This window comes from Hyla sarda, chromosome 2 (assembly GCF_029499605.1).
Source record: "Hyla sarda isolate aHylSar1 chromosome 2, aHylSar1.hap1, whole genome shotgun sequence".
NCBI classification, from domain to species: Eukaryota; Metazoa; Chordata; class Amphibia; order Anura; family Hylidae; genus Hyla; species Hyla sarda.
In genome coordinates this window covers 144936137-145078636 of record NC_079190.1, presented here as the reverse complement: position 1 = coordinate 145078636, position 142500 = coordinate 144936137, and the positions used below count along the sequence as shown (strand labels likewise).

At 42.9% G+C, this 142500-nt stretch overlaps 1 protein-coding gene across 1 annotated transcript; it reads left to right on the top strand.

Annotated features, from left to right (window-relative positions):
- Positions 1 to 55533: 55533 nt before the first annotated feature.
- Positions 55534 to 111202, top strand: ACOD1 (aconitate decarboxylase 1). The gene is made up of 6 exons (XM_056560098.1): positions 55534 to 55570; positions 60598 to 60717; positions 98805 to 98966; positions 99254 to 99343; positions 106702 to 106907; positions 110254 to 111202. The coding sequence occupies exons 3-6, from the start codon at positions 98889 to 98891 to the stop codon at positions 111200 to 111202; spliced, it is 1323 nt and encodes a 440-aa protein (XP_056416073.1). The 5' UTR covers positions 55534 to 55570; positions 60598 to 60717; positions 98805 to 98888.
- Positions 111203 to 142500: the final 31298 nt, after the last annotated feature.

The following is a 142500-nucleotide window of genomic DNA, read 5'->3' as shown; positions in this document are numbered from 1 at the left end:
CACAAAAATTTTTTTTTATGCTTTCATTTCCCCCCGGATTATTATTATAATCATTATTACTATTATCTCTAATGTATTTGTATTATTTATAGCCATGTTATTGCCTTCACAGTCCACAGTCAGTTCTCCTACTTTATATTTTCGTTCTTTGTATTATTTAGCCCTGGGTCCGATGTTCAGCTTATTTTGTATATCCCTCTATTAGCAGCGATCTGCGGTCATTTTGGGGAAGCTTGTCTTTCCTCCTAGAATTTTTTCGTGCACACATGCGCAGTATGAGTGACTGTGACTGTGGTTTTCGTGGCCGCACACGCTTTATAATGTGAATGCACGTTGCGTGCTCCATCACACGAGTGCCGCGGTGTCCAACGTCACTTCCGACCCAGCGGCAGGTGTGTTATTCCTTTTCTATTGGGTCACTATTATATATATACCGTACCTGTAGCCATTATTTGCAGCCAATATTTTTTACATATATTGATATATATTATATATGATATATATTATTTTATTCCGTCTATTATGTTCATTTTTAGAATCATGTTCTTTTATTTATAAAAAACATATATTTTCATACATCGATTTGTACTTTATTTGGTGTCGGGGTTACAATGTGTTACGCTTTTGGCGTTTGTAGTTATATATTTAGAAGGGATAAGTTGCAATATATAGGGGAAAAAAAGAAACATGGGGGTTGGGGTGCAGGTGACTACTCCCAATGAAGCAGAGCTGTAGTGTTCTGATCAATCCAGGAGCTGTGTATTCTTCCCCCACCATCACTTTCCTTCTCCTCCTATTCTCAAAAATGAGGAATCCTCCTGCCAGACTACCCAAATCTGTAGATAACGTTGGACTTTTTGTCAGAATTTTATTAATATTTATATTTGTATATTATTATATATTATATTTGTTTGTCTTCTATGTTATAAAGTGACGTTCCTTCCCACCCAAATACCCAGTCCTCCGTATAAAGTCACCGCGCCTCCCCCCAAAAAAACACCCTACACCCAGAGTTTTCTATACCTTTATTTAATAATAAAAAGCTTATTTCATCCTATAAAACAAATGGATGTAAATGTCCATGTCTACACCTGTCCTCAGAGCAGTGACATTCCGTATGACATCACACATGTGACTTCACAAATGGTGATAGCTGGAAAAAGAGGTGCAGAGCCCCAGAGGCCTTATTCTGAGGACTGCAATCTAGCGAGCACTAGTGTTTCTATATTGTTTCCTTGCGCTTTTTATTTTATTTTATCATGATTCGAGGGGACCACATCAGCAGGGATGAGGTCAATTTGGCCTGTAGCATGTGCTGGACAGTTACCATCCTCCTGGGTTCCCTCTTCACCACCGGCCCGAGTTTCTGGTTTGAAATCACCAGCAACCAACCGAGCCGGAATATCACCTCCAGCCACCTGCAAGGGCAGAACGATACCATCAGAGATCTGCCCAGCTTGAATACTACCAGCAGCGACATGAAGTGTCCCATCTGGACGAGGACCAGGATCAGAAAGATCACCCCTGTCCTGGTGAGTAATCAAACCTCTGCCAGCAGCGACATGAAGTGTCCCATCTGGACCAGGACCAGGATCAGAAAGATCACCCCTGTCCTGGGGAGTAATGACACCACTGCCAGCAACGACACGATCAACTGGGATTCCATTACCAACAACCTGCAGAGCGGGGCGGCCATCATCAAAAACTATCTTGGCTGGATCAGCACTTATGGTGACATGATCATCTGCCTGCTATGCTATATTCCCATCGATAACAACCTGCTGGACCGGTTCATAGATGCTGTTGACGACCTGATCTCGTTTGCTACTATCATCAGTGACCTGCTGTCCTGGATAGACACCACCACTGACTTGATCTTCTGGATCCCCACCATCACCAGCAGCTCCCTGCTTGCCTGGATGAACCCAGTCAATGAGTTTGTGACCTGGATTACCACCAACAGCACTATAGAGCTTCTTTACGTGATCTGCAACCCCACCGCCATCAGCTGGATCGGCTTCTTCAGTGACAGGCTCACCTGGATCGCCATCACACTCCAGCTTCTGACGTGGGTTATGCCAAGGGGGATAGTGACCAGCATCACCGGACCGATGGACTATATTAACTCGGTCAGACAGTTCCTGGGACGGGTCACCGTTGCCATCCTAATTGTCAATATCCCCGAGATTAAAGGTGTCATTACCATCATCGCCAGTATACTATGGGCATTCACCACCAACCTGTATGTATGAACACTGGAAAAGATGAATAAACATTTTTATTAGACAAATATTCCAATAGTTGTAATTATTGTCATAATAGACAAAGTAGGGAATTTATTATAAATCAGTGTTTTATATGTCAGTGAGAAACAAAAATATCTAGGAGTAAGGTGCCCCAAATGTATGAAGAGCCGCAGTTGAATATGGTTTCACATAACTACAACTCCCAGCATGCCCAGACAGCCAATAGCACTGCTCAGCCTCTGATTGGTGGAGCACTTTGTCGTACGGTAATAACTCAACTAACTCCTTCCCGCAGAATGCCTTATATAAACGGCGGATTGGGCAGGTCCTTCGCGCATTCCGCCGTGTGATGCGCGGCATCGCATGGGTTAACTGGCAGAAGTCCCACTGTTACCAGCAGGAGACAACTTCTGCAAGCCCCCTCAGGACCATCCGTGGATGGTCCTAGTCAGCAATCACTGTGATTGGTCCCTGTGGAACAATCACAGTGTCTCAGCTGACTGGGGGGGGGGGGTTAAAGTTCATTTCCCTTGGTCTGCACATACCTGGGACCAGGACCGGCGGCAGGCACAAGTGGAGGAGGCAGCTGTGGCATCAGACACAGCAGTGAAGATCGCTGTAATGTGATCTTCCCTTTTGCTTCTAGGAGGCATTCTGGGAGTTGTAGTTTTGCAACATCTGGAGGGCCACAGTTTGGAGACCACTGTGTAGAGGTCTCCAATCTGTGCTCTTCCAGATGTTCCAAAACTACAATTCCCAGCATGCCCGGACTGCCCAGGCATGCTGGGAGTTGTAGTTTGGCAACATCTGAAGGGCCAGATGTTACAGAACTACAACTCCCAGCATGCCTGGACTGTCTGGGCATGCTTGGAGTAGTATTGCAACAACTGGAGGCACACTGGTTGGGAAGCATTGTCTGTTTCCTAACTCAGTGTTTCCCAACCCGTGTGCCTCCAGCTGTTGCAAAACTATAACTCCCAGAAAGCACTGACAGATCATGCATGCTGGGAGTTGTAGTTGAGCAACAGCTGGAGGCCCACGGGTTGCGAAACACTGAGTTAAGTAACAAACTCAGTGTTTTGCAACCAGTGTGCCTCCAGCTGTTGCATAACTACAACCCTCAGCATCCACGGACAGCCAAAGGGCATGCTGGGAGTTGTAGTCTTGCCCACCCCCCCATGTGAATATACAGGGTACAGGGTACATTCACATGGGCGGGGGTTTACAGCAAGTTTCCTTGTTGTAAACCCCCGCCCTTGTTATGTGCCTTGAGGGGTGTAGATTTCAAAATAGTATGCCATGTGGGGGCTTTTCTGCTGTTCTGGCATAATAGGGGCTTCCTAAATGTGACATGCCCCCCAAAAACATTTCACTCTCCAAAATTCCATTGTTGCTCCTTCCCTTCTGAGCCCTCTACTGCGCCCTCCGAACACTTTACATACACATATGAGGTATTTCCTTACTCGAGAGAAATTGAGTTTCACATTTGGGGGGATTTCTCTCCTTTTACCCCTTGTTGAAATTCAAAAACTGGGTCTACAAGAACATGTTAGTGTAAAAAATTTAGATTTTGAATTTTTTCCTTCACTTTGCTGCTATTCCTGTGAAACACCTAAAGGGTAAACAAACATTTTGAATGTCATTTTGAATACTTTGAGGGGTGCTGTTTTTATAATGGGGTCCTTTGTGGGGTATTTCTAATATGAAGGACATTCAAATCCACTTCAAAACTGACATGGTCTCTGAAAAATTCAGATTTTGAAAATTTTGTGAAAAATTGGAAAATTGATGCTGAACTCTGAAGCCCTCTGATGTCTTCCAAAAGTAAAAACCATGTCAACTTTATGATGCCAACATAATATATTGTATATACTATAATAATATAAAGATATCTCCCGTATGATGCCAACATAAAGTAGACATATTGTATATGTGAATGAATATATCATTTATTTGGGATGTCTATTTTCCTTACAAGCAGAGAGCTTCAAAGTTAGAAAAATGCAAACTTTTCACATTTTTCATAAAACTTGGGAATTTTTCACCAAGAAATGATGCAAGTATCGACAAAAATTTACCACCAGGATAAAGTAGAATTTGTCACGAAAAAACTATCTCGGAATCAAATTCATAAGTCCAAGCATCTCAGAGTTATTAATGCTTAAAGTGACAGTGGTCAGATCCTTAAAGGGGTTCTCCGGTGCTTACACATCTTATCCCCTAACCAAAGGACAGGGGATAAGATTCCTGATCGCGGGAGTCCCGCCGCTGGGGACCCCCGGGATCTTGCATGCGGCACCCTGTTTGTAATCAGTCCCCGGAGCGTGTTCGCTCCGGGTCTGATTACGGATGACCACCGAGCCGGCGGCATGTGACGTCACGCCTCCGCCCCCGTGTGACGTCACGCTCCGTGCCTCAATGCAAGCCTACGGGAGGGGGCGTTACAACTATCACGCCTCCTCCCATAGGCTTGCATTGAGGGGTGGAGTGTGACGTCACAATCTGGTAGTACCCCCAGATTAGCCCCCCCAGTAGGCAGATAGTACCACCAGATTAGACCCCCCCAGAAGACAGGTAGTACCCCCAGATTAGAACCCCCAAAGTGAACAGGTAGGGACAGATTAACTCCCCCCCCCCCGCAGTAGGCAGGTAGTACCCCCAGATTAACCCCCACATAGGCAGGTAGTCCCCCCAGATTAACTCCCAGTGGGCAGTTTGTACCCCCAGATTAGACCCCCCCCCCAGTAGGTAGGTAGTCCCCCTAGATTAACTCCCCAGTGGGCAGTTATTACCCCCAGATTAGACCCCCCCAGTGGGCAGTGAGTACCCCCAGATTAGACCCCCCCAGTAGTTAGGTAGTACCCCCAGATTAGACCCCCCCAGTAGACAGGTAGTACCCCCAGATTAGACCCCCCAGTAGACAGGTAGTACCCCCAGATTAGACCCCCCAGTAGACAGGTAGTACACTCAGATTAGACCCCCCCAGTACACAGGTAGTACCCCCAGATTAGACCATCAGTAGACAGGTATTACCCCCAGATTAGACCCCCGAGTAGACAGGTAATACAACCAGATTAGACCCCCCAGTACACAGGTAGTACCCCCAGATTAGACCCCCCAGTAGGTAGATTGTACACCCAGATTAGACCCCCCCAGTAGACAGCTAGTACCCCCAGATTAGACAACCCCCACCCCCGGCAGGTACCTTTTTAGTTGCCGGGGATTCAGGGCAGCACCTTCCCCAGATAAGAGCAAGCACAGCTACGCGCCTAATGACGCTCGGTCACGTCACACTCTCAGAATACCTAGGGCCGGCGTCAGAACGTAGGCCCTTAAATTCTGGGAGCGTGATGTGACCGAGCGTCATTACGCGCATAGCTGTGCTTGCTCTTTTCCAGCCTGGCCCACAGGGTAAGCGGCTGAAATGAGATATTTCCTGGTTGCCAAATAGGCCAGTCCGGCCCGTGTTACTGTACAGGGCAGGAGGACGGCCCAGCCTGCGGCCCTGACAGGTATTTTAAAGATATGCAGGTTCATGAACTATTTCTCCCGTTTCTATCTTCCGTCACAAAATAACAGCCGTTATTAATAAGGGGCTATAACGGGTTAAAACGTCTATTAGAAAAATCCCATAGACTATGATGGGATTTTCTAACGGCAGTATAGGATTTTGGAACTGACGTTTTCATACTGGGTGTTAAAGTTTTGCAACAGCTGGAGATGCACTGTTTGGAAAACACTGGCATAAATGGTGACACTGGCAGGAGACAAAATGTCTACCTGTGAAGGTTTTTCATTCATGGATAAAAATGGAATGAAAATGGAAGAACTGGATTTTTCATTGGTTTTTTATTTTGGTTTTTAAATTGTAAATATTTACCCAGTGTCAAAATGTAAAGGGATTGTTTCACTACAATAAGCCCTGTCCATATGCCCTGCTAGGGTATACCCCAATCAGTTCTTATGTTAAAAGTAAATAACAATACTTACAGTACATGATTAGGGTAGGGTCACACATACCGCATACGCAGCATAATTCATGCTGTGAAATCTGCCAGGGAGCAGGATTGCTATGAGCAGACACACAGGGCTTCCCCAACGCAGCCCTGTATGTGCAATAATATCCGGAGGAGGGCCCATCTCCAAATCTCACTGCACACACAAAGCTGCAGCAGGGAAGCCCTGTGTGTCTGCTCATAGCAAAATGTGCAGCGTATCTCACGCTGCCCGTCAAATTTATAGCAGCGTAAAATGTGCTATGTATGCGATATGTGTGACCCTACCTTTACAATGACACTTGTTAAAGGGGTTCTCCACCATAAGGTGATTTTAGTACGTACCTGGCAGACAGTAATGGCCATGCTTAGGAAGGATCTGCTCTTGTCCTGGGGCTAAATGGATATGTTGTGAGATTCCTATAATACTGTGGCTAGCTTTTTGTGAACTTGAATTTCCTGTTTCACTTTTCTTTTTTTTGACTACAAATCCCACAATTCTATTTTCCACCTTCCCACACATCAGCCACCCCCACACCCAGTGAAACATAAATGAGCTGCAGACCTGTGGTTTTCAATCAGGGTGCCTCCAGCTGTTGCATTAGTTGCAGATTGATCCCTCCATCCATTGAAGCAGACAGGCTCCCTGTCATCAGCTGACTAGTGAGTCAGGTTTCGGCCGCATTGCAAGCTGGGAAAAATCCGAGACAACAGTCATTTTGGATGCTGATAAAAATAAATATTGGGGTGAAAATCACAGAATTGTGAGAAAACCATCACACACAAGTACAGACACTATATTATGAACTACACTAATTTTACAGCCCCTGTAGCATAATCAAATAAAAAAAATCCTGGAATACCCCTTTAAGAGGTGGGATATGTTGGGCAGCAGGTGAAGAGTCAGTTCTCGATGTTACGGTTTTGGAAGCAGGAACAATGGTAAAAGGGCAAGTTGTGATGACAACATGAGTCAGAGCATCTCCAAAATACTGGATCTTGCTTGTAGGCTTGTACCTAGCAAATGTGGACCACCAAAGTTGCCCTTGCTAAATGCCCATATTGAGGCATATTAACCGCAAAAAGTACTTACAGTTTGTATATGAGCATTACAACTAGACCATAAAGCAATGGAAGGTGGCCTGGTCTGATAGATCACATTTTATTTTACATTATGTGGAAAACCAAGTGTTTTTGTGCTGCTTACCTAGGGAAGAGATGGCACCAAGATGCACTATGAAGGTAATGTTCTGCTGGGAAACCTTGGCACCTGGCATTAGCATATTGCTGGATGTACCGCCTACCTGAACATTTTTGCAGACCAAGAGCGTCCCTTGGTGGTAGTGGTATTTCTTAGTGGCAGTGGCCTCTTTCTGTAGGATAAAGTACCCGGCTACACAATAAAAATACTTCAAGAATAATTTGAGGAACATGACCATGAGTTCAATGTGTTGACTTGGCCAGTAAATTTTCCAGATCTCAACCCAATCTAACATCTGTGGGATGTGCTGGAAAACATGTCCAATCCATGGAGGCTGCATCTCACAACTTGCAGGACTTGGAGGATCTTCTGCTAAGATCTCAATGCCAGATACCATTGGACCCCTTCAAAGAACTTGAGGGGACCTACAACATATCGGGCAGGTGATTTTAAGGTTATAACGGATTGGTGCATGGATGGACTACACAGATGACTATTGAAGCCTTCTTTTTAGGATGATGCATTTGTGGGGCAACCCCTATAAACTGAAATGTATCAGAAAATAGAAAAGCAAATATGTATACATGGGATTTCTCATGTATGTGAATGACATGTACATCACAGCTTTGTGATTACAGGGGAGGAATAAAAGTGATGAAATGTGTTAAAGGGGTATTCTGCAAACAACATATTCAGATCTACAGTACATATGAATATAGGGGAAGATTTATTAAAACCTGTCCACAGGAAAAGTTGCTGAGTTGCCCATAGCAACCAGTCAGATTGGTTCTTTCATTTTCACAGGCCTTTTCAAAAATGAAAGTAGCAAGCTGATTGGTTGCTATGGGCAACTCAGCAACTTTTGCTCTGGCCCAATTTTGATAAATCTCCACCATAGTTTAAAAGTAGAGCCTTACACATATTTTAATTTCCTGATATAGTCTAGGTCAAAATGCACAAGCATTGTGTAACAAAAATTCAAGTACGCCCTTACAGTTTCTGTAGGAAAAGAGCTAAGTGGCAGGCTAGGTGCTTCCAACCAATGCCCTTGATCATTTGGTCATCTCTAGGATGCCACAGGTTTTTCTTCCTGTGTTTTTTTTACAGAAAAATCCGCCAGAAAAAACACCAGTGCAATTTTAAAAATGTGTTGGGTACCAAAAAAAAAGGGTGCAGTAGGGATGGGAAAATATGTACTTAACGAAATTTTGATTTTTTTATATTGAAATTTTAATAATTTTTTTTATAAAGTGTGTTTCACTCTTTTTACTCAATTTTTTCACATTTTTTAGGTAGTACCACTACTCCCAGCATGGAACAGACTGTTCCATAATGGGAGTAGTAGTACCTGTACTAATAGACATATCACCCTTGGTGTCACTCCTGACACTCGATGCGATCGTCCATAATATAGCAGAGATGCGGAGAGGCTCTATACAGCGCTCGCATCTCTGCACTATACTCCGGCCAGTGACGTGAATAGAACATCACTCATTCATATTTTCCGCCCAGAGTGGGGCTTAGCCGAATGGTTGCAGCCAATCACAGCTCTCAGCTTGAAAAATTAATGAGTGATGTTCTATTGACATCACTGGCCAGAGTATAGTGCAGAGATGCGAGCACTGTATAGAGCCGCTCCACATCTCTGCAATAAATAGGATGATCGCATCGGGTGTCAGGAGTGATACCTGCTGTGATCTGTCCTTTACTGCAGGTACTACAGCTCCCAGCATGGAGCAGAGTGTTCTCCATGTTGGGAGTAGTAGTACCTGCAGTTAAGGAAAGATCACAGCGGATGTCACTCCTGACACCTGCTGTGATCCTCCTGTATAATGTATAGATGTGGCCGCTCTTCTATGGTCCCCTGCACTGGCGTATATATACACCTATTCATATTTCCCATCTGGCCAATCAGCTCTCTGCGGGAAATATGAATAGGTATAGCACCACACTTTGGGTATCACTTGATATTGTTTGTGTAATAAATGGACAGCATCATGTACTTTGATCACTGTTAAGATAAAACTTAATATCACCATCATGTTTACAATGTTTTAGATATTTTTCAAGTATTGTATGGTTTTATATCAGTGGAGTTGATGCGATTTATATTGAATTGATATATTGCTAACATTATGTACATGTGTTCCATTGTATGCAATAATGTGATTGGGCTTTATCCAAGGATGTCTTGTTTTTAAACATACTATATATATCAAATATTACCTTTACAGTTTATTATAACATTGAATTACTATTGTATTTACCTGTGAGATACCCTGGGAATAACACTGTGGCTCTTTTATCTTACTTATCCTATCATAGTGGATAGGGGGTCCTAGTGCGCCGGCGTGGCGTCCGTTGCCTAGCTACCCTGTCCCGTCCGGCTCGGAACCCGGATGCGCATGCCCGGCAAACATGTTTGCCGGTCCTGCGCACTCGGGCGAAGATGCCGGAAGTGGGGCAGGAGATCGCGGGCCCGGACGCTGTGATGGCGCCAGGAAATGACCCCCTATCCTGACCTGACAGCTTCCGGGTCCTCCAATATATAAACATCTAGTGGGGAGACATTAGTTAGCAGCAAGGAAACGAAACGGCGTTGGGAAGCGGAGCACGGCACTTTACAATGGGTAAGCCCTAATTAGCACCTTAAGCACTCATATTTTCTCTAGGCAATCAGCCAATATATTTGGATTTAGTTGTCAGTAATACACTGGGAGCCTCTTTCCCGGAGGGAATACTTACCCAGCCGGGGTTCCCAGTGCTTACATAGGACACATTTTCAGTGCGTAGGTGCATTGCATACAACTTCCACAGAGTTGTTCCCAGATTACTATATTACTGTCCGTGCCTCTGTACTGTTGCTCGGCCTATGCTCTTGAGGTCCTCAGTTACTTCAGCTCCATTTTTTGGTCTCATGCTTTTATATTTTGTTCACCTAATAAAGATATTATATTTAATTTAGCGGCATTTAGTTACTCTTCTTTTTTTGTGTGGTGGATTGGTACTTTGAGTACGCCGTTATCATGTTAGGATCATATGTAGACACTATGTAGCCATGATGGCAGGATATACAGTGAGGTGTCATTTTGGATTCTTTTTGTATACAGTATTAATGTGTTATTCTGTGGTTTCCACAGCTTCAGGATCCAGATCCAATATGGACTATAGACAACACGAACAGAATTGGTTGTCTCAGCTGGATGAGGTCTTCGGAGACAGTCCGGGTGCAGTTTTAAATGCTAATGGATATGATACAAGAAAAAATGTAGTTAAATTGAAAGCTTTACTACATAGAAGGACACGCATGTGGTGGAACAAAGTGTTCTTGGAAAAATATCTATCACGAGGCTTAATACCGAGAGGTCTGAGAGTTCAAGTGTGCCCCTCCCTCCCTGTGAATGATGCAATATTTAAGAACAAGTGGGAGGACCTGGCTGGTCAATGCTCACGGGGTTTCATGGAGCTACTGGTACAACTAAATGGCACCACATTAGCGGAGATTGAAAAAGAGATTGAGTCATTACAAACTGAGATTAAAAACAACTTACCTAACAATGAGTTAGAACGACTAAACACAGAATTGGAGGGTCTCTTCCAAAAATGGGGTAAAGAGATCAGCACTACAAAATCTAAAAAGTTCCAGAGAGACAACACTGACATGACCCAGAATAAGATGTACAGATGGCATCAAAATAGAGATCGGAGCATATCAGCATCACGATCTAGATCATCATCTATATCATCAGGCATATCACGTGATGACTTAGAGGGTAGAACAAGAAATGATCTTAGAAATCCTCAGACGCCAATACAGAACACACGTGAATCGAGATACAGAATCAAGAGGAGACGCACTCCTCCAAGACAACAGGACAAGCGGAGTAAAAATAATATGGAGGTAATCAATTTATCTTCTCATAAGTTAACAGAAACACAATGTGAAGTGTTAAGTTTGGGGTTGAGTTTCTCCCCCACTAATAATTTTAATTTCTTCACAGCATTGAAAGACCTCCATTTATTTTCCCGCAAAATACTTTTAAAGAAACTACATGCAAAAACGGATATCCCCAACGTCATGTTGGGGATATCCGTTTTTGCATGTAGTTTCTTTAAAAGTATTTTTAACCATTGATTTTGACCATTGATAGAGAAACGTTACGGAATTTAGAGGATCTCTTGAGTGAGCAGGATACAGATACTTATGGTAAGCAGATTACATCTATTTTGCCACGGTCAGCGACATTCCCTCCTTTGTCCATCTGTTCGGCAGTTGAAATTTTCACTCGCCTTGTAACAGAAGAGTTTCAGAAAATCTCCACTCCGAGATTTAATGACAATCTTACATATAAACAGAGATCAGCACTGCGTGCATTACAAAACATGCATGATGTAGTAATAAAACCGGCGGACAAAGGAGGGAATGTCGTAATTTGGCCAATACCTGCATATGAGAGAGAGGCATTTAAACAGCTAAAAGATAAAACTACTTACACGAAGCTCGCTCATAACCCTACACAAACATACCAAAAAGAACTGGTCAAAATCTTGGAGGGGGCTCATGAGAGAGGTGTTATCACCAAAAAAGTGAAAGATGGCCTAATTAATCTGCACCCACAGGTCCCAACACTCTATCTAACTCCAAAAATACATAAAGACTCCCTTGATCCTCCCGGTCGCCCGATCGTGTCAGGGATAGATGGATTATGTGATCGTATTTGTAAATTCATAGATGTATACCTTAAATCATTGGTACAAACATTACCATCATATGTACGGGACACGACGGACGTCCTAGGGAGGATCAATGGAGTCTTTTTGGAGGATGATATGTGGCTGGTCACTGCGGATATAGAATCCCTCTATACCTGCATTGGCCACTCTGACGGTTTAAAAGCAGTAGCATTTTTTCTAGAAAATAGCTCATTGGACACATATCTCTGCCATTTGATATTACAACTGTTAGACTTTGTGTTAACCCACAATTTCTTTACATTTAAGGATCAGTTTTACCTCCAAACACGTGGCACTGGATGGGCGCGTCCTGTGCCCCGTCGTACACAGGCCTCTTCCTGGGATACTGGGAACGCAAGGTTCTGCAGTGCGGCCGGGCTCAGTACGTAGACCATGTGCAGTGCTGGATGAGGTATATAGACGATATTTTGTTCATATGGCAGGAGTCCGTGTCCGAGCTAGAATCTTTTATGACATTCTTAAATTGTAATAATATCAATGTAAGACTAACACATACATACAGTCAACAACAAGTAGAGTTTTTGGATATTTTGATAGCCAAACAGCCGGATGGCATGCTGTCCACTGATGTTTTCCGTAAGAAAACCTCCACAAACTCCCTTTTACATGCGTCATCTGCACACATTCCGTCGACCGTCAGAGCTATTCCAACAGGATAGTTCTTACGAATGAGGAGAATTTGCTCCTCAGAGAAAAACTTTGAAGAACAGAGTAGGGATCTAACAGAAAGATTCCAGCAAAGGGGATATAGCAATAAGTCCATAAAAAGAGGGTATTCAAAGGCGAGACATCGAAACCGCAAGGACCTCATTCAACAACAACCGAAAATAACACAACAAACAGATGGGGAAATGAGGTTCATCTCAACATACAACTGCCAGTGGGACTCGGTTATAGGGGCCATACAAAAACACTGGGCAGTACTTAAAACAGATCCTGTCCTCTCACAGATCCTGCCACAGAGAGCGTCATTCACGGCAAGGAGGTGCAAGAACTTAAAAGACCACTTAGTAAGCAGCCACTATGTAACTAAAGTGCAAACATTGCTCACTTCTACTGCACCAAGAACAGGTTGCTTCCCGTGTGGGGCCTGTGTAGCGTGTGAGAACATGCTCAGAACTAATAAATTCAAATCTGCAGATGGCACACGCGAATACACGATACGCCAATACATTTCATGTTCCACATCGAATGTAATTTATTATGCAACATGTAGTTGCTCTAAGATCTATATAGGGTTAACCTCTCGCCCCTTAAAACTTAGAGTTAGGGAACATGTGCGTGACGTGTTGGCAGCAAAAAGCGCACAGGATCATTTTTCACTGAAAACCTTACCAAGACACTTTAGTGAGTTCCACAACTGTGATCCCTCCAGTTTAAAAATCAGAGGAATAGAAAAGATCCATATGGGTATTCGAGGGGTCAATAATAAAAAGATCCTGGCACAAAAAGAATCCCAATGGATTGTGCGTTTAGGGACCATGACACCAAAGGGTCTTAACGAAAAACTGTCCTTCGCAGCATTCCTTTGATTAACATCTTGGTAATTGTATCTATCCATTAGCTTGTTTTTAACTTTTGTCTCTGTTTTCATGTTTTTAACAGTTTTAATCCTCTATTTTTTCCCCTTTGGGAAATCTACACACCCTGCACATTGGACCCGGGTTTATTCAATGAATCCACATAGCATATGGATGAAATCCCACTTTTGGTATTCTCTCAGGCGAATTAGTGAATACAAAACTCCATTTATTCCACATTGAGATACAGGTTTTGGATATCTCCCTCCTAGGAATTGGCACTTGTCATGCAATGATTATGTATTATTAATAGGATTGGTTACTTATATTATGGTTTAATTCATAAACTAGGGGATAGTAATTTTATGTTTGGGTGTTATTGTCACTGGTGTTAAAATCCCTTTTTCTCTCTTTTTTTTTTTTTTTTTTCACATTGTTTTTATTATTAGAACCATTAGAGGCACCTTAGTGCTCCGAATTATTTTGCACTCACATCAAATATTTTTATAATATTGTTTAATTCCCCCTTTTTTTGATTATCACATCTTTCATAAAAAATTTTTTCTTATTTAAATTTTTTTTTATTTATTCTTGCTCTTCTTACACATACTTGACGTTTTTTTTATATAAAATATATATTTGATATTAATTTTTTCAAATTTTTTTTTACACTGTTCATTTCATAATCACATATCCTGATTTTTGTTAAGATATTAAATATAGCATTACGCTAGCACATTCATATTTAATAGGTATTTATAAAAAAAAATTTTAGCACCACACTTTGGGTATCACTTGATATTGTTTGTGTAATAAATGGACAGCATCATGTACTTTGATCACTGTTAAGATAAAATTTAATATCACCATCATGTTTACAATGTTTTAGATATTTTTCAAGTATTGTATGGTTTTATATCAGTGGAGTTGATGCGATTTATATTGATTTGATATATTGCTAACATTATGTACATGTGTTCCATTGTATGCAATAATGTGATTGGGCTTTATCCAAGGATGTCTTGTTTTTAAACATACTATATATATCAAATATTACCTTTACAGTTTATTATAACATTGAATTACTATTGTATTTACCTGTGAGATACCCTGGGAATAACACTGTGGCTCTTTTATCTTACTTATACTGTCATAGTGGATCGGGGGTCCTAGTGCGCCGGCGTGGCGTTCGTTGCCTAGCTACCCTGTCCCGTCCGGCTCGGAACCCGGATGCACATGTTTGCCGGTCCTGCGCACTCGGGCGAAGATGCCGGAAGTGGGGCAGGAGATCGCGGGCTCGGACGCTGCGACGGCGCCAGGAAATGACCCCCTATCCTGACCTCACAGCTTCCGGGTCCTCCAATATATAAACATCTAGTGGGGAGACATTAGTTAGCAGCGGCCCCTTGAAAAAGGAAACAAAACGGCGTTGGGGAGCAGAGCACGGCACTTTACAATGGGAAAGACCTAATTAGCACCTTAAGCACTCGTATTTTCTCTAGGCAATCAGCCAATATATTTGGATTTAGTTGTCAGTAATACACTGGGAGCCTCTTTCCCGGAGGGAATACTTACCCAGCCGGGGGTTCCCAGTGCTTACATAGGACACATTTTCAGTGCGTAGGTGCATTGCATACAACTTCCACAGAGTTGTTCCCAGATTACTATATTACTGTCCGTGTCTCTGTACTGTTGCTCGGCCTATGCTCTTGAGGTCCTCAGTTACTTCAGCTCCATTTTTTGGTCTCATGCTTTTATATTTTGTTCACCTAATAAAGATATTATATTTAATTTAGCGGCATTTAGTTACTCTTCTTTTTTTGTGTGGTGGATTGGTACTTTGAGTACGCCGTTATCATGTTAGGATCATATGTAGACACTATGTAGCCATGATGGCAGGATATACAGTGAGGTGTCATTTTGGATTCTTTTTGTATACAGTATTAATATATATATGGAAGTGCAGGGGACCATAGAAGAGCGGCCGGCTGCATACACACACACTACATTTTTATTATTGTCGGCTACATTTTTAGTGCCCTGTCCTCACACATAAATTAATCCCTGTTTAAAAATTTATAAAAAATGTTGTTATAAAAATATTAATTTGGTTAGATACATTTTTTTATAACTACTGTATCTTTTTTTTTTTTTATATTACCCTACGAAATTTTATTAAAAAAGGTATCTCCATCACTTTTTTGGATTGCGAAAGTCCAAAAAAGAATGAAAACTGCCTGCAAAAATGCCAAAGTTAAAACCCACATGGAATTTTTCTTGGCGTTTTTTTTACTCCTATAGACTTCTATGGGAGAAAAACGCCACGATTTCAGGGGAAAAAACGCCATAGGCTCAACATGCTGTGATTTTGCAAAACTGCCAAGGAGCTGAAAAAGAGTAAAAAAATTGCATCTAAAGGATTAAAAAAACGCTAAACTGAAAAACACGTTTTTTCATTGATTTACAGCTAACATCTGGCCGCAGCGTTTTTTGGCCAAAAAAATGCCATGCAGCAGAATTGGTGTTTTTCTTGGCATCCCCCCCCCCCCCAAAAAAAAAAAAACAAGTGGAATTCCAACCTATGGGTACATTCAGATAAGTGGATCCACAGCATATTTTACGCTGCAGATCCACCACTGAAGGACCCCTACAGGATGCCTTTAGATGTGCTTGCTCGGAGCGGCAATACGCAGTGTATGGGTATACCAGCGTATCCCATGCTGGGAGTTGTAGTTTTGCAACAGCTGAAGACACCCTAGTTGGTTAACACTGGGTAACACAGTAACATTGATTGGACGTGTATGTTTGGGAATATCCTTGACATATACCGTCAAAGGATCCCTTTAAAAACTTTTTACATGTCACACGTCACTCAGACATGTCAAAAGTTTTGATCTATCGGAATCCCAGTGCTCATCGATCTCTAGATATTGCCAGAAGGAACGTGCTGCTGTGCACTTCACTCCCTGGCTCACCGTTGATCCAACTCATTGAATACGACAGGTTCCATAGACTTACAATGAAGCAGGTCTCCTGCAATGAGCGAGCCGGGGAGTGAAGCACACAGCTGCATGCTTTTTCAGCTAGATCAGTGGTGGTCCCAGCAGTGAGACCCTGATCATTCAAAACTTTTTTTAAATAACAGTATCTCTTAAAGGGGTACTCTGGGGAAAAACTATTAATTTTTTTAACCCCTTAAGGACCAGGCCATTTTACACCTTAGGACCAGAGCGTTTTTTGCACATCTGACCACTGTCACTTTAAACATTAATAACTCTGGAATGCTTTTAGTTATCAATCTGATTCCGAGATTGTTTTTTCGTGACATATTCTACTTTAATGTAGTGGTAAAATTTTGTGGTAACTTGCATCCTTTCTTGGTGAAAAATCCCAAAATTTGATGAAAAATTTGAAAATTTTGCATTTTTCTAACTTTGAAGCTCTCTGCTTGTAAGGAAAATGGATATTCAAAATATTTTTTTATTTTATTCACATTTCCAATATGTCTACTTTATGTTTGCATCATAAAATTGACGTGTTTTTACTTTTGGAAGACACCAGAGGGCTTCAAAGTTCAGCAGCACTTTTCCAATTTTTCACAAAATTTTGAACCTCGCTTTTTTTCAGAGACCAGTTCAGGTTTGAAGTGGATTTAAAGGGTCTTCCCATTAGAAATACCCCACAAATGACCCCATTATAAAAACTACACCCCCCAAAGTATTCAAAATTACAATCAGTAAGTGTTTTAACCCTTTAGGTGTTTCACAGGAATAGCAGCAAAGTGAAGGAGAAAATTCACAATCTTTATTTTTTACACTCGCATGTTCTTGTAAACCCAATTTTTGAATTTTTACAAGGGGTAAAAGGAGAAAATGTATACTTGTATTTGTAGCCCAATTTCTCTCGAGTAAGGACATACCTCATATGTCTATGTAAAGTGTTCGGCGGGCGCAGTAGAGGGCTCAGAAGCGAAGGAGCGACAAGGGGATTTTGGAGAGTACGTTTTTCAGAAATGGTTTTTGGGGGGCATGTTGCATTTAGGAAGCCCCTATGGTGCCAGAACAGCAAAAATAACCCACATGGCATACCATTTTGGAAACTAGACCCCTTGGGGAACGTAACAAGGAATAAAGTGAGCCTTAATACCCCACAGGTGTTTCACGACTTTTGCATATGTAAAAAAAAAAATTTTTTTTCACTAAAATGTGTGTTTCCCCCCAAATTTCGCATTTTTGCAAGGGTTAATAGCAGAAAATACCCCCCAAAATTTGTAACCCCATCTCTTCTGAGTATGGAGGCACCCCATAAGTTGGCATGAAGTGCATTACGGGCGAACTACAATGCTCCGAAGAGAAGGAGTGATATTTGACTTTTTGAGAGCAAATTTTGCTCGGGGGGCATGTCGCATTTAGGAAGCCCCTATGGTGCCAGAACAGCAAAAAAAAAAACACATGGCATACCATTTTGGAAACTAGACCCCTTGAGGAGCGTAACAAGGAATAAAGTGAGCCTTAATACCCCACACGGGTTTCACGACTTTTGCATATGTAAAAAAATATATATATTTTTTTCACTAAGATGTGTGTTTCCCCCCAAACTTCACATTTTTGCAAGGGTTAATAGCAGAAAATACCCCCCAAAATTTGTAACCCCATCTCTTCTGAGTATGGAGGTACCCCATAAGTGGACCTGAAGTGCACTACGGGCGAACTACAATGCTCAGAAGAGGAGGAGCACCATTGAGCTTTTGGAAAGAGAATTCGTTTGGAATGGTAGTCAGGGGCCATGTGCATTTACAAAGCCCCCCCGTGGTGCCAGAACAGTGGACCCCCCCACATGTGACCCATTTTGGAAACTACACCCCTCACAGAATTTAATAAGTGGTGCAGTGAGCATTTACACCCCACTGGCGTTTGACAGATCTTTGGGACAGTGGGCTGTGCAAATGGAAAATTACATTTTTTATTTTCACGGATCACTGTTCCAAAAATCTGTCAGACACCTGTGGGGCGTAAATGCTCACTGCGCCCCTTATTACATTACATGAGGGGTGTAGTTTCCAAAATGGGGTCACATATGGGGGGGTCCATTGTTCTGGTACCATGGGGGCTTTGTAAACACAAGTGGCCTTCAATTCCGGACAAATTTTATCTTCAAAATCCCAATGGCGCTCCCTCTCTTCTGAGCATTGTAGTGCACCCATAGAGCACTTTACATCCACATATGGGGTATGCTCTTACTCAGAAGAAATTGAGTTACAAATTTTGGGGGGCTTTTTTTTATTTTCCCTTGTGAAAATGAAAAATTTAGGGTGACACCAGCATTTTAGTGAAAAAAAATTTTTTTTTTCATTTTCCCATCCCACTTTAATGAAAATTTGTCAAACACCTGTGGGGTGTTCAGGCTCACTATACCCCTTGTTACGTTCCGTGAGGGGTTTCGTTTCCAAAATGGGGTCACATGTCTGTATTTATTGTTTTGCGCTTATGTCAGAACCGCTGTAAAATCAGCCACCCCTGTGCAAATCACCAATTTAGGCCTCAAATGTACATGGTGCGCTCTCACTCCTGAGCCTTGTTGTGCGTCCGCAGAGCATTTTACGCCCACATATGGGGTATCTCCGTACTCAGGAGAAATTGCGTTACAAATTTTGGGGGTCTTTTTTTCCTTTTACCTCCCGTGAAAATAAAAAGTAAAGGACAACGCCAGCATGTTAATGTAAAAAAAAATTTTTTTTTACACTAACAGGCTGGTGTAGACCCAACTTTTCTTTTTCATAAGGGGTAAAAGGAAAAAAAGCCCCCAAAATTAGTAGTGCAATTTCTCCCGAGTACGGAGATACCCCATATGTGGCCCTAAACTGTTTCCTTGAAATACGACAGGGCTCCGAAGTGAGAGAGCGCCATGCGCATTTGAGGACTAAATTAGGGATTGCACAGGGGTGGACATAGGGGTATTCTACGCCAGTGATTCCCAAACAGGGTGCCTCCAGCTGTTGCTAAACTCCCAGCATGCCTGGACAGTCAGTGGCTGTCCGGAAATGCTGGGAGTTGTTGTTTTGCAACAGCTGGAGGCTCTGTTTTGGAAACACTGCCGTACAATACATTTTTTATTTTTTATTAGGGGGACAGTGTAAGGGGGTGTATATGTTGTGTTTTACTCTTTATTATGTGTAAGTGTAGTGTAGTGTTTTTAGGGTACGTTCACACTGGCGGGTTTACAGTGAATTTACCGCTAGGAGTTTGCGCTGCGGTGAAAAATTTGCCACAGCCCAAACTTGAAGCAGAAAACTTACTGTAAACCCGCCAGTGTGAATGTACCCTGTACGTTCACATGGGGGGGCAAACCTCCAGCTGTTTCAAAACTACAACTCCCAGCATGTACTGACAGACCGTGCATGCTGGGAGTTGTACTTTTGCAACAGCTGGAGGCACACTGGTTGGAAAACCTTCAGTTAGGTTCTGTTACCTAACTCAGTATTTTCCAACCAGTGTGCCTCCAGCTGTTGCAAAACTTCAACTCCCAGCATGTACTGATCGCCGAAAGGCATGCTGGGAGATGTAGTTATGCAACAGCTGGAGGGATCGCAACTACAACTCCCAGCATGCCCAGAGAGCTGTTTAGGCTTGCTGGGAGTTGCAGTTTTGCAACATCTGTAGAGCTATAGTTTAGAGACCACTGCATAGTGGTCTCCAAACTGTGGACCTCCAGATGTTGCAAAACTACAACTCCCAGCATGTCCAGACAGCAAACTGCTGTCTGGGCATGCTGGGAGTTGTAGTTTTGCAAGATCTGGAGGTGCACAGTATAGAGATCACTTTGCAGTGGTCTCAAACTGTAGACCTCCAGCTGTTGCAAAACTGCAACTCCCAGCAAGCATAAACAGCTCTCTGGGCATGCTGGGAGTTGTAGTTTTGCAACATCTGGAGGGTTACAGTTTAGAGACCACTATAGTGGTCTCAGACTGTAGCCCTCCAGATGTTGCTAAGTAACTCACCGGCTTCCGTTGGATCCAGGGAGCTGTGTCGCGGTCCTCTTCTTCCGCCGATCGTCGCCCGCTGCCGCCGCTGATCGTCGCCGCTGCCGTCGCCGATGGGTAAGTGGATCTTCGGCGCCGGTCCCTGTCGGTTTCCCCGTCCTGCCCCGCCTATTGTGGGAGGGCAGGACGGGGAAACCGAAAGTAAACCCCTCCGCCCCCGATCTGCTATTGGTGGTCGCGTCTAGACCACCAATAGCAGAGATAGGAGGGGTGGCACCTCTGCCACCTCACTCCTATCGCTACAGGGGGATCGTGGGTGTCTAGGACACCCGCGATCCCCCTTCTATTCCGGGTCACCGGGTCACCATAGACCCGTATGACCCGGAATCGGCACAAATCGCAAGTGTGAATTCACTTGCGATTTGCGCCGATCGCCGACATGGGGGGGTCTAATGACCCCCCTGGGCATTTGCGCGGGGTGTCTGCTGATAGATATCAGCAGTCACCCCGGCGCGATCCCCGCCCGGCGCGCGGCGGGGACCGAAATTCCCACGGGCGTACAGGTACGCCCTTGGTCCTTAAGTACCAGGGAGCAAAGGCGTACCTGTACGCCCTTGGTCCTTAAGGGGTTAAATCAACTGGTGCCAGAACGTTAAAGTTAAACTTTTTTTTTTATATATCAACTGGCTCCAGAAAGTTAAAGAGATCTGCAAATTACTTTTATTAAAAAATCTTCATCCTTTCAGTACTTATGAGCTTCTGAAGTTGAGTTGTTCTTTTCTTTCTCTGTTTTCTCGGATGACACATGTCTCAGGAACCGCCCAGTTTAGAAGCAACTGTGAAGAGCAGGAGCAAATCCCAATAGCAAACCTCTCCTGCTCTTGACAGTTCCTGAGACAGACAGAGGTGTTAGCAGAGAGCACTGTGGTCAGACAGAAAGAGATTCAAAAAGAAAAGAACTTCCTCTGGAGCATACAGCAGCAGATAAGTACTGGAAGGATTAAGATTTTTAAATAAAAGTAATTTACAAATCTGTTTAATGTTCTGGCACCAGTTGAATAAAAAAAAAATAATAATTGTTTTTCACCGGAGTACCCCTTTAAGACATTGAAACTCTGTTGAACTTTGATTGGCTGCTATGAGCAATATGGTGAGTTTTTCTGTTAGGGTATGCTCACACAGCATACGTTACTGTTTAAAATCTGTTGCAAAAAGCGTATTTCTGCCATGTATTTCACTCTGTTGCGCCATACAATGAGGCTATTTCACATCCTGGCTGCCCAATGTAGTTTTTGCTTGGAAACGGTGTCAATAAGTGATATGTAATTTTTTCCCTCACCCGGATTTGCAAACTATGGCATGTGGGATGTGGTCCGGGATTGAAAGCATACAAATTCCACAGCTAAATCAGTGTGAACACGGTGCATGCTATTTTTATTACATTGAGTGTCCTGTGCAAATCTCTATGCTGTATATACTTTAGAGCAGTGTTTCCCAGCCAGGGAACCTCCAGCTGTTGCAAAACAAACAACTTCTAGCAAGCCCGGACAGCCAAAGGCTGGGAGCTGTAGTTTTGCAACAGCTGCAGGCACTCTGATGGGGGAAACAGTTATTGTTTCTCCTGGTTATTGATGTCTATATGATACATTATACTCTACATTTAAACTTAGATGTTATGTTTAGAGTTTTAGGTGTGCAACATGTTTGTGCTGTATCTACCATGTTATGTCCAGTACATGTAGTTTTAATAACAGCTTTGTTTTTGTCATGTTTTTAAAGCATCAAAACTATCAGAGGTGGACCTGAACCAACCCCCCTCCCCACATCGATGTTTTATGGTCCTTGAAGGATTGGGCAGTGTGAATCTGTTTCCTTTATGGCTGGTTGACACTTCAGAGTTCCGGCGGAATGTCCACTTGAAGCAGGTTTGCGGACCGTGCGAATGTGCGCCATCTAAGACGGCTATGCATTCTGGCGGAATTCTGGCCAAAGAATGAACATGTTCATTCTTTGAGCGGACATACTTGAAAACAATGGGACTCTGCCGCAAGCTGAATTCTTCCGGCGGAATGTCCGCAGTGTGGACGAGCCCTTAGAATCAGTGGTTAAATATCTACTCATTTAATATTGAGTAGAGCATAAATCTCACCCCAACTCAGCCCAGACACCCCAGATATACACTGCCACCATTTTTTTTATACACTGTAGTAATGTATTAGGTCCCCAATACAGACACACTGGTCTGTAGCAGTAAAACGGTTGAACGCTATACAAAAGGCTATGTATTATTTTGAAACATAGAAAGGGGGGAAGTTATCAAATCCCTATGCCAGTGCTTTGGTGTGAAAAAGTTGCAAAATACCTGGTTTGTGCAAAAAATAGCGACTTCCCTTATGTCCTAACCAGCAGCACAAGTGGGGTGTTCTGCCCTATTGAAGCTGGCAGGACGGTGGAATTTTTTATTCCGCCCAAGCAATTAAATTAATTAGCCCCCCCCCATAAAAGGCCTCCTCCCCTAGGCCATACTGATTTTTTTCTGTACTGTGTAAGGACATCAGGACGGTGCAGGCTCTATTTTGAGCCTGCCTGGAAGTCTCCCCTATATTTTTATGGGGAGATATTTTGGGGTGCAGTACCCTTTTTTCCTGCCCCCCGCCTTTTTTCTGCCGGGCGGCGGATTCTGCTACCCGGCCTTTTTTTTTGTCCCGGGTCTCCGGCCCGGTTCATCTCTAAAGCAACACTGTTTTTCTTGCTGGGGGGATCCTGTGATCCCTCCCAGCATTAGGGAGGCCGCCGCAGGTATTTTCTTACCTGTCCAGCGTCCCACATGTTCCGCCGCACGCCCGTCTCCTCCGCGTCTCCATTCCTAGTGCGGGGCCGCGGGCCGGAAGTACGTCATCTGACGACTTCCGGTCCCGGCCTCGCTTTTCTTCAGCGTTTTGCGCTGCTTCTAAGTCACATATTCAAGTGCAAATGCGCCGGTGAGCCTCTTCCTAGTTTGGGAAGAGCTCAGAGGATAATTTATAACAAAATTTTCTTCTGTTGTTTTCAGCCTATTGCAGGCTGTTTTTTTCTTTGGAGGGGGCAGGGCTTCCTGGGGCTCTTCCCATATAAGGCAGCTGAGACCTTCATTCGGTCTCTTGCTGCCATCATAGCTAGACCTTTTACATAGGCAGCTCTAACTACTAAAGCTAAGCTATCTGCATTATAGGTATCTCTCCCCCTCTGTTTTGGCGCTAGGCCGATAATATTTCTTTTATTATTATCCCTAACTTATTTTATTCTTTTTCCAGAGTCATGTCTACTCCTCCTTCTAGTGACCCACACTCTGGTGGTCGCAAATCCAGCGCCAAAAAATGCCATTTAGTTTGTGCCGACTGCTGCACTCCGCTTCGGACTCTTATGAATATAACAGGTGTACCGGTTGCCGTCCACCTGCTAATCCGGCTGAGCCTACTGTCCAGGACATGTTCATCTAGATGAAGGAGTTTATGGGAAATTCCATCTCTGAAATAAAGAGTGCTCTTGCTCCCAAAAGAGCTAGAACTGAATCCGCTCCTCCTTCGGTGGTGGAAGAATCCGTTATGTCGGTGGACGTATTGGACCATAGATCATCTGTGCAGTCTGAACAGCCTGTTGAGGTGAACATTTCTCCGCCTCTTTTCCCTGCGGAAAAGACGCAAAGATTACTTAGGTCCATCCGGTCAAGGGATCAGGATGTTGACCAAGGGGAAGCCTCTGCATCCACCTCTAGAGAACCTTGGGATTTCAAGGTGAATGATGCACGTAAAATACTGATGAAGGCTGAGTGGAAGCACCCAGATAAGCCTGTGCTTGTCACTCGCACCTTCAAGTTGATGTACCCTCTCTCGGACGCGGAATCTGATTCCTGGATGCCACCTCCTAAGGTCGATATGGCAGTGAATAAATTGTCCAAGAGAGTCTTGGTTCCCGCGGATGATGGAAGTAATCTCCAGGTCCCGCTTGATAGGAAGGTGGATTCCGTTCTCTGACGCACATATTCAGCAGCGTCAGCGTCTGCCTCTGTAGCAATTGCCTCGGGAGAAGTGTCTGACTTTGTGAAGGAGCGCGTGGAGCGCATACAGACAGAGATTGACAACCATGTCCCTAGAGAAGACATCTTGGACAGCTTTAAGACACTCCTCCTTGGTATAGACTTCCTCTGCGAGGCCTCCCAGCAACACCTCAAGCTTGCTGCCAAATCTATGGCACTCGCTTCCGCTAGCAGACGTCCCTTATGGTTGCGCCCTTGGGTAGCGGACAACACCTCCAAGTTCAACTTGTGTGGGATGCCCTTCAAGCCTACTTGGCTATTTGGGTCTGAACTGGATCGCATAATTGAAGGTTCTGCTGATAAAAAGGGCAAATGCCTTCCTGTTCAGACCTTTCGTGGTAAGGGTAGAGCCAGAGGGGGGAAGTCCCAGGGTCCTTCTAGATCCCAGGGACGACAGTCCTCCCAGAAACGTGGTGGAGGTCGCGGCCGCGGTAAAGACCGTAAGGCCGATCTATGACTCTCCACTGACATCCACCAACGTTTTCCCTCTCCCTTCCCCTCTAGAGTTTTTTGCAGAGAATCTATCTGCCCATCCTCCTCCAGTAGGAGGACGTTTAAGTTTATTCCTTACTACCTGGATGCAAGAAATCCAGGATCCTTGGGTTCTGAAAGTTATTCAGTCGGGGTACAGGATAGAGTTTATCTCCCCTCCCCCAAGGAAGTTTGTTTCAACAGTGTTACTTCCTCATAGAAAGTTCAGTTCTCGAGTACTTGGAAAAGCAAGCTCTGGAAGAAGTTCCCCCAGATCATAGAGGGTCTGGCGTATACTCCCCGATATTCTTGGTTCCCAAACCAAATGGCGACTGGCGCATGATAATAGACCTGCGCTACTTAAACCGATTCATAAGGAAAAGATGGTTCAGAATGGAAACCATTCGTTCGGTGGTCAGTATCCTGAACCCGCAAGATCTCATGGTCACTATAGACTTGAAGGATGCATACCTTGATGTTCCTATATTTCCTGCCTACAGGAAGTTCTTAAGAATTGCCGTCGCCATAAAAGGTATGGTAAGGCATTTCCAATTTGCTGTTCTACCGTTCAGCATCACCTCCCCACACCTTCACAAAGGTGGGGGCTCCAGTGGTCTCTGCTCTAAGACTAAAAGGCCTAGAGATCGTTCCTTATCTAGACGACTGGCTTTTAAAAGCCGCTACTCTAAACATTCTTCAAGCTCATCTTCAACTGACCCTAGATTTTCTCCAACGCCTGGGGTGGCTCATAAATTGGGAGAAGTCCGAGATCGATCCGTCTACCTCAAGAAGGTTCCTCGGGTTTGTTCTAGACTCCTCTCAGATGACGCTGTCTCTCACCCCAGAAAGGAGAGAGTGCGTCATATGAGCCGCAGAGTTTTTGTCGGCACCTCGCAGAGTGCCCATCAGAACTCTGATGAAGATGTTGGGCCTCATGTCAGCGTCTGCAGAAGCAGTCCCCTGGGCCCTGTGGCACCTCCTACCTCTCCAAGATCAGGTCTTGACTGTCTGGAATCGCAACCCCCGTGGGTTGGACAAAAAGTGCACCCTGTCATCCGAAGTCCGTGCCTCTTTCAGATGGTGGACGAACCTGACAGATGGGAAGTCCTTGACTCAACCTCTCTGGATCACTCTGACCACAGAAGCCTCCCTTCTAGGGTGGGGAGCCCATCTGGACGACCATACGGTTCAGGGTACCTGGACTCCTCAGGAAAGGCTACTCTCATCCAACATGAGAGAACTAAGAGCAGTTCGTCTAGCGCTCCTCCACTTTGCTCCCCATATCTTAGGGAAAGCAATAAGAGTCCAGTCAGACAACACCACCGTAGTGGCTTATATCAACAGACAGGGTGGCACAAAGTCCCAAGTGCTCCTCAAGGAGACCGGACTTATTCTATCATGGGCAGAGCTCAACCTATCCCACCTTGTTGCAGTCCACATCAAGGGGGATCTCAACGTAGTGGCAGATCATCTAAGTCGCGGACTTGCAGTCCAGGGAGAATGGTCCCTCAACGAACAGATCTTCAAGAGAATAACTCTGAAGTGGGGTACACCAGAAAAAGACCTCATGGCAACCCGGCTGAATGCCAAAGTGAGCAAGTTTTGTTCCCTTTACAAGGAGGACAATCCGGTGGCGATAGACGCTCTGTCCATCCCATGGAGGTTCAGGCTGGCCTACATATTCCCTCCACTTTCCATGATACCCAAGGTATTGATGAAAGTCAGGCAAGACCAGACCTCAGTGATTGCCATCATACCATCCTGGCCGAAGAGGTCTTGGTTCACCCAACTCAAGAGAATGAGCCAGGGGTGTTATTGGAGGCTTCCCCCCGTGCAGAACCTTGTGTCTCACAACACAGGCTCCTGCCTAGATCTGAGGAGACTCAATCTGACAGCCTGGAGATTGACAGGACCCTACTAAGGAGTGGGCTTCCTGCGGAGGTCTTGAGAACTATTGCACACTCTAGAGCAGAGTCCACAAACAAGGTTTACTCCAGGATAAAGAAGATTTTTCTTCTATGGTGTGCAACGAAAGAGATAGTTACCTCAGATCCTCCTCTTTCTGCAATACTAAGTTTTCTCCAGGAAGGCCTTGACAAGGGTCTTAGCCCATCCACCTTAAAGGTTCAAGTCGCATCACTCTCTGCCTTCCTAGGCAGGTCTCTGTCACAAGAATCCTTGGTTAAAAGATTCCTCAAAGGGGCTGAAAGACTTAAACCTACAGTTCTCAGACCTATTCCCAGCTGGGATTTAACCACTGTTCTCAGGGTGTTATGCGCTCCCCCCTTTGAACCTCTGGAAGAAGTAGACTTTAGGTATTTGTCCCTTAAAGTCACTTTTTTATTGGCCATAACCTCAGCCAAGAGAGTGCGTGAGCTTCAGGACCTTTCGGCTTTCGAGCCTTATACTGTTTTTCTACAGGACAGAGTCCTGTTGAGGTTTTTACCTACCTTCCTTCCTAAGGTTCCGACCTTCTCCAATACCAACCAGGTAATTTCCCTTCCAGTTCTACTTCCTAATCCATCCTCTCCTGAAGAAGCGGTTGACCACACTCTGGACATCTGTAGAGCTCTCAGAGTCTATATCTCAAGAACTGGAGAATTCAGGAGGTCGGAACACCTCCTTGTTTCTTTTTCTGGAAAGAACAAGGGTCTGAAAGCCTCTAAACCTACCCTAAGTAGGTGGATTAAGGAAGCAATCCGAGAGACCCTCATAAGCCAGGACCTAACTCCTCCAGCCTTTGTCACTGCCCATTCCACTAGGGCAGTCTCTACTACCTTTGCTGAGAGGAGGTCTGTTCCCCTGGAACAAATCTGTGCTGCTGCTTCTTGGAGCACCCACAATACTTTTTTGAGTCATTACAGAGTTAATGCCAAACGATCGGAAGAGTTGGCCTTTGGGCAGTCAATCCTAAGTGCCACTCTGCCGTAGTCCCTCCTTATTTGTGTTGTTACTCGCTAAGTCCCAACTTGTGCTGCTGGTTATGACGTAAGGGAAGCGTTAATTTTTAACGTAAATTTGTTTTCCCTTAGTCCTAACAGCAGCACACAAATTTCCCACTCTTACTTTTTTGTTACTTGCTATTAAGCAGTATGGCCTAGGGGAGGAGGCCTTTTATGGGGGGGGGGGGGGGGGGCTAATTAATTTAATTGCTTGGGCGGAATTAAAAATTCCACCGTCCTGCCAGCTTCACAGGGGCAGAACACCCCACTTGTGCTGCTGTTAGGACTAAGGGAAAACAAATTTACGTTAAAAATTTACGCTTTTTGCTCTTTTAAACCAGCCGTGAAAAGGTTGTTTCTTTAAAGCGGGTGAAGCTTAGTGCACAAGCTCCCACCAAATTTACTACAACTCACGCTAGAGAGAGCTGGTGTCAGTCATAACTAAAATCTTCTTCTTACAATCCTATCTATCACGTCGCAGAAAAAAATAATGCTTATATATTTTCTCCAAGAGAGGCCAAGCCATCCCTGAGGAAGGAGAACGATATTCTCCGAAACGCCGTTGGATTTTTTTTGGCCCAACTATCTCTTTGTAGTGACGTCACTCAAAGCTACGGGACTTACTATCATCTTCACTCTGCAGCACGCAGGTAGAGATGCCGCTGGCGGGGGCAGATCTCCCTGCAAACTGCACGGATTACTATACAGTCCAGTATCATCGGCAGAAACATCGCAGTTACTGGAGGAATAGGATCGGACCAGAAATACACATCGATAAAGGTAAAATATCTTCCTACATATATTAAAAAACTTGGTTAAGGTGTGACAAGTACATCTCGCTCTGTAACATAGAGGCGCGGGTGTGCATACACTACTGTGCACACTCATGCACATACGTATATCGGACAGCAAAACAATTTGTAAGACCTCTACTAGTGCTATTGCCGGTCAAATAACTTAGATTTGTAAATTAATTCTATTAAAAAATCTTTATCCTTCCAGTACTTTTTAGCAGCTGTATGCTACAGAGGAAAATCTTTTCTTTTTGAATTTCTTTTTGTCTTGCCCACAGTGCTCTCTGCTGACACCTCTGTCCGTGTCAGGAACTGTCCAGAGCAGCATAGGTTTGCAATGGGGATTTTCTCCTGCTCTGGACAGAGCACTGTGGACAAGACAAAAAAAGAAATTCAAAAAGAAAAGAATTTCCTCTGTAGCATACAGCTGCTAAAAAGTACTGAAAGGGTAAAGATTTTTTTATGGAAGTCATTTACAAATCTATTTAACTTGATTTAAAAAAAAAAAAAAAATTCCACCAGAGTACCCCTTTAATATTGTGACTCTCTGGATTAGGTTTAAAGAGCCACCAATAAGTTATTTATGAAAGATTTTTTCCAAAAAGTGTGTTGTCAGCTGTTAAAAAACTACAACTCCCAGCATTAAACAGTATATGCAAAAAAATAAGATTTATCCAGGATATTTAGAACATATGCTGGCTAAATCTTATTTTTTTTTTGCATATACTGTTAATATTAGTACATAACATTTATGGAATCATCAATGATTGTACATTATTATTAGAATATTTATATTATTGTTTAAAAAAATAAATAAATTGTTGAAACAGAACACTGTATATGCTTGAGCTTTGTACTATATGATCTATGCCCATACATACCCATAAGCATATTTCAGTCACGGCAAGAGAAGGGCTGTTTACATGCACAGTGTCTAAAGAGATCTGTGTACCAGAAGTGTAACTTGTCCTGGGCCCCAATGAAAATCTTAAAAGGGGTATTCCCTAGACTGTGTAGAAGGGCAGATATACCGGGAATTTTCCGGTAGAAGAGTGAGAGGGCAGCATAAGTGAACTATGGCCAATAAATAAACCAATGCGTAATGTGCTAATGCTAATATATACAGAGGCAATATTCAAATAACCAAATCAAAAAATAACATGATGATTATGACATGATAACTAACCTCCCTTTTTTGTCAAATGTAAAAACCAATGTACTTCTGTATAATAGACAGAACTCCTTGGGACAGCTCCTTAGCCAGTATGCTGAGAAGGAGATATATACCAACATTTTGTCTGGTGCTTATTTATTGTGTCGACACTCAGCAGTATACAGCGGCAGTCATGCACATTTTAAGGCCTAAACCGCAGCCATCCTTGACACTACCAGTAGTTATCAGCTGCTGAAGATGAGTTGTTCTTTTCTATCTGACAACAATGCTCTCTGCTGACACCTCTCTGTCTCAGGAACTGTCCTGAGCAGGAGAGCACTGTTGTCAGATAGAAAAGAAAAACTCAACTTTAGCAGCTGCTAAGTATTAGAAGGATTAAGATTTTTTTTAAAAGACGTAATTTACACATCGGTTTAACTTTCTGGAGCCAGTTGATATGAAAAAAATAGTTTTTCACCGGAATACCTTTTTAACCCCTTAAGGACCCAGCCATTTTACACCTTAGGACCCGCCCATTTTTTGCACATCTGACCACTGTCACTTTAAACATTAATAACTCTGGAATGCTTTTAGTTATCATTCTGATTCCGAGACTGTTTTTCGTGACATATTCTACTTTAACATAGTGGTAAAATTTTGTGGTAACTTGCATCCTTTCTTGGTGAAAAATCCCAAAATTTGATGAAAAATTAGAAAATTTAGCATTTTTCTAACTTTGAAGCTCTCTGCTTGTAAGGAAAATGGATATTCCAAATAATTGTTTTTTTTATTCACATATACAATATGTCTACTTTATGTTTGCATCATAAAATTGACGAGTTTTTACTTTTGGAAGACACCAGAGGGCTTCAAAGTTCAGCAGCAATTTTCCAATTTTGTACAAAATTTCCAAAATCACAATTTTTCAGGGACCAGTTCAGGTTTGAAGTGGATTTGAAGGGTCTTCATCTTAGAAATACCCCACAAATGACCCCATTGTAAAAGCTGCACCCCCCAAAGTATTCAAAATTACATTCAGTCAGCATTTTAACCCTTTAGGTGTGTCACAGGAATAGCAGCAAAGTGAAGGAGAAAATTCACAATCTTCATTTTTTACACTCGCATGTTCTTGTAGACAAAATTTTTGAATTTTTACAAGGGGTAAAAGGAGAAAATGTATAGTTATATTTGTAGCCCAATTTCTCTCGAGTAAGCACATACCTCATATGTCTATATAAAGTGTTCGGCGGGCGCAGTAGAGGGCTCAGAAGCGAAGGAGCGACAAGGGGATTTTGGAGAGTACGTTTTTCTGAAATAGTTTTTGGGGGGCATGTTGCATTTAGAAAGCCCCTATGGTGCCAGAACAGCAAAAAAAAAAAAAAACATGGCATACCATTTTGGAAACTAGACCCCTTGAGGAACGTAACACAGGTGTTTCACGACTTTTGCATATGTAAGAAAATAAAATAAAAATGTCACTAAAATGTGTGTTTCCCCCCAAATTTCACATTTTTGCAAGGGTTAATAGCAGAAAATACCCCCCAAAATTTGTAACCCCATCTCTTCTGAGTTTGGAGGTACCCCATAAGTTGACCTGAAGTGCACTACGGGCGAACTACAATGCTCAGAAGAGAAGGAGTCATATTTGGCTTTTTGAGAGCAAATTTTGCTCGGGGGGGCATGTCGCATTTAGGAAGCCCCTATGGTGCCAGGACAGCAAAATAACCCCCACATGGCATACCATTTTGGAAACTAGACCCCTTGAGGAACGTAACAAGGGGTACAGTGAGCATTTACCCCCCACTGGTGTCTGTCAGATCTTTGGAACAGTGGGCTGTACAAATTTTTTTATTTGCACAGCCCACTGTTCCAAAGCTCTGTCAGACACCAGTGGGGTGTAAATTCTCACTGCACCCCTCATTACATTCCCTGAGGGGTGTAGTTTCCGAAATGGGGTCACATGTGTTTTTTTTTTTTTTTTTGCGTTTGTTAAAACCGCTGTAACAATCAGCCACCCCTGTGCAAATCACCTCAAATGTACATGGTGCACTCTCCCTTCTGGGCCTTGTTGTGCGCCCCCAGAGCACTTTGCGCCCACATATGGGGTATCTTCGTGCTCGGGAGAAATTGAATTAACAATTTAGGGGGGCTTTTTTCCCTTTTACCTTTTGTCAAAATGAAAAGTATAGGGCAACACCAGCATGTTAGTGTAAAACAAATCTTTTTTTACACTAACATGCTGGTGTAGACCCCGACTTCACCTTTTCATAAGGGGTGAAAGGAGAAAAAGCCCACCAAAATTTGTTAGGCAATTTCTCCCGAGTACGGCGATACTCCATATGTGGCCCTAAACAGTTGCCTTGAAATACGACAGGGCTCCAAAGTGAGAGCGCCATGTGCATTTGAGGCCAGAATTAGGGATTTGCACAGGGGTGGACATAGGGGTATTCTACGCCAGTGATTCCCAAACAGGGTGCTTCCAGCTGTTGCAAAACTCCCAGCATGCTTGGACAGTCAACGGCTGTCCGGCAATACTGGGAGCTGTTGTTTTGCAACAGCTGGAGGCTCCATTTTGGAAACAGTGGCGTATCAGACTTTTTTCATTTTTATTGGGGAGGGGAGGGGGCTGTGTAGGGGTATGTGTATATGTAGTGTTTTTTACTTTTTATTTTATTTTGTGTTAGTGTAGTGAAGTGTTTTTAGGATACAGTCACACAGGCGGGGGATTACAGTGAGTTTCCCGCTGCGAGTTTGAGCTGCCGCGCAAAATTTGCTGCATCGCAAACCTGCAGCCTTATACTCACTGTAAGCCCCCTGCCCATGTGAATGTACCCTGTACATTCACAGGGGGGGGGGAACCTCCAGCTGTTGCAAAACTACAACTCCCAGCATGCACAGTCTATCAGTGCATGCTGGTAGTTATAGTTTTGCAACAGCTGGAGGCACACGGGTTGGAAAACACTGAGTTAGGAAACAGACAATGTTTCCCAACCAGTGTGCCTCCAGTTGTTGCAAAACCACTACTCCCAAACATTCTCAGGCATGCTGGAAGTAGTAGTTCGGCAACATCTTTAGAGCCAGATGTTGCCGAACTACAACTCCCAGCATGCTTGGAGTTGTAGTTTTGCAACATCTGGGGGACTACAGTTTGCAGACCACTAATACAGTGGTTCCCAATCTGTGCCCTTCCAGATGTTGCAAAACTACAACTCCCAGTATGCCAAAACTGTCCAGGCATGCTGGGAGTTGTAGTTCTGCAACATCTGAAGGGCCAGATGTTACAGAACTACAACTCCCAGCATGCCTGGACAGTAAGGGCATGCTGAGGATGTGTAGTTTTGCAACATCTGGAAGGGCACAGTGATCTTCAAACTGCGGACCTCCAGATGTTGCAAAACTGCAACTCCCAGCATGCTCAGACGCCAAGGGCTATCTGGGCATGCTAGGAGTTGTAGTATACAGGGTCCCATTACAACAATGCATGTCGCTTTACGGCGACGTGCATTGCTGTAAAGGGCCTGACCGCGGCTGAAGAGGAACTCACTTCCACCCGTCTTCATCGCCGGGATCCGGGTCTTCAGGGACGAAGTAAGTACCGGGGCTGGTCCCCAGCACTCCCCCGTCCCCCGACGCGTCCTCCGGTCTTCCTCCCGTCCTCTCCGGACTTCAAGGGGCCGGGCAGGGCGGGAGGAAGTAACCCCCCCCCCCCCTGCGATTGGTCGGTTAACTAACCGACGGATCGCAGGGGATAGGAGGAGGAGGCAGGCTTGCGACCTCACTCCTATACTCCAGCATGGTCCTGGCTGTCTGTGACAACCGGGATCATGCAAAATTACTGGGCGGTCGGGTCCCAGAGACCCGATCAGCCCGGTATCGCCACAGATCGCAAGGGCGATTTCCCTTGCGATTTGCGGTGATCGCCGACATGGGGGGCCCCCCTTGGCGTTTGCCCTGGATGCCTGCTGAAGCATTTCAGCAGGCATCCGCTTCCGATCCCCGACCGACGCGCGGCAGGGACCGGAAAACGCCAGGGCGTAAGTTTACGCCCTGGGTCCTTAAGTACCAGGGCACCGGGGCGTAAAATTACGCCCTGGGTCCTGAACAGGTTAATCAGGGTCCCCACCTGTCATGTGCTATTTCTGCACTTTTCTGTGAGAAGTACCTTTAAACACAAGGGCCTGAATGAGATTGCAACCTCTGCACCCACTGTAGCCCCTGCTATATTCAAATCCTGGATGTGCTGTATGTGATATATGAAGTAAAATGCCAGATATAACATCATATCTTGATTTAAACAATTCCACAATAAGACAGCTTAATTTACATACAAGTTTTATTGTTTTATTTTAATGCAAATCACAGATGTTTAGTTTTACATTACTCCAAAGACATATTCCCAGTACACATTATACATCAGCAGATTGCTGTTTACTGCAGCCTGAAGCTTATCAGTGGACTGCTGACTATAGGCTGTCGTAAAACAACCTTTGTCTGCTGACAGATCTGCAGAGAAATGGAGGTGTTAGAAATTATCGGTGAATAAATGGAATGTTTTCTATGGAAAAGGCTAGGGCTACATTGCGATTTTGGCTGTGATGGGGTTCACGTGACCAAAGATTATCATCTTATCTTACTCACTCTTGCACTGCCGCCAGTATAACAGAGCTCTGGTTCTCACTGTCAGGTTTGAAGATGTGACCTCACACGCTCACTTATCCAATTACTAGCGGCAGCGGTGTTCTGTCATAGCCTCTGACTGGGCATGTGACATCACATCCCCAAACTCAAAAGCCTCGGGCAGTAGGGACCAGAGCTCTGTTATACTGGCAACGGTGCGGGAGTATAAATTTTTTTAACTTACCCTCTCCCTGGCAAGATTTAATAAAAAAAATAAAAAATAAAAAAACTTTTTGGCCAGGGCAACCCCTTTAATGTAGTACTAGAGGGCTTATCAAAACTGAAAAAATCATTAGTGTTAGTGGTATAGGGAAATAGTGCTTATTCTGTAGTTACACATACAGAACATAGTGGATATGTGTAATTATTGCGCTGAACCAAAAGTAAATCAGATACTCGGGCGTTTCAGAAAAACATCTACATGTAAATGGGGCTTGTAGCTGTATTCACACATTGTGTAAAACTGTGCGACAAAATCTGCACCAGTAATTACGCAGCAGAAAACGCTCAGAGAAATTACTGTGGCTGATTTTGTGGTATATTTACTGAGGAATTTATGTTATTCTTCTGTCAAACAGAATAATTCAAAGATTACAATGGACGCACAGGGCAATAATTTATTATAACTCATCATGTCTGTAAACGTTGTACTCCCGTGCTGAGATTAGGCCATCACTGTCATGGTCGTTTTTTTGGAAAATATCTGTTAATATCCGTCCATGCATAGAGTGATCCCGCTTTTTCCCATCCTTCTTGAACTCTTCTGTTAAGTAATGACTTATCTGTGTAAAAATATATCAAATTGAGTAAAACAATCCAGTTCTTTCTGATGGAAATATAAAATTATTCACTGTAGTGCAGACGTAATGCCACTTTTCTCAACACTCCATAATCCGGAAATAGGCTCATATAACGCTCACGTGAAATGTTATTAGGGTCTCAAGTGCACTGTTTGAGCACGGTGTTGGACAACCAGCACCCCAATTCTCTCCAGTTATGGTGGTCTGTTTCCAACCGTAGGTGATGGAGTATGTTGTGATATTTGTGATAATTAGATTATATACAACATATTACAAAGCACTATACAGAGTTAAGTCACTCACAATCATTGTCACTATCGGGGCTCACAGTTTTACTCCAATTTTGTCAGAAATGATCTGTATGTTTCTAGAGCATTTGAACAAAACCTACAGAATTATATAAAAATCATAAACCCGATGCACATCTTTTACTTCATCAAGTTTGTACCAAGCCCACTAGAGCTGCAAAGCAAGAATGCTAACCAGTTAAAGGGGTACTCCACTGCAAAACATTTTATTTTAAATGAACTGGTGCCAGAAAGTTAAACAGATTTGTAAATTACTTCTATTGAAAAATCCCAATCCTTCCGTTACTTATCAGCTGCTGTATAATACACAGGAAGTTCTTTTCTTTTTGAATTTCCTTTCTGCCTGACCACATGTGCTCTCTGCTGACACTTCTGTCCGTGTCAGGAACTGTCCAGATTAGGAGCAAATCCCCATAGCAAACCTATCCGCTCTGGACAGTTCCTGACATGGACAGAGGTGTCAGCAGAGAGTAGTTGTGGTCAGGCAAAAAAGGAAATTCAAAAAGAAGAGAACTTCCTGTGTATTATACAGCAGCTGATAAGTACTGGAAGGATTGGGATTTTTCAATAGAAGTAATTTACAAGTCTGTTTAACTTTCTGGCACCAGTTCATTTAAAAGAAAATGTTTTCCAGTAGAGTACCCCTTTACATGCCCTCCTCGAAAATGATGACGCAGGTGTATTCATGATTAGTCACATATGAAACCACCAAAATGCTAGTACACACACTGATAATATTGTAACTAGGCTATTACAACACCCCCTTTGTACCCTGACCGTACTGGTCCATAAACATAAGATTACTGGAGGATAACTTGGTTGAAGATAGCTCTCTCTCCTGACCAACCCCCCACCCCAAAAAAACATGCAAGTTAGGCCTGACCAAAGCATGCATGTGTTCTGAATAGGGAGAGGGGTAGAAATCTCTGGCAGTGGCTTATTTCCCCAAGAATAAAAGGATTGTGTAGTTAATCCTTATCTTCTAAAAATCTGCCATTGGGGGAGAGATAAATGGGATTTCACCATAGACATTGCGTGGGCAGCCAATTCTGCTGAAATCAGTGGGCTCGAACAACATATCTAATCATATGGCCAGCTTCACACCTTTCCCATTTATTTTTAACTCTAACACCACCACCCTCTGTCAGTCCCCCAACTGCCCAAACGATTAATTTAGAATTCTCATGTTAACTTACAAAATGAGCTTGAAGGGGTACTCCGGTGGAAAACATTTTTGTTAAAATCAACTGGTCCCAGAAAGTTAAACAAATTTGTAAATTACTTCTATTTAAAGATCTTAATCCTTCCAGTACTTATCAGCTGCTGTACACTAAAGAGGAAGTTATTTTCAAATTTCTTTTCAGTCTGACCACAGTGCTCTCTGCTGACACCTCTGTCCATGTGAGGAACTGTCCAGAGAAGGAGAGGTTTGATATGGGGATTTGCTCCTGCTCCTGACATGGAGCATACAGCTGCTGATAAGTACTGGAAGGATTAAGATATTTAAATAGAAGTAATTTACAAATCTGTTTAACTTTCTGGTACTGTTTGATAAAAAAAAAAAAAAAATAATAGTTTTTTCCGCTGCAGTACCCCTTTCATCAGACATTATTTCTCTTCACGCAACATCTTCTCTATCACCTTAATCAAACCTTTACACTCTTACATACAAAACTTCTCTCCTGCTTCCCCCTTCTTCTGGGACTCCTCCCTGATTAGTGTTGAGCGGCATAGGCCATATTCGAATTCGCGAATATTCGCGAATATATGGACGAATATTCGCATATTCGTAATATTCTCGTCTCTTTTTCGCATATGCGAAAACTCACGTATGCTAAAATTAACATATGGGAAAATTTGCATATACAAAAATTAGCATAAGTGAAAATTCGCATATGCGTAAATTAGCATATGCACATTTTTGCATCGCGAAAATTCGCATACCGGTCTCACACAGTAGTATTAGAGCCTTCTTTACACCACACAAGCTGGAAGCAGAAAGGGATGATCACTGTGATGTGTACTGTGGGAAAAAAAAACGAATATTCGTCATTATGAATATATAGTGCTATATTCGCGAATATTCGCGAATATGCGATATTTGCGAATAAAATCCGCTTTGCGAATATTCGCGAGCAACACTATCCCTGATTCCATCCAACAATCTCCAACACTACATGGACCCAATAAAAACTTACCTCTACCAAAAAGCACAGAACCTGGCCTAAACAGTACCCTACCTGGTATATTAACACTGTCTCCATCTGACATGTCTAGTGCTGCTTACTCCTTTCCCTGGCCTCTCGTATCTATGACCTATAGATTTTATATCCGACTAGGAGGCTCATAATATGCTGTTCCAAACCTTTACTACTCATCTAGCAGCAAAACCAAACATTACAGGTAGAGAAAAAACTTTAACAGGTAGTCAAACATGCTATACAGGTACATCTATGCAGTAGCCAATCAGGTAGCCCACAAGGTGATATAAGCAGGTGGGTCCCAGAATCTTCTCCTTTCTTTGCTGCTCGTCAGGAGAATTAAGTACTTTATCGCTCTGTGATAATTTCCACACACCGTTTTCATACATATTTCTTTAAAATTAATATTTTCTATCCTTCTTATTTATATACACACTTCTTATCATAGTTTTTATATATATCATATATTGCTTTAACCCCCGTTTTTTCATCTAAATACACTCCGTTTCCATCCCTTAACCCCCCCCCCCCTTTTTCCCTCTCCTTTATATATTTTACCTATTTCCTAGTTTTCTCTTGGGTTATTTTTTCTCTTTCTCGTCACCGCTTCTCCGGTCCGAAACGCCGGCTTTCCATAAACACTTTCCCGACACTCGCGCTCTCTCCCTCTACTGCCGCTCATATCCGCCATTGTTTCCTCTTTTACCTAGACTACGCTCTGACTGAATATCGCACCTCCCGCGCTGTGGTCATTTTCTCCTCAGCGTTGCAGCATAGTTTATTGCTCTCCTCACGTCCTCCCTGCAATACTTTTGATTTGATAATTTAATAATTTCTACTTTTATAGATATATTCCCTTCCCTTTCTTCCTTTATTCTTTTTGTTTTTTTCTGCCGGCTTATCTATTTTCGTAGCTGTTCCCATTCACACTGCTCGGTGTTATATTAGAATTATTTTCCACTTCTTTTAGGTGGTTTTGGGTTCTAGTATGCGCTTATATTTTATGATCTACGGTAGCTTTACTCCGAGTTTCATCTTGCCTCCATCCTGGTCCTGAGCAGCACAAGTACCTGTTTGGGTACGTGGCCATGGTTACCAATCAAGCCGACTTGGGCCTTAAAAAGAGGTTGCGCAATGACGTACTTCCGAGACCGGACGAAGCACATCCTTGTGCGAAATACCGGTATTGTCTCTTAGCGCTTCCTGCGACATGCTGTGCCTGTGACCCCGGACTCCCGGACACTACTACCGATACCCAACGGTGAGTGCAGATGCTTTCTTTCTTTTACGTCTATTATACGATTCTGCTGTGAGTTTTCTGCACCCCGCAGATTGGTTCTACTCTGAAAACCCTGACGTCCCGTAGCCGCTGCCATTTCCACCCAGCCATCACCCGGCAGGTATGTATGTGCTAACCCCTACACCTACGTGTGCTCTGCTCTCATCTTCATTTGTAGATACCCCTCTACACACCAGTCACCCATGTACACTCATCTACACTCCTCTGTCACCCATGTATACTCCTCTGTCACCCATGTACACTCCTCCACACCCCTCTGTCACCCATGTACACTCATCTACACCCCTCTGTCACCCATGTACACTCCTCTACACTCCTCTGTTACCCTTGTACACTCCTCCACACCCCTCTGTCACCCATGTACACTCCTCCACACCTCTCTGTCACCCATGTGCACTCCTCTACACTCCTCTGTCACCCTTGTACACTCCTCCACACCCCTCTGTCACCCATGTACACTCCTCCACACCCCTCTGTCACCCATGTACACTCCTCCACATCCCTCCGTCACCCATGTACACTCCTCCACATCCCTCTGTCACCCATGTACACTCCTCCACACCCCTCTGTCACCCATGTAAACTCCTCTACACCCCTCTGTCACCCATGTACACTCCTCTACACCCCTTTGCTACCCATGTACTCCCCTCTACACCCCTCTGCCAGCCATGTACACTCCTCTACACTCCTCCACACCCCTCTGTCATCCATGTACACTCCTCTACATCCCTCTGTCACCCATGTACACCCCTCTGTCATCCCTCTACACACCAGCCACCCATGTACACTCCTCTACACCCCTTTGCCACCCATGTACAACCCTCTACACCCCTGTGTCACCCATGTACACTTCTCTATACCCCTCTGTTATCCATGTACTCCCCTCTACACCCCTCTGCCAGCCATGTACACTCCTCTACACCCCTCTGTCACCCATGTACACCCCTCTCTCACCCATGTACACTCCTCTGTCACCCCTTTACACACCAGTCACCCATGTACACTCCTCTATACACCTCTTTCACCCATGTACACTCTCTACACCCCTCTGTCACCCATGTACAACCCTCTACACCCCTCTGTCACCCATGTACACTCCTCTACACACCTCTTTCACCCATGTAAACTCCTCTACACCCCTTTGCCACCCATGTACAACCCTCTACACCCCTCTGCCATCCATGTACACTCCTCTACACCCCTCTGTCACCCATGTACACTCCTCTACACCCCTCTGTCACCCATGTACACTCCTGTACACTCCTCTGTCACCCATGTACACTCCTCTACATCCCTCTGTCACCCATGTACACTCCTCTGCCACCCATTTACACTCCTCTGCCACCCATTTACACTCCTCTACACCCCTCTGTCACATATGTACACTCCTCTATCCCCCTTCCATAGACTTGCATAGCGGGGCCGGGGGGTGACATCACACGGAGGCGGAGTCCTGACGTCATGATACTCCGGCCCCGTGGCAAATAAAAGTTTGCGGGGATCCCCAGCGGCGGGACCCCCACAGGGAGACATCTATCCTTTGGATAGGGGATAAGATGTCTCAGGGCTGGAGTACCCCTTTAATATGTTAGCCAAGCGTTCTTACAATCTTACTAAGGAACTTTCTGACAATATTTTACCATTTCTTCTCACACTGTATGGTCACTGCAATTCTCTGTAAAGAAGAGGTTACTCATTAACCCGTACAGGACCTAGGGCGTATGGATACGCCTTCTGTACCTGGGTCTTAAGGACCCAGGGCGTACCTGTACGCCCGTGGGAATTTCGGTCCCCGCCGCGCGCCGGGAGGGGATTGGGCCGGGGTGACTGCTGATATCGATCAGCAGGCACCCTGTGCAAATGCCCAGGGGGGTCATCAGACCCCCCCATGTCGGCAATCTGCGCAAATCGCAAGTGAATTCACACTTGCGATTTGCGCCAATTCCGGGTCATTCGGGTCTATGGTGACCCGGTGACGCGGAATAGAAGGGGGATCGCGGGTGTCCAAGACACCCACGATCCCCCTGTAGCCATAGGAGTGAGGTGGCAGAGGTGCCACCCCTCCTATCTCTGCTATTGGTGGTCTAGACGCGACCACCAATAGCAGATTAGGGGCGGGGGGTATTTACTTTCATTTTCCCCGTTCTGCCCACCCACAATAGGCGGGGCAGGACGGGGAAATGACGGGGACCGAACGCCGAAGATCTACTTACCCGTCGGTGGAAGCTGCGGCGGCGGTGATCGGCGCGGGCGGCGATGTCGTGCGGCAGAAGAGGACGGCTCCCTGGATCCGACGGAAGCCGGTAAGTTGCCTAGCAACATCTAGAGGGCTACAGTCTGAGACTGTAGCCCTCCAGATGTTGCAAAACTACAACTCCCAGCATGCCCACATAGCTGTTTGCTGTCTGTGAATGCTGGAATTTGTAGTTTTGCAACATCTGGAGGTCCACAGTTTGGAGATCACAGTGCAGTGGTCTCTATCTGTAGCCCTCCAGATGTTGCAAAACTGCAAATCCCAGCATGCTGAAACAGCTGTCTCGGCATGCTGGGAGTTGTAGTTGTGATCCCTCCAGCTGTTGCATAACTAGATCTCCCAGCATGCCCTTCGGCGATCAGTACATGCTGGGAGTTGTAGTTTTGCAACAGCTATAGGCACACTGGTTGGAAAATACTGAGTTAGGTAACAGAACCTAACTGAAGGTTTTCCAACCAGTGTGCCTCCAGCTGTTGCAAAAGTACAACTCCCAGCATGCACGGTCTGTCAGTACATGCTGGGAGTTGCAGTTTTGAAACAGCTGGAGGTTTGCCCCCCCATGTGAACGTACAGGGTACATTCACACGGGCGGGTTTACAGTAAGTTTCCTGCTTCAAGTATGAGCTGTGGCAAACTTTTCGCCGCAGCGCAAATTTCTAGCGGGAAGCTCACTGTAACCCGCCAGTGTGACTGTACCCTAAAAACACTACACTACACTAACACATAATAAAGGGTAAAACACTACACATACACCCCCTTACACTGTCCCCCCAATAAAAATGAAAAATGTATTGTACGGCAGTGTTTCCAAAACGGAGCCTCCAGCTGTTGCAAAACAACAACTCCCAACATTTCCGGACAGCCACTGACTGTCCAGGCATGCTGGGAGTTTAGCAACAGCTGGAGACACCCTGTTTGGGAATCACTGGAGTAGAATACCCCTATGTCCACCCCTATGCAATCCCTAATTTAGTCCTCAAATGCGCATGGCGCTCTCACTTCAGAGCCCTGTCGTATTTCAAGGAAACAGTTTAGGGCCACATATGGGGTATCTCCATAATCGGGAGAAATTGCATTACAAATTTTGGAGGGCTTTTTCTCCTTTAACCCCTTATGAAAAGGAAAATGTGGGGGCTACACCAGCCTGTCAGTGTAAAAAAAATAAAAATTTTACACTAACATGCTGGTGTTGTCCTATACTTTTAAAAGGAAAAAAAGCCCCCCAAAATTTGTAATGCAATTTCTCCTGAGTACAGAAATACCCCATATGTGGGCGTAAAATGCTCTGCGGGCGCATAACAAGGCTCAGGATTGAGAGCGCACCATGTACATTTGAGGCCTACATTGGTGATGTGCACAGGGGTGGCTGATTTTACAGCGGTTCTGACATAAACGCAAAAAAATAAATACCCACATGTGATCCCATTTTGGAAACTACACCCCTCACGGAAAGTAACAAGGGGTATAGTGAGCCTTAACACCCCACAGGTGTTTGACGAATTTGGATGGAAAAATGAAAAAAAAAAAAATTTTTCACAAAAATGCTGGTGTTACCCAAAATTTTTCATTTTCACAAGGAAACATAGGAAAAAAGCCCCTCAAAATTTGTAACCCCATTTTTTCTGAGTAAGAGCATACCCCATATGTGGATGTAAAGTGCTTGGCGGGCGAACTACAATGCTCAGAAGAGAAGGAGCACCATTGGGATTTTGAAGATAAAATTTGTCTGGAATTGAAGGCTACGTGGGTTTACAAAGCCCCCATAGAGCCAGAACAATGGAACCCCCCACATATGACCCAATTTTGGAAACTACACCCCTCATGTAATGTAATAAGGGGTACAGTGAGCATTTACGCCCCACAGGTGTCTGACAGATTTTTGGAACAGTGGTCCGTGAAAATGAAAAATGTAATTTTTCATTTGCACAGCCCACTGTTCCAAAGATCTGTCAAATGCCAGTGGGGTGTAAATACTCACTGCACCTCTTATTAAATTCTGTGGGTGGTGTAGTTTCCAAAATGGGGTCACGTGGGGGGGGGGTCCACTGTTCTGGCACCACGGGGGGGCTTTGTAAACGCACATGGCCTCCGACTTCTATTCCAACCAAATTCTGTCTTCAAAAGCTCAATGGCGCTCCTTCTCTTCTGAGCATTGTAGTGCGCCAGCAGATCACTTGATGTCCACACATGGGGTATTTCCATACTCAGAAGAAATGGGGTTACAAATTTTGGGGGTCATTTTCTCCTATTACCCCTTGTAAAAATATAAAATGTGGGGGAAAAGCAACAATTTAGTGAAAAAAAAATTGTTTTTCATTTACACATCCGACTTTAGCAAAAAGTCGTCAAACACCTGTGAGGTTTTAAGGCTCACTGTACCCCTTGATGTGTTCCTTGAGGGGTGTAGTTTCTAAAATGGTATGCCATGTGTTTTTTTTTTTTTTTTTTTGCTGTTCTGGCACCATAGGGGCGACATGCCCCACAAAAACCATTTCAGAAAAACTCACTCTCCAAAATCCCATTGTCGCTCCTTTCCTTCTGAGCCCTCTACTGCTCCCGCCGTACACTTGACATACACATATGAGGTATTTCCTTACTCGAGAGAAATTGGGCTACACATTTTAGGAAGATTTCTCTGCTTTTATCCCTTGTAAAAATTCAAAAACTGGGTCTACAAGAACATGCCAGTGTAAAAAATGAAGATTTTGAATTTTCTCCTTCAATTTGCTGCTATTCCTGTGAAACACCTAAAGGGTTAACAAACCTTTTGAATGTCATTTTGAATACTTTGCGGGGTGAAGTTTTTATAATGGGGTCATTTTTGGGGTATTTCTAATAAGAAGGCACTTCAAATCCACTTCAAAACGGAACTGGTCCCTGAAAAATTTTGATTTTGAAAATTTTGTGAAAAATTAGAAAATTGCTGCTGAACTTTGAAGCCCTCTGGTGTCTTCCAAAAGTAAAAACATGTCAACGTTATGATGCAAACATAAAGTAGACATGTTGTATATGTGAATAAATACATAATTTATTTGGAATATTAATTTTCCTAATAAGCAGAGAGCTTCAAAGATAAAAAAAAATGCAAAATTTTCAATTTTTTCATCAAATTTTGGAATTTTTCAACAAGAAACGATGCAAGGATCGACAAAATTTTACCACTAATGTAAAGTAGAATATGTCACGAAAAAACAATCTCGAAATCAGAATGAAAGGTAAAAGCATCCCAGAGTTATTAATGCTTAAAGTGACAGTGGTCAGATGTGCAAAAAATGGCCGGGTCCTACAGTGAAAATTGGCTCGGTCCTTAAAGGGTTAAAGTGGTACTCTGGTGGAAAACTAGATATATGTTTTTTGTTTAAATGAACTGGTGCCAAAAATTTTAACAGATTTGTAAATGACTTCCATTTTAAAAATCTTTATCCTTCCAGTACTTATAAACTGCTGTATGTTCTAGAGGTATTTCTTTTCTTTTAGAATTTCCCTTCTGTCTGACCAAAGTGCTCTCTGCTGACACCTCTGTCCATGTCAGGAACTGTCCAGAACAGGATAGGTTTGCTATGGAAATTTGCTTCTGCTCCAGACAGTTCCTGAGATGGACAGAGGTGTCAGCAGAGAGCACTGTGGTCAGACAAAGGAAATTCAAAAAGAAAAGAACTTCCTCTGTGGTATACAACAGCTGATAAGTACTGAAAGGATTAAGATTTTTTTTAATAGAAGTAATTTACAAATCTGTTTAACTTTCTGGCACCAGTTGATTTAAAAAAATTAAAATAAAAAATTTCCAGTGGAATACGCTTTTAGGGTGTGAAGTTCTTTATGGGAGAAGCACAGTTACTTATGTGTGTCCATGGGAGGTTATGCCTTATCTTTATGTCTACCATGCTACCAACCAAAAGAGTACAGTTTGTGTTGGTGGAAAATGCACTGAGCAATGGGGCAGTCAACGTGGTGGAACCTGGAGGCCTGTTTGTTTGTCAGTGTTAAGGTTTCTGCCAGTGGGCACGTCAGAGAGAGCACTGGTAACCAGAGAGGACAGGGTGAGGGACAATCAAGGGCCAGCTATCACCAACAGACCACTGCGGACAGTGAACATTAGAGAGGAAGAAATGTGAGGAGGGGGGGGGGGGGGGTCAACAAAATGTGCAAGAACCCCTTGTATTTACAGGTGCCCTCCATACAAAAAGCTTATTTGTTGCAATGCCAAGAAATCTTACATTTGTGTTAACCATTCGGGTCATTGCAGGAAAGATTTCAGACTGTTATATACGAAACGTTTAAAGGGGTACTCCGGCGGAATACTTTTTTTTTTTTTTTGTCAACTGGTGCCAGAAAGTTAAGCAGATTTGTAAATTCGTATATGCTACAGAGAAAATTCTTTTCTTTTTTGGATTTATTTTCTTTCATGACCACAGTGCTCTCTGCTGACACTTCTGTCCATTTTAGGAACTGTCCAGAGCAGCATATGTTTGCTATGGGGATTTTCTCCTCCTCTGGACAGTTCCTGTCATGGACAGGAGTGTCAGCAGAGAGCACTGTGGTTGTGACAGAAAATAAATCCAAAAAGAAAAGAACCACTGGCGAATACAGCCGCTAATAAGTACTGAAAGGATTAAGATTTGTTTAATAGAAGCAATTTACAAATCTGTTAAACTTTCTGGCACCAATTGACTTAAAAAAAATAAAAAGTTTTCCACTAGAACACACCTTTAAAGTACAGTGCACAACGTATATATGTGGTTTATTGCTGGGGTATGCGTGCTGTTTAACAAAACACGGTGGCCGGGAAGTCTGACCATGAGGCTATTTGGTAGTAAACAGGCAATAGCATGAGGGACTTATTCTATGACCATTACATTGTTGGGTCTATATGCTTATTTTAAAATAGGCGGAAAGTGATGACTGTGTACTGCCCGTGTGAGCTGTGACTTGTTGAGAGAGACATCAGCATTCGTGGCTTGTGTAGGACACACCACTTGTGGAGAGATGTGAGAGCAACATCAACCACCATAGAGCCACATAGAGTGACAGCCACCATAGAGCCACATGGAGCAACATCAGCCACCATAGAGCCACGTAGAGCGACATCAGCCACCATAGAGCCACATAGAGCGACATCAGCCACCATAGAGCCACATTGAGCGACATCAGCCACCATAGAGCCACATAGAGCGACATCAGCCACCATAGAGCCACATAGAGCGACATCAGCCACCATAGAGCCACATGGAGCGACATCAGCCACCATAGAGCCACATAGAGCGACATCAGCCACCATAGAGCCACATAGAGTGACATCAGCCACCAGGCCAGTATTTATACCAGCACAGCCTTTATTTTGCCGACCCTGCCGTTTTTTTATATTAAAAATACTGGCAATGCAATGGTCAGTATTTATCCAACCAATCAGACTCCTGGAATCGATCCGACCAATCAGATTCCCAGAATGTTGCACCATATACTATACCAGTGTTTTCCAACCAGAGCGCCTCCAGCTGTTGCAAAACTGCAACTCCCAGCTTGCCCGGACAGCCAACGGCTGGGAGTTGCAGTTTTGCGACAGTTGGAGGCGCTCTGGTTGGGAAACACTGGTTTAGAGAGGGCAGCAGAAGAGACAGCTGGAGCCAGGGGACAGACAAGTACCATCCGTGACATGAATAGCACCTGAATAAGAATTGCTGAAGCAGCACAGGGACTACAGAGTGTTAACCCTGAAGTAGGATCATCTGAGAGAGATTAAGAGGTTGTATTATAATAGTCTGCCCCTGCTACGAGGGCCTAGAACTAGTATTAAGATATTGATCCCTCGGCTGTGAGCACGTTTGATCTGTCTTAGGCTGCATTCACACTTCGGTTTTACATTACGGGTGCCAGAAACAGCTGGGGAGGGGCAAACCGGGCTCTTCCGTACCCCAGCCGGACCAGCACTGAACTCCATTTACTTTAATGAACCGACCGGAGTCAAACGGAGTCGACTCATTTTTGACCCGTATGCGGTTTCCTGACCAGACCTAGAACTGTAGTTCTGCTGCTCAGCAGCAGCGTGAGTTAACCCTTTCCTTGCTGGGCTCCTGAATAGTATACATGGCTACACTATGCACCCCAGTATTCTATACAGCTGGCGTAGGTAAGTAGTGATGCTCTGCACCCTGTATATGCTATATATATTCTCCTCACACTCTGTGGACTGGGCGCTCTGCATCCGACCCATGGAGTGGTACCAGAAGGCAGTTAAAAAATTGCCACAGGATACAAAAATGATTGTTTCCACACACCAGCAAAAACGCAAGAAAAGAACGCAAGAAAAACTAAAAAACGCAGGAAAAAGCTGTATGGAATCCGAGCGTCAAAGCAATAGAACAAAAGAAATTTAGAACTTTGCACAAAATGTATCATGTGCCTTGCAATTGCACCAAATTTAGACAATCTACAAAAAACATGTACCTACAACAATGATAAATTTCCCCCAATGTATATGTGTGATTGTGTATATGTAGTAGAGCTGAGTGTGAGTGTGTGTATATGCAGTAGAGCTGAGTGAGTGTGTGTATATGCAGTAGAGCTGAGTGAGTGTGTGTATATGTAGCAGGAGCTGAGTGTGTGATCAGGAATATGTAGTAGAGCTGAGTGTGTGGTTATGTAAATGCAGTAGAGTTGAGTGAGGGATTTTGTAAATGCAGCAGAGCTGACTGAGTGATCAGGTGTATGTAGTAGAGTTGAGTGTGTGCGTGGTCATGCTTATACATAATCACACATTCAGCTCTGCTCCATACACATGTCGCACACTAATTTCTGCTACATGTACATGATCACACACTAAGCTCTGGTACATGTACACAGTGTTAACCAACCAGGGTACCCCCAGCTTTTGCAAAACTGCAACTCCCAGCATGTCAAGTTTTGCAACACTTGGAGACATTCTGGTTGGTAAACACTGATATAGAGGTAAGGGGACAGATTGTTCAGCAAAATTACATATTTTTTAAACCCAGACATTCTGGGGGAGATTCTCAAAAACTAATGTAATTTCTGTTCCAGCGATATTATTCACACCTTTTTTTTTTTCTCCTCACATTTTCAAAGGTCTCTTGTGCTGCTATGAAAATATGTGAAAATTCATTTTTGCACCCCAATTTTTTTTTGGCAGCCATATTGGATTATTTTTTGGCGACAAATTTTACATCCCAGAAAATTCTGGGGGAAACATCTCACAAAATATTCCATGTTTACTGGTGCCCAGTGATAACTGTATAAATAAAAGATTTCTGAGCTTAAATGTGAGTGCAGGTGCAGTGACCAAGAAAAAATAAAATAAATTATATATTATATCTATATCTATATCTATATCTATATCTATATCTATATCTATATCTATCTATCATATATACTCGAGTATAAGCCGAGTTTTTCAGCACAATTTTTCGTGCTGAAAACACCCCCCTCGGCTTATACTCGAGTGAACTCTCCACCCGCAGTGGTCTTCAACCTGTGGACCTCCAAAGGTTTCAAAACTACAACTCCCAGCAAGCCCGGGCAGCCATCGGCTGTCCGGGCTTGCTGGGAGTTGTAGTTTTGAAACCTCCGGAGGTCCGCAGGTTGAAGACCACTGCGGCCTTTGACATCATCCAGCCCCCTCTCACCCCCCTTTAGTTCTGTACAGTACTCACCTCCGCTCGGCGCTGGTCCGGTCCTGCAGGGCTGTCCGGTGAGGAGGTGGTCCGGTGGGATAGTGGTTCCGGGCTGCTATCTTCACCGGGGAGGCCTCTTCTAAGCGCTTCGGGCCCGGCCCCAGAATAGTCACGTTGCCTTGACAACGACGCAGAGGTACGTTCATTGCCAACGTATTTCTGCGTCATTGTCAAGGCAACGCCTCTATTCCGGGCCGGAAGCGCGGAGAAGAGGTGCCCCTGGTGAAGATAGCAGCCCGGAACCACTATCCCACCGGACGACCTCCTCACCGGACAGCCCTGCAGCACCGGACCAGCGCCTAGCGGAGGTGAGTACTGTACAGAACTAAAGGGGGGTGAGAGGGGGCTGGATGATGTCGAAGGCTGCAGTGGTCTTCAACCTGCGGACCTCCGGAGGTTTCAAAACTACAACTCCCAGCAAGCCCGGACAGCCGATGGCTGCCCGGGCTTGCTGGGAGTTGTAGTTTTGAAACCTCTGGAGGTCCGCAGGTTGAAGACCACTGGGGGCGGATGATGACAAGAGGATGATGAAGGGGGGGGGTCGGGATGATGACAAGAGGATGATGAAGGGGGGGTGTGGGATGATGAAGGGGGGTGGGGATGATGACAAGGGGATGATGAAGGGGGGGATGTGTGGGATTATGACAAGGGGATGATGACAGGTGATGATGATGAGGGTCTGGATGATGACAGGCGGTGATGATGTATTTCCCACCCTAGGCTTATACTCGAGTCAATAACTTTTCCTGGGATTTTGGGTTGAAATTAGGGGTCTCGTTTTATACTCGGGTCGGCTTATACTCGAGTATATACGGTGTATATTATATTATATATATATATATATATATATATATATATATATATATTTTAATACCATTTTTCAATAATACTTGTTTCTTTTTTTTTTTTTTATAATTACTTAAATAACACCTTTTCCCCAAAAAAACTAAGAAAAAAAACCCCAAAACAGTAAAACTACAACACAATTTTTGTGATTTTTAGTGTGAAATTTTTGATGTAAACTGGACTCACACCCCTTTGAAAATATCATGTAAAGCAGAAAATATACATGGACACGCCCACTTTTACAAAACTGACGTGAACAGTGTAAACCGCGGCACAAAGCTCTTTGAAAATGTATTCGATACCTTTTGCGCCAAAATCTTGGCACAAAATAGATTTTTTTGTGCTGCTAAATTCTTTGAGAATCTCCCCTCTGTGTACTTTATAAATATTTATGATTTTACTATTGTGCAGAGTTTTGTTCGGCGCAAACTGCTGCTCCTGCACTTCTAGCTATGTGAGCAGTGCCGTGGAGGTAGAGAAGGAGTGCACGGTAGAGCCAGGGGGGTGTTTCCATTTGCGCAAAATGGTGTAAAGGGGCAGATCTGTGTCTACAATAGACCCTAATGAGAAATCTCCCCCAATGATTCTATAAACTGGCGGTCGATAATGAGTATACAGTTTATATACATTTTTTACATTTTTTGTGTAGAGTTCTTTTTTAAATATAATTGATAGGAAAGAAATAAAAGAAATTTTTGAAAAGGTTCCCAATCTCAGTTTTCGTTACTCAATAAAAGAGATTTACACCATTTTATGAACAATATAATTTCCGTTGTATGTATATAAAGTATACAAAAAAGAAGGTTGCAGCAGCAGCTCTCTTGGTCAAAAAATAGAGGCTCTTAGCGCACTTTTTGATCAAAACGTGTCCCCATCCACCACACGGAGGTGGCCTCTTGTCGGATGAGACCCTAACATGCCTAATCCATTTACCTCTGCTGGGCACATGGCCTCTGACATGCAGGATCCTTTTATATTATGCATGTTTTGTAGATATATATATGCATTGTACCATGTGCACTATATCTCTGCACTTTTTATATCTTTTGTATATGTATGTATTGTATTGCATGCTCTATATATTCTTGCACTCTGCAGGCACTGCTCCTATCCATTTGGTTTTATTATACATCATTCCTGCACACTAATCAATATTCATTTATACACTTCTATAAATGTATTTTTGTACAAAAATATTTTTCTCATTTTTGAACATGTTGCATGCACTATTTATTTGTTTTACCATTATGCATGTGATCACATCCTGGTCATTTTTTTTTATGCTTTCATTTTCCCCGGATTATTATTATAATCATTATAACTATTATCTCTAATGTATTTGTATTATTTATAGCCATGTTATTGCCTTCACAGTCCACAGTCAGTTCTCCTACTATATATTTTCGTTCTTTGTATTATTTAGCCCTGGGTCCGATGTTCAGCTTATTTTGTATATCCCTCTATTAGCAGCGATCTGTGGTCATTTTGGGGAAGCTTGTCTTTCCTCCTAGAATTTTTTCGTGCACACATGCGCAGTATGAGTGACTGTGGCCATGTTTTCGTGGCCGCACACGCTTTATAATGTGAATGCACGTTGCGTGCTCCATCACACGAGTGCCGCGGTGTCCAACGTCACTTCCGACCCAGCGGCAGGTGTGTTATTCCTTTTCTATTGGGTCACTATTATATAAATACCGTACCTGTAGCCATTATTTGCAGCCAATATTTTTTACATATATTGATATATATTATATATGATATATATTATTTTATTCCGTCTATTATGTTCATTTTTAGAATCATGTTCTTTTATTTATAAAAAACATATTTTCATACATCGATTTGTACTTTATTTGGTGTCGGGGTTACAATGTGTTACGCTTTTGGCGTTTGTAGTTATTTATTTAGAAGGGATTAGTTGCAATATATAGGGGGAAAAAAGAAACATGGGGGTTGGGGTGCAGGTGACTACTCCCAATGAAGCAGAGCTGTAGTGTTCTGATCAATCCGGGAGCTGTGTATTCTTCCCCCACCATCACTTTCCTCCTCCTCCTATTCTCAAAAATGAGGAATCCTCCTGCCAGACTACCCAAATCTGTAGATAACGTTGGACTTTTTGTCAGAATTTTTATTAATATTTATATTTGTATATTATTAATTATATATTATATTTGTTTGTCTTCTATGTTATAAAGTGACGTTCCTTCCCACCCAAATACCCAGTCCTCCGTATAAAGTCACCGCGCCCCCCCCAAAAAAAACACCCTACACCCAGAGTTTTCTATACCTTTATTTAATAATAAAAAGCTTATTTAATCCTATAAAACAAATGGATGTAAATGTCCATGTCTACACCTGTCCTCAGAGCAGTGACATTCCGTATGACATCACACATGTGACTTCACAAATGGTGATAGCTGGAAAAAGAGGTGCAGAGCCCCAGAGGCCTTATTCTGAGGACTGCAATCTAGCGAGCACTAGTGTTTCTATATTGTTTCCTTGCGCTTTTTATTTTATTTTATCATGATTCGAGGGGACCACATCAGCAGGGATGAGGTCAATTTGGCCTGTAGCATGTGCTGGACAGTTACCATCCTCCTGGGTTCCCTCTTCACCACCGGCCCGAGTTTCTGGTTTGAAATCACCAGCAACCAACCGAGCCGGAATATCACCTCCAGCCACCTGCAGGGGCAGAACGATACCATCAGAGATCTGCCCAGCTTGAATACTACCAGCAGCAACATGAAGTGTCCCATCTGGACGAGGACCAGGATCAGAAAGATCACCCCTGTCCTGGTGAGTAATCAAACCTCTGCCAGCAGCGACATGAAGTGTCCCATCTGGACCAGGACCAGGATCAGAAAGATCACCCCTGTCCTGGGGAGTAATGACACCACTGCCAGCAACGACGCGATCAACTGGGATTCCATTACCAACAACCTGCAGAGCGGGGCGGCCATCATCAAAAACTATCTTGGCTGGATCAGCACTTATGGTGACATGATCATCTGCCTGCTATGCTATATTCCCATCGATAACAACCTGCTGGACCGGTTCATAGATGCTGTTGACGACCTGATCTCGTTTGCTACTATCATCAGTGACCTGCTGTCCTGGATAGACACCACCACTGACTTGATCTTCTGGATCCCCACCATCACCAGCAGCTCCCTGCTTGCCTGGATGAACCCAGTCAATGAGTTTGTGACCTGGATTACCACCAACAGCACTATAGAGCTTCTTTACGTGATCTGCAACCCCACCGCCATCAACTGGATCGGCTTCTTCAGTGACAGGCTCACCTGGATCGCCATCACACTCCAGCTTCTGACGTGGGTTATGCCAAGGGGGATAGTGACCAGCATCACCGGACCGATGGACTATATTAACTCGGTCAGACAGTTCCTGGGACGGGTCACCGTTGCCATCCTAATTGTCAATATCCCCGAGATTAAAGGTGTCATTACCATCATCGCCAGTATACTATGGGCATTCACCACCAACCTGTATGTATGAACACTGGAAAAGATGAATAAACATTTTTATTAGACAAATATTCCAATAGTTGTAATTATTGTCATAATAGACAAAGTAGGGAATTTATTATAAATCAGTGTTTTACATGTCAGTGAGAAACAGAAATATCTAGGAGTAAGGTGCCCCAAATGTATGAAGAGCCGCAGTTGAATATGGTTTCACATAACTACAACTCCCAGCATGCCCAGACAGCCAATAGCACTGCTCAGCCTCTGATTGGTGGAGCACTTTGTCGTACGGTAATAACTCAACTAACTCCTTCCCGCAGAATGCCTTATATAAACGGCGGATTGGGCAGGTCCATCGCGCATTCCGCTGTGTGATGCGCGGCATCGCATGGGTTAACTGGTAGAAGTCCCACTGTTACCAGCAGGAGACAACTTCTGCAAGCCCCCCCAGGACCATCTGTGGATGGTCCTAGTCAGCAATCACTGTGATTGGTCCCTGTGGAACAATCACAGTGTCTCAGCTGACTGGGGGGGGTTAAAGTTCATTTCCCTTGGTCTGCCCCCAGCGGCACATACCTGGGTTCAGGACCGGCGGCAGGCACAAGTGGAGGTGGCAGCTGTGGCATCAGACACAGCAGTGAAGATCGCTGTAATGTGCTCTTCCCTGCTGCTTCTAGGAGGCATTCTGGGAGTTGTAGTTTTGCAACATCTGGAGGGCCACAGTTTGGAGACCACTGTGTAGAGGTCTCCAATCTGTGCTCTTCCAGATGTTCTAAAACTACAATTCCCAGCATGCCCGGACTGCCCAGGCATGCTGGGAGTTGTAGTTTGGCAACATCTGAAGGGCCAGATGTTACAGAACTACAACTCCCAGCATGCCTGGACTGTCTGGGCATGCTTGGAGTAGTATTGCAACAACTGGAGGCACACTGGTTGGGAAGCATTGTCTGTTTCCTAACTCAGTGTTTCCAACCCGTGTGCCTCCAGCTGTTGCAAAACTATAACTCCCAGAAAGCACTGACAGATCATGCATGCTGGGAGTTGTAGTTGAGCAACAGCTGGAGGCCCACGGGTTGCAAAACACTGAGTTAAGTAACAAACTCAGTGTTTTGCAACCAGTGTGCCTCCAGCTGTTGCATAACTACAACCCTCAGTATGCACGGACAGCCAAAGGGCATGCTGGGAGTTGTAGTCTTGCCCACCCCCCCATGTGAATGTACAGGGTACAGGGTACATTCACATGGGCGGGGGTTTACAGCAAGTTTCCTTGTTGTAAACCCCCGCCCTTGTTATGTGCCTTGAGGGGTGTAGATTTCAAAATAGTATGCCATGTGGGGGCTTTTCTGCTGTTCTGGCATAATAGGGGCTTCCTAAATGTGACATGCCCCCCAAAAACATTTCACTCTCCAAAATTCCATTGTTGCTCCTTCCCTTCTGAGCCCTCTACTGCGCCCTCCGAACACTTTACATACACATATGAGGTATTTCCTTACTCGAGAGAAATTGAGTTTCACATTTGGGGGGATTTCTCTCCTTTTACCCCTTGTTGAAATTCAAAAACTGGGTCTACAAGAACATGTTAGTGTAAAAAATTGAGATTTTGAATTTTTTCCTTCACTTTGCTGCTATTCCTGTGAAACACCTAAAGGGTAAACAAACATTTTGAATGTCATTTTGAATACTTTGAGGGCAGTGGCGTCTCTAGGGGGGGGGCCAGAGGGGGCCATGGCCCCCCCTAGATCAGGCTGTGCCCCCCCTTGGGCCCCCCCAATTTAAAATAAATAGGGATGTCCCAATACATTGATGGCTCCGCCCCCAGCACAGGAGAAGACAGGCCGAGACCTGACAGGTCACACAGCAGAGCGGCCCTTTCATGTGAGGTGAGTGATGTCCCGTGTCCTGCCTCTCTCCCCTCTGATCAGCAGTCTATCCTGGGGCTGGGTCATGTGTATAGTAGCAGTCCAGTGGGATCACTTTCCCTCCTCCAGTGTCCACAGGTCACCAACAGGTCACATTATCACAACAATTTTTAGGAAAAATCGCGGCAAAAATTGCGCGATTTTACCGCGATTTTTTGTAAATCGCGGTAAAACCGCAATTTTTGCCGTGATTTTTCCATAAATTGTTCTGGTAATGGGACCTGTTGGTGACCTGTGGACACTGGAGGAAGGAAAGTGAACCCTCTGGAAGGACAACATGTGAACACATTAACCCCTCAAGGATACATTCACATGTACAGGATCTGCTGCATATTTTTGCTGCATATTTTGTGCAGCTGATTTTGCAACCCATTAGCTTCAATAGGTAGCAAAATCAGCTGCTGAAAATATACAGCAGATGCTGTACGTGTGAACGTATCCTAAGGGCTCATTCAGGGGTGGATCCACAGTGTATTTTACGCTGCAGATCCACTGACAATGCACCCTACAGTGCTGCCTCCATCTGTGCCTGCTCATATTGGCAATCCTCCGCTACCGTGTTTCTCCGAAAATAAGACCGGGTCTTATATAAATTTGTAAATTATGGGGGGGGCTGCAGCAGTGTGGAGGATGGGGGGCTGCAGCAGTGTGGAGGATGGGGGGCTGCAGGAGTGTGAAGTATGGGGGGCTGCAGGAGTGTGAAGGATAGGGGGCATCCACCACACTCCTGCAGCCCCCCATACTTCAGCCCCCCATCCTCCCCTTCCCCTGTCGTCCTCCACACTCCTACCATACCCTACAGCAGTGTTTCCCAACCAATGTCCTCCAGCTGTTGCAAAACTACAACTCCCAGCATGCCCGGACAGCCTTTGGCTGTCCGGGCATGCTGGGAGTTGTAGTTTTGCCACAGTTGGAGGCACACTGGTTGGGAAACACTGCCCTACAGTGCCCCCCACCCCTCTGCCATAATAAACTTGGGTACCGGTACTCATTTCACTTTCTTACCGTACCCTGCGGCGAGATATTCTCCTGTAGCTTACCGTAGCAGCCGGGGGCAGGGACACGTCCGTGACGTCGGCCGTGCATACGCGCCGACGTTTTAGAACGTCAGCGTCCCTGCCCCGGCTGAATTACGGTAAGCCGCGGGACCAGCCAAAGGAGGCGGGAGGGGGGCTGTGGGGTCTGCGGGCATTACGCGGGTGGTCGGGGGGGGGGGGGGGGGTGTGTGGAATCTGCGGGCATTACTGCACTGTGGTGGCCGGGCGTGGTTTCGGGTCTGCGGGCATTACTGTGGCGGTCGGGGGGGGCTATGGAGTCTGCGGGCATTACTGTGGGGTCTGTGGGCATTACTGGCGGCCGTGGTCCGGATCTGCAGCCTTACTTGCAGCCCTACCCCATAATCCTGCTAGGGCTTACTTTCGGGGTAGGGTTTATTTTCGGGGAAACACGGTAGGAGCAGACACGCTTTGATGTGTATATTCGCACACATCATGGCCGCTCCTGCTCTCTGAGCTAGGCCGAGAGGAGCCGCGATGTGTGCGAGTATACACATTAAAGCGTGCCTGCTCTAGCGGAGGATTGCCGTTTTGAGCAATTACAGATGGAGGCAGCACTGTAGGGTCCATTGTCGGGGGATCCACAGTGTAAAATATGCTGAGGATCCATCCGTGTAAATGAGACCTAAGGACACAAGGTGTATGTGTACGCACAGTGCCTGCTCCCACTGTGTTGTATAAATCATTAGCTAGAACCATCGGCTAATGCCAGACATCACCAATCAGGCTGATGTCCGACATTAACACTTTAGATGCCGCTATCAAAGTTGATGGTAGTGTCCAAAAGTTTTAACGCCTTAAGGACCGAGCGTTTTTCCGTTTTTGCACTTTTGTTTTTTCCTCCTCACCTTTTAAAAATCATAACCCTTTCAATTTTTCACCTAAAAATCCATATGATGGCTTATTTTTTGAGCCACCAATTCTACTTTGTAATGACAGTCATGTTACCCAAAAATCTATGGCAAAAATGGAAAAAAACTCATTGTGTGTGTGTGTAATTATATATATACACACACACGTTTTAAAATTGCCCCCCCACTTTTGTCACTGGCCCCCCATGTGCCCCCCCTAAATATGAATGCTGGAGACGCCACTGGCTGGGAGTTGTAGATTTGCAACAGCTGGAGGTACACTGGTTGGGAAACACTGTTCTAGCCTATTCAGCATACACGTCATGTTACACCAGTGTTTCCCAACCAGTGTGCCTCCAGCTGTTGCAAAACTACAACTCCTAGCATGCTCAAAGGCTGTCAGGGCATGCTGGGAGTTGTAGTTTTGCAACACCTGGAGGCACCCTGGTTGGGAAACACTGGTGTATGCCCTACAGAGGTTTGGTGAACTACAACCCCCAGGAGACTACAGAGGCAGCATGCTGGTGTTATACCACAGACTGAAGACTTCTGAATGACACATGCTGGGAGTTGTAGTCCTTTTTGTGTGTGTATGACATTGTATCCCAACCAGGGCTGATTATATTAGTGTGCTGTGTATAAGGGGGCTGACCTGGGAAAATAGTAGGGTGGGTAAAGGGCAGAACAAAAAACAAAAAAAAAAAAAAAAAAAAAAAAAAAAAAAAAAAAGGAGCTGCCCCAAACCAGCAAGGCATGTGGCATACTGGGATTTGTAGTTTTCAGCACAGCAAGAAACAGGAAATAAAAGCAAACATAGAAAAACAAAGTGGGGGATAGAAAGACAACAAAGAAGGGAAATAGAGTAGGCGAAACAACAAGAATAGAAATGAAACAAAACAAATAGGGTAAGTCAAAAACGGAAAAACACGTTGACCACCGGAGTACCCCTTTAAGGTCAAAATGGGCTTGGTCCTTAAGGGGATAATCTTAGCTGTACTGTATCTTTCATAGAGACTGTGTATTAGTACGGCCCCACAGAGGGTATAGACAAATAAATCCCTACAATTATGTCAACCAAATTAGAGGGTAAGGGAAGTGTATAACTAAAATATACCCTTTAATTAATTTATATAAAATACACCAAATTTAGTGAACCCAGATAAAGATCACATGGCAACAAAAAGTGCCTCTTGTATGCTTATGGTAGTATATACCGAATGTACCAACCAAGCTATACCCAACGCGTTTCCACTGCATATAGCAGTTTCATCAGGGGAATTATGGCACTGGTACCAATAGAGCTAGTACAAGACTATATGCAGAGTATGTGCAGTCTGAGAATTATGCAAATTATAGATAATTCCTAAAAAATTAATGGGTCCCTTAGTAGTGGATTACCGCTTAATACCAAGTAGATGTTTCATGTATATAAAGCATATGCAGAAAACCACTACATTTAAATCTCCGGACAAAGGAAAATCAGAGGAAGATACCTAGCTTCCTTCCAGGATACGATTATGGTGTCCGGATGTAGAGCGGAGACAGAGCGCACCTGCAGTGGCAGGGAGCCTCACCAAGGGCTACTCACGCTCTGTACTGTATCTTTCCAAGAATTTAGCAGCTGAGTTCTCTGTACAGAAATAGTGAAGTTAAGTGAGCACACATCATTTTTCAGTTCTCTCTTTATTATTTGTGCAACACGCTTGGTCTTATGTGCTTTATTTTTGTAATATATAAGTTTATTAAAAGGGCTGTTGTGTAAAACACATTCATGGCCCTTACACAGGAAGGTTGATATATATAGTAGGGAACAGCTCACACTGGGGGGGGTCGGCAATGACAGTATTCACACAGGCAGTAGGTTTTAACATACAAGAGAATGTTTAGGAATTATAGGCGCAAAGCATAGTGCAAACAAAACCGAAGCCTGTCTGGCTCTAACTAAACATCAGGATACTTCACAATCCTACTGTGGGCCTAATGTCTGGCCCCAAGAAAACTCACACAAATGTCCATCGAATAAAGTTCAGACCTGGTGGGTTTTCAGCTTCAGCTCTGGCTGTGTCTGTTTCTCCTCTATCTCTCCAGCAATCAGCAGCACCCAACCTCACCTGAGGACACCTTGAAATAGGGAAACCCATAGTGGACTAGGGGTGTGGACTGGAACACTCCCACATTAAACCTGTCCTCCAGTCCAGGAAATCCAGCCCATGAAGTTTAAACAAAAGAGGCCTAGCAGACTAGCTCTGCTAAAGCAGCATATCCTTCTGGATTTCCTTTATCGAGCCTGGCTGCGAAAACCAGGCGAAATATACACCCCATCCACCACTTTCCCGTACACTTTACTGCATATCCCCCCCCCCTCTTCTTCAGACCAGAGGTCTGAGGATTTATAATGACCATACAGTACTCCCTGGACAATGCATCCGCATTCCCTTGCAATTTTTCAGGTCAATGTTCCACTTTAAAACTGAAATTTTGTAAGGAGAGAAACCATCTGGTCACTCTTGCATTTCTCTCTTTATTTTGTTTCATCCAGGCCAGAGGAGCATGGTCTGTCTCTAACACAAATTCTCTACCCAGCAGATAATATTTCAGGGACTCCAATGCCCACTTGATGGCAAGACACTCTTTCCACTTTGGCATAATTTTTCTCTGCTGGGGCCATTTTCTTACACAGGTACATTACTGGGTGTTCTTCCCCGTTTACCCCTTGTGACAGGACTGCTCCCAAACCTGTATCAGATGCATCTGTCTGGACCAGAAACTGTTTGCTGAAATCTGGGGGAAACAATCACTGTCTGTTGACACAGGGCCGACTTTAGGCTCTAAAAAGCCTTTTCCACCTCTGGGGTCCACTTCACCATTACTGACTTACCACCTTTTGTTAAGTCTGTCAATGGTGTAGCAATTGAGGCAAAGTTGGGCACGATCCGACGGTAGTACCTGGCTATGCCAAGGAAGGCCCTCACCTGTTTTTTGTTAATGGCTTGGGCCAGTTCTGTATCACCTCAATCTTATTGATCTGGGGATTAACCAGCCCTCTACCAATAATATAACCAAGGTATTTTGCTTCCTCTAGACCCGCTGCACATTTCTCAGGGTTTGTGGTTAAGCCTACATCACTGATGGCGTCTAACACAGCCTGTACCATACAGAGGTGACCTTTCCAGTCAGACGAAAAAATTACCACAGCGTCCAGGTAAGAACAGCATAATCACGATGTGGTCTCAAGATTAGATCCATCAGCCTCTGAAATGTACCAGGGGCCACATGTAACTCAAATGGCATCGCAACATACTGAAACAGGCCTTCTGGAGTGGAAAATGCAGTCTTCTCTTTAGCCTCCTTAGATAACGGTATCTGCCAATAACCCTTAGTAAGGTCAAGTGTTGTGATGTACCTTTCTCTCACAAGCCTATTAATAATTTCATCTACTCAGGGCATGGGGTATGCATCGAATTTTGAGATCTCATTTAATTTTCTGAAATCATTACAGAATCTCCACGTCCCGTTGGGGTTTGGGATTAGCACATGGGACTTGACCATTCACTAGTAGACACCTCAATGACACCTAATTCAAGCATGCACTTGACCTCAGTTTCATTGTTAACTTTGGTGATCCGATACACGAGATCTACATTCATGGCAAAATGTGAAAATTTCTGGTCAGCTTCTGGTTCTTGTGGTACACCGTTTATTACCGTGACATTTGCCCGTGCAGTTCCCAGAGTGGGTTCTCTCAACTGCTTGATCCCAAAGTTACCCCGAGACACTTATAGATCTAAGACCTGTTGGCCAGATAGGGAAGTTACTTCTACTTCTCCAGCTAACACCTGCAAAGGAAAAAGGTCATCACTACACATTTCAGGTGGACCCACATTTCCATTTTGCACCTCATTGTTACCATTGTTTTCAATGGTTGTCTCACATGACCCATTATTAACAGGGAGAGGTACAGATTCTGCTTGAGTTTCTTCCCCAGCTGTAGAAGTACCATCCCTTTTTCACAACTCCCAGAACAATGGGAAATCGTGACCTAATATAACTGCATACATAAGTCAGAGGGAGTCACCAACATAACAGGGGCCACAGGGTAAGCTACAATATCTCCGTGGATGCATAGCACTCTTATGTGTTTGTTCGGCACATAGTCCCTAGCCACAAGGCTGGGCCGAACCAAAGTTACCAGGCTACCCGAGTCCAAAAGTGCCTTCACAGAGCAGTCATTTATCTTTACCATACATACATGTGGCTCAGTCTCTGACCCTGGAACGGCTGCACATGCAGGTTCTGCAAATAGCGACTGTCGCCGGCTAGCATCACACTCCATGGGCTCTGAGGTAAGAGGGCAATAGGTGGCTATGTTTCCCCACTCATGAAACCTCCAGCATTGGGGGGCTCATGGTCTCTTTAGCATGGAGTTCGTTCTAGGATGGGGAAACCCCTGGGGTTCATGACCAGTCTCTTGCCCTCTTCCAAACTCAAGACCCCTGCTCCCTTTCACACCCTTCCACACACCTTCAGCTGGAACTCTCTTACCCACAGATGTCACAGGCTTGACGGATCTGGGGGGTGTTGGTGCAGTAGGGACATCACAACGGAGGAAGTTCCCAGTCGCTATGAACCGTTCCACCATGTTGACAAGCTGCTCAGCAGTCTGGGAGTCTACTTGAGCAACCCACTCTTGTAGCTCTGCCTGGAGGGTCCTGAAGTAATGGTCCACTACGATCTTTTCCACAATCTGAGTGGGTGTAGAAAGTTCCTGTTCCAGACACTTTTGTACTAAATGAATGAGATCATACATCTGTTACTGGCGGGTTTGTCCTTGGCGTAGCTCCAACTGTGGACTTTCCTGGCACGGACAGGTTGTGATTACAGACCACTTGTTTAGACACCAATTAGGCTAGAGTAAAACATAACTTTTACTTACTTACATAACTATTATTTATGTACAATAAATAATACAAACTCATATAGTACACACCAAATAGGGGGGCAAAGAGAAAAAGGGTAACACGTGAGGCCCTAATCTATAGTCCCTAAAAGTAACAGACTCCTAATTTCAAGTGTGGAAATCGGGAGAGGGGATATTGAGAAATATGGTACAATATTTACAATAATGTGGTAGGCCTCTTTTTCCTACGCGTTTCGTCCCTGTAGTGTTCGGGGCTCATCAGGGATAAGAGGGAACCACAAGAAATCCTAGATATTATAATAATAGGGTGTACCAAATATAATCACCATAATGATATAGACTGATGTGATACCTACATAGCTCTTTGGACATCCACAAGGACAGGTTGTGTAACATCAAGGTGAGCAAGGATCTCCATTTTTACTTTGGCATAGTCCCTGACATCCTGCTCCCTGAGGTCATAGTAGGCCTTTTGTGGTTCACCTGTCAGAAAGGGCGCAATCACTTCTGCCCACTCTGCAACTGCCAGTTTCTCTCTCTCCGCCACTCTCTCAAATACGGTGAGGTAGGCCTCAACGTCATCATCAGGTGTAATTTTTTGAAAGACCCGCTGAACGACCCTCCTCACATTCACAGTCTCAGGTGGCTTCTCTCCACTTGTAAGGTCTTAGCCACAACAGTCTCTCTGAGTGCAGCAATCTGCTCAATTAACAAGTGATTTGTTTCCTGTTGCTGTGCCATGGACCGCTGGTGTTGTGCCATGGTCTGCTCATGTCTCAGATTAGCCACTCGCCTGTGCCAACTGCTTTATTACCTCATCCATTGTTCTGGATGGGCCATGCAATGGAGCAGCAGCTTTCACCCAGGACATATGCTTCTGGCCCTTTAAATATCCACAAAATGCAGCATTTTGTTATGCCATTGCCCCTAGAAACAGGGTTTGCACGCATTCTCCACCAATTGTAGGGAAAAGCTCACACGGTGGGGTCGGCAATGACAGTATTCACACAGGCAGTAGGTTTTAAATGGGTTGTGCACTGCCCTGCAGTTCGGAGCTCCGCTCACAGCGTCTGGAAGTTCATTACTCCGAACGCTGTGTGCGGGCTTCCGTGTTCGCAGCCGCCAGGCGTGACGTCACGCCCGGCCCCTTCGTGACGTCTCGCCTTCCCCCTCAACGAAAGTCTATGGGAAGGGGGCGTGACAGCGGTCGCGCCCCCTTCCCATAGACTTTGGTAGAGGGGGCGGGCATGACGTCACGAAGGGGCGGGCGAGACGTCACGAAGGGGCCGGGCGTGACGTCACACCCGGTGGCCGCGAACACGGAAGCCCGCACACAGCGTTCGGAGTAATGAACTTCCGGACGCTGTGAGCGGAGCTCCGAACTGCAGGGCAGCGCACAACCCCTTTAACGTCCAAGAGGATGTTTATTTGAAATGAATTTTAGGCACAAAGCATAGTGCAAACAAAACCTAAGCCTGTCTGGCTCTAACTAAACATCAGGATACCTCTCTATCCTACTGTGGGCCTAATGTTTGGCCCCAAGCAAACTCACACAAATGTCCATCAAATAAAGTTCAGACCTGGTGGGTTTTCAGCTGCAGCTCTGGCTGTGTCTGTTTCTCCTCTGTCTCTCCAGCAATCAGCAGCCACCCAACCTCACCTGAGGACACCTTGAAATAGGGAAACCCATAGTGGACTAGGGGTGTGGACTGGAACACTCCCACATTAAACCTGTCCTCCAGTCCAGGAAATCCAGCCCATGATGTTTAAACAAAAGAGGCCTAGCAGACTAGCTCTTCTAAAGCAGCATATCCTTCTGGTTTTCCTTTATCGTGCCTGGCAGAGACAACCAGGCGAAATGTACACCCCATCCACCACTTTCCCGCACAATTTACCACAATATAATCTCTGGGGCCACACTGTTGGAACCTCCATGATCACTCAGATCTACAGTGTGGAGGAGCAGTAGTGTAGGATGCAGTAGAGAACCACCCATGAATGTATATAACCCAGTGAATATTGCAGTTTTCTTTTTAAACCTAAATATAATCCTATGGTTAAAAACAAAACAAACAAGCTTTGTAATATACTTACCTTTTAAATTAGGCTTTATAGAAAAAATAGAACTCACACCTCTAATTTGCATGTTACCTCCTATGAAGTGGACACATCTCCCGTACTCCCTTCATAGTTATTTAAGGCTTCAGGGTGTACAGGCATGCCTTGATGTGTCCTAGACGGCAAGGGCGTACTGGTACACCTGATGGCATCTTGGGTTTATATAAAATTCCACCCACTCTTAACTAATCATAAAGCTTTCAGTCTCGAGCTCATGTGATTATGTGTCACATGTAGGTTATTAATAGGAGTGCTTGGACCTATCAGATAGAAGTAAGTGTGCTCCCTCAGCGCTCTACTTTACAGTTGCTGCAATATATATTTTTGAACTTAAGGGCTGCTGAACAGCGGGACAGAATGTCTGATCCCCTAATACTTGTGTAAACAGGTCCTTACACAAAGATTAATTGATAACTATATTATTTTCTTACAGACAGACGTGTGAAGAAATAGTTTTTTACAGTTTCACAATTTTCTCATTACCATATGTTGCAATGCAGTGATTTACTTTGTGTTCCTTCTGTGCTTATAGTGAAAATAGAGCAGTGGTTCTATTTTGTCATTTGCCATTGCCAGGCAATATGTGGTTCCTTGACTTCTGTAAATTAGTTTCTGGTCTTAATGTTAAAGAGGTATATTATAACTTTCTTATTTAATTAATCATTGCACTAAAACTATTGCTGACTTTACTCCATTGCACCCATGAAGAAATTCTACCCTCCTGAATGTCATAGACCATAATGGAGAACAGATGCCTTGAGCAGGACAAATGCTGTTCACTTGAGATCCTGGATGTTGGCTCCACAACTCTTACCTGTCCCAGATTATGCACCAGAAGCAACAACAACCTTTTAACATGTATGGTACCTTTATACTGTAAACGTAACACTGTTAATACAAAGAAGTAGACCACTTTATTAAACACTATGGACCATTTACCAATCCGCCTTAGAAACTGTCTGGTTTTCCATTATCAATCAATTAAATCTCAGTCTTCATTTTACCAGAGTTTGTAAAGATATGAAACATGAGCTGTGCTTAGTTTCCATAGGAAAACCAGACAGCAATTGTCTTCAGACTGATTGATAAATCTGAGCCTACGTGGAGAGGCAACAAAGACCCCTCAAAGGAAAAACTCCAGCAGGAGTTTTTTTTTTTCAAATTCTGTCCATTGTGTGGAATAAAAAAACAAAACAAACAAACATCTACTTATCTCTAGCATTCCCATGATGCCGCTTCGGCCGGTGATAGGCTGAGTTGCATTATCATGTAACGTAAGAGTAAGAAGAAGAATTGTTTAATTATATAACCTTTAAAGGGGTACTCCGGCGCTTAGACATCTTATCCCCCGTGATCTTGCATGCCGCACCCCGTTTAAAATCAGTCCCCGGAGCGTGTTCGCTCCGGGTCTAATTACTGTCGATCACGCCGCCCTCAATGCAAGCCTATAGGAGGGGGCGTGACAGCACGAAGTGGCGACCGACACGCTCCCTCAATACAACTCTATGGCAGAGCCTGGGATTACTGAAGGCAGCGCTCCAGCTCTGCCATAGAGTTGTATTGAGGGGGCATGTCAGCCGCTGCTTCGTGGTCAACACGCCCCCTTCCCGCAGGCTGTTGGGGCCCCGTACAAGAGATCGCGGGGGGCCCCAGCGGTCAGACCCCCCGTGATCTTAATCTTATCCCCTATCCTTAGCATAGGGGATAAGTTTTTCACCACTGGATATCTCCTTTAACCCCTTAAGGGTTTTTCCGTTTTTGCACTTTCGTTTTTTCTCCTTACCTTTTAAAAATCATAACCCTTTAAATTTTTCACCTAAAAATCCATATTATGGCTTATTTTTTGCGTCACCAATTCTACTTTGCAGTGACATCAGTCATTTTAGCCAAAAATTCACGACGAAACGGAAAAAAAAAAAATCATTGTGCGACAAAATCGAAGAAAAAACGCCATTTTGTAACTTTTGGGGGATTCCGTTTCTATGCAGTGCATATTTCGGTAAAATATCATTATTCTGTAGGTCCATACGGTTAAAATGATACCCCACTTATATAGGTTTGAATTTGTTGTACTTCTGGAAAAAATCATAACTACATGCAGGAAAATTTATACGTTTAAAAATGTCCTCTTCTGACCCCTATAACTTTTTTATTTTTCCACATACAGGGCGGTATGAGGGCTCATTTTGCGCCGTGATCTGAAGTTTTTATCGGTATGATTTTTGTTTTGATCGGACTTTTTGATCACTTTTTATTAACTTTTTAATGGTATAAAAAGTGATCAAAATACGCTTTTTTGGACTTTGGAATTTTTTTGCACGTACGCCATTGACTGTGCGGTTTAATTAATTATATATTTTTATAGTTCGGACATTTACGCACGCGACGATACCACATATGTTTATTTTTATTTTTATTTACACTGTTTTATTTTTTTTATGGGAAAAAGGGGGTGATTCAAACTTTTATTAGGGAAGGGGTTAAATGACCTTTATTAACACTTTTTTTTAACTTTTTTTTTGCAGTGTTATAGGTCCCATAGGGACCTATAACACTGCACACACTGATCTTCTATGCTGATCACTGGCGTGTATTAACACGCCTGTGATCAGTGTTATTGGCGCTTGACTGCTCCTGCCTGGATCTCAGGCAAGGAGCAGACATTCGTCGATCGGACACCAAGGAGGCAGGTAAGGGCCCTCCCGGTGTCCTGCAAGCTGTTCGGGACGCCGCAATTTCACCGCGGTGGTCCCGAACAGCCCAACTGACTAGCCGGGATACTTTCGCTTCAGAAGCGGCGGTCAGCTTTGACCGCCGCTTCTAAAGGGTTAATACCACACATAGCCGCGATCGGCGATGTGTGGTATTAGTCGCGGGTCCCGGCCGTTGATGAGCGCCGGGACCGACGCAATATAATGCGGGGTCGCAGCGCGACCCCGCTTCATATCGCGGGAGCCGGCGCAGGACGTAAATATACGTCCTGCGTCGTTAAAGGGTTTAGGGACTAATGATTACAAAGTAAAAATATACATACCAGCTATTCACTGTTATCAGGGGTCTTTTGATTTTCAATCTTGGTTGGAAGTCATTTAAAATCTGGTTGATACATTGCTGTAGAAATGAGCTCTGGCAGATTATTGTTTGTAAGAGTTGTGCAATGCTTTGACTTTACAAACTTCATTACTGAGTACAGTGATTCACAGCTGTACTGTGTGCTAAAAAGTCACACACTGGTTTTCTTTCATTCAAGATATTTAACATCTGAAACTTTCTTCCAGAACTCCTGTATTTCTATAATTTCTATTTTTACAGAGAAGGATTGTGTAATAAGAGGTTCAAACATTAGGCCACCATCATTGATCACATCAACCATGAATGGATTTTCAAGAAAGGTGAAGCAGAGCTTTAGTTTCTCCCAAGTCATAAAACCTTTCTATGAGATTTTTAGGGAGTCCTTGTAATTTATGTGTGTATTCTGACAGTTTGTGGTCTTCTATTTCAACAGAGAATGTATTTTCTTTCTTTTTGAGATTGGGAAAGAATATTTGTGAACAAAATGTCTTTGAAAGAGTTTCATTCAGTGGGATACCAGCATTTGGTAAAGCTTTGTCAACTGTGTGTTTAATGTCACCCCATCACTTGTTTTTCTTAGTTCCGCTAAGTCCATCAATTCTTCTTCATCATTTCGCCCATCAATAACATTCGCCGAAACAAAACCATTAAATACTGCCAGTTGTGGATTGTCTTGTATATCTTTAGATTTCTCAAAGCTAAGATAAATGCAAGCCAATTCTTTCTATAACTTTGCACTTTGACTGCAACATTAGTACTGATCTTAGACTAGCAGTTATTATTGTTTTATTTGTGACACTGCCACAACTCCAGTTATATTCTTTTTTAATACATTCACCATCAGAATATGGACCACTATTACGCACACTATTCCATGATATCATAAAACTAACTTCAGTTGTACCAAATTCCCTACCAAGCCTTATCTGCAGTGTCTGGCTAATTACTGATGATTTAAACCGGTTATTTATTTTTATAATTCTGATTTAGCCGAATAATCAAACACATATTTATAGATTTTTTTTCATAGTGTTGTATCAATTAAATGATTTGTAATGACTTAGTAACACATTGCAAATTACACAAACAGATTTTCCTTCTTTAAGGGTATATTACCACTATGGAATCTTTACCCAGAGATATTCCAGGCAGATATTTTATCCCATCTGAAGCAGGTGCTGACATTCAGTCAATGCTAGAGGACCACTTAAACATGCGCCGTCTCTACCGTGGAATAGCAGGGTGCATGTGTAGCCAGCACTCCATTCATTACCTATTGGGCTACCTAACATTACTGAGCATTGATGATGAGAATCCTGTGGATAGGTGATAACTAGCTGATTGTTTGGGAACCCACCAATCTTGATAATGGAGGTTAGATGCCATCCGAATCAACGGAGTGCAGGGTACATGTGTGGCCAGCGTTTTATTCATTCCCTATAGGACTTTGAACATTATTGAGTGCTGATGATAAGAATACCCCTCTAATCTCTAAACTTGCATTAACAAAATCTACCATTTGGAATAAAAAGGACAAAAATGAATTAACATAGAAAAAACTATTATTGAATAAAAATTTTGAGTGTAGCTCACAGAAAAAATATGCGAGGTTAACTGAGAAATTCTCTCACCCAATGGAGAATACGTAAGGCAAATGTAAAAAAGAAGAGTACTCAGTCCTCAGCACAACCACTCAAAAAGATTGTAAGGTGGATGTGTGATATAACATGCAAAAGAATGACCTTGCAGACCAATATAATAATTTTTACATTTTTAAAAATTTATAAGCAATATTGATAATAAAAATTAGAAAAAATACAGCCGCAGGACCCTACGGCTGTACAGTGATAAAATAGAAACATTGCCAATAAAACCTCAGAGAGAATTCATATTAACACCACAATATTCATAATATTCATAATTACACCACAATGTAACATGGAATGAATGGAACAAATGTAGCAATATGTTTAAGTGAATTATAACAACTATACCATTCTAAACCTACATAGAAGAAAGTGTATATAGTTGTCCTGATAAATGTCAGCGTCCTTCCTACAAAATAGATAAGCAGTGGGTAAATGTCCCAAGGATGACACCATTCTTAGAATGTCCCAAGAATGTAACTGGAAGTTCTGTGCGGGTGTGATAATACTGGAAGCTCTGCTAAAGATCTGCTGTGCCGATGGAGATCCTGTTAGGGAAGAAAGACACAGGCACTTGCGTGCCACTCACCCACTCCGCAATGGATCCGGTAACGGTGGTCGTCCTGCTCTAGCTAAGAACCGCTGGAGCACCGGCAAGTGCAACCGCTGCCGCGAGCTCTTGGCATCTGACATAGCGGGTGGGTGGTCACGTGTCTGGCAACCAGCTGATCAGATGGACTCGGCCTGCTTCCCAGTGATGTATTAGTTGTGGCAATGCTCAGATGATGATGTGGATAGCCACCAATGAAGAAATCCCGCACAGATAGATTCCTGTAGTATGGGCGCTGAAAGATAAGTCCGATAGTCCGGCACAGCTGTTGAAAAGTTGTCAAAATTATCCTTCGTACAGGCAAATCCCCACAAATAGGGTATCCTTTAGCACAATGGATAAGTCCAGTATTCTGGCACAATGGATAAATCCAGTATTCTGGCAATGGAAATAAATCCAATAGTCCGGTATTGGCAAATGGAATACCGTGGTGATGTTAAAATTTCATCAAAAAGCTCTCCAAGGTTGCTATAATGAGACCGCTTTGGTCTATATAGATATGATGAGGCAAATCAATAACATAAAATAAGAAAATAAAACACCAAACGCGTTTCGAGGTATGTGAATGGGCATAAACCGCTCCAACCCCTTCCTCAGTGGTGAATGGTATGATAGAGTAGTAGATTCTTTGTACTTTTATATGGTCTGGAAGTGCAACACCTGTGATTTATTTCAGGTTTCTGGTAAGATATGAGATGGATTCAATGGATGGTAAAACATAGAAAATATATCAATGGCAGTTTCATAGAGTGTATGGAGCTAGAGATGCTAGTTCAGGGGCAGGATAAATATAGATCTAAATACCGCAAAAATAATACAAAATAGTAATCAATAGATACTAAGTGGAAAATAATATAAAAGGTGAATGAATATGTGAATAATAGATAAAGAAATGACATTAAATAAAGGTGCAAATAGAATAGAGATAAATATAAATGTAGAATGAAAAATAGATAACAAGAATAAAAATAAATATAAAAATAAAATAAAATAGAAATTAAAATAAAATAAAAATAAATCTGAAAAATTAAAAATAAATATAAATAAATAAAAATAAAAATAGAAATAAAATAAAAATAAATGTGTAGAAATGAATATAAAGATAAAAATGAAAGTAGAAATGAAAATAAAAAAGAAGAAATAAAAATAAAATTTAAATAAAAATGGTGAAAAATTAGGATGAGCATCTAAAGAAACCCAAATTGGAATTAAGTCCTCTGGGTTCCATACTACAAAATTGGAAGATTTTTTGACTCTCAGCCTTAGACATTTTAACCCCTTCCCGACCTATGACATACCTGTACGTCATGAGTGGCAAGGTGTTCCCGACCCATGACATACAGGTACTTCATGAACATTTTTGCCGCTATTCGCGGCATCCCGCAGCGCCAGCCATCTTACCATGCGACCACGGGGGGTTTCATCCCCCCCCCCCCAGCGATCGCTGCTATCAGCTGGTCAAATCTGACTAGCTGATAGCAGGGTTTCGCTATCAGAATACTTAGCAGCGCGGTGTGTGAGTCCCGATCAAGGTGATCAGGACACACTCCGCTCTGCTAAGTGTCCCTGACCCGTCCCCCGGCGTCACTTACCCGGCCATGCGGTGTCCCGAGCGGTCCCGGCGCGAGCGACGTCCTCCAGGCGGTCCCGGCGGTGCTGCGTCCCGGAGGTGAGTTTCCGGCAGCAGTGCGGCATCTTCATTGGCAGCAGTGAGATCGCCGTAAAGCGATCTCACTGCTGCCTCTGGGAGTTTCAAAACTGCAACTCCCAGCATGCCCAGACAGCCTTTGGCTTTCTGGGCATGCTGGGAGTTGTAGTTTTGCAACATCTGGAGGTCCAGAGTTTGGAGACCACTGTATAATGGTCTCCAATCTGTGCTCTTCCAGATGTTGCAAAACTACAAATCTCAGCATGCTCAGTCTGTCCAGGCATGCTGGGAGTTGTAGTTCTCTAACATCTGGAAGAGCACAGATTGGAGACCATTATACAGTGGTCTCCAAACTGTGGACCTCCAGATGTTGCAAAACTACAACTCCCAGCATGCCCAGACTGCCCAAGCATGCTGGAAGTTGTAGTTCGGCAACATCTGATCCTTCAGATATTGCCGAACTACAACTTCCAGCATGCCTGGGCAGTCTGGGCATGCTGGGAGTTGTAGTTTTGCAACAACTGGAGGCACACTAGTTGGGAAACATTGTCCGTTTCCTACCTCAGTGCCTCCAGCTGTTGCAATTGTTGCAAAACTATAACTCCCAGCATGCACTGACAGACCATGCATGCTTGGAGTTGTAGTTTTGCAACAGCTGGAGGCACACTGGTTTGGAAACACTAAGTTTGGTTGCAAAACACTTGAAAGTTTATTACTTAACTTAGTGTTTCCAAACCAGTGTGCCTCCAGCTGTTGCAAAACTACAACTCCCAGCATGCACAGACAGCCAAAGGGCATGCTCGGAGTTTGCAACAGCTGGATGTTTGCCCCCTCCCCCCAATGTAAATGTACAGGGTACACTCACATGGGCGGAGGTTTACAGTGAGTGCTGCAAGGTTGAAATGGCGCAAATTTTGCGCTGCAGCTCAAACTTCCAGCGGCAAACTTGCTGTGAACCTCTGCCCATGTGACTGTACCCTAAAAACACTACACTACACTAACACTAACCTAAAATAAAAAGTAAAAAACACTACATATACACATACCCCTACACAGCCCCGCTCCCCCCAAAAAATGAAAAACGTCTGGTACGCTACTGTTTCCAAAACGGAGCCTCCAGCTGTTGCAAAATAACAACTCCCAGTATTGCCGGACAGCCATTGACTGTCCAGGCATGCTGGGAGTTTTGCAACAGCTGAAGGCACCCTGTTTGGGAATCATTGGCATAGAATCCAGCTATGTCCACCCCTATCCCTAATTTAGGCCTCAAATGCGCATTGCGCTCTCACACTTTGGAGCCCTGTCGTATTTCAGGGCAACAGTTTTGGGACACATATGGGGTATCGCCGTACTCGGGAGAAATTGCCTTACAAATTTTGGGGGGCTTTTTCTTCTTTAACCCCTTATGAAAAGGTGAAGTTGGGGTCTACACCAGCATGTTAGTGTAAAAAAATAAATTGTTTACACTGACATGCTGGTGTTGCCCTATACTTTTCATTTTCACAAGAGGTAAAAGGGAAAAAAGACCCTCTAAATTTGTAATGCAATTTCTCCCGAGTACGGAGATACCCCATATCTGGGCGCAAAGTGCTCTGGGGGCGCAAAACAAAGCCCAGAAGGGAGAGTGCACCATGTACATTTGAGGTGATTTGCACAGGGGTGGCTGATTGTTACAGCAGTTCTGACAAATGCAAAACAATAAATATCCATATGTGACCCCATTTTGGAAACTACACCCCTCACGGAATGTAATAAGGGGTGCAGTGAGAATTTACACCCCACTGGCGTATGACAGATTTTTGGAACAGTGGTCTGTGAAAATGAAAAATAAAATTTTTCATTTGCACAGTCCACTGTTTCAAATATCTGTCAAACGCCAGTGGGGTGTAAATGCTCACTGCACCCCTTATTAAATTCCATGAGGGGTGTAGTTTCCAAAATGGGGTCACATGTGGGGGGTCCACTGTTCTGGCACCATAGGGGCTTCCTAAATGGGACATGCCCCCCAAAAACCATTTCAGAAAAACTCACTCTCCAAAATCCCAGTGTCGCTCCTTCCCTTCTGAGCCCTCTACTGCGCCCGCCGAACACTTGAACATATGAGGTATTTCCTTACTCGAGAGAAATTGGGTTACAAATTTTAGGGTGATTTCTCTCCTTTTACCCCTTGTAAAAATTTAAAAATTGGGTCTACAAGAACATGCGAGTATAAAAAATGAAGATTTAGAATTTTCTCCTTCACTTTGCTGCTATTCCTGTGAAACACCTAAAGGGTTAAAACACTTACTGAATGTCATTTTGAATACTTTGGGGGGGGGGGGGGGGTGCAGTTTTTATAATGGGGTCATTTATGGGGTATTTCTAATATGAAGACCCTTAAAATCCACTTCCAACCTGAACTGGGCCCTGAAAAAGTACGATTTTGAAAATCTTGAGAAAAATTGGAAAATTGCTGCGGAACTTTGAATCCCTCTGGTGTTTTCCAAAAGTAAAAACTTGTCAATTTTTTGATGCAAACATAAAGTAGACATATTGTATATGTGAATCAATATGTCATTTATTTGGAATATCCATTTTCCTTTGAAGCAGAGACTTTCAAAGTTAGAAAAATGCAAAATTTTCAAAATTTTCATGAAATTTTTAGATTTTTTACCAAGAAAGGATGCAAATATCAGTGAAATTTTACAAATAACATAAAGTAGAATATGTCACGAAAAAACAATCTCAGAATGATAACTAAAAGCGTCCCAGAGTTATTAATGTTTAAAGTGACAGGGGTCAGATTTTCAAAAAATGCCCAGGTGAAAATGGGCTGGGTCATGAAGGGGTTAATCAAAAATGACCCCCCCCCTGCCAGTCTTTTTTAATAACCATAATGCCTGCAAAAAACAACCCTGAGGGATCCTTATTGTGGAATTGGGAAAAATGACTAGATAAAGGGTGTTTCAGACAACCTTTTTTGATGTTGTAAATATGTTCCAAAATTCTAACTTTAAGGGGTCGTTTAGTTCTGCTATGTACTGCTTGGAGCAACTACACTGCAGAACATAAACGACCCCCCTAGAGTTGCAAGTAATAAGTTCTGGAATTTTCCATTTGAATGAATTGGCTGTGGATTGGATTTCTTTGACTTTTTTGGGGCCCCCTGATGCCTGGCACACAGAACAGGATCCACACCCAAAAAAACCTTTGGTGGATAGCCAAGTCTGAGAAGTATCTTGTTTCTGGGGATGTTTAATAGTGGGGGCTATGGTAATCCCCAAGTTTGGAGCCCGTCTATATACAATTTGAGGTTTAGATGGTATTAAATTTCCTATTAGCCTATCCTCTTGGATTAAATGCCAATGTTTAAGAATAATTTCTTCCACTTTTTGATATTCCCTATTAAATGGGAGAACAATTTTTATTTGTTGGTCTATACTTTCAGGGTTTTTTTTTTGCCTTTTCCTCAAAGAAAGATCCTCGATCTAGTCTATTGAACTGATCTAGGGATCTTTCAAGAATACTGGGAGGATATTGTTTATCCATAAATTGCTGGATTAGATGTTTAGCTTCCTCCTGGAAGTATGGATCTAGTGTACAATTACGTTTAAGTCTTCTGAACTGACTTTTTGGGACGTTGATTAACCACCTTGGTAGGTGGCAACTATCGAATTTTATAAAACAATTTTTTGCAGTAGGTTTCGTGAATGTTTTATAATTAATTTTAGTTTCAACAGGAAATATCTCTAAATCCAAAAATTCTATTTTTTCTTTACTTATTGTGGAAGTAAATTTAAGATTATGAATGTTACAATTCAATTGGGAAATACATTTTTCAAGTTCACACTGGGCACCCCGCCAAATCAAAATATTATCATCGATGTAAGGTTTCCAGAGCACCAGGTTCGCACTCAGTATGGGGGTGATGGTGTCCTCCTCCCAGGATGCCATAAAAAGGTTGGCATAACTCGGCACGAACCTGGTGCCCATCGCCGTACCTGTTAACTGTTAATAATAATTGCCCTCAAGAGTGAGAATGTATTCTATTGCTGTTGTGATATAGTTGATCTGTTCTGGTGAAATGTTAACCTTCTTCAAAAATCTACCCACTGCTGAGATACCAAGTTTGTGATCTATGACCGTGTAAAGTGAACTAACATCTAAAGTGGCTAAAATAAAATCCGGTGACCATTTGATTTCTTCCAATGAACTTATAATGTGAGTAGTGTCCTTTAAATAATAATCTGTGCATTTAACAAAAGGTTGAAGGAAACGATCAACATATTGTGATAAATTAGAAGTGATAGAGCCAATCCCAGAAACAATGGGTCTCCCAGGTGGATGGTGAAGATCTTTGTGGGTTTTGGGTAAACAATAAAAAACGGGCAAACGTTCAGGGGTACCCAGTATGAACTTGGACTCATTCTCAGTGATAATACCATCTTGCAAAGCCTGTTTACAAAGTATGTGAAGTTCTGAACTAAACTGTGTGGTGGGATCTGATTCCAGCTTGCCATATGTAAGGGGGTCCTGAAGCTGACGTAGGCATTCTTCATTATAATCTTTGGACATTCTTCCATATAGGTTTAGAATGGTATAGTTGTTATAATTCACTTAAACATATTGCTACATTTGTTCCATTCATTCCATGTTACATTGTGGTGTAATTATGAATATTATGAATATTGTGGTGTTAATATGAATTCTCTCTGAGGTTTTATTTGCAATATTTCTATTTTATCACTGTACAGCTGTAGGGCCCTGCGGCTGTAATTTTTTTTTCAACTTTCATTTTTATTAAGTACAGCGCAGAAAATTGACAAGAAGGAGAGCGCTGCTGCCCACTCGCAGGTGGGGCAGCAAAAAGGTACTCAATTTAAGAACAAGTAACATAAGACAACAAAGTTAAATAATTGCATGTACAAACGGCAGGTGGTACTTGACAGCACACACCTCAAAGCTGAGGAGTAAGGCTCAATAAATTGGCATAGGATGGTGGTGAAGATTTTCAATATGGAGAAAGGAGATGGTGGGAATAGGGGAGGGGGAAGGGAGGGTGAGTAGGGGAAGGGAGGGGAAGGAGGGAAACCCTAGAGTGAGGTATCCTGGAGAGTTAAAGGGGTAGTCCAGTGGTGAAAAACTTATCCCCTATCCTAAGGATAGGGGATAAGTTTGAGATCGCGGGGGGTCCGACCGCTGGGGCCCCCTGCGATGTCTCTGTACGGGGCCCCGGCTCTCCGCCGAGATAGCGGGTGTCGACCCCCGCACGAGGTGGCGGCCGACACGCCCCCTCAATACATCTCAATGGCAGAGCCGGAGATTGCCGAAGGCAGCGCTTCGGCTCTGCCATAGAGTTGTATTGAGGGGGCGTGTCGGCCGCCGCTTCGTGCGGAGGTCGACATGCCCCCTTCCCGCGGGCTGTCGGGGCTCCGTACAGGAGATCGCGGTGGGGCCCCAGGGGTCGGACCCCCCGCGATCTGCAACTTATCCCCTATCCTTAAGATAGGGGATAAGTTGTAAACCACTGAGTCACCACTGGACTACTCCTTTAAGGGAGAAGGCTGCGGCTGTAATTTTTCTAATTTTTATTATCAATATTGCTTATTAAATTTAAAAAGTTAAAAAATTATTATATTGGTCTGCAAGTTCATTCTTTTCCATGTTATATCACACATCCACCGTACAATCTTTTTGAGTGGTTGTGCTGAGGACTGATTCTCTTCTTTTTTACGTAAAATGTTAGAAGTAGAAGGAGTCGACACTCGTACCGTGATGTGGTGCTCATGGACAGGTCAGCATATGGTTGGTAGAAGAAATTCCGGCACACACGAGTGGACGCAAATCACCTGAAGTGTTTATTCACAGCATAGCATGGCATAACATGGCAATATAGTGACACACGGGACGCGTTGATCAGTTAATGAAGGCCACGAGCTGGCCGAAACGCGTCCTTTGTGTCGCTAAATTGCCATGTTATGCCATGCTTTGCTGTGAATAAACACTTCTGGTGATTTGCATCCACTTGTGTGTGCTGGGATTTCTTCTACCTACCATAAAATGAATCTATCACTAGATTGTCTGAGAGAAACCAATGTCATGATTGTATAATGGTTTGCAATACCTTTCAAAGATTGCCCTTTACATACTTAAAATAGTTTGCTTTGCTAGGCTGGATAAAAGATGTTATAAAAGAGTGCATGCAATATATACAGTTTTTTTTACCAAGAGTCACCTGCACAGTGCTGGTTATTTGGTTATTTTTGCGTAATGTGAAAATAAATGTTAGGAATAGCATTGTGAAAAATAGTTCAAGCAGGGTGAATATTTTAATGGAATGATTTAACCCCTCCCCCTCACTGATCTCAATTAGGGTCCTGCAATTTTGATGCTAAAGCTCATACCATTGTCATACTACTCTGAATTGTTAGTGTTTCTCCTTATTTAAATCATTAGAATGTCATATTAAAAGCCAGGCAATGCTTCTTGGGGAAAAAAAAGACATGTAAATTAGCTCTCCTCCTGAAAGTATAACGTTGGCTCTATAGTGCCACCTATTTGAGGTAACATATGAATTTAAAATATCTGACCTATAAAAGAGCCTTCAAAGTTGACATCCAATTATCAACCAAACCAGAATCTCCTTCAGAAAGAATTATATCAAGCTTTAGACCCTTACTCTCATTACCTTTTTTAGCTATTAAATTGTGGTTAAAACAAGACAAGCAGGAGTTGGCACACTCCTTTTCTGTCCTGCTGGGGCATTCATCTTATGGCTTAAATTTGGACTGTTACATTGAAAACTTTTGACATGTGTGTATACATGTCAAATGTTTTGATAAGTTGAGGTCTGAGTGTTCAGAATGTGACCAATAGCTACAACTAGCTGGACGAAGAGCGCACAAGATCAGTCAGCTGCACTTTTCTCCTTGCTTGTTATAACAATTGGTCCAAAACTCAGACTCCAACCGATCAAAACTTTTGACATGTCAGTAGGACATGCCAAAAGTTTTTTTTAAAGCAACAGATAGACCTCTGTTGCAGCTCATAGTATGATGGTAGCAGTACTACCACAGCATTAGGAGAAAAGAAGCTACCATTTTTGACACTTCAGATTCCCTTTCCTCCACTTTTTACATTTTTGAGCACCACTGAAATGATCATGAGTTAATATATTGAAGGGATTTGTGTGCTTTTTTTTTTCTTATTTACAAAATTTTTTATAAAGAACCCTATATAGATAGATCTATAAGATTTGTATACATGCATCCACTACAAAGTAAATACAAGATACCACAAGTCCTTACTCCCTATATCAGGCAACATATTCCTACATGTAATTTTAAAACATAAGATGCTTTCCCCACAAAAGACATAGAGTGGAATATATTAATGGATTTGTGCCAGTATTTTGTTGTGAAAAAAGTAGCAAATTATGGCACATTATATACAATGCATTCGGAAAGACCCTTTCACTTTTTTCTGATTTTGTTATGTTAGACAGACTCTGATCAGTATACTGCTCTTTTTTACTTCTGGTTGCTAGCTTTCTAAAACTTCTGTTGGTATCCATACAGCTTTTCTCCACAATCCTAGTAACTCATAGGATAAAGTGAACATGTTAATTAAACTGCTACATCGGAAAAAAGGCCCAAAATTGGCCAGACATGAAGGAAATTGAAATACCCTCCCATACCATTAAATTCATAATTTCTTATATATTGATGTGTCAAAGTCTTATTTCATATGGAGGCATACAGAAGTTTTATGGTAGATGGAGGTGTTATCTAGTCACATAATGGGGGTATTGTCTAGTCCTCTCATGAGGGTGTTGTTGATATGGGGGTCATTACCTAATCACAGTATGATGGTATGTTGATATTATCGAGTCACTGTATGGTAATAACCATTCATGGTATTTTAGTGTAATCCAGTCATGATATGGTGCTAATATTTATTCACTGTAGTTAGAATGTTTTGGACATATGGCTTATCTTCACATAGTATAGTGTGTCCTGCATTTCCCAGTATACCAAATAAGTCTTGGGAAACATAGAATGGACCTTGCTGTGCGCTAGGCCATAATTCATGGTGTAAATGTCACTGAGCTGCATTTATACTTGCATTCGTGTCATTGATAATTATTATCTTTATTACATTACAATTGATGCTCGTCAATAAACAATAGTTTTATCATTTATATAATTTTATCCTTTGTTAACACGGACCAATTATCATTAATATACCTTAAGGACAATTAAATCAGGATGATAATTGGTAAGAATCAATGTACCTTTATTGAAGGTTTATTTCATGAAGAGAGCAGTGTAAGTGTAAATTTAGCCCTGGGGTCTGTATGACTCTAACTGAACAAAAATTGGATCATGTTCAATTGGACACAAAACCTATAGCAGAGTCACTAGCAGTGTATATTGCTCTTCTTTACCCAGTCCATTTATGTAGTCATTGAAGTGGCAGCAGGTAATACTACAGTATATATATATATATATATATATATATATATATATATATATATATATATATTTGTGGTCGGGGCTCATTAAAATAGCGAGCCTACCTAACAGAACCTCATACTAAACTCCTATTCCTATTAACCCTGTAACCTATCTAGGCAGTTAGATGTGTGCCATATACTGCCGCGTAGGAGTACACCTGAAAAATAGAGGGCATACCCTGATGTGTAATGATAGAAATGGAGTGAAATGATATTGAGGGAGGGTTGGGTGGGACGTGAAGAACCCGCGGCGTCAGACACAGGAGCTGCCGCGGGTTCTTATAGCGAAATGCCCGCCCCTCCCACAAATACAGGCTAATAATAATTAGCCTTCACACTTGTGGTCGGTGCTCATTAAAATAGCAAGCCTACCTAACAGAACCTCATACTAAACTCCTATTCCTATTAACCCTGTAACCTATCTAGGCAGTTAGATGTGTGCCATATACTGCCGCGTAGGAGTACACCTGAAAAATAGAGGGCAAAACTCATAATCAGAACAAAGCGCTATTAACTCACATAGTAATCACCACACCGATGACTGAAATGCATCATCCATTTCTGACTATGGACTGGGGGTGCAGTGCACGTAACACTGGATTTCTAATGCCCCCTATTTCTTAATCACGTGTACTGGCACATTATGACATGGCGTTGGTACAGCTGCCCCAAAGCCTAGTGAGTGGCTGAATACAACGGATGGATCACTACCTGCACCTGTATGTAAATTCCTCAGGTCTTAACTTTAGCCGTCCGATAGCCAAATCGGGAATTACCTAAAGCAACAGCTAACCAACCAGCCAACGAGAGCTGATGGCTAAAAGCTTGAGAACCTCCCTCTTTGCGTACCCATCAAGGCAGATTGATGCATGGGACACAAACAATGATGTCCTGTCAGGGCAAACAAAGTGGTATTATTCTGGATACCTTGAAGAGTGGAAAACCCGATGAATACAAATAGGAATGAAATGGCATGTGAGACACCCTCTGGGTATCTATTGCAAAATGTCGCGTAAGTATTCCAGGTTGCGTGTAGGAGGCTCTTTGTGAGCTGTAGACGTGACAAGCCTTAGAGAACAAACCCTATGCCCGTATGCACCACGTCAAGTGCCAACTTTTTAATTTTTTTTATTTTTATTTAATAACTACCTAGTCGCCAACCTAGACCTGTGACAGGTTGTCACTGTAACCAACCTGAGGATGTGATCGGAAATGAGACCACTTAAGCAGAAAACATGACGGTGAGACTCAACAAACGTTTAATTACTACCATCGTCAACCTAAGCCGATACAAACAAAAGCTCTACTGAACCAAGCTATGTCCCTGTATGCATGACCCGAATGCTAATTAAACAAATGAAAACGTAATGATGTTGTCACCCACCTGAAGTCGTGTCAGGTACAAACTGAACCGACCTGTGACTAGCCGAAAATGAAAGACTCAACCAAATATGTAACTAATAGTACGACCGTTAACCTGAAGCCAAGACAGGTTGTAACCATGATTAAACTATAGACGAGGAAACTCATAATGGAAAATAAAGCTATATCCCTTGTAGCATCACCCGACTACTGAATAACACACCACATGACATGAAATTACCGACAACCTGAAGTCGTGTCAGGTTACAGCTGAACCGACCTGTAGACGTGACAGGCCGAAAAATGAAAGACTCAACCAAATATGTAACTAATAATATGACCGTAACTTGAAGCCACGATGGGTTGTAACCATGATTGTAATAAACTAGGCAATTCTCAATGGAAAATAAATAAAACTCTAACCCTATAGCATAACCCAATTGCTTTAACAAACGCAACATATATAATGACATTATTGCCAACCTGAATACGAGTCAGGTTGTATTCGGACTGACCTGTAGACGTGACTGGTCTAGCCGAATAAAAGCCTCATCCAATATATATAGCTACTAGTGTCTACGTGGCAAATAATAAACGGAAACCTATACCCTCGAATACACGACCCAAATGTTAATAAAACATGGTGACCCACCGAATAATGCGTGCCTGGATTCGCACAATGCCGTAAGACCTGCGAAGTCTCAAAGACATGGGTAAATGGCCTAAACATCATAACATGGCACGGCAAGACCTCAAGAAACATATGAACCTAATGAACCTATGAATGTATAGCGAATAAGAACACCATAAATGCATGCCTTGTATGATTCCTTGACACATATGCAGCACATGACAACATGAACGTGGGCCCGGCAAAATCTTTAGGACTATGCACCTACTAACATATGCTCAAGCAACCCACGACCATGTACACAGACCAACAATATGGGCGTATATACGGAACAAACTTTGAGTGCACGCACAGAAGAAACTATATGAACGTATGGCTAGCATGAATTGCATGGGCGAGCATATGTAGTGAAAAACTATGAGAAGATACATCGAAGAACTTAAATCAACTACAAGAGCATATCCATAGAACAGATTAAGTGAGTGTATGCACAAGACTTTGAGCGTGTGCACTTGACAACTATATAAGCGAATTCACAGAACAAACTATTTGCGCGTACGCACAGGACTAAGTCAACGTATGCCAGAACAACTATGTGTGCGTCTGCACAGGACTAACTAAGTGAGCATATACCAAAACAACTATGCTCGTATGCATAGAACGAAGTGAGCATATGCCGTACAAACTATGTGTGCGTATGCATAGAATAACTCTGAGCGTACATACAGAACAAGCTATATGGGCATAAGCACAGACTAACTATGCGAACATGCAGGGAACAAACTATATGCTGGTATGTATGGAACACACAGGGCGATGAGAGTATGCACTGAAACCCTGAGCGTATAGACCGAATGAGTTATGTGCGTATACACAAACGAACTATATGAGCGAATGCCCAGAATAAACTATGCACGTAAGCCCGACGCTACTATATACAAATATGCACAGAACAATTATGTGCATATGTACAGAAACTATGCTGTAAAACAGCTATGAGCGACTGTACCAACAAATTTGACGAACTTATAGTCATGCCAACCACATGCGCACATGCACAACCAAAGCGCATGCAAGTTTCGTCAACACCAATAACCAACAATATGCATGCATGCAGTAACTATATGACCACATACCTACGCACAAGACAACACTCCATGCACTGTACGAGCATGTGTGTGGTACAAATGCTACAAGCCCAATAGCCGCGCAAACACTGCAAGTGTATGTACAGCACGCATGCCACGAGCGCACGCACAGCATGGCTCCCACGAACACCTGTGCAATACAACCCTACGAGCGTGCACAGTAAAACCTACGAGCGTGTGTACCGTACAACACCCATGAGCGAGTGTACAGTATAAATACTACGAGCGTGTGTACCGTACAACCCCTATGAGCGAGTGTATAGTATAAATACTACGAGCGTGTGTACCGTACAACACCTACGAGCGAGTGTACAGTATAAATACTATGAGCGTGTGTATCATACAACACCTACGAGCGTGTGTACTGTCTAAATCCTACGAGCGTGTACAGTACAAACCCTACGAGCGTGTATACAGTATAAACCTACAAGCGTGTTTACCGTATATATCCTACGAGCGTGTATACAGTAAAACCTACAAGCGTGTGTAGCATATACATATCCTACGAATGTGTGAACTGTATAAATCCTACGAGCGTGTACAGTACAACCCTACGAGCGTGTACACAGGATAAACCGACAAGCATGTGTACCGTATATATATGCTACGAGCTTGTATACTGTATAAATCCTACAAGCATGTACAGCACAAACCCTACGAGTGTGTGTACAATATAAACCTACGACAGTGTGCACAATACAATTCCTACGAGCACGTGTACAGAATAAACCCAACAAGCACGTGTGTAGTATAATCCTACAAGCGTGTGTACAATATAAACCCTACAAGCATGTGCAATAGTGTACAGTATAAATCCTACAAGTGTGTGAAAGCGTGTGTACAGTATAAATCATACGAGCGAGTGTACAAAATATATGCTATGAGCGTGTGTGCCGTATAAATGCTACGAGCGTCTGTACAGTATAAATGCTACGAGCATGTGTACAGTATTAATGCTACTAGCGTGTGTACAGAATTAATGCTGCTAGTGTGTGTACAGTATAAATGCTATGAGCGTGTGTACAGTATTAATGTTGTGAGCGTGTGTACAGTATAAATGCTACAAGCGTGTGTACAGTATAAATGCTACGAGGGTGTGTACAGTATTAATGCTACTAGCGTGTGTACAGTATTAATGCTACTAGCATGTGTACAGTGTTAATGCTACTAGCGTGTGTACAGTATTAATGTTGCGAGCGTGTGTACAGTATTAATGCTACGAGCGTGCACAGTATTAATGCTACGAGCGTGTACAGTAAAAATGCTAAGAGCATGTACAGTATAAGTGCTACTAGCGTGTACAGTATAAATGCTACTAGCGTGTGTAGTGTATAAATGCTACTAGCGTGTGTACAGTATTAAAACTACAAGCGTGTGTACAATATATAAGCTACTAGCGTGTGTACAACAAAAAATGCTACGAACGTGTGCACAGTATTATTGCTACGAGCGTGTGCATAATATATAAATTCTACGAGAGTGTGTACAGTATTAAATGCTGCAAGCGTGTGTACAGAACACCCACTGCAACCTAATAATAACCTAACTTACACAATCAACTGACAAAAGCAAAGATCGCACCATGATGGAAAGACCACCTACTAGCGCCCCTCCTTTTTTTTTTTTTTTCTATTTTCTTTTTTTTTTTTTTATATATTTTTTTTTTAATATATTTTTTTTTTACACCCCTACTGTAACGTGCAAAGCAGAGCAGTCAGAGAGCATGCTGGCATATAATTAACCCCTTACAGTAATGCGCAGAGCGGAGCAGTCAGAGAGCGTGCTGACATATAATTAACCCCTACTGTAACATACAGAGCGGAGCAAATAAGAGAGCGTGCTGGCATATATTTAACCCCTACAGTGATGAGCAGAGTGGAGCAGTCAGAGAGCGTGCTGGCATATAATTAACCCCTACTGTAACATACAGAGCGGAGCAGTAAGAGAGCGTGCTGGCATATATTTAACCCCTACTGTGATGTGCAGAGCGGAGCAGTCAAAGAGCGAGCTGGCATATAATAAACCCCTACTGTAACGTGCAGAGTGGAGAAGTCAGAGAGCGTGCTGGCATATAATTAACCCCTACTGTAATGTACAGAGCGGAGCAGTAAGAGAGCGAGCTGGCATATAATTAACCTCTTACTGTAATGTGCAGAGCGGAGCAGTCAGAGCGTGCTGGCGTATAATTAACCCCTACAGTAATGTGCAGAGCGGAGCAGTCAGAGCGTGCTGGCATATAATTAACCCCTCACTGTAACGTGCAGAGCGGTGCAGTCAGAGCGTGCTGGCATATAATTAACCCCTAACTGTAATGTGCAGAGCGGAGCAGTCAGAGCGTGCTGGCATATAATTAACCCCTAACTGTAATGTGCAGAGCGGAGCAGTCAGAGCGTACTGGCATATAATTAACCCCTTACTGTAACGTGCAGAGCGAGCAGAGTATGAATAATATGGGTGCCTGTACAGTACTACCAGCGTCCACGCAGATACTACAAGCGCATGCACTACATGAACGCTACTAGCACAACATTATGGCGTGGCCTGAACCAGCCCATATGTGAATGGCATAGCCCTAGCTGGCCATATCCAGCCCCAGGCCCTATCATATAACAAAACATTATAGCATGGCCCGAGCTGGCGACTACCCCATATTGAATGCCGCATTTGTGTAGCGTGGCTCGAGCTGGCAACTACCCCATATTGAATGCCGCGTTTGTGTAGCGTGGCTCGAGCTGGCAACTACCCCACATTGAATGCCGTGTTTGTGTAGCGTGGCTCGAGCTGGCAACTACCCCATATTAAAAGCCGTGTTTGCGTAGCGTGGCTCGAGCTGGCAACTACCCCACATTGAATGCCGCGTTTGTGTAGCGTGGCTCGAGCTGGCAACTACCCCATATTAAATGCCGTGTTTGCGTAGCGTGGCTCGAGCTGGCAACTACCCCATATTAAATGCTGTGTTTGCGTAGCGTGGCTCGAGCTGGCGACTACCCCACATTGAATGCCGTGTTTGTGTAGCGTGGCTCGAGCTGGCAACTACCCCATATTAAATGCCGTGTTTGCGTAGCGTGGCTCGAGCTGGCAACTACCCCATATTAATGCCGCGTTTATGTAGCGTGGCTCGAGCTGGCAGCTATCTATTTACTAAACACCGCAGAATGGGCCGGGCTGAACGGGGGACCCATGCGCTCTGACTTACCTTCAGAGCAAAAGGAAGGCTAGGATTCGCTACCCCCGCTCAGTCCGGCCGCTTAACCACACCACTAGTAATCGAGCCCCCAAAAATTATAAACACCAGGACTGGACTGACTGAGGTCCCCCCGAAGCTGCGGCTTACCTCCGGAGCGAGGAGGCCGCCGTCGCTTGCCTCAGCAACTTACCCCACGCCAACTCCGAGCGAACTTCCGGTCAGCTGACCCGACAGTCAGCTGACCATTGATGACGTGAAGAACCCGCGGCGTCAGACACAGGAGCTGCCGCGGGTTCTTATAGCGAAATCCCCGCCCCTCCCACAAATACAGGCTAATAATAATTAGCCTTCACACACACACATATACATACATATATATATATATATATATATATATTATATATATATACATATATATATATATATATATATATATATGGTCTGTGCTAGTTTCAGCAAATAAATCAGCACGTGACAGCAATTTTCTCTTGTAAAATAGGCTGTCTCATACTTATGGGGTTGTCTGTGGTTATACAACCCCTATAAGCCTAGGAATTGATAATATTCGTCGGTAACACTTTATTGTGGAGAGACATGATGCAATTAACATTGACCGTTTACTTCATAAAATTTACACACATGCAGAGAACAGGAGCTACTAGTGAGGTCATTTGCAGTAAATTTATTGCAGAACAGGAATTACCATTGTTGTGTATGTAATGAACTAGGGAAGTGAGACTTTTACTGCACTTACAATATAGTTTGAAATAATTTCAGCATTCAGTTACTATAGTTTATAATGGAGAGTTATAATGGTAAGACTAGGTTTTTCATTAAAACATTTTATATTAAAAAAAGAATCCAAGTATAATAATTGTTTTCTTGTTACTTGACAATAAGGTCAAGTAACAAGAAAACAATTATTATACTTGGATTCTTTTTTTAATACAAAATGTTTTAATGAAAAACCTAGTCTTACCATTACAACTCTATTTAGGAATGAAGACAACATCTGTCCTCTAAATCCCCTGACTTGATTTTTTGCAATTTAAAAAAAACAAAAACAAACATAAGATTGTGGATCCCTTAGAATAAAAAAAAAAAAAAAAAAGAGAACTTCCGGATGAACAAATTATCGCAGGGGGGTCCGACTGCTGGGGCCTCCCGTGATCTCCCAAACTGAGCCCCGGCTCCCTGCATGAAACATGCGTTTTCGACCACATGAAGCTGCGGCAAATACGTCCCCTCCATACAGTTCTATGGCAGAGCCGGAGATTGCTGAAAGCAGCGCTCCGGCTCTGCCATAGAACTGTATGGTGGGGGCGTGTCTGCCGCCGCTTCCGGCAGTGGTCAAAAATGCCGTTCCATGCAGGGAGCCGGGGCTCTGTTCGGGAGATCGCGGAGGGGGGGGGTCCCAGCAGTCGGACCCTCCGCGATCTAACACTTATGCCCTATCCTTAGGGGATAATTTGTACATCCCGGAGGTATTCTTTAACCCCTTAATGACTATGTCCTCGTTTGGCGGTACTTTGCGCACCAGGACGTACATTTACATGCTGTGTATGACCACGAGCATTGGAGCGGTGCTCGCGTCAAACACCGCAGGTTCTGGCTACTATCAGCAGCCGGGGACCCGCCGGTAATGGCCGACACCCGCGATCGTTTGGATGTCCACCATTAATCAGTCAGATGCCAGTACAGATCACAAATACGCATGTTAAAATAGATGATCGCCCGCAGTGCTGCCACAGCAATCCAATCATCTGTAATGGCGGACGGAGGTCCCCTCACCTGCCTCTGTCCATCTCCCGGCGTCTCCTGCTCTGGTCTGAGATCGAGCAGAGCAGATCACCGATAATACTGATCAGTGCAATGCTCTATGCATAGCACTGAACAGTATAAGCAATCAAATGATTGCTATAGATAGTCCCGTATGGGGACATAAAAAGTGTAAAAATAAAAAGTTACAAATGTAAAAATAAAAAAATAAATTGAAAAATCCCCTCCCCCAATAAAAATGAAAATTGTCAGTTTTTCCCATTTTACCCCCAAAAAGCGCAATTTAAAAAAATAAATAAACATATTTGGTATCGCTGCATGGGTAAATGTCCGAACTATCAAAATATAATGTTAATGATCCCGTACACTGAATGGCATAAACGTAAAAAATAAGTTAAAAAATGCTGCTTTTTTGTCACCTTTTATTCCTAAAAAAATGTATAAAGATGATCTAAAAGTTTTATATATGAAAATGTGGTATCAATAAAAAGTACAGATGATGGCACAAAAAATTAGCCCTAATACTGCCCTACATACGGAAAAATGAAAGCGTTATAGGTGGTCAAAATAGAGCGATTTTAGATTACTGATTTTGTACAAAAAGTTTTAGATTTTTTTTAAGCGGTACAAAAATATAAAGTATCTAGCCATGGGTATCATTTTAATCATACTGACCCACAGGATAAAGAACATGTCATTTTTACCGTAAAGTATACAGTGTGAAAACGAAACCCTCCAAAATGTGCAAAATTGTGGTTTTCATAAAAATTTCCTTCCTAAAATTTTTTTGGGGGGGGGGGTTTGCCGTACATTTTATGGTAAAATGAGAGGTTTCATTACTAAGTACAATTGGTCACGCAAAAAAGAAGCCCTTATATGGGTCTGTAGATGGAAATATAAAAGAGTTATTGATTTTAGAAGGCGAGGAAAAAACGAAGATGCAAAAATAAAATTGGCCTGGTCCTTAAGGTTTAAATGGGCTTGGTCCTTAAGGTGTCAAAGACTATGGTGGGAGCCTCATAATTCTACCACAGCTCTTAGCGTGTAAAAATTTCCACTACAATTTATGCTAGCAGGCACAAATTGTATAAAATTTGGTGTGAGATTACAGTCACGCCTCTTTCATGCAAAACCATTCCTCTGCTCTGTAGGCTCCACCCACTTGGCTAGAGCAGAGTTTGGTAAAAGAAAAAATATTAATTCTCCCCTAATTGCATCACTTAACCCCTTAAGGACTCAGGGTTTTTCCGTTTTTGCACTTTCGTTTTTTCCTCCTTACCTTCAAATAATTATCATTCTTTCAATTTTGCAGCTAAAAATCCATATGATGGCTTATTTTTGGCGCCACCAGTCATTTTACCCAAAATCTACAAATTGTGCGACAAAATTGAAGAAAAAAAAAGCTATTTTTTTATTTTTAGGGGCTTCCCGTTTCTACGCAGTACATTTTTCGGTAAAAAATGACACCTTCTCTTTATTCTCTAGGTCCAAATGATTAAAATTATACCCTACTTATATATGTTTGATTTTGCTGTACTTCTGGAAAAGTTGTCATCTTCTGACCCCTATAACTTTTTTATTTTTCCGCGTACTGGGCAGTATGAGGGCCCATTTTTTGCACCGTGATCTGAAGTTTTTAGCGGTACCATGAAGTTTTTAGCGGTACCGGACTTTTTGATTGCTTTATATTAATTTTTTTCATGATATAAAAAGTGACCAAAAATACGCTATTTTAAACTTTGGAATTTTTTTGCGTGGACGCCATTTTATTTACACTGTTTGTTTTATTTAATGGGAAAAGGGGGTGATTCAAACTTTTATTAGGGAAGGGGTTAAATTATCTTTATTAACATTTGCTTCCCACTTTTTTTTTGCAGTGTTATAGCCCCCATAGGGTGCTATAACACTGCATACACTGATCTTTTACATCGATCTATGTTATCTCATAGGATAACATTGATCGATGATTCTGCCACTTGACTGTTCATGCCTGGATCTCAGGCACTGAGCAGTCATTCGGCGACAAAGGAGGCAGATGAGGACCCTCCTTGTGTCGGGACGCCATGATTTCGCCGCAGCAGTCCCAAACAGCCCACTGAGCTATCCAGCAGTACTTTACTTTCACTTTAGATGCAGCGATCAACTTTGAATGCCGCGTCTAAAGGGTTAATAGCGTGCGTCACCGCGATCAGTGCTGCACGCTATTAGCCACAGGTCCTGGCCGGGCCCAAACCGCTATGACGTGGGGCCACGCCATGGCACCGCGTTATAAAAAGGGAGCAGACTCAGGGCACCTTAAGTACAGGTACGCCTTAAGTGGTTAAACAAAATGCTGCAATTGTTAATAGATCACTACTGTATATTGGATTGCCAGAAAAAAAAAATTATTGTCTATTTTCATATAGGAGCATACAGAGGTTTTGTTGTTGTTGGGTTCTGTACAAATTCATCAGAATAAAAAAAGGTATATTGCATTAGACATATATTGTTTCTAGGGAGAAATATTTCTCACATACAGTGGGGAAAAAAAGGATTTCAATTCAACTTGAGAAAAACAGACATGGTCACACATCCACAACATGCACCTTGATCTAATGCTTCTCAGCAACATTAATTAAACTAACAGGTTGTTAGTGTACTTTATGATCATGAAGTGCAAGCCCACTAGCCACTTCATGGCCACTAGCATAAAATGGCCACTGAGTGGCAACCACCACTGCCCCAACACCAGTGCCCACAGGGGTAACCACCCAACTGGCAGAGCAGCCCCAATGCCACTGAAACCAGTCCCTGGGCCGCGCCACCTCTCAGACACAGTGCCAGGGCAGCAATGGATGACAAACAGGGGAACAGATGTAAAAAAGTATTTAGTCAGCCACCAATTGTGCAAGTTCTCCCACTTAAAAAGATGAGAGAGGCCTGTCATTTTCATCATAGGTATACTCCAACAAATAAAATAATTAATTTGCAAATTATGGTGAAAAATAAGTATTTGGTCAATAACAAAAGTTCATCTCAATACTTTGTCATAAACCCTTTGTTGCTGGTATTTTGGCCCATTCCTCCATGTAGATCTCCTCTAGAGCAGTGATGTTTTGGGGCTGTCGCTGGGTAACAGAGACTTTCTATGTGGTTGAGATCTGGAGACTGGCTATGCTAGTTCAGGACCTTGAAATGCTTCTTACGGATCCACTCCTTCGTTGCCTGGGTGGTGTGTTTGGGATCATTGTCATGCTGAAAGACCCAGCCACGTTTCATCTTGCCCTTGCTGGCGGAAGGAGGTTTTCACTAAAAATCTCACAATACATGGCCCCTTTCATTCTTTCCTTTACACGGATCAGTTGTCCTGGTCCCTTTGCTGAAAAACATCCCCAAAGCATGATGTCTCCACCTCATGCTTCACAGTAGGTAGGGTGTTCTTTGGATGCAACTCAGCATTCTTTCTCCTCCAAACACGATGAGTTAAGCTTTTACCAAAAAGTTCTACTTTGGTTTCATCTGACTATATGACATTCTCCCAATCCTCTTCTGAATCATCCAAATGCTCTCTAGCAAACTTCAGATGGGCCCAGACATGTACTGGCTTAAGCAGGGGGATACGTCTGGCACTGCATGATTTGAGTCCCTTGTGGCGTAGTGTGTTACTGATGGTAGCCTTTGTTACTTTGGTCCCAGCTCTCTGCAGGTCATTCACTAGGTCCCACCATGTGGTCCCGGGATTTTTGCTCACCGTTCTTGTGATCATTTTGACACCACAGGGTTAGATCATGTGTGGAGCCCCAGATCGAGGGAGATTATCAGTGGTCTTGTATGTCTTCTAATAATTGCTCCCACAGTTGATTTCTTCAAACCAGGATGCTTGCCTATTGCAAATTCAGTCTTCCCAGCCTGGTGCAGGTCTACAATTTTGTTTCTGGTGTCCTTTGACAACTCTTTGGTCTTGGCCATAGTGGAGTTTGAAGTGTAACTGTTTGAGGTTGTGAACAGGTGTCTTTTATACTGATAACAAGTTCAAACAGGTGCCATTAATACAGGTAACGAGTGGAGGACAGAGGAGCCTCTTAAAGAAGAAGTTACAGGTCTGTGAGAGCGAGAAATCTTGCTTGTTTGTAGGTGACCAAATTCTTATTTTACCAAGGAATTTACCAATTAATTCATTAGAAATCCTACAATTTGATTTCCTGTATTCTTTCCCCCCATTCTGTTTCTCATAGTTATAGTTGAGGTATACCTATGATTACAATTACAGACCGCTCTCAACTTTTTAAGTGGGAGAACTTGCACTATTTGTGGCTGACTAAATACTTTTTTTCCCCACTGTATAGCACACAACAAAGCACCCTACAGTGGCACACCATGTGGTGTTTCTATCATGGTAGTAGTATGAAGCTACTATCATTGAATAAATGACACTGAATCAACATATTTTGCCAATAAATCTTTCTAAGGCTTTCTTAGGCTGCTTTCACACTATAAGAATACCTCTGTTATAAACATCCGTTATAAAAACCCTGGAAATTGGCCGTTAAACGGCCGTTAGAAAATCCCATTACAGTCTAGGGGATTTCTTCAATAGCCGTTTTAACCCATTTTCGCCCCCGCTATTAATAATGGCCGTTATTTTGTGACGGGAGATAGTAACGGGAGAAATAGGGCATGTACTATTTCTCCCGTTACTATCGCCCGTCACTAAATAATGGCCGTTATTAATAACGGGCGATAACAGGTTAAAACAGCTATTAGAAAAATCCCATAGACTATAATGGGATTTTCTAACGGCCATTTAACGGCCGATTTCCAGGGTTTTTACAACAGAGGTATTTTTATAGTGTGAAAGCAGCCTTAAAATGACAATAATCATATTATTATTTATTTTTTAGTAACATGAATATTTTAAGTTGTGCCATAGTATAAATACGGTACATTTGTTTCCTTTTCGGTGTTTACATTTCAAAAGCTGATGTATGAAAATAATGCATGACTACAGCAGCAGTGATCACACTAAAATTCTATAAGGAAGTTGTGAATATCCCTCGGATTACTGGTAGTTAAATTCATTGGTTTATTGCATTTTCTTTTTACATTAAAGGGGTACTCCACTGGAAAACATTTTTTTTCATCAACTTGTGCAAGAAAGTTGAACAGATTTGTAAATTACTTATATTACATTTTTTTAGTCCTTTCAGTACTTTTCAGCTGCTGTATAATCCACAGGAATTTATTTTCTTTTTTAATTTGCTTTCTGTTTGACCACTGTGCTCTCTGCTGACACCTCAGTCCATTTTAGGAACTTTCCAGAGTAAGAGCAAACCCCATAGAAAATCTATCCTGCTCTGGACAGTTCCTGAGATGGACAGAGGTGTCAGCAAAGAGCAATGTGGTCAGACAGAAAGGAAATTCAAAAAGAAAATAACTTTTTGTGGATCATACAGCAGCTGATTTTTTTTACAGAAGAAATTTACAAATATGTTTAACTTTCTGGCACCAGTTCATTCAAAAAAATATGTTTTCCAGTGGAGTACCCCTTTAATACATAACTTTTCTTACACAGTAGGGGGTCAGCTTAAAGGGATGGTGTCACATTGACTTAGTGGGGGACACTACTCCAGTGAGATCTGCCTCGAAGTTTAAGCTCTAGGCAAAAAACTTTTTTAGTTGGCAATAGTAATTTGTAACATTTTACCTAATAATCACTTATTCTATAACATATAATATTTTATGTTACTGTTTTTCATAGAAGACAGAACACATGTTATACTGACCATTAAAAGTAAAGTATACAAATAAAACTGGGACAATGTTCTGCAGTACATCCAAATCAAATAAAGTTTTCAGTATGGTGTTAAAACATGTCAGTAGATGGTAAAATATTTTAGTGTGGAATAGATCATCGTAATGATGTGGGTCATTGATCTGATTTTTCAATGCGAGGATTTTTTTTTTAACCTCTAGCAGACTGGGAACTTGAAAATGATGTAAAGTGGAAAACCCAGTTTTTAAAAAAGGGAAGAAAGAGACGTGTGGGAAGGGTGTTGTGAGTTGCCACATAGGTGGATAGACTATAAAATATGTCAGGATGTTTGAAGAAGTTATAAGGGGAACCAAAGTCAGTAAGCTACACTACTTATTCTTTCTAAGAAACATGCATGCTGTTAAGGTAAGATTCTATGCTTACTCTACTAGTGTTAGTAATATATTGAATACATTATGGAGCACTGTGCTTCACAAAAGTACTTTAATGATCACATTTACTGGATTTTCTTGTAAAAATCCAGTAAGGATAATCTCCTGGGTAGTAATGGAATAGTGGGTCTGTAATCTATGCTTTTAGTGTATTATAACATACATGCAATAATTCCATACATGGATAAAGCAAAATACTGTATGTAGTTAATTTAATTAATTGTGGTCTACATATAAGTCTAATCCATAGTTAAAGGGGTACTCCGGTGGAAAACTTTTTTTTTAAATCAACTGGGGCCAGAAAGTTAAACAGATTTGTAAATTACTTCTATTAAAAAAATCTTAATCCTTCTAGTACTTATTAGCTGCTGAATACTACAGAGGAAATTCTTTTCTTTTTGGAACACAGAGCTCTCTGCTGACATCATGACCACAGTGCAGTCTGCTGACATCTCTGTCTATTTTAGGAACTGTCCAGAGCAGCATATGTTTGCTATGGGGATTTTCTTCTACTCTGGACAGTTGTTAAAATGGACAGAGATGTCAGCAGAAAGCACTGTGGTCATGATGTCAGCAGAGAGCTCTGTGTTCCAGAAGATTTTTTAATAGAAGTAATTTACAAATCTGTTTAACTTTCTGGCCCCAGTTGATTTAAAAAAAAAAAAAAAAAAAAAGTTTTCCACCAGAGTACCCTTTAATGAGGTAAATGAGGTGTATTATGTGGGGTCAGATAATCACATCTAACAAAATCCCAGCCACTCACTTGAGCAGTGTAAACTGTGGGCTCCATACGTGTGGGCATGGATAACTATTTACTATTCTGTATTATTTAATCATTTTTAATGTAACTAATTATGTTCGTATGCATTATCTGTGGAATAAACTGTAAAGAAATGAAAGAAGAAGATAGTTAAATTTTTCAGGCCTGTACCAGTCTTTTTACTATTTAAACATTATTTTGCATAGATATATACTTGCATTGTGTATTTTTCTCAGATGTCCTGCATTTCTATAGACAATCCTGATGGGTATGACTATTTTTGGTGATATTTGGCTAGTTTATTTCTCTTTTACAAGAGCCTTTGTGAGGTCAGACACTGATGTTGGATAAGAGGGCCTGGCTCACAACCTCCTTAACCATTCATCCCAGAGGTGTTCAATAGGGTTGAGGTTAGAGCTATGTGTAGACTAAATCCTTTAATACTAAACTCAGTCAACAAATGAGCCTTGCTTGGTCTACTAGGGCACAGTCATGCTAGAATAGAAAAGGGCCCTTCCCAAACTGTTCCCACAAAGTTGGAAGCATACAATAGTCCAAAATGTCTTTATATGTGGAAGCATTATGAATTTGAAACCAAGTGGTTTAGGCCAGCCCCTGAAATACAACCACATAGCATTATCCTTCCTTCGCAAAACTTTTCAAATGGCACAATGTAGTAAGGCTGGTAACGTTCTAGCAATTTCCAAACCTAGACTTGTCTATTGGACTGCTAGATAACACAGCACTCCTTGTATGCTCTCATAAAAGCTGCATCTAGATTTTATTGCTTGCAAAAAAGAACATTTCAGCAGAACAATACAGCCAGTACTAACATTACTGTTCTGCTGAAGCGTCATTCATTTTGGTGACCAATAAAAGCCGGATGCAGTTTTTTTTTTAAGAGCAAACAAGTAGTGCTTAGGATTTTTTCTTATTTTTGGATGCTTTACATCACTCCATTTGACGTTTGGCATTGTGGTAATGTAATGCTTTCATGCAGCTACTTGACTATGGAAACACATGCCATAAAATTCCCAGCGGGTACAGTTTTTGTGTTGATTTTAATGTCAGATGATGTTTGGAACTCTGCAGTCATTGAGTCTGACTGATATGCATTATTTCCTCAAAACTTAGCCACAAAATGGAGACCATGTAAAGTTACAGAGCGTGGTGGCCAATTTTCTGTGTCTCCTAAATTTTTCCATGTTTTAATAATACCACTCACAATCTTGGACGATCTGGGAGGGAAGAAATTTCATAAAATGACTTGGGGCAGCAGTGGCTTCTTATTACAGTTCCACACTGGAATTCTGTGAGCTTTTTAAAACAACTAATTTTTCACAAATGTTTGAAAAGGTAGACTGCCTTAGTAGATGCTTGATTTTATACACATTTGCCCATGAGTCTGAATGAAACACCTAAATCCAATGATTCAAAGATGCAGCCATATACTTTTGTCCATATAGTGCATACAATGTTTGCCATATTATATAACGTTGAATAAAAACAGTGTTTAGATGGGACACTCTATTGATGTAGGTTTATCTCAAAAAACATATGGGTACCACACAGGATATAGTTGAATATTTTAATTTTGCTAACCAAGAAAGTCAAGTCCCTCCAGACTAGCCCATAAAAGTGGTGTGATTAGACCATTAATGGGCTTTTAACTGTTGTGACATTGCCTATTGTTTAATGTTTATGTTACTGTTATCGTGAAGAATTGAATCAACTTATTTTTATGCTGATAAATCCACAGCGGATGCTGCTTACTGCTTCTAAAACTGAATAAAGGCATATTAACATTTTGTTTTATGATCACTTGCATACAATGGCCCTGATTTACTATTGCGCCAGAAATTCTGTCTGCGGCGTAATTTGCACCAGAATTCTGTCTCATTGTGCCAGAATTCTGTCTGCGCCAGAAATAAAAAACCCGACACACTCTCCATTTTACTGAGGAAACCCAAAAAAGGGGCGTGTCTGTTGGGGAAAGGGGCATGGTTACAGAAAAGGGCCATGTTCCCGACATTTTCACAAACAACCAACATATTTACTAAGGTTTCCACAGAAAATTTAGTGGATTTGAGCTGAGGAAAACTTGACAGATCAGAGCATGTGTAAAAAAAGCAAAATGTAGGGAAAAGTGGAAAATGTAGGGAAAGCTTAGTAAATACCGTGAAAAAAAATGGAAGGGAGTTAAAACCCACAAAGAAACCTACACTCCACTCTTAGTAAATCAGGGCCAATGTATACCTTTAGGACTTTTCCAAAAATATTTTCTTATCTATTAACCCCTTAACGACGCAGGACGTATATTTACGTCCTGCGCCGGCTCCCGCGATATGAAGCGGGATCACGCCGCGATCCCGCATCATATCGCGTGGGTCCCGGCGCTAATCAACGGCCGGGACCCGCGGCTAATACCACACATCGCCGATCGCAGCGATGTGCGGTATTAACCCTTTAGAAGCGGCGGTCAAAGCTGACCGCCGCTTCTAAAGTGAAACTGAAAGTATCCCGGCTGCTCAGTCGGGCTGTTCGGGACCGCCGCGGTGAAATTGCGGCGTCCCGAACAGCTGATCGGACACCGGGAGGGCTCTTACCTGCCTCCTCGGTGTCCGATCGACGAATGACTGCTCCGTGCCTGAGATCCAGGCAGGAGCAGTCAAGCGTCGATAATGCTGATCACAGGCGTGTTAATACACGCCTGTGATCAGGATGAGAGATCAGTGTGTGCAGTGTTATAGGTCCCTATGGGACCTATAACACTGCAAAAAAAAAGTAAAAAAAAAGTGTTAATAAAGGTCATTTAACCCCTTCCCTAATAAAAGTTTGAATCACCCCCCTTTTCCCATAAGAAAAATAAAACAGTGTAAAAAAAAAAAAAAAAACATATGTGGTATCGCCGCGTGCCTAAATGTCCGAACTATAAAAATATATCATTAATTAAGCCGTACGGTCAATGGCGTACGCGCAAAAAAATTCCAAAGTCCAAAAAAGCGTATTTTGGTAACTTTTTATAACATTAAAAAATGAATAAAAAGTGATCAAAAAGTCAGATCAAAACAAAAATCATACCAATAAAAACTTCAGATCACGGCGCAAAAAATGAGCCCTCATACCGCCCCGTACATGGAAAAATAAAAAAGTTATAGGGGTCAGAAGATGACATTTTTAAACGTATAAATTTTCCTGCATGTAGTTATGATTTTTTCCAGAAGTGCGACAAAATCAAACCTATATAAGTAGGGTATCATTTTAACTGTATGGACCTACAGAATAATGATAAGGTGTAATTTTTACCGAAATATGCACTGCGTAGAAACGGAAGCCCCCAAAAGTTACAAAATGGCGTTTTTTTTCCGATTTTGTCGCACAATGATTTTTTTTTTCCATTTCGCCGTGCATTTTTGGCTAAAATGACTAATGTCACTGCAAAGTAGAATTGGCGATGCAAAAAATAAGCCATAATATGGATTTTTAGGTGGAAAATTGAAAGGGTTATGATTTTTTAAAGGTAAGGAGGAAAAAACAAAAGTGCAAAAACGGAAAAACCCTGAGTCCTTAAGGGGTTAAAGTCAATGGCTAACAAAATCAGGTGCAGAAAATATGCAGCAAAATATACCTTATAGGTTTTTTCCACAAGCCATATTCATTAGTGATGTTTGTCAGAAATAAAAAATGTTAGCACATTACACAGTAAGTATAACTTTTTTCATGTTATTTTCAGTCGGTCACAGGGAGTTTTGCTGGGACTATACATGGTCTGACAACTAATAATCTAACAGAAGCATTGATCCGGAGAAGCAAACGAATGATTTTAGACACCCTCGGAGTCGGGTTGATTGGTACTACAACAGAAGTCTTTCAAAAGGCATTGCAGTACAGCAAAGTAAGGATTATTTATTACTGTATATTCATTTTTTATAAAAGGCTATTTCTGTAAAAAGGCTGAATAACCCACTTAAAGTCGATTACCAAGTGTCAATATATAAAGTAATTATATTGCATCTGTATTAACATAACTTATATATTATAAAAAGAATCCTACCAAATATTCTACCGCCCAAAGTTATTTTAAGAGAACATCTGTTTACAGATAAATGTAATTACATTTCTAGTGATAAAATATTCTAGTTTGCAGTAGCAAAATGTGATCACCTGTTTTATTGATTTCAGATTTACAGCACTGACATCTCAAGCACGGTCTGGGGCCAGTCTGACCTCTGTCTTCCTCCACTCTACGCCTCCTTTGTCAATGGCGTTGCTGTAAGAAACAAGCTTTGTGTTCAATTATCTGTTGTCAATGTTAGATTGACACCAACCATCATGTAGTAATAATACATAATGATATTTCACTATTGTCTTCAGATCGTTTTGGATGTAAAACTAGCAATACGCTCTAAGCTTGGTTCTATTAAGCTTATATTGGCATTATCTTTTGTAGTTATCACAATCCTTGAACTAAAACTTCTTTAGTAATAGTTAAAAAGTAAAGGAGGACCTATCAGTTCTCTCAATATGTCTGTTTTAGTAAATACGTGTACTTTCCATAAAATAATAGTTTTATCTGTATTGTGCCATTTTTCAGTTATTTTTTATGGAAATGTAAAAGTACACCGACAACTGAAAAATACAATTTTCTTTGTCAAGTGCTGCTACATTTTCTGACAGTCAGCTTTATTTGTCAGTCTTATAGTGGATAAAGGACCCACTCCAATGATGTTAATTTATTCAAAAAGAGACCAAGGATTTAGTGAAGTAGTAGACAAAAAACCCATTTGTAATCACAATTGTGTCTTGTCATTTTAAACCTATGGGTAATATCACAAATCAGCATAGACAATGGTGGCAGCTCTTATTTAACTTGATAGAAAGGCACTCTTGGTAATAACTCAGAATACAGAAAATGTACCGTATATACTCGAGTATAAACCGAGTTTTTAAGCATGATTTTTCATGCTGAAAACACCCCCCTCGGCTTATACTCGAGTGAACAAAAAAAAAACTTCAGGCATACCTGTGGGGGTGGGGGGGGACGGGCCAGGCCGTCCATCTTCGCCCATCTACGCTGCAGTGACCATCCGTTGGGAGGGTGATCCGGGCTGTCCATCTTCACCGGGAGCCCCTCTTCTCCGCTCCAGGCCGGCCCCGGACTAGTGACGCTGCATTGACACTGCCGCACGCAGAGACGCCGTGTGCAGCAGACGTCCGCGTGCAGGGACGCCCCTGACGTCACGGACGTCTGCTGCGCACGGACATCCTTGCGCGTTGTCGTCAATGCAGTGTCACTAGTCCGGGGCCGGCCTGGAGCAGAGAAGAGGGCCTCCTGGTGAAGAAGGAAGGCCCCGGACCAGCTCACCCTCCCCACCGAGAAAGCAACAACTGAGGAGGTGAGTAGAAAACAAAAGGGGGGTTTGGATGATGACTGGGGGATTGACAGGGGGTGATGATGATGGGGGTGATGATGATGGGGGTGATGATGATGGGGGTGATAATGACAGGGGTGATGATGATGGGGGTGATGATGATAGGGGGTTCTGGATGATGACAGGGGAGATGATGACCGGAAGGGGGATGATGTATTTCCCACTCTAGGCTTATACTCGAGTCAATAAGTTTTCCTAGGTTTTTGGGGTGAAATTAGGGGCCTCGGCTTATATTCAGGTCGGCTTATACTCGAGTATATACGGCATATGCTTTCTTTATTGTGATGCCTGTACTGGGTTGCTATAGTCTCAGACATCTATAAATATTGCAGGACATAGTGCAGATAAATAAGAAATGTACAGTTATGTGTACCAATGTTCCTTATATATTGCCTTATATACACTGATCAACCATGACATTAAAACCAACGGCAGATTAAGTGCACCATATTTTTTTATCTCAATACAATGGCATTTGTCACAGGGTAACAGATATTAGCCAGCAGGTAATCAGTCAGCTCTCAAAGTTGATGTGCAGGGAGCAGATAACATTGGCAAGAGTAAGCATCGGGGTCCCTGGGTGTCCAAATTGTGATAGCTAGATTACTGGGACAAAGGATCTCTGAAATAGCAGGTTTTGTTGCATGTCCCTTGTATACTATGATTATTAACTACCAAAAGTGTCCATATAAATGACAATTGGTGAGCCGGCGAGAGCTCATGGTGCCAAAGGTTTTACAACCCATGATAGCAGTGAAGCCTAGCTCAACTGGTCTTATTTCATGTGAGAGCTAATGTAGGACAATTTTCTTTAAAAAGTTAAAGCGTACCCGTCAGATCCAACAAAATTTTTTTTTATATATCACTTAGTACCTAATCCTGACCATGTACATCTATTTTTTATGTGGGGAGGGGGCGTGGCCTCACTGTGCAGGTCTCTGCCCCCTCCCTCAGTATGCTGTCTGCTCACATCTCCCCTAGCATTAGCAAAACTACAACTCCCAGCTTGTCCTCACTGACAGTAGCGGGACACAAGCTGACAGTGGGAGAATTTTTCCTCCCGCTTTGAGCCCTGCGCTCACCACTGTCAATCAAGGAAGTGGGTCCATGATGTAGGTAATGACACATGGACACAGCAGGGCTAGTATGTGTCCAAGCAGGCAGGGGGGGGGGGCAGTTGTTTGACTGGCTTTTTCAGTATGAAATACTGAAAATTTTCTAATGAAAGCAATTGCAAAACCTATAGGTTTTGCATTCTTTACAACATATCAAGAGTTATTGTATCTGACAGTGCCCATTTAATGCTGGCATTAATAAAAAAAAAGTGTTTTAACAGACAGCATCAGCTTTCTACATAGAATGCTTATCTGCAGACTGATCATCGTGCCCATGCTGAGCCTTCTTTACTGCTAAAAGCACCTGCAATGGACACATGGCCATCAAAGGGCCATGGACCCAAGGAAGAAGATGCTCTTGTCTGAGAAATCGCTTTTTTTTAAAATCATGTACATAACCACTTGTGTGTGGGTTGCCTACCTAGAAAGGAGATGGGACCAAGAAATTCTACAGAAAGAAGGTAAGCCGGGCTCTGTGATGCTTACTCCTTTAGAGTCTGTGCCTTGATAAATCAGAGCTGTTTTGGCAGTACAAGGGGTATCTACACCATATTATGTAAGGCCCCTTTCACACTACCGTTATGACCTCGTAGTGTGACGGCCATCAGGACCACCGGGGAGAATAACGGGAGAAAAACTACTGCTTGCACCATCAAAATAGTACTTGCCCCATTGACTATAATGGGGTCCATCGTGACCCGTTATTGCCCCGTCAAAATGACGTCCGTCAAAAAAATAAAAAGAGTTTAGCCTAAGTGGTTTAATTGTTATGGATCATTAATGTATATTAACCATGTTTCACCAGATATTTTTTCTAACTTTACCATTTTACTATCTTTATTATAAAATCATCCTGAAATCTTGCAGCTTTCAGTCTGACAACTAGGCCTCATAATAGGCTTACAGTTCCTGTTGTGTAAATAACCACTTTCTATCAATGTCCTGCTGATCATCACAGACAAGGTTACAATGAAAGACGACCCCAATGTAAAAATAACACCTTTCTCAATAGCGGAAGTTTAGAGATGAGCCTCTTCCCTGCCTTTCTCATGATATGACCTCTGCACATGTCACTAATCATGACTAGAAACAAATCCCATACAAATAAATAAGGACAACCCCATATTATTGTGCCTATGTCTATGGGGTTTTCTGTAAAGGCTATATTTAAATGTTGTAAAAAAAAAACATCTCAGACATGATGGCTGCCCTCAGAATAATGTATAAACAAATTAAATACATTTTTAAGCCGTAATATAGAAATAGATAAGAAAAAAAAGAACATATTTTAGTATCTGGCTAATTAGTAAAAATAAATCTATGTGCTATCCTTTCGGGACTTGGCCCAGTTATCTATAAATAATACTTTTATTGTGTCCCTTCCTGCTGCTTCCATTATCAAGCCAGTACAGATTTTGAAAGCGCTAACAAGTGTTTTTCTGTTGTGTAATAAATATAATTTTCAGTGTTTCCAAACATGTGAATTTTGTAAGAAACTACATCTCTGCAACATGAGTCATAATAAATACAGAAAATACCTTTTCTGCATTTTACAGGAACTAAAGTTTAAAGAATGGCATAGAAAGACGTAAAAAGGGGAACAGAAAGTTCTCTGCTAATTTTCTTGGTCTCCTCTGATAAATTACTCATCAAAAACAATGTTGGCTTTTCAGGTTTCATAGAACATACATCAAACAAATAAAAGTTACATATTTTCTTTGATGGCATATGTTTTTTTGATTAAGTAAAGGAAAAATTATGGAATCACCTTGTAATTTGCATTTCTAAAGCAAATACTGTCACAAATTACACTGCAGTTAAAAAGAAAATGCTTATCAAGGAAAGCTGCGCTGCAGTAACCAAGCAGATCTACTACACAGGGAGCATATAGAAGGCTTCCAACACAGTACACATCTAGGCACAGCAGTTCTGCCCAACAACTGTTCAGCAGGGGTGCCAGGTGAGGGCACCCCACACATCTTATATTGATGGCTTACCCTTACATTTTTAACCTATCATGGTTGGTTTCATAATAGACTTCTCAACACTAAAATTGGGTAAAGTTGGAAAATTATAGAAAACACAGGATCAATAGACATGATAATGATGCAATGATGATCAGATGGAAACTAAATAGTTAAAACATTTTGATTTATGTATATTTTATTATGAGCCACACATGCAGAAATACACTCACACGCTGTGGCATTCTATTATTAAAGTTATTAATGGTTAATAATGTTTTGCCACCCTGAATGCACTTCGGCTCAAAAATCATCAGGATTCGCTGTTGGCAGCTCACTGCACAAATGCTGACTAATGCGGACCTATACCAGATGTGCTCAATCGGAGACAAGTCCGGAGACACTTTTAGCCATCATAGCTCGCCATCATAGCTCACCATCATAGCATGTTTAGGCCATTCAAGTTGCTCTCAGTAGCACGTGAAAAATGCGGCAAATTGTCATGTTGAAAAACAGCTCTGAAGACCCTCCGGGGAAATGGCAATTCCACTGGTTTGAAGACTAAATTAATTTAATGCTAAGCTAATATTGTACCTGGAATAAAGACTAGTGGGGTCAGGCTGCCCTACATTATGCCACCCCACACCATAATCCCAGGAGTTGGACCAGTGTAATATCACCTCCTGAAGGCCTTTTCATGGCATTGACCATGTGCAAATCTCTGGCTATCATTGCATCTAAGACTAAAGTGGGAATCATCACTGAAAAAGATAGACCTTCATTCCGTTGGCATCTTGCTCAGCACCATAACCTTACAGCTTATCCTTCTTGGTGTTGCAATTTCAGTGCTGAGGAAGGAACGTCACACCAGTCCTACGCCCAGGATTATGGTGTGGGATGGCATAATGTATGGTATGTGCTACCATGACATGTGATGTCTCTGTACTTGTCTCCCATTGAGCACATTTATTAATGTATTGTTTGGCAATTGTGCGGGGATCTGCAAGCATTGAATCCTGATGATTTGCTTGCATTCAGCATGGCAGAACATTTCTCAGGTATTTATATCCTCAGTGATAGCACGCCAAGGCATGTAAGTATGTATTTCTGTATAAATTGAGATGATTTTAATATTTCTCTTCAATTTTTACTTAAAATGCATACCATTAACATGTTTACCAATCCAGATAATTCCACAACCTTTCTTTCCTTCTTGTGTTAAAATTCCAGAGGTGTGGAGTGTATATCGATCTGCTTGTCTCTTCTAGCTGTATAACATGATGTTGGGAGATCAGGCTACATGTACAATTTAATAGATTCCCTTTAAATGGGCACTGTCAGATTCAAAAACTTTTTATATGCTGTACATCTTGGCAAAACATTAACCTTTCTAATATACTGTATAACAATTTTTTATTTACTTTTATAGAAATCGTGCCTTATAAAATCATGGCTTTGTCCAAGCTGAAACACAGGCATGGAAAAATTCCAGCAAGTGAGGGTGGGCTAGCACTCCTCTGTGCTCTCTCTCTCTCTCCTGTCTGATAGGCCTCCTCTGTGCTCTCTCCTGTCTGATAAGACTCCTCTGTGCTCTCTCCTGTCTGATAGTACTCCTCTGTGCTCTCTCCTGTCTGATAGGACTCCTCTGTACTCTCTCCTGTCTGATAGCACTCCTCTGTGCTCTCTCCTGTCTGATAGGACTCCTCTGTGCTCTTTCTTGTCTGATAGGACTCCTCTGTGCTCTCTCCTGTCTGATAAGACTCATCTATGCTCTCTCCTGTTTGATAGTACTCCTCTGTGCTCTCTCCTGTCTGATAGGACTCCTCAGTGCTCTCTCCTGTCTAATAGTACTCCTCTGTGCTCTCCCCTGTCTGATAGTACTCCTTTGTGTTCTCTCCTGTCTGATAGCACTCCTCTGTGCTCTCTCCTGTCTGATAGTACTCCTCTGTGCTCTCTCCTGTCTGATAGTACTCCTCTGTGCTCTCTCCTGTCTGATAGTACTCCGCTGGGCTCTCTCCTGTCTGATAGGACATGACAAAGCACAGAGGAGTACGATCAGACAGGATAGAGCACAGAGGAGTCCTATCGGACAGGAGAGAGGAAAGAGGAGTCCTATCAGACAGGAGAGAGCACAGAGGAGTCCTATCAGACAGGAGAGAGCACATAGGAGTACTATCAGACAGGAGCGAGCACAGAGGAGTACTATCAGACAAGAGAGAGCATAGAGGGGTACAATCAGACTGGAGAGAGCACAGAGGAGTCCTATCAGACAGGAGAGAGCACAGAGGAGTCCTATCAGACAGGAGAGAGCACATAGGAGTACTATCAGACAGGAGCGAGCACAGAGGAGTACTATCAGACAAGAGAGAGCATAGAGGGGTACAATCAGACTGGAGAGAGCACAGAGGAGTCCTATCAGACAGGAGAGAGCACAGAGGAGTACTATCAGACAGGAGAGAGCACAGAGGAGTACTGTCAGACAGGAGAGAGCACAGAGGAGTCCTATCAGACAGGAGAGAGCACAGAGGAGTACTATCAGACAGGAGAGAGCACAGAGGAGTACTAGCCCACCCTAACTTACTGGACTTTGTCCATGCCTGTGCTTCAGCTTGGACAAAGCCATGATTTCTATAAAAAGGAAATACATTTTTCTTATAAAGTATATTAGAAAGGTTAATGTTTTGCCAAGATGTACAACATATAAAAAGTTTTTGTATCTGACAGTGCCCATTTAAAGGTATTTTAAGGTAATTTATAAAAAGTATATTAAAGAAAAACTAAAGCAGTCGACCATTACAGCCATTTTGAAAAGTAAAAGCTAAAATCACACTGCATTCTATGGCCAACTACCCCTTTTTTCCTTTGCAACTTTTAATAGATCTTCTACAGAATTTATTATGGAAATTATTCAACAGAAGTCTAATATAGAGATACAAACTTGTCCCTCAAATAGCTGCCCTTAAATCAGCTGATCAGTGGTGTTGCTGGGAGTCGGAATCTTGTTAGGCGCTTAATATTAAACTTCCATAAAACTCTTGTAAGGACAATCTGAATAATCCATAAGGATATTATTATTGGCTTTTTCTTAATAATTGATTTGCCCATTTACAATTTTTTAGGTTCACTCAATGGACTTTGATGACACCTGGCACCCTGCCACACATCCATCTGGGGCTATCCTGCCTTCTTTGATTGCACTTTCAGAAACTTTACCTTCACATCGCAAGAAATCTGGACTAGATTTTCTTTTGGCATTTAACGTTGGCGTAGAGGTACAGGGAAGACTAATGCATTTTTCTAATGAAGCCAGGAATATTCCAAGAAGGTATGCAGGAGAGAGGAAAAACTTTAAAACACGAACAAAGAAAGCGATTGTGGGAGCGGTTTTGATCCTAAGTGTGTATTGTCTTAAAGGAATATTCCAGTGAAAAACTTTCTTTTTCATATCAACTGGCTCCAGAAAGTTAAACAGATTTGTAAATTACTTCTATTAAAAAATCTTAATCCTTCCAGTACTGATCAGCTGCTGAAGTTGAGTTGTTCTTTTCTGTCTGACAACAGTGCTTTCTGCTGACACCTGTCTGTCTCAGGAACTGTCCAGAGCAGGATAGGTTTGGGGATTTGCTCCTACTCTGGACAGTTGCTGAAACAGACAGAGGTGTCAGCAGAGAGCACTGTTGTCAAACAGAAAAGATCAACTCAATTTAAGCAGCTGATAAGTACTGGAAGGATTAAGATTTTTTAATAGAAGTAATTTGCAAATCTGAAAAATAATTGAATAGTAAGCGCTGTATTATACACACAAGTTACAAACTGACCTGTAGATAGTACGGTTGCTGATAAAAATCGGTAGTTGCGGTGTAAGTGTAATGATCCCACAGCAATGCTGTTACAGCGCGATCGCTGTGTATTGCAGTGAAGGAGGTACCGCTCTGCAGATACGTGTACTCCCTGAAGTGGTGTTCCAGAGGTTGAAAGTGGTTCTTACTGAATTGACTTCCGGATGTAGCGGGTTACTTCTTTTAATGTTGTTTCCCAGAGTGTTACTTCATGAAGGGTCCGGTCTCTAGGAAGGAGCGTGGATTGCAGTGGAAGCGAGCCCCGGCCGGTGGCGCCTCTACTAACTTGCACGCACGCTACGATCAGGTTAAGGTTCCGACTGAGTGTGTTGTGAGTGACGTCACTATGGTATCCTCAGCAGTCCACAAGGCTATCGACGTACGTTTCGGAAGTCTCGGCTTCAGTATATTACTTTCTACACAGTGTGCATCCATAGGGGACCACCTTTATAGTAAAGCAGCAGTACAATCACACATCAAACCAGACCCATCCAGCGCTAGTGATTTTTTTAAATTCTCTAATTTACAAATCTGTTTAACATTCTGGAGCCAGTTGTTATGTAAAAAATGTTTTTCACTGGAATACCCCTTTAAGTGTGGGATTTGAGATAAAGGGACTTTAGACTCAGGGAGCTTAGAGGAGAGCCAATTGTATTTATCTACTGTCTGCTTACATTTCTTATGTTTTAACCACAGTTATGTATACCTGATATCCCCATTAGCAAAAATGTGCCTGGTAATACTGTCATATGTACATCTTGCTCTATGTATGCAATACTTGAACAGCTATTCAAGGATTCCTAATGCTGTTTCAGATGTGTGCACTTTATCTACTTAGAAGCCCAGATCTGGCAACATTGAGGTCCATTGACAACTTAGAAAGGAGTCTACTGCTCACTGAGTAAGCACATCCTGGGGCAGATGTGGGGGAGGATAGAGGTATGGTGGCGCATGAGAAGCAGAAAGCTAGCTGGGTGACAGATAGGAGGGGTAAAGGGAAGATTGCAGGGAGGCGAGTCCTAATTTGACACAACCCAACAAGTTTGCTATGTTGGCAGACAATAGGATGTAAGTTCAGGAGTAGCATTGTTGCATCATGACACGGTCTCTAAAGCCATGGAGTTGTCCGCTCTAGTAAGGAGGGAAATAGGAGTACAGGGCAGGCCAGACAGATGCTGGTCGTGGGGGACTCAATTATTAGGGGACAGAGAAGGCAATCTGTCACAAAGACTAGGATTGCCAAACTGTGTGATTACTTTGCACGATGGTGCAGGACCTGACTAGAGGGGGGGGGGCTTAATGTGCAGGTTAAGGTACACATTGGGAATAATGATTACAATAAATACATTTTAACTTGTTTTTTAATTGGGTGTTCTGTTGAGAAGCCACAAAAGCACTGAACTACAAAAAGTAAAATATTGATCAGCATAGAAAAGCCCTTAAATGGGTTATCCAGAAATAGTAAAAAAATAAATGTTTTCAAAAAACAGCACCATACCTGTCTTCAGGTTCTGTGCGGTATTACAACTTGGCTCCATTCACTTTAATGAAACTGAGCTCCAATAGCACACACCACCTAAGAACAGAACAGGTGTGGTGCTGTTATTGGAAGAAATCAGCTCTGTTTTTGTAATCCTGAATAACTACTTTAACATTATAGACTGGGATAATGCCCTCAAAAACAAAAGTATAGACAATAAATGGGATATTTTTTTTAAGTATCTACAATTTTCACTGTGAGAATTGCATACCTTATGGGAATGAAAAGGATCAGGAACAGGAAAAAGATAATGGGGTTAAATAAACATGTAAAAGGGGCATTAATTGACAAAAAGAAAGCATTCAAAGGAGAAATATCATGCAGGACAATTTATCCCCTATCCACTGTTGGGACCCCCCACAATCTCCTGCACGGCACCCTGGCAGGCCCCAGGAATGGAGCATGTTGACCCCTGCATGAAGCGGCAGCCGACACGCCCCCTCCATGTATCTCTAAGGAAGAGCGGTATATACCCAAACGCTGTATCTCCAGCTCTCCTAGAGAGATACATGGAGGGGACGTGTCGGCCACCGCTTCGTGCAGGGGTCAACATGCTCCATTCCTGGGGAGAGCAGGGGTGCCATGCAGGAGATCGCGGGTGGTCTCAGCGGTCAGACCCCCCCCCACGATCAGACACTTATCTCCTTTGGATAGGAATAAGTTGTCCTGCATAATGGTTATCATTTAAATGGGTACTCTGGTGGAAAACTATTTTTTTTTAATCAACTGGTGGCAAAAAGTTAAATAGATTTGTAAATTACTTCTAATAAAAAATCTTAATCCTTCCAGTACTTATCAGCTGCTGTATGCTCCAGAGGAAGTTCTTTTGTTTTTGCATTTTTTAGTCTGAGCACAGTGCTCTCTCCTGACACCTCTATCTGTGTCAAGAACTGTCCAAAGCATAAACAAATCCCCATAGCAAACCTCTCCTGCTTTGGACTGTTCCTGATACTGACAGAGATGTCAGCAGAGAGCACTGTGGTCAGACAGAAAAGAAATTAAAAAAGAAAAGAACTTCCTCTCTAATATACAGCAGCTGATAAGTACATTAATGATTAAGCTTTTTAAATAGAAGTAATTTACAAATCTGTTTAACTTTCTGGCACCAGTTGATTTTTAAAAAAATCCTGTTTGCCACCGGAGTACCCCTTTAAGCTACTAAAATAGGAAGACAGTGAAGGAGCGTTAAAATACAATTTCTTCAGTTTTTCAGCCTTGCTATATAAGGATATAATGATAATTCAAAATATATTTTAGGAGTACACGATTTATAATTTTCCTTTGTTTTGTAGGTTTCACCCTCCTGCTGTAGTTGGTACAATGGGGAGTGCTGCAGCTTCTTCTAAATTTTTAGGCCTGGATCAGATTCAGTGCAGAGAAGCCTTAGCTATTGCTGCATCATATTCTGGAGCTCCTATGGCCAATGCAGGAACACAGACTAAGCCCCTCCACATAGGCAATGCATGCAGACATGGCCTGGAAGCTGCTTGCTTTGCATTTTTAGGTCTTGAAGGGAATAAGCGGATCCTGGATTTAGAGTCTGGTTTTGGTGCTTTCTACTCTGACTATAACCCACAAGCCCTGCCATCCCTGGAATCATACAGTTGGCTGCTAGAGAAACAAGATGTGGCTATTAAACGGTTCCCAGCTCATCTTGGGATGCACTGGGTTGCAGACGCAGCATGTGCAGTACGGAAACACATTACTGGGGATAATCAATTATTGCCTATTGATGATATTCAAAATATTGTTCTCAAAATCCCAGATGCTAAGTATGTGAGTCGTCCTTTACCAAGTACTGAACATGAAGCTCGACATTCCTTCCAGTTCAATGCCTGCACAGCCTTATTAGATGGACTTGTGTCCATCCAGTCTTTCAGTGCTCAGAACATTTCCAGGCCAGAACTACAGAAGATGCTTAGTAAAACAGACGTTCTTCACCCGTCTGATAATCAACCAAATTTTGAGAAACTGTATTGTGAGGTGAGTGTTACAATGACAAATGGAGCCACCTATTCAGAGAGGTGCAACACATTCTATGGTCATTGGAGAAAGCCACTGAGCAAAGAAGACCTTGAAAAGAAATTCCGGTCTAATGCATTGACTGTGCTTTCTGAAGATGGAGTGGAAGGCATTGTGGAGATGGTGAACATGCTGGAAGATCTATCAGACTGCTCAGTTCTTTGCTCATTTTTAAAACAAAGAGGTCAAGTTTCTAGCAAGCAAGAGAGATCAGTCTAACAATATTTATAACTACATGTGTTATTTTGATACTAAAATACATCTATAACTTTTAAAGGTTACTACATTTATGTATATTGTCATCCTTTTTTAAAGGGGTTGTCCAAGTGATTATTTTTAAACATACTAACCTGCTGCTGGTGCTGTTCTGATGATGATATCTCTCTCCCCATTCCTCTGCTTGGAGTTTTCTGTTCTCCATCCCGACATGCAGGAAATGCCCACATTCCTGTATGTTGGTAAGGTTAACAGTAAGCTCAACTTACTAAGACAACTTTTCTAAAGCTCGACTTTTCCCCAGTGGCTCAGCTTCATTCTTGTTCAAAGGAGTCTATTAGGAAATTTTACAACCTTTACCGTACCACCAACCTGAATATTCACATTGGCTGGTCTGTAAACATTCCCTTTCTAGTCTGATTGGTGTCCCACAGACTGACTACATCCTTACAAGTTTGTACCAGTTGCATCCAGTGCATGTACAGTATGCAAATGAAAACAGGGCCAGTGCACCTCTTCACTATGCATGACAAGCCAGCATGATCAGCCAGCATCCCCTCCATGACTTGTTATCAGTAATATGCATCTGGCTCATGTTGTATTCAGAATTCTTTTTGACATAATGCAGCGATGAATACATATAGGAACATGTTAACAAACCTAACTTCCTACAGTATAAGGCTGTGGTGGATAGATGTTTAGAATATCCATACAGGTTCTATTTAAAGAGAGATTTTCCCCTCCTCAGATATGTAAATATTTTTGTTTCCCATTAACCCCTTAAAGGGGTACTCTGCCCCTAGACGTCTTATCCCCTATCCAAAGGGGGTCCTGTGGCTGGGGACCCCCGCGATTTCGGCTGCTGCACCCCACTGTCATCACTGCACAGAGCAAATTCACTTTGTGCAGAATGACGAGTGATACAGGGGCCGGAGCATCGTTATGACACGGCTCCGCCCCTTATTACGTCCCGTTCCACCCCCTCAATACAAGTCTATGCAGGCTTGCATTAAGGGGCGGGTCGTGATGTCACGAGGGGGTGGAGCGGTGACGTCACGAGGGGTGGAGCCGTGACATCACGATGCTCCGGTCCCTGTATCGCCCATCATTACGCACAGAGCGGGTTTGCTTTGTGCAGTGATGACAGCGGGGAGCAGCAGCCGAGATCGCGGGGGTCCCCAGCAGTGGGACCCCTGCGATCAGACATCTTATCACCTATCCTTTGGATAGGGGATAAGATGTCTAGGGGCAGAGTACCCCTTTAAGGACAATGGACAAAAATGTATAGTCTGGTGCCCTGGTACCTAACGTACATTTATTTCCTGTACATAAAGCGACTGCAGGACCCACTGGTAATGGTGAACATCAGTGATCCCGCTGATGCCCGCCATTAAAGGGGTACTCTGGTGGAAAACAACATTTTTTCTAATCAATTTTTTTTTCTAATCAATCAATCAAGTTGCCAGAAAGTTAAACAGCTTTGTCAATTACTTCTATGTAAAAATCATAATCCTTTCAGTACTTATCAGTTGCTGTATGCTCCAGAGGATATTGAGTTGTTCTTTTAAGTCTGACCACAGTGCTTTCTGCTGACACCTCTGTCCATGTCAGGAACTGTCCTGAGCAGGAGAGGTTTGTTGTGGGGATCTGTTCCTGCTCTAGACAGTTCCTGACATGGACAGAGGTGTCAACAGAGAGCATTTGTAGGGGCACACCCCCTTCTGGTACTTAATTAGAAAATTCTGCTGAGGACATAAAACATAAACACCTATAGCTACCAAATAAATGACTTGAGTCCTATTCTGGCTAAAATATAACTGGGATTTGACAAATTTTTTTGCACAATTTCTGTTTTACAGAAAACACTTATAGGAGGAAATTATTTTAGAAATATGATTTAACAAAATGAATACATATACCATGTCAATTCATATAATAATATGTATATAAGAAAGATATTTATCGAGATAATTTATATCACTATTTTAATACATTTTATTTCATTCTTTAACACATAATGGGCATTATTTACTAAGAGTGTCTGGTTTTTACTAGTGAGAAATGTTGTTTCAGACTTGCAGAATTCCTTACTATTTACTATTGGGAAACGTCGGGAACATTTTCTGACCAGCTTTTTCTAGGTGGAAATTTCCAGCCATTTATCCAGAGAATTTTCTGTGAATTCAATAGTAAATAGGTCGGGTTGTGAAACCACGCCCCTTTTTGGTCTGGCCATTCCCCCCTTTGGTGACAGACCACACCCCTTTTCCGGTGTAGACTGGCGCAGACATGTCGCAGACACTCTGTGCCAAAATAACCCGACAAAAACTGGTTGGTTTCAGCTAAGTAAATGAGGCCCAATGTGTGGTATGTAGCATGATTGTACATGTTTTATTGTTCCGTGAACATACTTATGAAATCTGAAATAAAAAACTGTCAGTGCTTTAAATGAAAAAGGCCAACATTTTGCTCATAACCTAATAAATTTTACCTGACAAACTTTTAATAATACTGTATTTTGGTGATTTTGTTTCTGTATTACATTTTACATTTTCACAAATAGTTAAATAGTGTTGCATTATCATGCATATTTTCATGCACATGTAAGAACATTCACTTGCAGTGACTTGGGACCATTATTAAGCAACAGCTCATATCTCTTTCAGGTGCCCACTATGTTCATGCTAATGGTTCAGAATAAAGTGGTTACTAGAGGGAGTGGTATATCTTTTCACCTTTAAAATCATGTAGGTACACACAGCCCTCTCCTCCAGTCTCTGCTTGTGTGGTAAACCTTAGTGAGGATAAGGGACCACTGCTCTGGCTTATTGTTGCCTCCCCTTTAATATTTCTTCCTGCACACAGGGCACCTGGTCTCCTGTTCCGCCGTTTGGCTTCTTTCAAGTTAATGGGACTGACTGCAGTTCCTTGTATAGCTAGGTACCTGGAAGCTTGGTGTGCAGAGAAAACTTAATAATAGTCCTAAACAAGCACTAATACTTCATCATAATTATTATTGGTGGTGGTCTTAGAATTCATTGGGCCACATAGAAACATAAAATGGCGTTCCCTTCTTCAGATAGGTGGACTACAACAGTGTTGTAGTCCGTCTATCTGAAGAAGGGAACGGCTAGTTCCCGAAAGCGCTTATAATTAGACAATAAAGTTTTACAGTTAATATCTATATCTTTATACTTTATCTTCATCCTTGGAGTGCCTGCGCGATTGGATGTCAAGTTTTCTGCTACGATAATTGTTTTTGATATTCTTTATTAAGCTGGACAGACGTCACGCTTTTTAAAAAAAATATATTGACACTGTCCTGTCTTTTTATGATTTTGTCCAATTTTGTCACTGTTCTTAACCCCTTAACCTCCCTGGCGGTATGATTCTTTCTGGAAATTTGTACCAAAAGCGGTACAATTTTTTGCACTGAATTTCACATCTCCCCCCCGCCCATTTCACATCTCCCCCATCACATTCCCCCTCCCTTGTCACATCCCCCCGTCACATTCTCCCCCCTCCTTGTCACATTCTTCCCCCCTTGTCACATTCCCCCCTTGTCACATTCCCCCCCTGTCACATTCCCCCCCCTTGTTACATTCTCCCCCTTCATGTTACATTCCCCTCCCCCTGTCAAATCCCCCCTTGTCACATCCCCCCCCTTCATGTCACATTCCCCCTCCCCTGTTACATTCCCCCCCCTTGTCACATTCCCCCCCTGTCACATTTCCCCCCCCTCCTTCATGTCACATTCCCCCCCCCTTGTCACATCCCCCCCTCTGTCACATTCTTCCTATCCCCCCCCCTTGTCACCTTGTTCTGCAGCAGGATACACTAGGATTGCCAGGCAGATTTCAAACCTAGTGTATTTGCTGCAAAACAAGCCCTTTCCCCTTCAGCCAATCACAGGCTTTACACCACTGCGGCCTGTGATTGGCTGAAAAGTGAAAGGTCCTGTAAGATGAATAGAGCAGGGACCGGAGCGCACGGAGGGAAACGACATCTTCAGGGACCGGGACTAGGTGAGCAAAAGTTTTTTTTATTTTACTACTTTTTCCTTTTACATTTAGCTCAGTGTTTTTCTAACAGGGTGCCTCCAGCTGTTGTGAAACTACTACTCCCAGCATGCCCGGACTTCCTTTGGCTGTTCGGGCATGCTGAGAGTTGTAGTTTTGCAACAGCTGGAGGCCCCCTGGTAGGGAAACACTGACTTTTAGTATTTTTCTTTACCTGCTTTGGCCGGCCCCCGCAACGGGAGCTGACCAGAGCAGATAATTGCATGTTTTCCCGGGGGCTGCATCGCTATATCGCATTGCTTTTGCGATATATCGTGCAGCCCAGCCGGGAACTCTGCAATTCTACCCCGAGCGTGACTCGGGGTTACCTCTCCTGGCAGGGAAAATCAACCCCGAGTCACGCTCGGGAATACCGCTCAGGAGGGTAAGGACCAAGCATTTTTCTGTTTTTGCACTTTTGTTTTTTCCCCCTTACCTTTTAAAAATCATAACCCTTTCAATTTTGCATCTAAAAATCCATATGATGGCTTTTTTTTTTTTGCTGTAATGACATCAGTCATTTTACCCAAAAATCTACAACAAAACCAAAAGAAAAAATCATTGAGCGACAAAATTGAAGAAAAAAAACAATTTTGTCATTTTTGGGGCTTCCGTTTCTACGTAGTACATTTTTCGGTAAAAATGACACCGTATCTTTATTCTGTTGGTCCATATGATTAAAATGATACCCTACTTATATAGGATTGCTCTTTGTCGTACTTCTGGAAAAAATCCTAACTACATGGAGGAAATTTAATACGTTTAAAAATGTCCTCATCTGATCTGAAGTTTTTATCGGTATCCTTGTTGTTTTGATCGGACTTTTTGATTGTTTTTTATAGATTTTTAATGGTATAAAAACTGACCAAAAATACGCTATTTTGGATTTTGGAATTTTTTTTTTCGTGTACGCCATTGACCATGTGGTTTAATTAGCGATATATTTTAGTTCGGACATTTATGCATGCGGTGATACCACATATGTTTCTTTTTATTTTTTTACACAGTTTTTTTTATGGGAAAAGGGGGGAGATTCAGACTTTTATTAGGGAAGGGGTTACATCACATTTATTAGCTCTTTTTTTAAACTTTTCTTTTTTTTTTTCAATGTTATAGCTCCCATAGGGGGGCTATAACATGCATTACACTGATTGCAGGCACTGATCAGCGCTATGTCATAGCATAGCATTGATCAGTGTTATCTGCATCTACCGATGTCCGGTATTAGCCATGGGTCACGGTTGCTGATAGCAACCGGGATCCCACAGATACGAAGCGTACGCAGCTTCTGAGCGTGCTTCACAGATCGGGAGCCGGCCACGGACATAAATATATACATCCGTGGTCGTTAAGGGGTTAAAGTGCCAGTGCTGCCTGATCTTAAGTGGCCACCAACCGCGGCCACTTTAAAGGGGTAGTCCGGCAAAAAAACACTTATCCCCTATCCACTATATGGGGGCATATAGTCTGCAGAGGGGGCCTACTGCTATCGTCTATGAGTATATAGGGGCACAGAGCCACAAAATGTAGTTTGCAAAAACCGGCTAAAAGTTCCTGCATACCATACACTATATTTGCTGTTGTCTGTGGTAAAGAAATGTCAAAACCACAGGAAAATGCCAACCAATTTTTGGATCCAGATTAAATTGTATATATGTAGATAATCTTCCATCCTCCTATTTAAATTCTAACTCTAATCCATATTCACAAACCCCTAAATCTTATTGAGTGTGTTAACTGATACTATTTTTTTTTTGGTGTGAAACTAATTGGAAATTATAATTTATTGAAACAGCCAGTGGGTGAAAATTTAATTTTTAAATGATAAAAATCTATTCTATCATTCAGAAATGTATTACATCTTCTTTGCTATTCAGACCAAAGCACTTCATAAAGATATGGAAAGTGCTGCATATGCACCGAAATAAGAATTGACTGTGTAGGGCTCAATAAAACTCTGTACCTAAAAGTTTATGCATGTGGGTTTATAACCTTTTAAGCAGTGATCCCGCACCACTACTATTCTGACTGCCTAGGTCCCATAGACCTCTAAATCCTGGCTCCCATCTGAACACAAGGAATGCTCTCTCAGTCAATCACTGCAGTGGCCAGCAATTGGCTGAGCTTGCATTTCTTTGTGTCAAGACAATGACAAAGATCAGCATCGACCTGGGCATCGTGTGAATGGCAGTGGTGGTAATAGGGATGACTCTTATGTTTCTAATGACTGATCAATATACTAATACTAATATGCCATTGCTGCTGGAAAAATATATCTGTTACCTATCCCTTAACCCATATACATCATTTTGCAATATGCTAGTGACTACGATTGAGGCCTTGCCATGACGCTGATGCAACTGATATAAGGAGTAGAAAGACAAAATATCTGTTGAACAGAGAACTCTGGAATTTCCCACTAGAGAAACTTCTGCCAAGAAATTAATGGACACTAGATATGCTAAGATATATGGACACATTAATCAAACCACCAATCAAAATGTAGCATGCTGATTCTGACATCATAACTAAACCTCCTTCTTTGTCAAATGTAAAAACTAAATGTACTTCCTGGTTTAAACAGAACTCTTTTGGGGAACAGCTGATTTTCCTGCTAAGAGAGAGTTATACCAAAATCATGTGTGGTGTATATTTTCTTATGTTGGCACTTGGCAGTATATATGGCAGCACAGTCAATCACATTTGAAAGCCTCCCCTCGGACGATCCTTAACAGTGGGGGATTGGTGAGGTGAGTATTGTTATATTTTTTCAGTTCAGTCTGCCTCCTTTTTCATTCCATTAGGAGAAGCTGCCAAGGTAATCCATGAACACACCGTAGTCATGTTGTGGGGGCACCAATGGGCTGACTGTAGAAGCCCCCTCTGCCTTTAAAACTTCTTTATCAATTAACGAAATGCAAAATGAATGAACAGAAGAAAATTCTAAATTAATTCAATATTTATAGGAACCACTCAATGTTTTTTAAACAGCATCAGTTCTTCTTATTATACCTAAACATAGTTTTTTTTAGGATAGGGTCACACACAATGTATACATTGCGTATTTATCTGTTAGCTGACACACAGGGCTACCCAGCGGCAGCCCTGTGTGTTCAGGTTTGGAGGGTGGGGCCGCTTGTCACAGTTACGATGGTACACAGCCCCGCCTCCAAACCTCACTGAACACACAGGGCTGCCACCGGGGAGCCCTGTGTGTCAAGTAGCCAAAGAATATGCAGCATATTTCCCGCTGCGCAGCGGATTTCACACAGCATGAAATATGCTGTGCATATATTGTGTGTGACCATACCCCAAAGGAACCCGACAGGGAGGTTGTTCCAAACATCTTGGAGAACTAACCATAGATCTTCTGTGGATGCAGGCTTGCTCAACTTTTTCTGTCTCTTCGTGTAATTCCAGATAGCCTAGATGATGTTGAGATCAGGGTTCTGTAAGGACCATGGGGGACATTTATCAAGGTATGTAGAGCCTTTTTTTTTTGCATACAAAAGTCGCAAACCCGTTACAAAAAGTCAAAAGTCTACTCCAGGTCTGACCTGGAGTGCAAAACTCCCGTATGTGAGCAAATTAAAAAAGTAGCACAAAAGTCTCAGCTGTGACTTTTTTGTTTTGCTTATGTGCTCCAAATTTATCAACCCCCTGTGATAGTATGATAAATATGTAGCCCATAAGCAAAACTAAAGAAAAACTAAAGCAAAAAAAAAAAAAAAAAATGTCTTCAGAACTTGCTTACCAAAGCAAACAATAATAAATGTCCCCCCCCATAGCATTAGTTCAAGGACTCCTTGTTCTTCTTAAGTGTAGGGTCACACTTAATGGATCTGCAGCGTATTTTATGCTGCGGATCCGCTGGTGACCCAAACCTATAGTGTGCCTCCTGCTGTGCCTTTCTGCTCATAGCGGCAATCCACCACTACGAGCAGACACACATGGACCTGTGAGTTGCCAACGTGCATGCGCAGTGTACTCACAGTCATCACGGCTACTCACGGTCTAGCTCAGGGAGCAGGTACACTGCGCATGTGCGAGGCGACTCACAGGTCCATGTATGTCTGCTCGTAGTGACGCTTTGCCAATACGAGCGGACAGGCACAGCAGGAGGCACACTATAGGGTCGGATCATCGGCGGATCCACGATGTAAAGTACGCTGTGGATCCGCTACCTGTGACCCTACAGTTACACTGAAAATAGTTATTGATGTCACTGACTAAATGTTTACAATTATTGTACTGCTGCATAATACATTTAAAGCCAATCAGATGTCTCCCTGATGGTATATGCTGGATCTGCCTTTATTTATCAGCGTCCCACCTCAGAGAGTGATGAGTAACTGAGCAGGCATGGGGAGTGATTAGACTCCCATTTAAGAAACAAAAAATCATAGTTATATTACCTTTATTTAGCAAATAGGGTTTAACCCCCTTAAGGACACATGACGTTCTCATACGTCTCCATTTCCGAGTCCTTAAGGACTCATGACGTATGAGAACATCATGTGCTTTCCTGCCCCCCGCAGCCATCTGGAGCGGAGCCGGTGCCCGATGCCTGCTGAAATCATTCAGCAGGCATCGGAGCATATCGCCCAGGGGGGTCATGATGACCCCCCATGTCGGCGATGGCCGCAGATCGCTGGACAATTCAGTCCAGTGATCTGCGGCGGATTCCGGGTCAATCAGGTCTCCAGTGACCCGGTGACCCGGAATTACTGGCTGATCAGGGCCGTCTCTGACGGCCCCGAACAGCCATAGCCAGCAGGGGTGAGGTGGCACTGGTGCTACCTCACGATCGCCCTGATTCGTTGGCCGGTTTACCGGCCAACCAATCAGGGCACCTGCTGCGGGTGTCACTCCCGCAACCCGCTCCGCCCCTCTTCCGGAGGACATGAGCGGGTGCGGGACGTGGACCCTGGGAGCTGGGGACCCCGATCCCCGGCGTCAATGTTGGGATCGGGGCAGGAGCAGCAGCGGCGGCGAGGGACTGACCTGCAGCGTGGATCAGGAGTTGGGTGAGTTACAGCATCCTGCTGTTGCTTAGCAACAGCTCCCAGCATGCAAAAAGGGCATGCTGGGAGCTGTAGATATGCAACAGCAGGAGGCAGACAACCACAACTCCCAGCATTCCCTATGGGCATGCTGGGACTTATAGTTTTGCAACAGCTGGAGGCACATTTTTTCTATGGAAAAGTGTACCTTCAGCTGTTGTATAACTACAACTCCCAGCTTGCACAAACAGCTAAAGTGCATGCTGGGAGTTGTGGTGGTGCATCTGCTGGTTGCATAGCTACAACTCCCAGCATGCCCGTTGGCTGTCGGTGACTGCTGAGAGTTGTAGTTTTGCAACAACTGAAGGCACAATGGTTGTGAAACTCAGAGTTTTTTTTTACCTAACTCAGTGTTTCACGACCGGTGTGCCTCCAGCTGTTGCAAACTACAACTCTCAGCAGTCACCGTACACCATGCACCATACATGCTGGGAGTTGTAGTTTTGCAACAGCTGGAGGCACACTGGTTGTGAAACACTGAGTTAGGTCACAAACTCAGTGATACATAACCAGTGTGCCTACAGCTGTTGCAAAACTAAAACTCTCAGCATGTACAGTCTGTCAGCGCATGCTGGGAGTTGTAGTTTTGCAACAGCTGGATACACTGGGTACACTGACATGGGCGGAGGTTTAAAGTAAGTATCCGGCTGCAAGTTTGAGCTGCGGCAAATTTTCTGCCGCAGCTCAAACTGCCAGCGAGAAACTACTGTGAACCCCTGCCCGTGCGACTGTACCCTAAATACACTACACTACACTAACAAAAAATAAAATGAAAAGTAAAAAACACTACATATACACATACTCCTACACAGCCCCCCTCCCCTCCACAATAAAAATGACAAACGTCTGGTACGCCACTGTTTCCAAAACGGAGCCTCCAGCTGTTGCAAAACAACAACTCCCAGTATTGTCAGACAGCCGTTGACTGTCCAGGCATGCTGGGAGTTTTGCAACAGCTGGAGGCACCCTGTTTGGGAATCACTGGCGTAGAATTCCCCTATGTCCACCTCTATGCAAGTCCCTAATTTAGGCCTCAAATGCGCATGGCGCTCTCACTTTGGAGCCCTGTCGTATTTCAAGGCAACAGTTTAGGGTCACATATGGAGTATCGCCGTACTCGCAAGAAATTGTGTTACAAATTTGGGGGGTATTTTCTGCTTTTACTCTTTTTAAAATGCAACATTTTGGGAAAACAAGCATTTTAGGTAAAAAAAATATTTATTTTTTTACATATGCAAAAGTCGTGAAACACCTGTGGGGTATAAAGGTTCACTTAACCCCTTGTTACGTTCCCCGAGGGGTCTAGTTTCCAAAATGATATGCCATGTGTTTTTTTTTTTGCTATCCTGGCACCATAGGGGCTTCCTAAATGCGGCATGCCCCCAGAGCAAAATTTGCTTCCAAAAAGCCAAATGTGACTACTCCTCTTCTGAGACCTGTAGTGCGCCAGCAGAGCACTTTTCACCCCCATATGGGGTGTTTTCTGGATCGGGAGAAATTGGGCTTCAAATTTTGGGGGGTATTTTCTGCTATTACCTTTTTTTAAAATGTAAAATTTTTGGGAAAACAAGCATTTTAGGTAAAAATTATTATAATTTTTTTTACATTTGCAAAAGTCATGAAACACCTGTGGGGTATTAAGGCTCACTTTATCCCATGTCACGTTCCCCGAGGGGTCTAGTTTCCAAAATGGTATGCCATGTGTTTTTTTTTTTTTGCTGTTCTGGCACTATAGGGGCTTCCTAAATACAACATGCCCCCCAAAAACCATTTCAGAAAAACATACTCTCCAAAATCCCCTTGTTGCTCCTTCCCTTCTGAGCCCTCTACTGCGCCCGCCGAACACTTTACATAGACATATGAGGTATGTGCTTACTCGAGAGAAATTGGGCTACAAATACAAGTAAAAATTTTCTCCTTTTACCACTTGCATAAATTCAAAAATTGGGTCTACAAAAACATGTGAGTGTAAAAAATGAAGATTTTGAATTTTCTCCTTCACTTTACTGTTATTCCTGTGAAACACCTAAAGGGTTAAAACACTTACTGAATGTCATTTTGAATACTTTGGGGTGTAGTTTTTATAATGTGGTCATTTATGGGGTATTTCTAATATGAAGACCCTTCAAATCCACTTCAAAACTGAACTGGTCCCTGAAAAATATCGAGTTTGAAAATTTTGTGAAAAATTGAAAAATTGCTGCTGAACTTTGAAGCCCTCTGGTGTCTTCCAAAAGTAAAAACTTGTCAATTTTATGATGCAAACATAAAGTAGGCATATTGTATATGTGAACCAAAACATTTTTTATTCGTAATATACATTTTCCTTACAAGCAGAAAGCTTCAAAGTTAGAAAAATGCTAAATTTTCAAATTTTTCATCAAATTTACGGATTTTTCACCAAGAAAGAATGCAAGTTACCATAAAATGTTACCACTAAAATGTTACCACCGTTAAAGTAGAATATGTCACAAAAAAACAATCTCTGAATCAGAATGATAACTAAAAGCATTCCAGAGTTATTAATGTTTAAAGTGACAGTGGTCAGATCTGCAAAAAACGCTCTGGTCCTTAAGGCCAAAATGGGCTTGGTTCTGAAGGGGTTAAAGAGGTACTCCACTGGAAAACATTATTTTTTTTTTTTCCAAATCAACTGGTGCCAGAAAGTTAAACATATTTGTAAATTACTTCTATCTAAAAATCTTAATCCTTCCAGTACTTATCAGCTGTTACATGCTCCACAGGAAGTTGTTTTCTTTTTGAATTTCCTTTCTGTCTGATTACAAGGCTCTCTGCTGACACCTCTGTCCATTTTAGGAACTGTCTGGAGCTGGATAAAATGGACAGAGGTGTCAGCATGGGGCACTGTGGTCAGACAGAAAGGAAATTCAAAAAGAAAAGAACTTCATGTGGAACATACAGCAGCTGATAAGTACTGGAAGGGTTAAGATTTTGAAATAGAAGTAATTTACAAATCTGTTTAGAAACATAGAAACATAGAATGTGTCTGCAGATAAGAACCATTTGGCCCATCTAGTCTGCCCAATAATCTGAATCCTATCAATAGTCCCTGGCCCTATCTTATATGAAGGATAGCCTTATGCTTATCCCATGCATGTTTAAATTCCTTCACTGTATTTGCAGCGATCACTTCTGCAGGAAGGCTATTCCATGCATCCACTACTCTCTCAGTAAAGTAATACTTCCTGATATTACTTTTAAACCTTTGCCCCTCTAATTTAAAACAATGTCCTCTTGTGGTAGTTGTTCTTCTTTTAACCCCTTAAGGACCAAGGGCGTACCTGTACGCCCGTGGGAATTTCGGTCCCCGCCGCGCGCCGGGCGGGGACCGGGCCGGGGTGACTGCTGATATCTATCAGCAGGCAACCCGCGCAAATACCCAGGGGGCATGACGGCGATCGGCGCAAATCGCAAGTGAATTCACACTTGCGATTTACGCCGATTCCGGGTCATTAGGGGTCTATGGTGGCCCCGGAGACCCGGAATAGAAGGGGGATCGCAGATGTCCTAGACACCCAGGATCCCCCTGTAGTGATAGGAGTGAGGTGGCAGAGGTGCCACCCCTCCTATCTCTGCTATTGGTGGTCTAGACGCGATCACCAAAAGCAGTTCGGGGGCGGAGGGGTTTACTTTCGGTTTCCCCGTTCTGCCCACCCACAATAGGCGGGGCAGGACGGGGAAACCGACAGGGACCGGCGCCGAAGATCCCCTTACCCATCGGCAATGGCAGCGGGCGACGATCAGCGGGCGACGATCGGCGGAAGAAGAGGACCGCGACGCAGCTCCCTTGATCCGACGGAAGCCGGTGAGTTACTTAGCAACATCTGGAGGGCTACAGTCTGAGACCACTATAGTGGTCTCTAAACTGTAGGCCTCCAGATGTTGCAAAACTACAACTCCCAGCATGCCCAGAGAGCTGTTTAGGCTTGCTGGGAGTTGCAGTTTTGCAACAGCTGGAGGTCTACAGTTTGAGACAACTGCAAAGTGATCTCTATGCTGTGCACCTCCAGATCTTGCAAAACTACAACTCCCAGCATGCCAAGACAGCAGTTTGCTGTCTGGGCATGCTGGGAGTTGTAGTTTTGCATTATCTGGAGGTCCACAGTTTGGAGACCACTGTGCAGTGGTCTATAAACTATAGCTCTCCAGATGTTGCAAAACTGCAACTCCCAGCATGACTATACGGCAAACAGCTGTCTCTGCATGCTGGGAGTTGTAGTTGTGATCCCTCCAGCTGTTGCATAACTACATCTCCCAGCATGCCTTTTGGCGATCAGTACATGCTGGGAGTTGAAGTTTTGCAACAGCTGGAGGCACACTGGTTGGAAAATACTGAGTTAGGTAACAGAACCTAACTGAAGGTTTTCCAAACAGTGTGCCTCCAGCTGTTGCAAAAGTACAACTCCCAGCATGCACGGTCTGTCATTACATGCTGGGAGTTGTAGTTTTGAAACAGCTGGAGGTTTGCCCCCCCCCCCCATGTGAACGTACAGGGTACATTCACAATGGCGGGTTTACAGTAAGTTTTCTGCTTCAAGTATGAGCTGCGGCAAATTTTTCGCCGCAGCGCAAACTCCTAGCGGTAAATTCACTGTACACCTCACCCAGTGTGAACGTACCCTAAAAACACTACACTACACTACACTTACACATAATAAAGGGTAAAACACTACATATACACCCCCTTACACTGTCCCCCTAATAAAAAAAAAAAACGTATTGTACGGCAGTGTTTCCAAAACAGAGCCTCCAGCTGTTGCAAAACAACAACTCACAGCATTTCCGGACAGCCACTAACTGTCCAGGCATGCTGGGAGTTTAGCAACAGCTGGAGGCACCCTGTTTGGGAATCACTGGCGTAGAATACCCCTATATCCACCCCTGTGCAATCCCTAATTTAGTCCTCAAATGCGCATGGCGCTCTCTCACTTCAGAACCCTGTCGTATTTCAAGGAAACAGTTTAGTGCCACATATGGGGTATCTCCGTACTCAGGAGAAATTGCACTACTAATTTTGGGGGCTTTTTTCCTTTTACCCCTTATGAAAAAGAAAAGTTGGGGTCTACACCAGCCTGTTAGTGTAAAAAAAAAAATTTTTTTACACTAACATGCTGGTGTTGTCCTTTACTTTTTATTTTCACGGGAGGTAAAAGGAAAAAAAGACCCCAAAATTTGTAACGCAATTTCTCCTTAGTACGGAAATACCCCATATGTGGGCGTAAAATGCTCTGCGGACGCACAACAAGGCTCAGGAGTGAGAGTGCACCATGTACATTTGAGGCCTAAATTGGTGATTTGCACAGGGGTGGCTGATTTTACAGCGGTTCTGACATAAACCCAAAAAAATACCCACATGTGACCCCATTTTGGAAACGACACCCCTCACGGAACGTAACATGGGGTTTAGTGAGCCTGAACACCCCACAGGTGTTTGACAAATTTTCATTAAAGTTGGATGGGAAAATGAAAAAAAACAATTTTTTTCACTAAAATGCTGGTGTCACCCTAAATTTTTCATTTTCACAAGGGAAAATAAAAAAAAGCCCCCCAAAATTTGTAACCCAATTTCTTCTGAGTAAGAGCATACCCCATATGTGGATGTAAAGTGCTCTATGGGTGCACTACAATGCTCAGAAGAGAAGGAGCGCCATTGGGATTTTGAAGAGAAAATTTGTCCGGAATTGAAGGCCACTTGTGTTTACAAAACCCCCATGGTACCAGAACAATGGACCCCCCCCATATGTGACCCCATTTTGGAAACTACACCCCTCGTGTAATGTAATAAGGGGTACAGTGAGCATTTACGCCCCACAGGTGTCTGACAGATTTTTGGAACAGTGATTTGTGAAAATGAAAAATTTAATTTTCCATTTGCACAGCCCACTGTTCCAAATATCTGTCAAACGCCAGTGGGGTGTAAATGCTCACTGCACCACTTATTAAATTCTGTGAGGGATGTAGTTTCCAAAATAGAGTCACATGTGGGGGGTCCACTGTTCTGGCACCACGGGGGGCTTTGTAAATGCACATGGCCCCTGACTACCATTCCAAACGAATTCTCTTTCCAAAAGCTCAATGGTGCTCCTCCTCTTCTGAGCATTGTAGTTTGCCCGTAGTGCACTTCAGGTCCACTTATGGGGTACCTCCATACTCAGAAGAGATGGGGTTACAAATTTTGGGGGAGTATTTTCTGCTATTAACCCTTGCAAAAATGTGAAATTTGGGGGGAAACACATTTTAGTGAAAACATTTTTTTTTTTTTTACATATGCAAAAGTCGTGAAACACCTGTGGGGTATTAAGGCTCACTTTATTCCTTGTTACGTTCCCCAAGGGGTCTAGTTTCCAAAATGGTATGCCATGTGGGTTCTTTTTGCTGTTCTGGCACCATAGGGGCTTCCTAAATGCAACATGCCCCCCAAAAACCATTTCTGAAAAACGTACTCTCCAAAATCCCCTTGTCGCTCCTTCGCTTCTGAGCCCTCTACTGCGCCCGCCGAACACTTTACATAGACATATGAGGTATGTGCTTACTCGAGAGAAATTGGGCTACAAATATAAGTATACATTTTCTCCTTTTACCCCTTGTAAAAATTCAAAAATTGGGTTTACAAGAACATGCGAGTGTAAAAAATGAAGATTGTGAATTTTCTCTTTCACTTTGCTGCTATTCCTGTGAAACACCTAAAGGGTTAAAACACTTACTGATTGTCATTTTGAATACTTTGGGGGGTGTAGTTTTTATAATGGGGGTCATTTTTGGGGTATTTCTAATGTGAAGACTCTTTAAATCCACTTCAAACCTGAACTGGTCCCTGAAAAAAAGCGAGGTTCAAAATTTTGTGAAAAATTGGAAAAGTGCTGCTGAAATTTGAAGCCCTCTGGTATCTTCCAAAAGTAAAAACACGTCAATTTTATGATGCAAACATAAAGTAGACATATTGTAAATGTGAATTAAAAAAAATATTTTGAATATCCATTTTCTTTACAAGCAGAAAGCTTCAAAGTTAGAAAAATGCAAAATTTTCAAATTTTTCATCAAATTTTGGGATTTTTCACCAAGAAAGGATGCAAGTTACCACACAATTTTGCCACTATGTTAAAGTAGAATATGTCATGAAAAAACAATCTCGGAATCAGAATGATAACTAAAAGCATTCCAGAGTTATTAATGTTTAAAGTGACAGTGGTCAGATGTACAAAAAACGCTCTGGTCCTAAGGTGTAAAATGGCCTGGTCCCTAAGGGGTTAAATATGTTCTCCTCCTTTACCGTGTTGATTCCCTTTATGTATTTAAAAGTCTCTACCATATCACCTCTGTCTCTTCTTTCTTCCAAGCTATACATGTTAAGGTCCTTTCCTGGTAAGTTTTATCCTGCAATCCATGTACTAGTTTAGTAGCTCTTCTGCTCTTCTCTGAACTCTCTCTAAAGTATCTATATCCTTTTAGAGATACGGCCTCCAGTACTGCACACAATAGTCCAAGTGAGGCCTCACCAGTGTTCTGTACAGCGGCATGAGCACTTCTCTCTTTCTACTGCTTATACCTCTCCCTATACATCCAAGCTTTCTGCTAGCTTTTCCTGCTGCTCTATTACATTGTCTTCCTACCTTTAAGTCTTCTAAAATAATTACTCCTAAATCCCTTTCCTCAAATACCGAGGTCAGGACTGTGTCAAATATTCTATATTCTGCCCGAGGGTTTTTACGCCCAAGTGCATTATCTTGAACTTATCCACATAAAATTTCAGTTGCCAGAGTTCTGACCATTCTTCTAGTTTTCCTAAATCCTTTTCCATTTGGCGTATCCCTCCAGGAACATCAACCCTGTTTCATATCTTTGTGTCATCAGCAAAAAAGACATACCTTACTATCGAGACCTTTTGCGATATCACTAATGAAGATATTAAACAAAATTGGTCCCAGTACAGATCCCTGAGGTCCCTACTGGTAACAAGACCTTGCACTGAATATACTCCATTGACTACAACCCTCTGTTGTCTGTCACCCAGCCACTGCCTAATCCACTCAACAGTATGGGAGTCCAAGCTCAATGACTGTTTAACTTTCTGGCACCAGTTGATTTAAAAAAATAAAATAAAATAATGTTTTCCAGTGGACTACCCCTTTAATGTTGTTACTAGGCTGAGGTTGGCATGGCAATCATGATCCTGGAGCATTCAAATATAGTGCTGGATACTTTGAGCCAATCATCACAATGGGATTGGAAAGTGGCCAATCCTGTGATGCCAGGTAATAAAAATGCAGAGTCTATTTAGTATGCATCAGCAGGGTTAACACATGGACCAATCCTGTTGTGCCACCTCACGTGATATCATAGCCACGTCTTCTAACTGAATTATGTAAGTTTGCACAAGAAGCTGGACATAGCAGTTTGACTGTCTCGATCCAGGGTACCATAAGAAGACAGAAGAGCCCAGGAAGTCCAGAAGCGGCAGGAGACAGGAAGAGAGATGCAAGAACGGAGGTTACCTTAGTCTCTCTATGTGAAAGGTTGTGAGTGTAGCCCAGGAAAACCTGGGGGCAAGGCAAAGTCCAAGCCTAGTTCTAATCTGAATGCAGGATGGGAAGTAGAAGTTGAGCAAGGGCCCTATAGTTGCATTATAGGACTTCTGGCTAGACCCAGTGCAGCTTGGCTTCTAAGCTACAAATCTTCAGATCTGCATCATGCCAATGCGATCTGCAGTAGCAGATAGACAAGCAGATGTGTCTTTCTGCATTTGAACAAATTGCAAAACTGTAAACTAAGCAGTTTACAGTGAACCCCAGGGAGAAAGCAAATAGGACTAGTAAAAAGGGCTGCGTGCCTCCATTTTAGATGATTCCTTCGTTTCAGTTGAGTGAACTTAAAGGGGTACTCCAGAGGAAAAAAATCTTTTCAAATCAACTAGTTCAAGAAAGCTATACAGATTTTTACATGATTCCTTCAGTTGAGTGAACTTAACCCCTTAACTCCTTGGGGACAGAGGGCGTATGCATACGCCCTCGCGTCCCGTCACTTAAGGACAGAGGGCGTATCCATACGCCCTCTGCATTTCCAATCACCGCCGCTCGCCGGGCGGTGATCGGACCGGAATGACTGCTGATATCTATCTGCAGGCATCCCGTGGCAATGCCTAGGGGGGTCCTGAGACCCCCCCCCATGTCAGTGATCGCAGCAAATCGTTGATCAATTCAGACCAGCGATTTGCCCGCGATCCAGGCTAATTGGGTCACTGGTGACCCGATCGCCCAGAAAATAAGAATGATCGGAGCTGTCAGCTCCGACCATCCTAAAGGATAGGAGCGAGGTGGCAGTGTTGCCACCCCCTCCTAACCCCTGTCATTGGTAGGTCAGGCTGACCACCAATGGCAGGAGGGGGGCGGGGGGGTTAGAGTTCTTTTCCCCCGCTCTGGCCACCGATCAGAAGTCGTGGCAGAGCGGGGGGGGAACACGGGCGGTGAGGTGGGAACATGGCCCGACTTACCCGGACCGGCGGAGTCGGCATCCCGGAACAGCGGCTGCAGCAAGAGGAGTGGCGGCCGGAAAGTGCGGCGGAGAAGGCTGCAGTGAAGATCGCGGTAAGTGGCCTTCTCTGTGGCCTTCTATAAGCTGCAAAACTGTCGTCCTCCAGATGTTGCAAAACTGCAACTTTCAGCATGCACTGACTGTCTGAGCATGCTGGTGGTCTCTTAACTGTAGCCCTCCAGATGTTGCAAAACTACAATTCCCAGCATGGCCAGACAGTCAGGGATGCTGGGCATGTAGTTCTGCAATATCTGGCCCTTCATATGTTGCAGAACTACAACTCCCAGCATGCCTGGACAGTCTGGGCATGCTTGGAGTTGTAGTTTTGCAACATCTGGAGGGCTACAGTTTGGAGACCACTACTTTGCAGTCTCCAAACTGTTCTTCCCCAGTTGTTGTATAACTACAACTCCTAGCATGCCCAGACTGTCCGGGCATGCTGGGAGTTGTAGTTCTGCAACATCTGAAGGGCCAGATATTGCAGCACTACATTGCCCAGCATCCCTGATTGTCTGGCCATGCTGGGAATTGTAGTTTTGCAACAGCTGTAGGCACACTGGTTGGGAAACACTGAGCTAGAGTCTGTTTCCTAACTCAGTGATTCCAACCCGTGTGCCTCCAGCTGTTGCAAAACTACATCTCCCAGAATGCACTGACAGACCGTACATGCCAAGAGTTGTAGTTTTGCAACAGCTGGAGGCACATTGGTTGGAATCACTGAGCTAGAGTCTGTTTTCTAACTCACTGGCTCCCCACCAGTGTGCCTACAGCTGTTGTAAAACTACAATTCCCAGCATGGCCAGACAATCAGGGATGCTGGGCAATGTAGTGCTGCAATATCTGGCCCTTCAGATGTTGCAGAACTACAACTCCCAGCATGCCCGGACAGTCTGTCAGTGCATTCTGGGAGTTGTCATTTTGCCACAGCTGAAGATTTGGGGCACACCCCCATGTGAATGTACAGGGTACATTCACACGGGCGGGTTTACAGTGGGTTTCCTTCTACAAGTTTGAGCTGCGGCAAATTTTCCGCCGCAGCTCAAACTCCCAGCGGAAAACTTACTGTGAACCCCCGCCTGTGTGAATGTACCCTAAAAACACTACACTACACTAACAAATAATAAAAAGTAAAACACTACATATACACCCCCTTACATGTCCCCCCCCAATAAAAATGAAAAACGTCTCATACGGCGGTGTTTCCTAAAGGGAGCCTCCAGCTGTTGCAAAACCACAACTCCCAGTGTTGCCGGACAGCCATAGATTGTCCTGGCAGGCTGGGAGTCTTGCAACAGCTGGAGCCACCCTGTTTGGAAAAACCCTGCTGTAGGGTTTTACTGTAGGTAACCAGGTCCGCCCCTATTGCAAATTCCTTATTAAGGCCACAAATGCGCATGTCGCTCTCTCACTTCAGAGCCCTGTCGTATTTCAAGGCAACAGTTTAGGGCCACATATGGGGTATTTCCATACTCGGTAGAAATTGCACTACAAATTTTGGGGTGATTTTTCTCCTTTTACCCCTAATGAAAAGGTAAAGTTTAGGGCTACACCAGCATGTTAGTATAAAAAAAATTAAAAATTTTTACACTAACATGCTGGTGTTGCCCCATACTTTTCATTTACACAAGAGATAAAAGGAGAAAATGACCCCCAAAATTTGTAACACAATTTCTTCTGAGTACGGAAATACCCCATATGTGTACGTAAAATGCTCTGCGGACGAACTACATGGCTCAGAAGTGAGAGAGCGCCATGTACATTTGAGGCCTAAATTGGTGATTTGCACAGGGGTGGCTGATCGGTTACAGCGGTTCTGACATGAACGCAACAAAAAAAAATCCACATGTGACCCCATTTTGGAAACGACACCCCTCACGGAACGTAACAAGGGATATAGTGAGCCTTCAGGTCTTTGACAATTTTTCGTTAAAGTTGGACATGAAAATTAAAAATGTGGTTTTTTCCCCTGAAATGCTGGTGTTACCCCAAATTTTTTATTTTCACAAGGGGTAATAGGAAAAAAGCCCCCCAAAATTTGTAACCCCATTTCTTCTGAGTATATAAATACCCCATATGTGGAATTAAAGTGCTCTTCGGGTGAACTACAATGCTCAGAAGGCTGGAATTAGGCTGGAATTGAAGGCTATGTGTGTTTACAAAGCCCACATGGTGCCAGAACAGTGCCCCTCCACATGTGACCCCATTTTGGAAACTACACCCCTCACGGAATGTAACAAGGGGTACAGTGAGCATTTACGCCCCACAGGTGTCTGACAGATTTTTTGAACAGTCGTCCGTAAAAATGAACAATTTAATTTTTCATTTGCACAGCCCACTGTTCCAAAGATCTGTCAAATGCCAGTGAGGTATAAATGCTCACTGCACCCCTTATTTAGTTCTGTGAGCGGTGTAGTTTTTAAAATAGTATGCCGTGTGTTTTTTTTTTACTGTTCTGGCATCATGGGGGCTTCCTAAATGCGTCATGCCCCCAAAAACCATTTCAGCAAAATTCGCTCTCCAAAATCCCATTGTTGCTCCTTCCCTTCTGAGCCCTCTAGTGCACCCACAGAGCACTTTACATACACATATGAGGTATTTCCTTACTCGAGAGAAATGGGGTTACAAATTTTGTTGGGCATTTTCTCCTTTTACTCCTACCTAGTTTTGGGTAACACCAGCATTTCAGTGTTAAAAATCACATTTTTCATTTTCACGTCCCACTTTAACGAACGTTTGTCAATCACCTGTGGGCTGTTAAGGCTTACTGTACCCCTTTTTACGTGCCTTGAGGGGTGTAGTTTCCAAAATAGTATGCCATGTGGGTATTTTGTGCTGTTCTGGCACCATAGGGGCTTCCTAAATGCGACATGCTCCCCAAAAACCATTTCAGCAAAATTTGCTTTCCTAAAGCCAAATGTGACTCCCTCTCTTCTAAGCATTGTAGTTTGCCCGCAGAGCATTTTACGCCCTAACATGGGGTATTTCCATACTCCATACTGCACTTTAGTGAAAACATTTTTTTTCCCTTTAAACATCCAACTTTAACGAAAAGTCATCAGACACCTGTGGAGTGTTAAGGCTCACTGGACCCCTTGTTACGTGCCTTGAGGGATGTAGTTTCCAAAATAGTATGCCATGTGTTTGTTTGTTTTTGCTGTTCTGGCACCATAGGGGCTTCCTAAATGTGACATGCCCCTCAAAAACCATTTCAGAAAAATTCACTCTCCAAAATCCCATTGTTGCTCCTTCCCTTCTGTGCCCTCTACTGCGCCGTCCGAACACTTGACATACACATATGAGGTATTTCCTTACTCGAGAGAAATTGGGTTACAAATTTTGGGGGGCTTTTTCTCCTATTACCCCTTGTAAAAATTCAAAAACTGGGTCTACAAGAACATGCAAGTGTAAAAAATGAACATTTTGAATTTTCTCCTTCACTTTGCTGCCATTCCTGTGAAACACCTAAAGGGTTAATAAACTTTCTGAATGTCATTTTGAATACTTTGAGGGGTGCAGTTTTTATAATGGGGTAATTTATGGGGTATTTCTAATATGAAGGCCCTTCAAATCCACTTCAAACCTGAACTGGTCCCTGAAAAATTCCGATTTAGAAAATGTTGTGAAAAATTGGAAAATTGCTGCTGAACTTTGAAGCCCTCTGATGCCTTCCAAAAGTAAATACATGTCAACTTTATGATGCAAACATTAAAGTAGACATATTGTATTTGTGAATAAATATATAATTTATTTGAAATGTCTGTTTTCCTTATAAGCAGAGAGCTTCAAAGTTTGAAAAATGCTAAATTTTCTATTTTTTCATAAAATTTTGGAATTTTTCACCAAGAAATTATGCAAATATCGACAAAATTTTACCACTGACATGAAGTAGAATATGTCACGAAAAAACTGTCTTGGAATTAGAATGAAAAGTAAAAGCATCCCAGAGTTATTAATGCTTAAAGTAACAGAATTGCAAAAATTGCTCCCGTCCATAGGGTTATAATGGGCTCCGTCCCCAAGGAGTTAAGGACCAGGGGTTTTTTCCATTTTTGCACTTTCATTTTTTCCTCCTTACATTTAAAAAATCTTAACTCTTAATTTTGCACCTAAAAATCCATATGATGGCATATTGTTTGCGTTTCTACGCAGTACATTTTTCACATTCTCTTTATTCTGTAGGTCCATACAATTAAAATGATACCCTACTTATATATGTTTGATTTTGTCGTACTTCTGGAAAAAAATCATAACTACATGCAGGAAAATTAATACATTTAAAATTGTCATCTTCTGACCCCTAAAACTTTTTTATTTTTCTGTGTACAGGGCGGTATGAGAGCTAATTTTTTGCTCCGTGGTCTGAAGTTTTTAGTGGTACCATATTTGTATTGATTGGAATTTTTATCGGTTTTTATTCATTTTTTCATGCTATAAAAAGTTACCAAAAATACGCTATTTTGGACCTTTTTTTTTTTTTGCATACGCCATTGACCATGCGGTTCAATTAATAATATATTTTTATAATTTGGACATTTCCACACATGGCAATACCACATATGTTTATTTTTATTTACACAGTTTTTTTTTTTTTTTAATGGGAAGGTGATTCTTACTTTTATTAGGGAAGGGGTTAATTGATCTTTATTAACTTTTTTTTTCCACTTTTTTTTTTTTGCAGTGTTATAGCTCCCATAGGGGGCTATATCACTGCACGCTCTGATCTTTTACATTGATCATTGTTATCCCATACGATAACATTGATCAATGATTCTGCCGCTTGACTGCTCATGCCTGGATCTCAGGCACACAGCAGTCATTCGGCGATCGGACACTCAGGATGAAGGTAGGAATCTTCCATGTGTCCTCCAGCTGTTCGGGACACTGCGATTTTGCCACAGCGGGCCCGAACAGCCGACTGAGTTAGCTGGGGGTAGTTTACTTTCACTTTAGACGCGGCAATCAACTTTGAATGCTGCGTCTAAAGGGTTAATAACATGAGCACAGTGATCAGTGCTGCGCGCTATTAGCCACGGGTTCCGGCCGTTGTTAGAGGCTGGGCCTGCCCTGCTTTATAGAAAGGGAGAGGACTCAGGATGTACAGGTATGCCCTGTGTCCTTAAAGCATTAACCTCTTCAGGACCCATGACGTATGCATACGTCTTCACACCCTGGGTCTTAAGGACCCATGACGTATGCATACGTCATGGCGTTTTCCGGTCTCTGCCGCTCGCCGGGCAGAGATCGGAACTGGATGCCTGCTGAAATCCTTCAGCAGGCATCCAGGGCAAACGCCGAGGGGGGCCATGTAGGCCCCCCATGTCGGCGATCGCCGCAAATCGCAAGGGAAATCGCCCTTGCGATCTGCGGCGATACCGGGCTGATCGGGTCTCTGGGACCCGACCGCCCGGTAATTTCGCATGATCCCGGCTGTCGCAGACAGCCAGGACCATGCTGGAGTATCGGAGCGAGGTGGCAAGCCGGCCACCTCCTCCGATCCCCTGCGATCTGTCGGTTAGTTAACCGACCAATCGCAGGAGGGGGGGTGGTTACTTCCTCCCGTCCTGCCCGGCCCCTGAAAGTCCGGAGAGGACGGGAGGAAGACCGGAGGACGCGGCGGGGGACGGGGGAGTGCTGGGGACCGGCCCCGGTACTTACCTCGTCCCTGAAGACCCGGATCCAGACGATGAAGACGGCGGCGGCGACAGGTGAGTAGATCTTCAGCCGCGGTCGGGCCCTTTACAGCAATGCACGTCGCCGTAAAGCGACATGCATTGCTGTAATAGGACCCTGTAAACTACAACTCCCAGCATGCCCAGACAGCCCTTGGCGTCTGGGCATGCTGGGAGTTGCAGTTTTGCAACATCTGGAGGTACACAGTTTGGAGACCACTGTGCCCTTCCAGATGTTGCAAAACTACACATCCTCAGCATGCCCTTACTGTCCAGGCATGCTGGGAGTTGTAGTTCTGTAACATCTGGCCCTTCAGATGTTGCAGAACTACAACTCCCAGCATGCCTGGACAGTTTTGGCATACTGGGAGTTGTAGTTTTGCAACATCTGGAAGGGCACAGATTGGGAACCACTGTATCAGTGGTCTGCAAACTGTAGTCCTCCAGATGTTGCAAAACTACAACTCCAAGCATGCTGGGAGTTGTAGTTCGGCAACATCTGGCTCTAAAGATGTTGCCGAACTACTACTCCCAGCATGCCTGAGAATGTTTGGGAGTTGTGGTTTTGCAACAGCTGGAGGCACACTGGTTGGGAAACATTGTTTCCTAACTCAGTGTTTCCCAACCCGTGTGCCTCCAGCTGTTGCAAAACCACAACTCCCAAACATTCTCAGGCATGCTGGGAGTAGTAGTTTTGCAACAGCTGGAGGTCCCCCCCCTGTGAATGTACAGGGTACATTCACATGGGCAGGGGGCTTACAGTGAGTATCGGGCTGCAAGTTTGCGATGCAGCAAATTTTGCGCGGCAGCTCAAACTCGCTGTAATCCCCCGCCCGTGTGACTGTACCCTAAAAACACTACACTACACTAACACAAAATAAAATAAAAAGTAAAAAACACTACATATACACATACCCCTACACAGCCCCCCTCCCTCCCCAATAAAAATGAAAAACGTCTGGTACGCCACTCTTTCCAAAATGGAGCCTCCAGCTGTTGCAAAACAACAACTCCCAGTATTGCCAGACAGCCGTTGACTGTCCAGGCATGCTGGGAGTTTTGCAACAGCTGGAGGCACCCTGTTTGGGAATCACTGGCGTAGAATACCCCTATGTCCACCCCTATGCAAATCCCTAATTCAGGCCTCAAATGCGCATGGCGCTCTCTCACTTTGGAGCCCTGTCGTATTTCAAGGCAACAGTTTTGGGACACATATGGGGTATCGCCGTACTCGGGAGAAATTGACTAACAAATCTTGGGGGTCTTTTTCTCCTTTCACCCCTTATGAAAAGGTGAAGTTGGGGTCTACACCAGCATGTTAGTGTAAAAAAATAAACTTTTTACACTAACATGCTGGTGTTGCCCTATACTTTTCATTTTGACAAGAGGTAAAGGGGAAAAAAGCCCCACAAAATTTGTAACACAATTTCTCCCGACTACGGAGATACCCCATATGTGGGCGCAAAGTGCTCTGGGGGCGCACAACAAGGCCCAGAAGGGAGAGTGCACCATGTACATTTGAGGTGATTTGCACAGGGGTGGCTGATTGTTACAGCGGTTTTGACAAACGCAAAAAAAAAAAACCCCACATGTGACCCCATTTCGGAAACTAGACCCCTCACGGAATGTAATGAGGGGTGCAGTGAGAATTTACACCCCACTGGTGTCTGACAGATCTTTGGAACAGTGGGCTGTGCAAATTAAAAATGTTGTACAGCCCACTGTTCCAAAGATTTGACAGACACCAGTGGGGGGTAAATGCTCATTTTATGCCTTGTTACATTCCTCAAGGGGTCTAGTTTCCAAAATGGTATGCCATGTGGGGGTTATTTTGCTGTCCTGGCACCATATGGGCTTCCTAAATGCGACATGCCCCCCGAGCAAAATTTGCTCTCAAAAAGCCAAATATGACTCCTTCTCTTCTGAGCATTGTAGTTCGCCCGTAGTGCACTTCAGGTCAACTTATGGGGTACCTCCATACTCAGAAGAGATGTGGTTACAAATTTTGGGGGGTATTTTCTGCTATTAACCCTTGTAAAAATGTGAAATTTGGGGGGAAACACACATTTTAGTGATTTTTTTTTTTTTTTTTTACGTATGCAAAAGTCGTGAAACCCCTGTGGGGTATTAAGGCTCACTTTATTTCTTGTTACGTTCCACAAGGGGTCTAGTTTCCAAAATGGTATGCCATGTGTTTTTTTTTGCTGTCCTGGCACCATAGGGGCTTCCTAAATGCGACATGCCCCCGAGCAAAATTTGCTCTCAAAAAGCCAAATATGACTCCTTCTCTTCTGAGCATTGTAGTTCACCCATAGTACACCTCAGGTCAACTTATGGGGTACCTTCATACTCAGAAGAGATGGGGTTACAATGTTTGGGGGGTATTTTCTGCTATTAACCCTTGCAAAAATGTGAAATTTGGGGGGAAACACACATTTTAGTGAAATTTTATTTTTATTTTTTTTACATATGCAAAAGTCGTGAAACCCCTGTGGGGTATTAAGGCTCACTTTATTCCTTGTTACGTACCTCAAGGGGTCTAGTTTCCAAAATGGTATGGCATATGGGGGATTTTTGCTGTTCTGGCACCATAGGGGCTTCCTAAATGCAACATGCCTCCCAAAAACCATTTCAAAAAAACGTACTCTCCAAAATCCCCTTGTTGCTCCTTCGCTTCTGAGCCCTCTACTGCGCCCGCCGAACACTTTACATAGACATATGAGGTATGTGCTTACTCGAGAGAAATTGGGCTACAAATATAAGTATACATTTTCTCCTTTTTCTCCTTGTAAAAATTCAAAAATTGGGTCTACAAGAACATGCGAGTGTAAAAAATGGAGATTGTGAATTTTCTCCTTCGCTTTGCTGTTATTCCTGTGAAACACCTAAAGGGTTAAAATGCGGACTGAATGTCATTTTGAATACTCTGGGGGTGCAGTTTTTATAATGGGGTATTTTGTGGGGTATTTCTAATATGAAGACCCTTCAAATCCACTTCAAACCTGAACTGGTCCATGAAAAATTGTGAGTTTGGAAATTTTGTGAAAAATTGGAAAATTGCTGCTAAACTTTGAAGCCCTCTGGTGTCTTCCAAAAGTAAAAACACGTAAATTTTATGATGCAAACATAAAATAGACATATTGTATATGTGAATAAAAAAAAAATTATTTGGAATATCCATTTTCCTTACAAGCAGAAAGCTTCAAAGTTAAAAAAATGCAAAATTTTCAAATTTTTCATAAAATGTTGGGATTTTTCACCAAGAAAGGATGCAAGTTACCACAAAATTTTACCACTATGTTAAAGTAGAATATGTCACGAAAAAACAATCTCGGAATCAGAATGATAACTAAAAGCATCCCAGAGTTATTAATGTTTAAAGTGACAGTGGTCAGAATTGCAAAAAATGGCCGGGTCCTGAGGTGTAAAATGGCTGGGTCCTTAAGGGGTTAAAGGGGTACTTCAGAGGGAAAAAAATCTTTTCAAATCAACTAGTTCAAGAAAGCTATACAGATTTGTAAATAACTTCTATTTAAAAATCTTAATCCTTCCAGTATTTATCGGCTGCTGTATGCTCCAGAGGAAGTTGTTTAGTTTTTCCAGTCTAACTACAGTCAGCCCCAATTGTGCAAGTTCTCCCACTTAAAAAGATGAGAGAGGCCTGTAATTTTCATCATAGGTAAACCTCAACTATGAGAGACATAATGAGAAAAAAAAATCCATAAAATCACATTGTCTGATTTTTAAAGAATTTATTTGCAAATGATGGTGGAAAATAAGTATTTGGTTATCTACAAACAAGCAAGATTTCTATCTCTCACAGACCTGTAACTTCTTCTTTAAGAGTCTCCTCTGTCCTCCACTCATTACCTGTATTAATGGCACCTGTTTGAACTTGTTATCAGTATAAAAGACATCTGTCCACAACTTCAAACAGTCACACTCCAAACTCCACTATGGCAAAGACCAAAGAGCTGTCGAAGGACACCAGAAACAAAATTGCAGACCTGCACTAGGCTGGGAAGACTGAATCTACAATAGGCAATCAGCTTGGTGTGAAGAAATCAACTGTGGTAGCAATTATTAGAAAATGGAAGACATGCAAGATCGCTGATAATCTCCCTTGATCTGGGGCTCCACTCAAGATCTCATCCTGTGTTGTCAAAATGATCACAAGAACAGTGGGCAAAGATCCCAGAACCATACGGGGGGGGGGGGGGGGGTAGTGAATGACCTGCAGAGAGCTAGAACCAGAGTAACAAAGGCAAGCATTAGTAGCACACTATGTCGCCAGGGACTCAAATCATGCAGTGCCAGATGTGTCACCCTGCTTGAGCCAGTACATGTCCGGGCCCGTCTGAAGTTTGCTCAAGAAAATTTTGGTGATCCAGAACAGTATTGGGAGAATGTCATATGGTCAGATGAAACCAAAGTAGAACTTTTTGCTAAAAACTCAACTCGTCTTGTTTGGAGGAGAAAGAATGTAGAGTTCCATCCAAAGAACACCATACCTACTGTGAAGCATTGGGGGTGGAAACATTATGCTTTAGGGCTATTTTTCAGCAAAGGGACCAGGACAACTGATCCGTGTAAAGGAAAGAATGAATGGGGTCATGTATCGTGAGATTTTGAGTGAAAAACCTCCTTCCATCAGCAAGGTCATTGAAGATGAAATGTGGCTGGTCTTTCAGCATGACATTGATCCCAAACACCCCCCCGGGCAACCAAGGAGTGGCTTTTGGAGGTAGTGGAAAGTCTGTGTTGCCCAGCGACAGCCCAAATCATCACTGCTCTAGAGGAGATCTGCATGGAGGAATGGGCCAAAATACCAGCAACAGTGTGTGAAAACCTTATAAAGACTTACAGAAAACGTTTGACCTCTGTCATTACCAACAAAGCACTGAGATGAACTTTTGTTTTTGACCAAATACTTATTTTCCACCATAATTTGCTAATAAATTCTTTAAAAATCAGACAAGGTGATTTTATGGATTGTTTTTTCCTCATTATGTCTCTCATAGTTGAGGTATACCTATGATGAAAATTACAGGCCTCTCTCATCTTTTAAGTGCGAGAACTTGCACAATTGCTGGCTGACTGAAAAAATGTTTGCCCCACTGTGTAGGGATTCACTCCAGCTCTGGAAGTTTCTGATGTGGACAAATTTGTCAGCAGAGAACACTGTGGTGAGACTGGAAAAAACTACCCAATTTTATCTGTAGCATACAGCAGCTAATAAGTACTGGAAAGGTTAAGATTTTTAAACAGATGTAATACATCTCCAGAATTCTTTAAGCGGTTTAAAATTTACATTATGTGTCTGGCTCTCTTTGTGCACATTACCAACAAGATCACTCCAGAAAAACAGCCAGGACACATACACACAGGGGGGGGGGGGGGGGGGCATGTATCATTATTTGTCTATTGTAGACACAGATCTACCCCTTTACACTCTTGTCTATTGTACACTCTTGCTCAAGATTTACTAAGGCTGTACACTCCTTTGATAAATTTTGTGCAAATATAGAAATGCCCCCCCCTCGCTCTACCGTGCACTCCTTCTCTACCTCACATGGTAAACTGCTCAATGCTCATAGCTAGAAGTGCTGGAGCAGCAGGGTGCAACGAACAAAACTCTGCACAATAGTAAAATCATAAATCTGTATAAAGTACACAGAGGGGGATATTCTTAAAGGGGTACTCCTCTGCCTCAGTGTTCGGAACATTTTGTCCCGATCACTGAGTGCGGGTGCTGGGGCTAGTGACATCACAGCCCCGCCCAACATGACATCACGTCACACCCCCTCAATGCAAGTCTATGGGAGGGGGTGTGACATCATGAGCCCCTTTATGCTGAGGCAGTGGAGTACCCCTTTAAAGAATTTTGCGCCAAAAAATAAAACAAAAAATACTTTTTGCGTGAAAAGCATCCCCACATTTTTAAAGAGCTTTGTGCTGCAGTTTACAATGTTCACGTCAGTTTTGTAAAAGTGGGCGTGTCCACGTATATTTTCTGCTTTAGGGTGCGTTCCCACAGGGCGTATACGCAGGGTATTTCACGCTTCGCAAAATTTAGGGCAGCAGCAGGAAATACGCTGCGTAATCCTCAGTCACTATACACACAGGGCTTTCCGGCGGCAGCCCTATGTGTGTAGTGAGTTTTGGAGGCGGAGCCGCGTGTCACAGTCACACCGGCACACGGCCCCGCCTCCAAAACTCACTACACACATAGGCCTGCCGCCGGAAAGCCCTGTGTGTATAGTGAGCGAGGAATACACAGCGTATTTCCCGCTGCTGCCGTAAATTTGGTGCAGCGTGAAATACGCTGAGTATACACCCTGTGGGAACGCACCCTTACATGATATTTATACGTGGGGTGAGAGTCCAGTTTACATAAAAAATTTCACACCAGCTTTTTGATAGTGTAGAAATCACAGAAATTGTAGTTTTATTGTTATTTTTTTTTTTGGGGGGGGGGGGGGGGAGGTGTTATGTAAGTAATTATAAAAAAAAACATATTATTGAAAAATGTTATGTGAATGTTTATATATATATATATATATATATATATATATATATAAAAAAATAAATAAATATATATATATATATATATATATATATATATATATATATATACACTTCTATTTTAATTTTTTTTCTTGGTCACTGCACCTGCACTCACATTTAAGCTCAAAAATGTTTTATTTATACAGTTATCGCTTGTCTGGGCACTAGTAACCATGGAATATTTCACCCACACGCACAACATACTCAGCTTTAATACATACACACACAACATACTCAGCTCTGCTACATACACCCACAACATACTCAGCTCTGCTACATTCACACACACACACACACAACATACTCAGCTCTGCTACATTCACACACACACCATACTCAGCTCTGCTACATTCACACATGCATAACACACTCAGCTCTGCTACATTCACACACGC

What these genes read in the sequence shown, in the direction of transcription:
- ACOD1 (XM_056560098.1), top strand. Translation starts at nt 98,889, where the DNA reads ATGATTTTAGACACCCTCGGAGTCGGGTTGATTGGTACTACAACAGAA. An exon ending in AGGCATTGCAGTACAGCAAA is followed by an intron (nt 98,967 to 99,253) that starts GTAAGGATTATT and finishes TATTGATTTCAG; the next exon opens with ATTTACAGCACTGACATCTC. An exon ending in CCTTTGTCAATGGCGTTGCT is followed by an intron (nt 99,344 to 106,701) that starts GTAAGAAACAAG and finishes ACAATTTTTTAG; the next exon opens with GTTCACTCAATGGACTTTGA.